This window comes from Saccopteryx leptura, unplaced genomic scaffold, assembly GCF_036850995.1.
Source record: "Saccopteryx leptura isolate mSacLep1 unplaced genomic scaffold, mSacLep1_pri_phased_curated manual_scaffold_21, whole genome shotgun sequence".
NCBI lineage: Eukaryota > Metazoa > Chordata > Mammalia > Chiroptera > Emballonuridae > Saccopteryx > Saccopteryx leptura.
The window spans coordinates 125,040-246,935 of NW_027095703.1; the positions used below are offsets into that span (position 1 = coordinate 125,040).

General features: G+C 40.7%; 1 protein-coding gene and 1 non-coding gene across 2 annotated transcripts; one reads left to right on the forward strand and one right to left on the reverse strand.

Moving 5' to 3' along the window:
* The first annotated feature begins 6,644 nt into the window (after positions 1 to 6,644).
* Positions 6,645 to 120,298, forward strand: LOC136386927 (cAMP and cAMP-inhibited cGMP 3',5'-cyclic phosphodiesterase 10A-like). The gene is given in 14 exon segments (XM_066358041.1): positions 6,645 to 6,837; positions 8,027 to 8,142; positions 9,077 to 9,126; positions 27,321 to 27,447; positions 46,000 to 46,142; positions 48,443 to 48,535; positions 59,337 to 59,529; positions 81,582 to 81,724; positions 86,464 to 86,547; positions 96,385 to 96,536; positions 98,122 to 98,154; positions 98,157 to 98,259; positions 107,875 to 108,054; positions 120,088 to 120,298. Coding segments are annotated over 14 exon segments (1,821 nt in total).
* LOC136386934 (small nucleolar RNA SNORA5) lies at positions 14,915 to 15,047 on the reverse strand. Its single transcript, XR_010748056.1, has one exon. It is a non-coding gene; the product is annotated as a small nucleolar RNA SNORA5 (small nucleolar RNA).
* Positions 120,299 to 121,896: the final 1,598 nt, after the last annotated feature.

A 121,896-nucleotide genomic window follows, 5' to 3' on the forward strand; every position in this document is an offset into this window, starting at 1 on the left:
TCAGCCAAGGCCACCACCTGTTTTAATTTAAAGTGAAAACGGCAATGGTAAAAATAGTATGAGAGAGAGATGAAAATAGCATCTTCCTGAATTTTCTGATGACAACATTCTAGACAATTGAGGCTGTTTCTCCTGTTTTTGTGTTTAAGCCTTAATGATTCCATAAAAGCTGGTTCACACGACCAAATCAAAGAAAACTCGGGCCTAGAAGAGCTCATCGGCATCCACTCTTCCTTCAGTGTGTCCAAGCTTTGGAAGGAAGACACAGAAATAAAAGGTATACAGGGAAGACAGCTGTGAAGCAGAAAACCAGAAGGTTGTATAGGCAGACCTCATTCTATTGTGTGTAGCTTCACTGTGCTTCATAGATGTTGCTCTATTTTTTTTTTTTCTTTTAAAACTAAAGGCAAAAAACCTCCACTAGTAAATTTTGATTACAGCTCACTCTATTGCATGGTTGGTCTGGAACCAAATCAGCAAACTATCCAAGGTTTGCCTCTGGTTATTTCTAAGATTTGGAGCTATATATCCTTACACTTGACACGTGTTCATTCACTCATTCAATGTAACCACATCTCATCATTTGGAAAGATCAGCAAGTTATCTTCCTTTCTCAACCCCCAAATAATTTCCCTATCACCATCACATGTCGCTTTTTTGTGCACTCAGCACCCGCTACGGCCTAAAGTTCCAATGACTACAACCACAAAAACTTGGCAACATTCGCAGGAGCCCCCCCTTCCTACTTGATGAACTATACATCACTCAATGCCCCCTGTAGGCTCTGCCTCTCTGAAGTCTTCCCTGTGCCTGTAGGAGCTGCTGTACCCCATCAAAATTCCTTCTTTAGATATTCTTCTATCGTTAATGTTCCCCATTTAAACTGTCAGTTCCGTTAAGATTCTGCGGGTTTTGCATCCTCAGCACTCAGCGTGAGGTCTTACACAGGGTAAGTGGAACAGCAACGTTTTCAGAGATGACAAAAAGCAAGCCCCATCCAGATGGACTGAAGAGCTCAGGAACAAACAGCTCTCCCGGTTGTTTGGACCCGGAGCTGGATCCATCGTTCTTTGCATCCAGCGGCCCTGGAACCTGCACCAACTCGGCTGGGAAAGCGGAGAGCGGAGGCTGAGTTTTCTCTCAAGGTTCTGGAAAAGATGGCAAGAACCCAGATCCTGGTGGCGCGGCCTCAGGGGCACCTCTGGGCCAAGACAGCCTGGAGGTGGGCGGAAAGACCAGCAGCACCCAACAGAGGAGCAGTGCACGCGCGCAAACACACAAACACACTCAAACACACACACACACATGCACTCGCAGACACGCACAGGGAGGCAGCGACAAGACAGGCAGCGACAAACCCTACCCAAGCCCAAAAGTGGCCGTGGCTCAACAGGGAAAACTGGCCATCTTTGCAGTCACATGACCGCTGAGGCGCAGGGTCCTTTCTGCCCTTTAGATTCTGCCCCGGCCGCCTGCACTGGGATGGCCGATGAGCACCCTCCGGCAGAGCCCAGGCGCAGGCTTCCGGAGTCGCCATGACAGCTTCCGGGCGGGGCCGGAGCCGGGCGCTCACAGGGCGGGGGTACAAAGAAGCGCGGGGTGGGGCTAAACGAATGAAGCAGAGCGTGGCGGAGCGGAAGGAGCGGAGCGGACAGGGCGGAGCGGAAGGGGCGGGGCAGGACGGCGCGAGGACGACAAGTGTTTGGCAGACGGGGAGGAGTGATTATGGCGCGGGGAGGGATAATGAGGCGCTGGGAGGAGCGGGGATGGCGTGGGGCGGGGGCAGGTCTGGACGGGTCGGCGAGGCGCGCGGACACAAGGTGAAGGAGAGGGAATAGGGATTGGAGAGGGAGCCGAGGGCTTCCTATAGCAGACTTTCTGCGGTGTGCAGCGGGGCACAAGGAGGGGCAAGAACAGCGAGGGGGATGGCGAGGGGCGGGGGCAGCGCAGGGCAGAGCGGATCCGCTCTGCATGTTAGAAAGAAGTATTCAGAATAGACCCTTCTGTGAAAGGAAATTTTGTTCATGTGTCATGGTCGTTGTGATGGAAGAAACAGCATTTGTCACCTCAGTGAAACTTGAGTTTAGAAAGAGGGAATCCTTGATTGGGAAACAGATATTATTAAAAAAAAACAAAAATAAAAACAAAAACCACAAAAATGGCCTGACCTGTGGTGGCACAGTAGATAAAGTGTTGACGTGGGAACACTGAGGTCGCCGGTTCAGAGCCCTGCACTTGTCTGCTCAAGGCATATATGGGAGTTGACGCTTCCTGCTCCTCTTCTCTATCTCTCTCTCTCTCTTTTTCTCTCCCTCCCTCCTCTCTAAAATGAAAAAAAAAAACCCACCAAAAAACAAAAATAAACAATGTAATATTTCCTCCTAGTTTTTCCTTTACATGAACTCATTTACATAGTTTTTATTTCTGCTTTTTGCATTGTACTATGCCGTATTTTTATGGTATTATGCTGTCCAATATTATTTTTAATGACTACAGATATCCCATTGAGTTCTCTCTGATGACTTTTACTTTCTCATTCTAAGTGTGGAGCTTTAAATTGTTTCTGATTTTTCATAGGCTGATTATGTCTTTAGCATTTTTTTTCCTGTAAATGTTTTCAGAGAAAACATGTTGAGGCCTGAGGTCATGAGTCAAAGGACATGAGTATTTCATGGATTTTAATACACATTGCTAAGTTGGATTATCAAATTACTGTTTCTCTTTAAGGTTTTATTTTAACCTAAATAACCAGTGAAACATCTTCTATAAGAAGTCATATAACAAAGACAGTGAAAGGACTTTGTGTAGTTAAAAACAAACAAACACAAACAAAAACAAAATCTCATAGAGGTGGAGAACAGCACAGTCATCACCAGAGGGGAGAGGCTTGAGGCAGTGAAGTGTAAAGGGGCTCAAATGCATGGTGACAGAAGGAGAGTGACTGGGTAGTGGGCACATGATGCACTATACTGATCATGTAGCATAGACATGTACACTTGAAACCTGTATGATCTTAACCAAGTTACCCTAATACATTTAATTAAAAATAAAAAAATGTTTTGAAAATACCAGTTCTTAACATCATTAATATTCTATTGTACCTGACCAGGCGGTGGCGCAGTGGATAGAGTGTTGGACTGGGATGCGGAGGACCCAGGTTCAAGACCCCGAGGTTGCCAGTTTGCGCACGGGCTCATCTGGTTTGAGCAAAAGCTCATCAGCTTCAACCTAAGGTTACTGGCTCGATCAAGGGGTTACTCAGTCTGCTGAAGGACCGCGGTCAAGGCACATATGAGAAAGCAATCAATGAACAACTAAGGAGATGCAATGTGCAAAGAAAAACTAATGATTGATGCTTCTCATCTCTCCGTTCCTGTCTCTCTGTCCCTGCCTATTCCTCTCTCTGACTCTTTCTGTCTCTGTAAAAAATAAAAATAGCCTGACCTGTGGTGGCGCAGTGGATAAAGCATCGACCTGGAAATGCTGAGGTTGCCGGTTCAAAACCCTGGGCTTGCCTGGTCAAGGCACATATGGGAGTTGATGTTTCCAGCTCCTCCCCCTGTCTCTGTCTCCTCTCTGTCTCTGTCCCTCTCTCTCCTCTCTAAAATGAATAAATAAATAAATAAAAATAAAAAAATTAAAAATTAAAATATAAAAAGAAAAAATAATAATATTCTATTGTAAATTTCTGATACTCAACCCACAGAATTAAAGGTTTATAGAACTGAACTGAATTGATCCCTTATAAGCTTTTTTTCATTATGTTGTTTTCAGAAGAGCATCTTAGAGACACATGACTTGACATTTGTCCCCACCTGCTCCCTCTGCCTGTCCCAGAACACTAGCACTCAGGAGTGACAGATCAGCATGATTTCACATTTATATGTGCCATCTAAGTGTTAGTGGATGATGGTTTGAATGATCCACTATATAGATAAGCCTTCAATATTTGAAAGTTAATATTAATATGAATAGCAATTACCATAAAACATTTTGATCTTGTGATACTTATGTAATCAAAGGAAACAGGGTGTAGTAACCCGACTGTGAGGTTAAAGATTAGAAAATAAAGCTTAAATGACAACACAAATTAAAATCCTAGTTCATTGACTATCATAGCTAGTATTAAAAAGTTTAAAGAGAATCCATTTTAACCTTTTATGTTACACAGTCGAGAAAACTGAAACCCAGAGATGTGGTTAAAAGAAAACTCATGATCAGTGCCCATGTCCCTGAGTGTCTGGTTTTCACCTGTGTGTGACATTTCCTGTCCAAAAGATGTTGAGCAGCTGGCCATCAGTCTGAACACTACACACAGCTGCATTAAATGACCTCTCTCTGTTCTTGTTGCATGGGGAGCTGTTCCTCAGAATCCCTACTCCTTTCCCAGGTAAGGACCCAACAGTGTGGGAATCCTGCCAGGTTCTGAGGATGTGTTTTCCAGATTTGTCTGTAAAACTCTAGTTACCACAGGGGGCTGAGGACCTTCTGGGACCCTCACCACAGAGCTCTGCATAATGGCCAGCAGTCTCGGGAAAGCCCAACTCATAGCCTCAGTGGTGGATGTGTCATGGGACATGCCTAGGAGCTAGGTAAACAGGTCCTACTGAATAAACCCACTCTGCACTCCCACCTGGCTAAGACCGGATCACCACATGCCTCGGACCTTGGGCATTTCAGTGATATTCAGTGTCAGCCACATCAGGACCAGATCTCAGCCAACCTGACGGGCACAGTGAACACCCCACCAAAAAACTATTAGAAACAAACAAATACAGTAAAGTGGCAGGATACAAAATCAATATACAAAAGTCCACTGCTATCTGTGTGCCAACAGAAGGACTTCAGAAAATGAATTGAAAAAACAATTCTTTTTACAATTGTAACAACAACAAAAGTATCTAGGAATAAACTTAACAAAGGTTGTGAAGGACTTGTATACTGAAAACTACAAAGCATTATTAAAATGAAAAAGATAAAATGAAATATAAAAATAGTCCATGTTTATGGATTGGATGAATCAATGTAGTTAAAATGTCCAATTACTCAAAGTGTTGTACAAATTTAATACAATCTCCATCAAAATCCCAAAGTACTTTTTAAAATAAATATAACAAAAAATATCACCAGATTTGTATAGAATCACAGAAGGACCCAAATAACCAAAGCAACCCTGAGGGAAAAAATAAAGCCAGAAGTATCATACTACCTGATTTCAAATTATACTACAGAGCTATGATAATAAAAATATTATGGTATTGGCAGAAAAACAGATATACAGACCAACAGAACAGTATCAAGAGCCCAGAAATGAAAGAAAGCTTTTTCTATAAATGGAGCTGGGAACATTGGAAAGCCACATGCAAATAAATGAAACTTGATTATATATAGATTTTCCCATGCACAAAAATTAATTCAGAATGGATCAAAGACCTAAACATAGGTACTAAACTTATGGATCTTGGCTGTAGGGAATATTTTATGAATTTGACCCCATAGGCAAGGGATGTAAAGGCAAAACTAAATGAATGGGACTATATCAAACTAAAAAGCTTCTGCACAGCAAAAGAAACTGACAACAAAACCAAAAGGCAGCCAACCAAATGAGATGATATTTACAAACAGCTCCAATAAGGAGTTAATATCCAAAATATATAAAGAACACACAAAGCTCAACAACAAGCAAGCAAATAATCCGATTAAAAAATGAGGAGAGGACCTGAACAGACAACAGATTTGTATGTCTCCCAAGAAGACATGCAAATGGCCAACAGATACATGAAAAGATGCTCATCTTCACTAACTATTAGGGAAAGGTAAATCAAAATTACAATGACATACCACCTCACACTTGTTAAATCGGCTATTATGAACAAGACAGTGAATAAATGTTGGAGAGCCTGTGGAGAAAAAGGAGCCCTCATTCAATGATGGTGGGAATGTTAACTGGTACAATCATTATGGAAAATATAATAGTTCTAGCCTCAAAAAATTAAGGCTAGAACTACCATATGACCCAGCAATCCATTTACTGGGAATCTACCTAAAAAATTGAAAACAGTGGCACACAAAGACATATACACCCCCATGTTCACCACAGCATTATTCACAGTGGACAAGACATGGAAACAACTAAAGTGTCCATCAGTAGAGGATAGGATAAAGAAGATGTGGTACATTTATACAATGAAACACTACTCAGCAATAAGAAATGATGACATATTTCCATTTATGCCAACATGGATGGACTTTGAGAACATTATATGAAGTAAAATAAGTAAATCAAAAAAAGCTAAGAACTATATGATCTTACACATAGGTGGGATATAAAACTGAGACTCATGGCCATAGATAAAAATGAGGTGGTTACCAGGGGGGAGAAGGTTGAGAGAGTGGGGGCTGGAGGGGAAAGGAGTAAAGAGGGACAAATATACAATGATGGAAAATGGTTTGACTCTGGGTGATGGGCACAAAACACAACAGTTCAGATGTCACAGATATGTTCACCTGAAACCTGTGTACTCTTATTGACCAATGTCACTCCATTAAATTTAATTTAAAAAAAGAACTTTCCTTCATCCATTGCTACCCTTTTTCTCTGTTTCAGCCTCTGAGACCCAGTCTTTGTGAGGCTAGATCTCATCATGCTTTTTGGTGTGTACTGGACCTCCTACACGTCGTCCTCCACACTCCAATTTCTGGGGCTGCTGGCCCTGGAGTCCTTCTGTAGGACAAAGGCAGAGGGAGCTGGTGGCACTCAGCATCCCTCCAAGACAGCTGGGGGCCAATCGGCACGCTGCAGGTGTTTAGGGTGTCTGGTGCCCTTGAAGTCCATCTGTAAGTCCCATGTCACTGAGCCTACCTTCCCAGGTCCTGCAGAAAAGGGGAACCTGCTTTGACCCTGCTGCCCACCTTGTGTCACGCCTCTGGCCTTCTCCCACGCTGTGCAGTTACTGTTCCTTCTCTTATACCTGGAATATAGGCTTCTCCAGGACTGGAGGTTAGTCTCCCTCCTCCTCTGGCATGCCTAGAGGAGGGCCCGTGTGGAGCAGACAGTGACGTGGTGTACTTTTTTCCTCATCCTTTCCTCCGTTTATCCATCCCCCATGTGTCTGTTGAGAACAGTGCTCCAGACAACAGCTGCAGGCCGTGGGAGAGAAAGGTGCCCACTTGGTCAGGGGGAAGTGGATGTCCGAGAGATTCAGAGATGGAGAACCCCCCACTGTGTGGTGGGGGAGGACACCATGCATTCTGTCTGTTATTCTAAGTGCTTGGGAAGCCCAGGGGTCTTGGAGGCCTGGAAGTGAGAGAATTGCATTTTATTTTTCAAGTTCTCCTTGGATTGTTGTGGAGAGGAGGCCTAGGAAGATGAGCTGGATGGAGGGAAGCTTATGTCAGAACCAGGGCATTTGGGGAAAACACAGTGGTGCTGGTACCCAGAGTCGCTCTAGCTCAGCCTCTGCCTTCTCGCCAGGCCCTGTCCACCTGCTGTGTTCCCAGGGCCTGGACCACCCCTGAGGCCTGGGTTTGCTGGAGGACTACTGTGGAAACATGGTGGGGGGGGATAGGATGAGGTCTGGCCTGTTTTAGTGGAGCATTGGGGTGGGACTTGGGTGGTAGCCACACCAGTGCAGGGACAGGACAGTAATAAACTTGCTCTCACCTGGGGTAGTGCATAAGGGTGACTTTTCTAGCCTCTCACAATGTTTTACTCAGCCAACTTCTGCACTGTTGTTTACTGATCAGATTGTCTGCTACATAAGACATACAACTTTAGAAACAAAGCTGTAATTTGTAACATTTGAGATTTGATGTAAATAGGCATGCATGAAGTATAAAGATAATTCTGAGTAAGTCATAACATTTTTAATTTGCAGTTATTATAGTAGACTATTAAATCATGTTCTATGAAAGCATAACCAGGAGCCAGTATATCAAGTCATATAGGTAGATAGTATATATGTTTTACAACATATAGTATATATTTAATTGTGCCATTTCTTTTTGTTTTTATTTTTATTCAAAGTACCAAGACACAAACATGCAGGACATGGGTACGAGCTGAGCAGCTACATAGAGCAGCAGCTGGACACGGGCAGTAACAACCAGCTGCTTCTGTATAAGCTCAGCCACATCATCCAAGTGGGTAAAGTCCTCGCGGTCCCCCAGGATGGAAACCAGAGCCTGGAGTCCTTGTCTCACTGCAGGAAAGGGCCCAGACAGTGTCCTTTCCCAGTCACATGAGCATCATTCATGTACTGCTATTCTTGGGTTAAAGGTAAGGTGAAAATATTTTATTATGAAACTACCAGAACACCAAAAAATGTATCTGCCTGATGCTTAAATGGAATATACTATGTCTTCTAATTAAAACCTGGTTTTCTTTATATAGTTTCATTGAACAAAATCACATTTACACAAGAAATTATTAATTTGTAAGGAAGAAGAATTTTAAATTGACCTCTTTGTATATGATTATCACCATTTTACTGGCAAGAATGCTTAGGAAAGACAGGCCAGACCTTTTACGAAGGCCACACAGGTAGAAGGGGTTAAGCCGTCTTCAGTTGGGGCGACTTCTCCAAGATTTAGTCTACTGACTGCCCTGGTCATTGCCGTCAGATGGCCCTGAAGCTGTTTCGGAAAAGCCAAACTATGTTGTCCTCAGTGATGACAAGCACAGGTACATAATTCTTCTTGGTTGGTGCTTATATTGGTCACTCAATATTATGAATATCAATTCCAGTGCTTTTAATACTTTAACAATTAAATACAATTATCAAACTTTAAATTTTTAATACTGATTTTAATGTTTGACAAATATGTTATTAAACAAGTACACTGAGGACTATATTATTTGAGGATAGCACATCTTAAAATTTGCAATAGCTGATGAATGTGAATGAAAATACTCTAATTATGTAACTGAGTGAAGCGGTAAGCCACTCTGTTCCGCGTGCTGTACGGCTCGAGTGACGTTTGTTCACAGACCACTGAGAAGGCTCCTGCGGAGCTCACCCTGGAGAGCCTGCCCTCTGCTCCTCTATTCACCGTGTTTCTTCCTGTTACCTGACAGCCACCAAAGCCGATGGATTCGCACTGTATTTCCGTGGTGAGTGCAACAATGTAAGTATCAACAATTAGGGTTGTTTGCTTTTTTTGTGCTCTACTTAGGAAAATATCATAAGTTGCCCTGGCCGGTTGGCTCAGCGGTAGAGCGTCGGCCTAGCGTGCAGAGGACTCAGGTTCGATTCCCGGCCAGGCCACACAGGAGAAGTGCCCATTTGCTTCTCCACCCCTCCGCCTCGCTTTCCTCTCTGTCTCTCTCTTCCCCTCCCGCAGCCGAGGCTCCATTGGAGCAAAGATGGCCCGGGCGCTGGGGATGGCTCTGTGGCCTCTGCCTCAGGCGCTAGAGTGGCTCTGGTCGCAACATGGCGACGCCCAGGATGGGCAGAGCATCGCCCCCTGGTGGGCAGAGCGTCGCCCCTGGTGGGCGTGCCGGGTGGATCCCGATCGGGCACATGCGGGAGTCTGTCTGACTATCTCTCCCTGTTTCCAGCTTCAGAAAAATGAAAAAAAAAAAGAAAATATCATAAGCTTGTAATAAAAGATACTATGTTAACAACTTGATAACACTGTAATTAAGTACTTGCAAGTCATCTTATATTTGGTTTCTATATGTGGTTATTACCAGCCCATAATCTTACCAAAATGGAAACATTTAGGCATAAAATCTTGTAATTTATCAGTTGTTTTGATTTCGGTTTGTTGTGTGCTATTTTGCAAATGACATTTTTAGATTTACAGTTTTGCACAGAAGTTGTTTCATCATGGTGGACAGTCTGTGTCCCTTCTGTACATAATCTGCAGTAAAATAAAATGAGAATAAAAATTCAGCACTTTCCAAATGTGATCGTTTTTTAGGTTTGTTGAAGATGATTCAAAGTTGTGGGACAGAGTTACTAAGGAGTCTAGCTCTCTGAGTGGTGGTAGTCATGGTTCAGATGCTTTAGTGGTGGGGGCCCCTCAGGGATGCCTTTTCCCATCTGCCATGGGACAGGCCTGACTCTGTGCTGCTGGTTACCTGACATAGAGCACAGCTCACTGCCACCTGCAGCCTGTGGAGGCATGTTCCCAGCTGTCTCAGGACGCAGTGCAGGCAGTTACTCAACCTGGGCGCAGTGACGATCTTGAATACGGTCCTGCGCCTGCCTAGGCACATTGCACTGGCACAGCCCCTCAGGAGAGAGAACCCTTCTTTCAGAGAAACTCTGTTTCAGAGCTTGCAAAGAGAAGTAGAGCTTCCCAGTGAATAGCTTTTCTAAGGAGTTTGATTTTGGAATTAGATTATGTGAGTGCAGTCTGCAACTTTGTGACTTGGATGAGTCTTAAACTTTCTAAAAGTTAATTTAATCTCCACTGCTGAAATATTATGTCATCAATGTTCTTCATCCTGCAAACCATTTCAAATACCTGCTGTGTAGCAAAAATTACTAAATTACTGAGCATATGATGATAAATAATGAGTCATTTCTGCCATCAAAGAATGTGCAAACAGTAGGGGGGAGTTGAGGAATCCACACTAAGTCAGAGCATGTGGTGTGAAGAGCAGTCAGGGAGGGGCCCGAGGTGGGGGGTGCGGGGTGGGAGGGCCAAGGGAGGGGCCATGGTGCCCAGGGACCTGCTTTGGATGCGTGCTGGGGAATCACATTAAAAGAAGCCTGTATGATCAGCCCTTTTGGGGCAGGGTCTGGAAGCCCACCCACTCAGTAGATAAGCAGGGAAAATAACGGACTTCTAGGAAGAAGCAGCAATCTGTGAGAAATGATGAGCCCAGAAAGGAAGCAGGGGTCTGTGTCCTGACCCGAGCAGCATCTGACCTAGCTGTCCAGGGTCCTCTGGAGATGCTTGTTGGACAAAACTCTTTGTGTGGTTAAGATTTTGTTAATTCAACTTATGTTTTTAGTTTTTCTCTTTTCGTAGCTGGTCACATACTCCAGCTAATTGATATGTAACAAACTTCATAAAGTCATCATTGCAGTTTTTTTGTGTTATCCATAGTAGCTGTTTGTAAAAGCGGAAGACCTTGTAGGCTCTAATCATATTTAAAAGAATTTAAAACATAAAGTAAGTCCATAGATTGCATTTCATCTGTTGGTTTTGGAAGCCAGTTGGAGCCAGTGGTTTACAATAATGGTGTGACTTTTTCAGTTGTGCAGTAAACTTTAGTAGGTTTACTCTCAAGAATTCTGCAGAGTTACTTTTCTAATTCAGGTTCTGGGTGACAGTGTGGGCTGGTTGCTCATGCCATTTGCATGGGTCAGCATTCACTTACCAGCTAATGCCATCTGCTGTCTGTAGGAAAAATAATAGTACACCTCAATCATTTTTTCATCTTAAAAATATTTCTAAGATTTAACTGGTTATGAGGTAAAGCCTTTTCATAAAAATGAAGCTTTATGAGTAAAGTGATCTTTGAACTGTGTGTGGAAAGGAAGATGAGAACCGGTGTTGACCAAGTGAGACACAAGTAATTGCTGTTCACGGACCCACGTTCCCACTTCACTATAAAATTAGGTTTTTAAAATAAACTGTGAGTCTGTTCTGCTTTACACCACATCTTTCTTTTTTAATTTGCTCTTTACTAATTTCAGTGCTGTTTTATTCCCTTGTTGAGCCAGCTGACTGGCTGTGATGATGATTACCAATCTTCTCTCTATAAGATCACTTAACTTTAGAAATATGTAAGAAAGTTTGTGGTTACTATTAAATATTGGCTCGTGCATTTAGTTTCTCTGAAAAATTGGAAAGCTAACTGTCACCCTGCTGCTGTTGGAGGTGGCAGACTGAGGTCTGTCACCACAGAGCAGCTTCCAGTGGGAGTGAGGGACTCAGCGTCACTTGTCAGGCTGCACGCCCGAGCACAGGAACTTCCACTCTGGAGAGGGCAGCGCTGGTTAGGACTGAAGCTTTGAAACACTTCCTTGCATTCGGTTGTAGTTTTTTATCTCTAGTCTCTAAAAAGTGTTTGTGCTAGTGGAAGTTTCTTTGTTTTTTTAAGTATGCATACTTTTTTTTCTAATTTTTTATTAATTTTAATTTATTGTGTTAACATGGCTTCAAGTGTCCCATTTAATATAATTCCTGCCCCCTTGTCCCCCATTACCCCCCCTTTATTCTTCTTTGCCCCCTCCCTCAAGCTCCATCTCCCCTTCCCTCTGATATTTTCTGTCCTGTAACCTATATCTCTGTGTTATGTTTAATACGGATTCATGAATCCCTTTACCTTCTCTGACCCTATCCCCTCATCCCCCTTCCCTCTGACTGCTGTCCTTCTGGCCTGTGACCCTGCCTCTGCCTCTATTTTGTTCCTCAGTTCATTTTGTTCATTACATTCCACATATAAGTAAGGTCATATGACTCTTTTCTTTCTCTGCCTGGCCTATTTCACTTAGCATAATAATCTCCAGGTCCATCCATGTTGTCACAAAAGGTAAGATTTCCTTCTTTTACACAACTATGTAGTATTCCATTGTGTATATATACCAGTGCTTTTTCATCCACTCATACACTGACAAACATTTGGGCTGTTTCCAGATCTTCATTGTTGTGAATAATGCTGCAATAAACATGGAGGTGCATTTCTTCTTTTGAATCAGTGATTTGGTGTTCTTTGGATATATTCCTAAAAGTGGGATGGCCGGGTCAAAAGGCAGTTTGATTTTTAATTTTTTGAGGAATCACCATACTTTTTTCCACAGAGGCTGCTCAAGTCTGCATTCCCATAAGCACTGTAGAAGGGTACCCTTTTCTCCACATTCTTGCCAGTACTTATTCTGTGTTGGTTTGTTGATGACTGCCATTCTGACTGGTATGAGATGATATCTCATTCTGGTTTTAATTTGCATTTCTCTAATGATCAGTGAAGTTGAGCATTTTTTATACACCTATTTGCCATCTGTATGTCCTCTTTGGAGAAGTGTCTATTCATTTCTTTTGCCCATTTTTTTTTTCTTTCATTTTTCTGAAGCTGGAAACAGGGAGAGACAGTCAGACAGACTCCCACATGCGCCCGACCGGGATCCACCCGGCACGCCCACCAGGGGCGACGCTCTGCCCACCAGGGGGCGATGCTCTGCCCATCCTGGGCGTCGCCATGTTGCGACCAGAGCCACTCTAGCGCCTGAGGCAGAGGCCACAGAGCCATCCCCAGCGCCCGGGCCATCTTTGCTCCAATGGAGCCTCGGCTGTGGGAGGGGAAGAGAGAGACAGAGAGGAAAGCGCGGCGGAGGGGTGGAGAAGCAAATGGGCGCTTCTCCTGTGTGCCCTGGCCGGGAATCGAACCCGGGTCCTCCGCACGCTAGGCCGTCTTTTGCCCATTTTTTGATTAGACTGTTTGTCTTTCTGGTGTTGAGATTTACAAGTTCTTTATAAATTTTGGTTATTAACCCCTTATCAGACATACTGTCAAATGTGTTCTCCCATTGTGTAGTTTGTCTTTTTATTCTGTTCTTATTGTCTTTGGCCATGCAAAAGCTTTTTAGTTTGATATAGTCCCATTTCTTTATCCTCTCTTTTATTTCACTTGCCCATGGATATAAATTGCAAATATATCACTTTGAGAGAGGTTGGAGAGCTCACTTCCTATGTTTTCTTCTAAGATGCTTATGGTTTCACGCCTTACATTTAAGTCTTTTATTCATTTTGAGTTTATTTTTGTGAATGGTTTATTTAAGCTGGTGGTCTAGTTTCATTTTTTTTGCAGTTGCTGTCCAATTTTCCCAACACCATTTGTTAAAGAAACTATCTTTACTCCATTGTATGCCCTTACCTCTGTTGTCAAATATCAGTTGTCCATAGAGCTATGGGTTTATTTCTGGGTTCTTCATTCTGTTCCATTGATCTATGTGCCTATTCTTATGCCAGTACCACGCTGTTTTGAGTACAATGGCCTTGTAATATAGCTTGATATCAGGAAGTGTTATACCTCTCTCTTTATTCTTGTTTTTTTTAAGATTGCTGAGGCTATTCGTGGTCTCTTTTGGTTCCATATAAATTTTTGGAATATGTGTTCTATATCTTTAAAGTATGTCATTGGTATTTTAATTAGTATTGCATTGAGTTTATAAATTGCTTTGGACAATATAAACATTTTAATGATGTATATTCTTCCTAACCATGAGCATGGTATATGCTTCTACTTGTTTGTCTCTTCCTCGGTTTATTTTATGAATATTTTATAATTTTTTTTAGTACAAGTCTTTATTCTCCCTGGTTAAATGTACTCCTAGGTACTATATTTTTTTGGTTGTAATAGTGAAGGGGATTGTTTCCTTAATTTCTATTTCTGACTGTTCATTGTTGATTTATAAAAATGCCTCTGATTTCTGAGTATTAATTTTGTATCCTGCCACTTTGCTGAATTCATTTATCAGGTCCAGTGGTTTTTTAACTGAGACTTTAGGATTTTCTATATACAATATCATATCATCTGCAAATAATGATAGCTTTACTTCTTTTTTTCCAACTTGAATGCCTTTTATTTCTTCTTCTTGTCTGATTGCTGTGGCTAGGACTTCCAGGACTATGTTGAATAAGAGTGGTGAAAGGGGCACCCCTGCCTTGTTCCTGATCTTAAGGGGATTTTTAAAAATTTCTGCCCATTGAGTATGATGTTGACTGTGGGTTTGTCATAGATGGCTTTTATCATGTTGAGGTATGTTTCCTGTATTCCCACTGTGCTGTGAGTTTTTATTATTAATGGGTGCTAGATTTTATAAAATGCTTTTTCTGCATCTATTAAAATTATCACGTGGTTTTTCTCCTTAATTTTGTTTATGCGATGAATCACATTAATTGATTTGCAAATATTGTACCAGCCTTGCCTCCCAAGAATAAATCCCACTTTTTTTTTCCACGTCCACAGCTAAACTTATCCCAGGTCCCAGAGCAGGAACCCAGAGCCCATGAGCAGTGGAGCTTGCTGTAGCAGCCATCTGGGCCAGCCCCTGTTATGGGGGGTGCAGGGGCTGAATTTGACTTGATCATGGTGTATAATTTTTTCCATAAATTGTTGGATCCAGTTTGCTAATATTTTGTTGATGATTTTAGCATCTATATTCATCAGGGATATTGACCTATTATTTTCTTTCTTTGTGTTGTCTTTGCCTGGTTTTAAAATCAGAATTATGCTCACCTCATGAAAGAAACTTGGAAGTCTTCCTTCCTCTTGAATATTTTTTTTTCCATTTTTAAATAATTTTATTTTTTGAATGGGGTGACATCAATAAATCAGGAAACATATATGCAAAGATAACAAGTCCAGGTTATCTTGTCACTCAATTATGTTGCATACCCATCACCCAAAGTCAGATTGTCCTCTGTCACCTTCTATCTGGTTTTCTTTGTGCCCCTCGCCCTCCCCTCCACCTCTCCCTTTCCCCCTCCCCCCAAAACCACCACAGTCTTATCAATGTCTCTTACTCTCACTTTTATGTCCCACCTACATATGGAATAATGCAGTTCCTGGTTTTTTTCTGATTTACTTATTTCACTTTGTATAATGTTATCAAGATCCCACCATTTTGCTGTAAATGATCCGATGTCATCATTTCTTATGGCTGAGTAGTATTCCATAGTGTATATGTGCCACATCTTCTTTATCCAGTCATCTATTGATGGGCTTTTTGGTTGTTTCCATGTGCTAGCCACTGTGAACAATGCCGCAATGAACATGGGGCTGCATGTGTCTTTGCGAATCAATGTTTCTGAGTTTTGGGGGTATATACCCAGTAGAGGGATTGCTGGGTCATAAGGTAGTTCTATTTTCAGTTTTTTGAGGAACCACCATAATTTCTTCCATAATGTTTGTACTACTTTACATTCCCACCAACAGTGTATGAGGGTTCCATTTTCTCCACAGCCTCTCCAACATTTGCTATTACCTGTCTTGTTAATAATAGCTAATCTAACAGGTGTGAGGTGGTATCTCATTGCAGTTTTGATTTGCATTTCTCTAATAACTAAAGAAGCTGAGCATCTTTTCATATATCTGTTGGCCATTTGTATTTCTTCCTGGGAGAAGTATCTGTTCATGTCCTCCTCCCATTTTTTTATTGGATTGTTTGTTTGTTTGTTGTTGAGTTTTATGAGTTCTTTGTATATTTTGGATATTAGGCCCTTATCTGAGCTGTTGTTTGAAAATATCATTTCCCGTTTAGTTGGCTGTCTGTTTATTTTATTATCAGTTTCTCTTGCTGAGCAATAACTTCTTAGTCTGATGTAGTCCCACTCATTAATTTTTGATTCACTTCTCTTGCCTTTGGAGTAAAATTCATAAAATTCTCTTTAAAACCCAGGTCCATGAGTTTAGTACCTATGTCTTCTTCTATGTACTTAATTGTTTCAGGTCTTATGTTTAGATCTTTGATCCATTTTGAGTTAATTTTAGTACAAGGGGACAAACTGTAGTCCAGTTTCATTCTTTTGCATGTGGCTTTCCAGTTTTCCCAGCACCATTTATTGAAGAAGCTTTCATTTCTTCATTGTGTGTTATTGGCCTCTTTATCAAAAATTATTTGACTATATATATGTGGTTTTATTTCTGGACTTTCTATTCTGCTCCATTGGTCTGAGTGTCTATTTTTCTGCCAATCCCATGCTGTTTTGATTGTCGAGGCCCTATAATATAGTTTGAAGTCAGGTATTGTAATGCCCCCAGCTTCATTCTTTTTCTTTAGGATTGCTTTGGCTATTCAGGGTTTTTTATAATTCCATATAAATCTGATGATTTTTTGCTCTATTTCTTTAAAAAACGTCATTGGAATTTTGATGGGAATTGCATTAAATTTGTATATTGCTTTGGGTAATATGGCCATCATGATTTATTTATTCTCCTAACCAGGGATATTCTTCCATTTCATTATATCTTTTTCGATTTCCCTTAAAAATGGTTTATAGTTTTCATTATATAAGTCCTTTACATTCTTTGTTATGTTTATTCCTAAGTATTTTGTTGTTGTTGTTGCAATCATGAAGGGGATTATTCTTTTGAGTTCGTTCTCAATTGTTTCATTGTTGGCATATAGAAAGGCTATTGACTTCTGTATGTTAATTTTGTATCCTGCAACCTTACTGTATTGGCTTATTGTATCTAGTTGTCCTTTTGTGGATTCTTTGGGGTTTTCAATGTATAGGATCATATCATCTGCAAAAAGTGACACCTTTACCTCTTCTTTTCCGATATGGATGCCTTTTATTTCTTTGTCTTGTCTGATTGCTCTGGCTAGAACCTCTAGTACCACATTAAATAAGAGTGGAGAGAATGGACAACCCTGTCTTGTTCCTGATTTAAGGGGGAAAGCCTTCAGTTTTGTGCCATTTAATATGATGTTAGCTGATGGTTTATCATATATGGTCTTTATCATGTGGAGATATTTTCCTTTTATACCCATTTTGTTGAGAGTCTTAAACATAAAATTGTGTTGTATTTTATCAAAACCCTTTTCTGCGTCTATTGATAAGATTATGTGGTTTTTGTTCTTTGTTTTGTTGATATGGTGTATTACGTTAACCGTTTTACGTATGTTGAACCATCCTTGAGATTCTGGGATGAATCCCACTTGATCATGATGTATTATTTTTTTAATATGTTGTTGTATTTGATTTGCTAGTATTTTGTTTAGTATTTTAGCTTCTGTGTTCATTAGAGATATTGGTCTGTAATTTTCTTTTTTTGTGCCATCCTTGCCTGGTTTTGGTATGAGGGTTATGTTGGCCTCATAAAATGTGTTTGGAAGTACTGCTTCTTCTTCAATTTTTTGGAAGACTTTCAGTAGAACAGGACACAAGTCTTCTATGAATGTTTGAAAAAATTCACTGGTATAGCCATCAGGGCCTGGACGTTTATTTTTGGGGAGGTATTATAGGTTTTTCTATTTCTTCTCTACATATAGGTCTGTTTAGGCTTTCTGCTTCTTCATGACTCAGTTTAGGAAGGTTGTATTGTTCTAGGAATTTATCCATTTCTTCTAGGTTGTTGAATTTAGTGGCTTAAAGTTTTTCATAATATTCTGCAATAATTCTTTGTATATCTACGGTGTCCATGCTGATTTCTCCTCTTTCATTTTGGATTTTGTTTATATGAGTTCTTTCTCTTTCTTCCTTGGTAAGTCTTGCCAAGGGTTTGTCAATTTTGTTGATCTTTTCAAAGAACCAGCTCCTTGTTCTATTAATTTTTTCTATAGTTTTTCTGTTCTCTATTTTGTTTATTTCTGCTCTGATTTTTATTATCTCCTTTCTTCGGCTGGTTTTGGGTTGTCTTTGTTCTTCTTTTTCTAGTTCCTTAGGGTGTGAAGTCAAGTGGTTTACTTGGGCTCTCTCTTCTTCGTTCATATATGCCTGAAGTGATATGAACTTCCCTCTTATCACTGCTTTTGCTGCATCCCATAGATTCTGATATGTCGTATTGTCATTTTCATTTGTCTGTATATATCTTTTGATCTCTGCAATTATATCTTCTTTGACCAATTTATTTTTTAAAAGTATGTTGTTTAGATTCCACAATTTTGTGGGATTTTTTTCCTCTTTTTTGCAATTGAATTCTAGTTTTTAGGCTTTATGATCAGAATATATGTTTGGTACAACTTCGATTTTTCTGAATTTGCTGATGTTGTTTTTTTGGGCCCAACATATGGTCAATTCTTGAGAATGATCCATGTATACTGGAGAACAATGTATTATTAGTCACTTTGGGATAAAATGTCCTGTAGATGTCTATCATATCCAGGTGCTCTAGTGTTTTGTTTAAGGCCATTATATCTTTGTTGATTCTCTGTTTGGATGACCGATCTAGAGCCGTCGGCGGTGTATTGAGGTCTCCAAGTATGATTGTGTTTTTGTCAGTTTTTGTTTTAAGGTCAATAAGTAGCTGTCTTATATATTTTTGTGCTCCTTGGTTTGATACATATATATTAAGAATTGTTATGTCTTCTTGATTCAGTGTCCCCTTAGCCATTATGAAATGGCCATTTCTGTCTCTGAGTACTTTTGCTGTCCTGTAGTCAGCATTATCAGATATGAGTATTGCTATGCCTGCTTTATTTTGAATGTTATTTGCTTGGAGTATTGTTTTCCAGCCTTTCACTTTGAATTTGTTTTTATCCTTGTTACTTAGATGAGTTTCCTGTAGGCAGCATACAGTTGGATTTTCTTTTTTAATCCATTCTGCTACTCTGTTCCTTTTTATTGGTGAGTTTAATTCGTTTACATTTAGTGTAATTATTGACACTTGTGCGTTCCCTATTGCCATTTTATATATTGCTTTCTGTTAGTTTGTGTCTTGTTTGATCCTTCTCTTTCATTTTTCTATCTTTTATTTTTATTTGGTTGTATTCCATACATCTTTCCTCTGTTGCTATCTTTTTTTATCTCATGTGCTTCTGTGGTGGTTTTTTCAATGGTGGTTACCTTTAAGTAATGAAAAGGGTTCCTACCCTGTTCATTGTAGCGCACAATTTTTTGAGTACTTTTGCACTCCATCCTCCTTTGCTTCTGTTAATCTCCATTCTCTCCCCCCTTTCTTTTTGTTGTTGTCCCAGTTTAAATTTGGTTTTATTGTGTTCTTCTTGAAGCTTTTACTTGTGGCTTCGTTTTTTTTTGTTGTTGTTGTTCTTTGTATCTGATTGGAGAACCCCCTTTAGTAATTCCTGGAGTGGGGGTGTTCTGATGATAAATTCCCTCATCTTTTCTGCATCTGTGAATGTTTTTATTTCTCCTTCATATTTGAAGGATAGCTTTGATGGGTATAGTATTCATGGCTGAAAGTTCCTCTCTTTCAGGACTTTAAATATTGGGGTCCACTCTCTTCTAGCTTGTAGAGTTTCTGTTGAGAAATCGAATGATAATCTAATGGGCCTTCCTTTATATGTTGTATTTCTTCTTTTCCCTAGCTGCCTTGAGAATTTTTTCTTTGCCGTTGGTTTATGCCAATTTCATTATGATGTGCCTTGGAGTAGGTTTGTTGGTGTTAAGAAAACTCGGAGTTCTGTTTGCTTCTTGAATTTGGGGCTTTAGTTTTTTCCACAGGCTTGGGAAGTTCTCATCTATTATTTGTTTGAGTATGTTTTCCATTCCATTTTCTCTCTCTTCTCCCTCTGATATACCTATTATTCTTATGTTATTCTTTTTGATGGAGTCAGATAATTCTTGAAGGGCTATCTCATTTCTTTAAATTTTTGAGTCTCTTTCTTCTTCTCTCTGTTGTGCCTCAAGTTGTTTTGTTGTGTTCTATTTCACTAATCCTCTCTTCTATCTGGACTGTTCTATTAGCTAAGCTTGTTACCTCATTTTTCAGATCATGAATTGACTTTTTCACCTCTGTTTGATTTGTTTTTATAGTTTCAATTTCCTTGGGCATATATTCTTTGTGTTCATTGAGTTGTTTTCTGAGCTCCCTAAATTGCCTTTCTGTGTTTTCTTTTATATCTCTGAGTATTTTTAGGATTTCTATCTTGAATTCTCTGTCATTTAGCTCCAAGGTTTCCAATATATTAAATTTTTTCTCCATAGATTTTTTCTCATCTATCTGTGTTACCTCTCTTTCTTTTGTATCTATGATATTCAATTTTCTCTTCCTTAATGGCATCTGAGGGTGGTTTTGTTGATAGTATTAATGATATTTAATAAAGAGTAAAAAGTTAAAACAATAAAAAATCAAAAAGAGTTTTTTTTAAAAAAAATTAATGAAATAAAGAAAAATAAAATTAAAAATTAAAAAAAAGGAAATTATTCCCCCCTTCTTTTTTCCTCTCCTCTCCTCTCCTCTCCTCTCTTTCTTGAGAAAATCTTGTGGTGAACTGTGAATTATATTATATTAAATAGAACAAACAATACCTGTAATGGAGGGCGTGAGTTGGGGAGAAGTAATAAAGGGGTAAATAAAAAAAATAAAAAAAGGGGGGGTATGGACCCACAAAAAGCAAATAAGGAAAAAATTTGGGTCAAGAATAAAATGATTTGCTTTTAGGTGTTGGTTGACTAAGAGTTATGATGAGAGGAATAAAAAGGAAACAGGAAAATAGGAGGACAAATTAAAAAATTACTATTGTATTTAGTGGAACATGAACTAGATAAAATGGAGAACCAGGGTTGGGAACACTGCTAGTGAGTTAAATAGGTGAAGTAAAAATCCCCCAAAATCCACAAACATAAGTTTGAGTCCCAGATAAGATAATTTGTTTGTTATTGAGGTTTGAATGAGAGGAGACGTAAAGGAGAAAGGAAGAAACTAATATAGAGGGAGAAAAGAAAAAGAGAAAAAAAAGAGGGAACCACTAAAAGAAGAAAAAAGAAAAAAGAGGAGAGAGAGAGAGAGAGTTAAGGGTTTTGGAGTGCAACCCTCATAGAGAGAAAGGAAGAGGAAAGTAAAGATAATGGGAGATGTAACACTTATGGGTAGTGTAGTTCAAGGAGAGGAGAGAGTAAGACTGGCAGAGAGTTAAATGACCAAATTGGAGGAGGAAAAAATATCAAGAATGAAGATAAGAGAAACTAACAAATAAATATAATAAAATGGGATAGGTTATAAAGTCTGCAGATTATTCTTGATTTTGAGAGGCTATCTTCTTGCTTTTTCTTTTCTCTCCCTCTTCCTGGTGGTGATTCTGTACCTCGGGTTCTGACCCTTTGGCACGCACAGGTAGAGGTTTGCAGTTGATAAGTCTCTATGGCGATGTCATGTATTGTGCTTTAGTCTCATTGGCAGTTGAGGCTCATTAGCATTTATAGGCTCCGCCAGTGAGAGAGTCTGTGTTCCTGGAGCCTTTCTCCTAGTCTTTCCTTCCTCAATTAGTAGCCTGATAATCCAGCTATGAGATTGCTGCTGCCTCTGCCTGGATAGTAAGAGGCTCAAAGACCTGGCAACTCCCCACTCTATTCCCACTCAGCACAGGGCTCTGGGTAAGGCTCAGTCAGTCAGAGCTGCTAGCATAATCAGGCGGGACTTTTGCCCTCTCAAAGACCTCCGGATCTACCACTCTGTCCAGTAACATGGATGGGCACCCACTCCCGGGGTGCTTGGAGGAAACTCTCGCTCACTATCTGTGCGCACAGACCAGGATATCAGGCCGGCCACCTCACCCTCTGACTGAAAGCACAGCCCACATGGAAAAGTTCCAGCGTTGGAATTGGCTCTCGCTCCGTCCCCGTGCACGGCTTTTTCAAGGTGCTGGGGGGCCCGAGATTCCGCTTTTGGCCCACACAAAGGCCCCTGACTCTGCCCCTCTGTGGGAAAACATGGGCGCACACTGCCGAGGCACTTGGAGGAATCTCTTGCTCACTATCTGTGTGCGCAGACCAGGATATCAGGCCATCTACCTCACCCTCTGAGTGAAACTCCCACCCGCACAAAAAAGTTCCAGCATTGGAATTAGTTCTGGCTCCCTCCCAATGCGCAGCTTTCCCAGGTGCTGGGGTAGTCTGAAGATTCCGCCTTCAGCCCACACAAAGGCCTCTGATTCTGCCTCTCTGTGGGAGAACACAGATGCCCACTTCCAGGGCTTTGGAAGGAATATCCCACCCACTATCTGTGTGCACCGACCGGGGGATCGGGGAAAATGGCTACCCCACTTGTCTTTCTTTGTCTGGGTTTGGCGCAAGTGTTAACTTGTATTGCCTGGGATGCCACAAGAACAGTTTTTCCTTGGCTTGGATCTCCGTGCCACAGCCTGGTTCGGCTGTTTGTGCCGCAGCCTGGATCTATTCACCCCCTTTGCCCGCCTTAGTTTCTATATTCTCAGTTCCCAGTGAAAGCCACCCTGTTATGGTTAGTGAAGAAGGTAGAGCATTTCTTACTCCCTATTTCCTTCGGGGTTTGATTATATACTTAGCCAATTTTTTGCTCAACCATACCTTCGGGTGTATTGCGAAACATCTGGAGGCTCCAAGGATAGGATTTTTTCTGTTTCTGTTTGAAGATCTTGTTGAGTTTTGGGGGAGATTTATCAGTATCACCTCCTACCCTGCCATTACTCTGACATCATCTCCCTCTTGAATTTTTTGAAATAGCTTGACAAGGATAAGAGTTAGTTCTTGTTGAATATTTGGTAGAATTAACTTGTGAAGCCATCAGGCCCTGGACTTTTCTTTGTTGGGAGTTTTTTGATAACTGTTTCGATTTCATTTGTTGTAATCGGTCTGTTTAGGTTTTCTGATTCTTCCAGATTGATGTTTGGAAGACTGTATGTTTCAAGAAATTTGTCCATTTCATCTAGGTTGTCTAGTTTTTTGGCATACAGTTCTTCATAATATTTTCTTACAATATTTTGTATTTCTGTTTTGTCAGTTGTTATTTCTCCACTCTCATTTCTAATTTTATTTATTTGAGTCCTCTCTTTCTTTTTTTTGGTGAGTCTAGTTAAAGGTTCATCAATCTTGTTTACCTTTTTAAAGAACCAACTCCTAGTTTTATTGATCCTCTGTATTGTTTCTTTAACCTCTATGTCATTTATTTCTGCTTTGATCTTTGTTATTTCCTTTCTTCTACTAGCTCTGGGCTTTACTTGCTGTTCTTTTTCTAATTCTTTTATATGCAGGGTTAAGTTGTTTATTTGAGCTTTTTCTAGCTTCTGAAAGTGTGCCTGTAGTGCTATGAACTTCCCTCTCAGTACTGCTTTTGCTGTGTTCCATAAATTTTGAGTTGTTGTATGCTCATTATCATTTATATCTAGGAATTTTTTTATTTCTTCTCTGATACTATTCTTAATTTATTCATTATTTAACAACCTGCTATTTAGTTTCCATGTGTTTGAGAATTTTTGAGCTTTTTTGTTGTGGTTCATTTCTACTTTCATGACATTGTGATCAGAGAAAGTGCTTGATATGATTTCAATGTTCTTAAATTTGTTGAGACCACTTTTGTGCCCTAACATGTGGTCTATCCTAGAGAATGTACCATGAGCATTTGAAAAGAATGTATATTCTGCTGCTTTAGGGTGAAAGGTTCTGAAGATATCTATTAAATCGAGTTGATCTAATATGTCCATTAAGTCTGCTGTTTCTTTGTTAATTTTCTTTCTGACGATCTATCTAGTGATGTTATGGTGTATTGAAATCCCCTACTATTATAGTATTGCTGTTGATCTCACTTTTTATATCCATAAAAGTCTGCTTTATATATTTAGGTGATCCTATATTAGGTGCATAGATATTTATAATAGTTATATCTTCCTGTTGGATTGCTCCCTTTATCATTATGTAGTGGCCTTCTTTCTCTCTTACTATATTTTTTGTTTTAAAGTCCATTTTGTCTGATATAAGTATTGCTAACCCAGCTCTTTTTCATTTCCATTTTCATGAAATATGTTTTTCCATCCTTGAACCTTTTCAATTTAGGTGCATCTTTTGTTTTAAGATGTGTCTCTTGTAGACAGCATATGTACAGGTCCTGTTTTCTTATCGATGCAGCTGCCCTATGTCTTTTGATTGGATCATTTAATCCATTTACATTTAAGGTTATTATTGATATGAAGTTTATTGCCATTTTATTCTTTAAAGCTGTATTCCTCTTTTGCTATATTCTTTTCCCACTTTGATCTGTTTACACCATGCCCCTTAACATTTCCTGCAGCATTGGTTTGGTTGTAATGAAATCCTTGAGTTGTTTTTTGTCTGGAAAGCTTTTTATTTCTCCTTCAATTTTAAATGATAGCTTTGCTGGATAGAGTAGTCTTGGTTGTAGGTTCTTGTTCTGCATTACTTTCAATATTTCTTGCCATTCCCTTCTGGCCTCAAGTGTTTCTGTTGAGAAGTGTGATGTCATCTTTATGGGGGCTTCTTTGTAGGTGATAGCCGTTTTTCTCTTGCAGGTTTTAATATTTTCTCTTTATCACTTAGCTTTGGTATTTTAATTTGATGTGTCTTGGTGTAGGTTTCTTTGGGTTTCACTTTAATAGAATTCTCTGTGCTTCTTGAACTTGTGAGAGTTTCTCCTGCATTAATTTAGGGAAGTTCTCAGCTATGATATGATTGAACAAAGTCTCTGTCCCTTATTCTTTCTCTTCTTCTTTAGGAACTTCTATAATGCAGATGTTATTTTTCTTCATGTTGTCACAGAGCTCTCTAAGAGTTTCCTCAGACTTTTTGAGTCTCTTTTCTTTTTGCTTCTCTGCTTTCATGCCTTTATTCCAGTTGTCTCCAACTTGCTGATTCGATCTTCAGCTCTATCCATCTTGTTTTTAATTCCTTTCATTTAGATCTTCATTTCTGATATTGTATTTGTCATCTCCAACTGATTCTTTTTTAATATTTCAATATTTTTTTTTACTTGCTATTTCTTTATTTAGGTGTTTGTAATGACCATCCATTGTTGTTCTAAAATCCTTAAGCATCCTTACAAACATTATTTTGAACTCTGCATCTGTATGTTTTTTTTTTTTTTTTTTAATATTACTCAGTTTATTTCCTGGATGTTTCTCTTGTGGTTTAATTTGGATTGCACTTCTGTGTCTTCTTATTGTATCTGTGTATTTGGGTGTTTTGTTTGTAGAGCTGGTTGAGTCTAGGCTTGGTGTTGTCTGCCTCCAGTTTTCAATTGTGTTATTTCTAGTTCTTTTTGGGTTGGCATTAGCTATTGTTTGTAATCCACTTTCGAATTTGTGCTGCTTTGAAGTCTTGGTTTGTTTGTTTTCTTAACAGGTGATTGTCTTGTTTGCTAATCTCAGCAGGGGGCTTATTTAAAACTGTATCCAGGAATGCAGTGGTTGTGACCTGAGGTCTGAATTCCTCTTCTGCCAGTTAATCTCTCTGGGTGCAGGGTTTTTTCCCAGCTTCAGTAGGGGGAGGTGTATCTCAGATCTCCATGGAGACCTGAGTTACTGCCCCTCCTCCCCACTTCTTTTTTTCAGCTGTGTCTTCTTGTGCTGATTGGAGCTGGAGAGATGTCTGTGTTTCTGTGACCTGGAAGTTCTTTTGCATTTTGCTGTGTGAAAGGATCATCCCCTCCCCCAGTTATGGCTGCCTCCAGCACTGAATGAGTCAGCTTTTCAGGTTGTCACATAGATTCCTCTCCCCCTCACCATCCATCTCTTTCTCTCTCTCCTTTCTTTTTGGAAGACAAGCGAGCCCTTTCAAGATACCTCGTTCCCTGGTCACCAGGCAAGTGGCTGTGAGCAGTATTTAATGCTCTTTTCCTTGGAGTGAGAGCCCAGCCTCACCCCCCCCCCATTTCTGTAAGCAGGGGAGATTCAGGTGCTCATTACCAGATTTGTTGTGGCTTCTTCTGTGCTCCTTGGTTTTTGAGTGCTGTTCTTGTAATCCAGATTTGGTTTTTCACGCTGATTGTTCATAAATTAGTTTATAATCCAGTCTGTGGTGTGAGCTGGAAGTCTGTACGTCTGCCTACTCTGCTGCCATCTTCAGGTCTCTCCTTTTAGTTAAATTTAGATCTATATCTAGTACATGCTGGGACCCTTATTAGATGTACAAGCTGTTTTAAACAAATGAAAAGTGATCCGGAGGTGTCACCTTGGTTTGTTGTCACTCGTGTTAATTTTTGAGGGCTTTCAATGATGTTTTGAAAAAAATCTCAGAGGTTTTCATTACTTGGTGGCAAGCTTTGGAAACAGTTTCTTTTGATAGTTGTAAAGCCAGTAATCAGGGCCAGGGCCACTATCACAGCAGCCCGGCCCTTGCAGGTTCGCATTGGATTCGGACAGTCGGTAAAGAAACCATGGAGCCAAAAACTGGTGGGCCATAGCCTTTAATCCTAGCTTGCACCCGGCGGGCAAGTAAAAATACACACTGGGCTCCAAAACCCAGTTACACTCAGTGCTCACAAAGCTACTGATTTATCCGAGTTTCCTAGAATCAAAGGTTTCTAGCTCACCAGCCTTATTTTCCTTAGTTCCCCATCTTCCTCCTTATCCCAGATACAAACTCTGTACAAACTGGCATCTCACTCAGCACTCCACCATCTTGGCTGCTTTTCCTGGCCTCCTCCACGTGGCCGCCTTCCGCTGCTGGCTCTACTTTCTCTGCTCTCTCATGCTAATCTCAGGAACCAAGAGCCAAGTCCCGTTCTGCCCCCATTTTATAGTGTAGCTTCACAACCTTTAATCCAATATACAAAATAGGGTAGTCTCTAATACAAAGTCACTTCTCTGAGGCATGATTGGATTGTACCGCCCTACAGCAAAAAGGGTGGGAAAGGCTTAATCCCAAAACCAAGCCCCAGGTTACAACGATCTCCAACACACATTAATATCACCTGGGCGATGGCCTCTTTAACAAAGTGAGCATAATACATTTTATCTGCCCAACAATAGTCTTCAGAGTACGTCTGCATATAGAGTGTATTGGGAATTCCCGTCTGTAAAGCCAGTGTACACGGCCAGGACTGCCACTATCAAAGCAGCCCGGCCCATGCAGGTTCGCATTGGATTCAGACAGTCGGTAAAAAAACAATGGAGCCACAAACTGATGGGCTGTCATCTTTAATTCTAGCTTGCACCCAGTGGGCAAGTAAAAAGACACACTGGGCTCCAAAACCCACTCACATTCAGTGCTCACAAAGCTACTGACTTATCCGAGTTTCCTAGAATCAAAGGTTTCTAGCTCACCAGCCTTATTCTCCTCAGTTCCCCATCTCCTTCCTTATCTCAGATACAAACTCTACACAAACTGGCATCTCACTCAGCACTCCACCATCTTGGCTGCTTCTCCTGGCCTACTCCACGTGGCCTCCTTCTGCTCTCTGCTCTGCTCTCTCCTCTATGATAATCTCAGGAACCAAGAGCGTAAGCTCCTGTTCTGCCCCCATTTTATAGTGTAGATTCATAACCTTTAATCCAATATACAAAATAGGGAAGTCTCTACTACAAAGTCACTTCTCTCAGGCATGATTGGATTGTACCGCCCCACATCAAAAAGGGTAGGAAAGGCTTAATCTCAAAACCAAGCCCCAGGCTACAAGGATTCTGCCTGCCTTTAGCCCACCCCAACACACATTAATATCACCTGGGTGACGGCCTCCTCGTGGGCAGCATAATCTTTAACAAAGTGAGCATAATACATTTTATCTGCCCAACACCGTCCAGTCTCCCTGATAATGTGGCTCCTCTACTTGGTTTCAGTCTTCATGACTCCCGAGTCCTGGGAGGCTCATAGGAACTGGAAGCCAGAAGCCACACAGTGCAGGACTCACCCACCTTTCCCTGTGTGGCTGCTCCGGGACCTTGTTGGGACTCCACTGGAGAAGTGGCTTCCAGCCATCAAAGTGACATGCCCTCTGCTCCACGGGCCACTGGGCTCAACTGGTGCTGTCGACACCCATTTGTTTATGTATTATGTAATTGAACTGAATTTTAATGTATCTGTTGTATATTTTGATAAGTCGTTTTTCTCCTTGCTATTTCCCTGGCCTTTCTCTAAGTCCAGTAACCCTGTCCAATCAGGAGTCACCTTGTCTCCACATTTTAGGGTGTTCTCAGACCTGTTTCTCTTTGGTTTCATGGCAAAAGAGTATGGTGGGGTGTGATATGGGTAGTGTCTCATGGGACACAAAAGTTACCAGGGGTCATGAGAGGAACAATGGAGCTTCTGATTTTTAAATGTTTCTTCATGTAATTAGTATATTGATGGAGTTGTTTGGACAATAAAAAGAATACTTCATTACACAGTAAAAAATAACTTAATTGGTTATGACAAAATTTAAAGAATTCATATAAAAGTGAAAAGTACTAAGAAGAATATAAAAATATAAAGATACAGACTGACAAAGCTGGTGTTAGGAGTACAAGAAACACTTATTGACTAAACCTTATACTATGAATGTTTTTAAAAACATTTTTATTGAGATGTAATTCACACACCCTACTACTCATCACTTTGACGTGTTCAATTCAGTGGTTTTTAGCAAATTCACAGGTATGTGTAACCAGTCAATTTTGGAACATGACTCTTACCTCAAAAAGAAGCTCCATTTTATCCTTTACCTTCATGTGCCCCATCCCCACCCAGCTCCCGCTCCTAACAACCACTAGTCTCCCTTTCCCTCTTCTACACAGCGCCTGTGAAAGGGGCTGTGTGAGAGGAGGCTCCTTTCACTTAGCAGGGCATGCTCTGAGTTTACCTGTGTTGTTTCACGTGTCAGTGCCTCTTTCCATTTCCACAGCTGAGCCATGGTCTCTTGTATGATGCACACACCACATTGTATCTATCGTCACCAGTGGACATTTGAGTTGTGTCCACATTTGACCAGTGTGCATGGTGCTGTTTTGAACATTTGTGTACTGTATTTTTGAACCTGTTTTCAGTCTAAACCCAGAAGTGAAATTGCTGTGACATGTGGTAATTCTGTGTTTAAATTTTGGGGGAGCAGCTGAAGTGTTTTCCACCCCCGAGCCCTGCACAGGGGTTCCAGTTTTCCACATCCTCACCAGCACTGGTGTTGTCTGACCACTGGATGCTGCCATCAAAGTGGGTGTGAAACAATCTCTCTGTGTGGTTCTAATGGGCATTTTCCTGGTGACACTGACATCACACATCTTTCCCTGTGCTTATTAGCCATTTCCTTCCCACAGTCCCCACACTGCTGTGTCTACAGTGGTACCTTGAGATATCAGCAGACCAACATATGAATTTTTTTCTTTTTTTTATTTTTCTGAAGCTGGAAACGGGGAGAGACAGTCAGACAGATTCCCGCATGCGCCCAACCGGGATCCACCCGGCACGCCCACCAGGGGCGAACGCTCTGCCCACCAGGGGCGATGCTCTGCCTCTCCAGGGCGTCGCTCTGCCGCAACCAGAGGCACTCTAGTGCCTGGGGCAGAGGCCAAGGAGCCATCCCCAGCGCCCGGGCCATCTTTGCTCCAATGGAGCCTTGGCTGCGGGAGGGGAACAGAGAGACAGAAAGGAAGAAGGGGGGGTGGAGAAGCAAATGGGTGCTTCTCCTATGTGCCCTGGCCGGGAATCGAACCCGGGTCCCCCACACGCCAGGCCGATGCTCTACTGCTAAGCCATCCAGCCAGGGCCAACATATGAATTTTTTTAAGATATAAGCAGCGACTTGGTTCCTATTTTTGTTCAAATATCAAGCGAAACTTTGAGATATGAGTCATTTGGGAAGCTGCCACTATTTGGTGCATTGGTGCATGGGTCCAGTATCAGCAACACAACACCAGCATCTCATTCTTTCTCACGTGTTACCCGCATAATCAAGTTGAATCTCGTGTGCTGTACTCACTCATTCTTGCATCATTTTTGCATTTTTTATTAACATTTTTTGTGTTTTATCATGGGGCTGAAGAAAGTAAATGTAAAGGACAGTGGTGAGGAGAGTGACGTCATGGAAATGGCGCCGTAAGCAGCGCGTCCAACAGATCTCCCCAAAATCTCAACAAATTTATCAACTAGAAACAGAAAAATTTATCCTCGGAGCATCCCGGAGTTCCACACACACACTGAAAGCGAAAGGACTGTTGCCGAGGAGGGAATACGCCTGGGGTGAGTCAACCCACACGTGCAGCTGCCCGCGCAGCGTCCCGGGGAGTGCCGGCAACCACCGGCGTGCTCTGAGAAGCTGCGCGCCCGTGCTCCGAGCCACGTCCTGGGGAGTGCCGGCAACCACCGGCATGCTCTGTGCTCTGAGAAGCCGCGCGCGCGTGCCCCGATCCACATCCCAGGGACTGCCAGCAACCACCGGCGTGCTCTGAGAAGCCGCGCGCCCGCGCCCCGAGCCACGTCCCAGGGAGTGCCGGCAACCACCGGCGTGCTCTGAGAAGCCGTGCGCCTGCACCCCAAGCCGCGTCCCGGGGAGTGCCGGCCACCACTGGCGTGCTCTGAGAAGCCGCGCGCGCGCACCCCGCGCCGCAGTCCGGGAGGGGCGCCAAACCTGTCTTTCCTAGTCAGGAGATTCTCTCCGTGGACAGGGCACCTCACCCAGCCATTCGAGCTAACAATCAAGCGTTGGGGGAGGGGCGCGCAGGCAGCCTGAAATACTCTCTGGAGCACAGCTGCGGATCACTGAAATTAGCTTAACCCATGAAATCTATGCACCCACGGGGCTCTAATTGATAAGATCTCTCCCAGTTCAGCGATCCAAGACAAGAGGCATAATATTTTTCAGTGCCTTTCGCTAAAAGGGCGGGGGCAACTTCTGATTGACAGAGCCTCCATATTCAGGGATATACCTAACAAGAGGGACTTGGTAAATATTAAGATCAGCGAATAGTGCATCTTCTTTCCAGCCAAAACAGGCTACAAAGTGTGGAAAGCCTGGGTTGAGTGGTCCAACTGAATGGTAGGCGCTGAACAGTCACCTTGACAACAATTGACTCCCAGCCCCACCTGATTATGCTGGAGGCTCTGACTGCCAGAGCCTTACCCAGAACCTTGCGCTGAGTGAGGATAGAGTGGGGATTTCCCAGCTCTTTGAGCCTCTTACTCCCCAGACAGAAGCAGTGGCAGCCTCATAGCTGGATCACCAGGCTGCTAATTCAGGAAGGGGAGACAAGGGGAGAGACTCCAGGAAAGCAAACTCTCTCTCATTGTTGAACTCTACAAACGCCAACAAGCCTTGACTACCAGCGAGACTAAAGCCAATTATATGACATTGCCATAGAATCCCATCAACTGCAAATCCCTACCTAAGCGTGACACAGGGGCAGAACCTGGGGTACAGAGTCACCAACCAGGAAGAGGGAGAGAAAAGAAAAAGGAAGAAGTTAACCTCTCAAAATCAAGGAAAATCCACAGACTTTATAACTTGTTCCACTAATTCTTTGTTGTTGTTGTTTCTCTCTTCATTCTTATTGCCTTTATTGTAATTCCTCCACCTCGGTCCTTTTATTCTCAGCCCATCTTATGCTACCCTTTTATTGAACTACACTACCCATGAGTGTTACATTTTATTTCTTTTCTTCATCCTTACTCTCCCTTAGGGTTACACTCCAAAACCCTTAACTCTCACTCTCTCCCCTTTTGTTTTCTTTTTGTTTTTTTTCCCTTTCCTTTTTTTCTTCCTTTGTTTCTCTCTTTTTCTTATTTTTTCCTTTCTATTCATTCCTTCTTTTCTCCTTTTACTTTTCCTCTCATTTAATCCTCAATCACGAACAAATTATTTAATTTGGGACTCAAGTTTTTTTGTTTTTGTTGTTTGTTCTTTTTTTTTCTTTTCTTTTCTGCTTTTGTTCTTGGTTTTCCTTTATTTGTTTGTTTTTGTGGCATATTGGGTACTTCTTGCATTGCTTTTTAACTCACTAGTATTCCTCCCAACCCAAAGTCTCCATTGTATTTAGTCTTCACTCCACTTAATACAACAGATTTTTACTTATTATTTTTATTTTTTTCTTCTTTAAATATTATTTTTTCTCTGCTTTTTTCTGTTTCCCTCTTATCCCTCTCATTATATCTCTTAGTCGACCATCACTTACAAGCAAATCATTTTATACTTGTCTAAGATATCCTCCTTTTTTTTTTTATTTTTTTATTTTTTGCATTTAGTAGGTCCCTACTCCCTTTTTTGCCCCTGGAACTCTTCACCCCAAATCAGGCCCTCCATTATAGGCAGTTTTTGTTCCATTTAGCATAATATAATTCACAGATCATCACGATATTTACCTAAAGAGGTGAGAGGAGGGGAGGAGAAGAAAGAAAAAGAGGGGAAATAATAAATCATTACTTTTTTTGTGTGTGGAGTGTTTTTCTTTTTTTTCTTTCTTTTTTTCCCCCTTTTTATTCTTTATTAATTCTAATTAACAATATCAACAAGACCATCTTCAGATGCCAATAAGAAAAAGTAAATCGAATATTATGGATACAAAAGATAGAGAGGTAACACAAATAGATGTGGAAAAATCTATGGAGAAAAGATTTAGCATACTGGAAGCCTTGGAGCCAAATGACAGAGAATTTAAAATAGAAATCTTAAAAATACTCAGAGATATACAAGAAAACACAGAAAGGCAATTTAGGGAAATCAGAAAACAACTCAACGATCACAAAGAATATATTACCAAGGAAATTGAAACTATAAAAACAAATCAAACAGAAATGAAAAACTCAATTCACGAACTGAAAAACGAGATAACAAGCTTAGCTAATAGAACAGCCCAGATAGAAGATAGGATTAGTGAAATAGAAGACAAGCAACTTGAGGCACAACAGAGAGAAGAAGAAAGAGACTCAAAAATAATAAAAAACGAGAAAGCCCTACAAGAATTATCTGACTCCATCAGAAAGAATAACATAAGAATAATAGGTATATCAGAGGGAGAAGAGAAAGAAAATGGAATGGAGAACATACTCAAACAAATAATAGATGAGAACTTCCCAAGCCTGTGGAAAGAACTAAAGCCTCAAATTCAAGAAGCAAACAGAACAACGAGTTTTCTTAACCCCAACAAACCCAATCCAAGGCACATCATAATGAAGATGACACAAACCAATGACAAAGAAAAAATTCTCAAGGCAGCCAGGGAAAAGAAGAATACAACATATAAAGGAAGACCTATTAGATTATCATCAGACTTCTTAGCAGAAACTCTACAAGCTAGAAGAGAGTGGACCCCAATATTCAAAGCCCTGAAAGAGAGAAACTTTCAGCCAAGAATACTATACCCATCAAAGCTATCCTTCAAGTACGAAGGAGATATAAAAATATTCACAGATACAGAAAAGATGAGAGAATTTATCATCAGAAAGCCCCCACTCCAGGAAATACTAAAGGGGGTTTTCCAACCAGATTCAAAGAACAAAAGAAAACAAAACCACAAGTAACAGCTCCACCAAGAAAACAATAAAACCAAACTTAAACTGTGACAACAAAAGAAAAAAAAAGGGGGGGAGAAAGGATGAAGATTAACAGTAGCAAAGGACGATGAAGCGCAGAAATACTCATAAGAAAGGGTACTACAATGAATATGGTAGGTACCCTTTTCATTACTTAATGGTAACCACCCTTGAAAAAACCACCACAAAAACACTTGACTTAAAAAAGGAAGCAACAGAAGAAAGAAGTATGGAATACAAAAAAAACAAAAACAAACAATAGAAAAACAAAAGAGAAGAATCAAACAAGATACAAAACTAACAGAAAGCAATTTATAAAATGGCAATAGGGAACCCACAAGTGTCAATAATTATACTAAATGTAAATGGATTAAACTTACCAATAAAAAGACACAGAGTAGCAGAATGGATTAAAAAAGAAAATCCAACTGTATGCTGCCTACAAGAAACTCATCTAAGCAACAAGGATAAAAACAAATTCAAAGTGAAAGGCTGGAAAACAATACTCCAAGCAAACAACACCCAAAAAAAACAGGTATAGCAATACTTATATCTGATAATGCTGACTACAAGACAGAAAAAGTACTCAGAGACAAAAATGGTCATTTCATAATGATTAAGGCGACACTGAATCAAGAAGACATAACAATCCTTAATATATATGCACCAAACCAAGGAGCACCAAAATATATAAGACAGCTACTTATTGACCTTAAAACAAAAACTGACAAAAATACAATCATACTTGGAGACCTCAATACACTGCTGACGGCTCTAGATCGGTCATCAAACAGAGAATCAATAAAGATATATTGGCCTTAAAAAAAATACTACAACACCTGGATATGATAGACATCTACAGGACACTTCATCCCAAAGCGACAGAGTATACATTTTTCTCTAGTGTACATGGAACATTCTCAAGAATTGACCATATGTTGGGCCACAAAGACAATATCAGCAAATTTAGAAAAATTGAAATTGTACCAAGCATATTCTCTGATCATAAAGCCTTGAAACTAGAATTCAACTGTAAAAAAGAGGGGGGAAAACCCACAAAATTATGGAAACTAAAGAACATACTTCTAAAAAATGAATGGGTCAAAGAAGAAATAAGCGCAGAGATCAAAATATATATACAGACAAATGAAAATGACAATACGACATATAAGAATCTCTGGGATGCAGCAAAAGCAGTAATAAGAGGAAAGTATCACTTCAGGCCTATATGAACAAACAAGAGAGAGCTGAAGTAAACCACTTAACTTCACTCCTTAAGGAGCTAGAAAAAGAAGAACAAAGACAACCCAAAACCATCCGAAGAAAGGAGATAATAAAAATCAGAGCAGAAATAAACGAAATAGAGAACAGAAAAACTATACAAAAAAACAATAAAACAAGGAGCTGGTTCTTTGAAAAGATCAAAAAAATTGACAAACCCTTGGCAAGACTCACCAAGGAAAAAAGACACAGGACTCAATTAAATAAAATCCAAAATGAAAGAGGAGAAATCACCATAGACATCATAGATATACAAAGAATTATTGTAGAATACTATGAAAAACTATATGCCACCAAATACAACAATCTAGAGGAAATGGATAAATTCCTAGTACAATACAACCTTCCTAAACTGAGTCATGAAGAAGCAGAAAACCTAAACAGACCAATCAGCAGGGAGGAAATAGAAAAAACTATTAAAAACCTCCCCAAAAATAAAAGTCCAGGCCCAGACGGTTATACTAGTGAATTCTATCAAACATTCAAAGAAGACTTGTTTCCTGTTCTACTGAAAGTCTTCCAAAAAATTAAAGAAGAAGCAATACTTCCAAACACATTTTATGAGGCCAACATAACCCTCATACCAAAACCAGGCAAGGATGGCACAAAAAAAGAAAATTACAGACCAATATCTCTAATGAACACAGAAGCTAAAATACTAAACAAAATACTAGCAAATCAAATACAACAACATATTAAAAAAATAATACATCATGATCAAGTGGGATTCATCCCAGAATCTCAAGGATGGTTCAACATACGTAAAACGGTTAACGTAATACACCATATCAACAAAACAAAGAACAAAAACCACATGATCTTATCAATAGACGCAGAAAAGGCTTTCAATAAAATACAACACAATTTTATGTTTAAGACTCTCAACAAAATGGGTATAGAAGGAAAATATCTCAATATGATAAAGGCTATATATGATAAACCATCAGCCAACATCATATTAAATGGCGTAAAACTTAGGACTTTCCACTTTAAATCAGGAACAAGACAGGGTTGTCCACTCTCTCCACTCTTATTTAACGTGGTGCTAGAAGTTCTGGCCAGAGCAATCAGACAAGACAAAGAAATAAAATGCATCCATATCGGAAAAGAAGAAGTAAAGGTATCACTTTTTGCTGATGATATGATCCTATACATTGAAAATCCAAAGGACTCCACAAAAAGATTACTCGAAACAATAAACCAATACAGAAAGGTCGCAGGATACAAAATCAACATACAAAAGTCCATAGCCTTTATATATGCCAAAAATGAAATATTAGAAAACAAACTCAAAAAAATAATCCCCTTCAAGATTGCAACAAAAAAAATAAAATACCTAGGAATAAACATAACAAAGAATGTAAAGGACCTATATAACAAAAACTACAAGGCATTGCTAAGAGAAATAGAAAAAGACACAATGAGATGGAAAAATATTCCTTGTTCTTGGATAGGAAGAATAAATATAATTAAAATGGCCATATTACCCAAAGTAATATGTAAATTTAATGCAATTCCCATCAAAATTCTTATGACATTTTTTAAAGAAATGGAACAAAAAATCATAAGATTTATATGGAACTATAGAAAACCCCGAATAGCTAAAGCAATCCTAAGGAAAAAGAATGAAGCTGGGGGCATTACAATACCTGACTTTAAACTATATTATAGGGCCACAATAATCAAAACTGTATGGTATTGGCAGAAAAATAGACACTCAGACCAATGGAACAGAATAGAAAGCCCAGAAATAAAACCACATATATATGGTCAAATAATCTTTGATAAGGGGGCCAACAACACAAAATGGAGAAAAGAAAGCCTCTTCAACAAATGGTGTTGGGAAAACTGGAAAGCCACATGCAAAAGAATGAAACTCCACTACAGCCTGTCCCCATGTACTAAAATTAATTCAAAATGGATCAAAGACCTAAATATAAGATCTGAAACAATAAAGTACATAGAAGAAGACATAGGTACTAAACTCATGGACCTGGGTTTTAAAGAACATTTTATGAACTTGACTCCAATGGCAAGAGAAGTGAAGGCAAAGATAAATGAATGGGACTACATCGGAATAAAAAGTTTTTGCTCAGCAAGAGAAACTGATATCAAAATAAACAGACAGCCAACTAAATGGGAACTGATATTTTCAAACAATAGCTCAGATAAGGGCCTAATATCCAAAATTTACAAAGAACTCATGAAAGTCAACAACAAACAAACAAACAATCCAATAAAAAAATGGGAAGAGGACATGAACAGACACTTCTCCCAGGAAGAAATACAAATGGCCAACAGATATATGAAAAGATGCTCAGCTTCATTAGTTATTAGAGAAATGCAAATCAAAACTACAATGAGATACCACCTCACCCCTGTTAGATTAGCTATTATCAACAAGATGGGTAATAGCAAATGTTGGAGAGGCTGTGGAGAAAAAGGAACCCTCATACACTGTTGGTGGGAATGTAAAGTAGTACAACCATTATGGAGGAAAGTATGGTGGTTCCTCAAAAACTGCAAATAGAACTACCTTATGACCCAGCAATCCCTCTACTGGGTATATACCCCAAAACCTCAGAATCATTGATACGTAAAGACACATGTAGCCCCATGTTCATTGCAGCACTGTTCACAGTGGCCAAGACATGGAAACAACCAAAAAGCCCTTCAATAGAAGACTGGATAAAGAAGATGTGGCACATATACACTATGGAATACTACTCAGCCATAAGAAATGATGACATCAGATCATTTACAGCAAAATGGTGGATCTTGATAACATTATACGGAGTGAAATAAGTAAATCAGAAAAAAACAAGAACTACATGATTCCATACATTGGTGGAACATAAAAACGAGACTAAGAGACATGGAGAAGAGAGTGGTGGTTACCAGGGGTGGGGAGAGGGAGGATGTAGGAGGGAGGGAGGGAGAGAGTTAGGGGGAGGGGGAGGGGCACAGAGAACTAGATAGAGTGTGGCGGAGGACAATCTGACTCTGGGCGAGGGGTATGCAACATAATTTAATGACAAAATAACCTAGACATGTTTTCTTTGAATATATGTACCCTGTTTTATTAATGTCATCCCATTACCATTAATAAAAATTTATTTAAAAAAAAAAGAGTACTAGAGAAGCCTGAAAGAAGAACAATTAATTCTCTCTCATTTCTTTTGGGAGGTCAGGAGACCTCCTTTCCAGCAGAAGTCAGGAGTTTACAAAGTAAGCAACCTCTTGGCTACGTCTTGAAGCACGAGCAAGATTTCATTATGTATGGTAAACACTCTATTAATGTTATCAGCTAAGCAACAGGAAAAAACTTCAGGGGTGAGAAGAAGAAGAGAATGATGTCAATAGAAGTAAAGCAAGAAATAATAGAAAAACATGAGCATGGTGTATGAGTAATTGAACTGGCAAGGCTGTATGACCACAATACAGCAACAATTTGTACTATCCTTAAACAAAAGTGCAAATCCAGTGAAAGGAACTACAATTCTGTCCCAATTAAGGACAAATATCCTTGAAGAAATGGGAAAGCTTCTGCTGGTGTGGGTGAAAGAGAAAGAGCTGGCAGGAGATACAGTGACGGAGACTGTAATATGCAAAAAGGCATGTATTATTTATGGCGACTTGAAGAAGAAAGAACCACCAACCTCAAAAGAGGCAGCAGAAGACACATTTAAGGCAAGTCATGGCTGGTTTGAAATTTTCAAGAAGAGATCTGGCATCCACTCGGTGGTGAAACATGGTGAAGCTTCAAGGCTGACATTATGGCAGCTGAGGAGTACATCTCACGTTTTGCTGTGCTTATCACAAAGGAAGGCTACATCTCCCAACAAGTGTTCAACTGTGACGAAACAGGATTGTTTTTGAAAAAATGCCCTGGAGGACTTTCATCATTGCAGAGGAGAAGAAGCTGCCAGGCCATAAACCCATGAAGGACCATTTGACCCTTGCATTGTGTGCAAATGCTAGTGGTGACTGTAAAGTAAAGCCATTGCTAGTGTATCATTCCGAAAATCCTCGAGCCTTTAAGACTCACCAGATTCTTAAAGAAAAACTGCAGGTTATGTGGCGTGGTAATGCTAGGGTATGGGTTATGCAGCAGTTTTTATTGAATGATTAAATTTCATCTTTGGTCCTGCAGTGAAGAAATATCTTCAAGAAAATAAACTCCCAATGAAAGCATTACTAATCCTTGAAAATGCTCCAACCCACCCACCTGGTCTTGAAGATGACATTCTCGATAAGTTCAAATTTGTGAAAATCCTCTACCTGCCACCCAACATCACTTTAATCTTGCAACCTATGGGTCAGCAGGTTATTTCCAACTTTGAAAAGCTTTACACAAAGCACTTGTTCTGCCACTGCTTTGAGGTGACTGAGAATACAATTCTAACCCTTTGAGAGTTTTGGAAAGATCACTACAACATCATGATAGGTTTACACATTATTGACTTGGCATGGCAAGAGCTTACAAGAAGAACCTTGAACTCGGCATGAAAAAAGTTATGGCCTGATGTTACAGACAAGGACTTCAAAGGATTCAAACCAGAGACCAAGACGGAGGTAGAAGTGTTGGAGGAGATTGTGTCCCTCAGAAAGTCGATGAGTCTGAGGTAGATGAGGGTGATGTAAACAAGCTCGTTGAGGAACATGAGGAGGAACTCTCAACTGAGAAGTTGAAGGAGCTACAGATGATGCAACATATGGAGCTTCTGCAGGAGATTAGTAGTGAGGAGGAGGTAGAGTCTGAGGAAATGATTTCTACAAGTGAAATTAAAGACATGCTGGCAATGTGGGAGAAGCTTTCAAGTTTCATTGAAAAGAAACACCCAGAAAAAGTTTCAACTGGTTGTGCTTCAGCACTTTTTAATGACACTTGCTTGTCACATTTTTGTAACATTTTAAAAGGCAGGCAAAAGCAAACTTCTTTGGATAGATTTTTATTCAAAATTCCTACAAGTCAAAGTGCCAAAAGTGCAGCCAAAAAGGCAAAAACAGGTGATGATTAAATAAAAAATACATAATGTTAATCATAGGTTAAGTTTAAAGTTAAGAAAGTGCATTTTTTACAATTATGTTTTTGTGGTTTCATTTTAAGTGAAGAAAGTGCAGTTTTAGTTTTGTTTAAAGTAAAGAAAATGCAGTTTCAATTTACATTTAGTGTTAAGAAGGTGCAGTTTTAGTTTACGTGTCTACAGTGCCTGGATCCCTTCCTCCCTCCTTCCTCCTCCACCATTCACCTCTGTTAGCTGCACTCATCTGTCTCCAAGGTAAGAATACAGTACAGTACTAAAGAACACTTTTTTATTTCATATTTTTTATGCATTAGTAAAATCTACATGTGTGTTTCTTAATAAAAAACATGTCTTTTTTCATAATTTAGGATGGTTTGGGGATGTTTCACAGGGCTGGAATGGATTAAATCTATATCAGTTATTTTAAGTGGGAGAAATTTGTTTGATATATGAGTTGACTGACTTACAAGCTCGGTTACAGAACAAATTAAACTCGTATCTCAAGGTACCACTGTACAAGTTTTTTTTTTCCTTTGCTAATCCCTTTACCTTTTTAATCCAGCCCTCCACCCCACCCCCTCTGACAGCTGTCAGTCTGTTCTCCATATCTATGGGTCTGTTTCTGTTTCGTTCATTAGATTCCATGTAAGTGAAATCATAGGGCACTTGTCTTTCTCTGACTTGCCTTGTCTTATTTCATTAGCATAATGCTCTCACAATAGTTTCTTAGAGGATTCTTCAGGGGTTTCTATATACAGAATCACATCATATGTAATTAATGATAGTTCTACTTTCTCCTTTTCAACCTAGATATCTTTCAGTTTTTACTTTCTTTTTTTAAATTTATTTATTAAATTTAATGCAGTGACATTGATAAATCAGGGTACATATGTTGAGAGAAAACATCTCTAGATTATTTTGACATTTGATTGTGCTGTATACCCCTCCCCCAAAGTTAAATTGTCTTCTGTCACCTTCTATCTGGTTTTCTTTGTGCCCCTCCCCTCCCCCAACCCCTCTCTCCTTCTTCACCCCATCCCCCTCCCCCCACCCCCACCCCCCACCTCTATTGCCATCACATTGTTGTTCATGTCTCTGAGTCTCATTTTTATGTCCCTTCTATGTTGGATTCATGTAGTTCTTAGTTTTTTTTTTCTGATTTACTTATTTCACTCCGTATAATGTATCAAGGTCCATCCATGTTATTGTAAAGGATCCGATGTCATCATTTCTTATGGCTGAGTAGTACTCCATAGTATATATGTATCAAAGCTTTTTAATCCACTCGTCCTCTGATGGACACTTGGGTTGTTTCCAGATCTTCGCTATTGTGAACAATGCTGCCACAAACATGGGGGTGCATTTCTCCTTTTCGGGCCGTTCTATGGTGTCCTTGGGGTATATTCCTAAAAGTGGGATAGCTGGGTCAAAAGGCAGTTCGATTTTCAGTTTTTTGAGGAATCTCCATACTGTTTTCCACAGAGGCTGCACCAGTCTGCATTCCCACCAGCAGTGCAGGAGGGTTCCCTTTTCTCCACATCCTCGCCAGCACTTATTCTGTGTTGTTTTGTTGATGAGCGCCATTCTGACTGGTGTGAGGTGATATCTCATTGTGGTTTTAATTTGCATTTCTCTAATGATTAGTGATGTTGAGCATTTTTTCCTATGCCTGTTGGCCATCTGTATGTCCTCTTTGGAGAAGTGTCTATTCATCTCTTTTGCCCATTTTTGGATTGGATTGTTTGTCTTCCTGGTGTTGAGATTTATGAGTTCTTTATAAATTTTGGTTATTAACCCCTTATCAGACGTATTGTCAAATATGTCCTCCCATTGTGTAGTTTGTCTTTTTATTCTGTTCTTGTTGTCTTTAGCTGTACAAAAGCTTTTTAGTTTGATATAGTCCCATTGGTTTATCCTGTCTTTTATTTCACTTCCCCATGGAGATAAATCATCAAATATATTGCTCCGAGAGATGTCGGAGAGCTTACTGCCTATGTTTTCTTCTAAGATGCTTATGGTTTCACGGCCTACATTTAAGTCTTTTATCCATTTTGAGTTTATTTTTGTGAGTGGTGTAAGCTGGTGATCTAGTTTCATTTTTTTGCAGGTAGCTGTCCAATTTTCCCAACACCATTTGTTAAAGAGGCTGTCTTTACTCCATTGTATTTCTTTGCCTCCTTTGTCAAATATCAGTTGTCCATAGAACTGTGGGTTTATTTAGTTTTTACTTTCTTGAGTAACTGTCCTGCCTGAAGCCTCCAGTACGATGTTGAATCGAGGTAAAGAGTGTGAATGTCCTTGTCGTGTTACTGACGTTAGAGGAGAAGCATTCAGCCTTTTAGTATTGAGCATGATGTTTGCTTTGGTTTCTTTAGATGGCCTTTACCCAATTGAGGAAATTCCCTTCTATTCTTATTAGTTCCTAGGAGGGTTTTGTGTTTGTGTGTGTGTTTTAATCATAATTGAATTTCAAATTTTATCAACTTTCACTTTCTCTACATTTATTGAGATTATCATGTAGTTTCTCAATTTTATTCTGTTGATATGGTATAGGTATACTATATAAAGTGGCTTTCTAATGTTAAACTAACCTTGCATTTCTGTGATGAATCCCACTTTGCCCCTAGTATATGATTTATATTGGAATTTCCTTAAATTTAATAAAAACTCAAGTACAGATGATATCTTCAGGATATGGAATCTTCTTATATAAAACCAGACTCTGGCCCCCATATTTGTGAAGTTGCTCTATTATTCAGGTGATAGTCTTGTATTTTTAAGAACATTACGCTCATTTATAATTCATATATTAATAGCAATGGTTCTACGTTTCCAGTGTCTTTTCTCTTACTTCCTTCCTTATTTAAATGCCTTTTGCTAGGACCTTTGGGACATTGTTGAATGGGAGCAGCTAGGGTGGACATGTTTTTCCTAATGTAATGCTTCTCTGTTTCTTTGCCATGTACATTTGTCATAGGTCCATAGTAGATACTGTTTACAACCTAAAGATGTTTCCTTCTATTTTGGATTTGCTGTGAGTTTGCATCAGGTTGGCTGTTGAATATTAACAACTTTTTAAAGTTGATTTTACAGAGAGAGGGTCAGGTAGAGAGGAAAACAATATGTTGTTTCACTTGTTGATGGATTCAGTGGTCGACTCTTATATGTGATCTGATGGGAGTTATCTGGTCAGGGGCCAATTTCTGTAAGTCCTTATTGTGAATGTAATATATTTTTTCTTCCTTCTGATTAGTTAGAATAAGGAACAGTATTAATCCAGTACCTAATACTGTATCATGCTTGCATTCCTGGAATGAATCCTATTTAGTTGTAACAAAACCTTTACTTCCAGATTGGTGGTCATCATGTGTTTCTCACTTGCATCTGCATTTGTAATTGCTACAGTCATAAGGTAGCTCAGTGGTTTTTTTCTTTTTTTGGTCTGTGTGTAATATTGATTAGGGTCATGAATTGAGAAATGTTCCGCTGTTGTCTATGGGCTAAGATGATTTGAGTAGTGAGTTATTTGTTGTAAGTCACCTGGTAAACCATATGGGTCTTATTGGGGAAAGATTTGTGATTCTCTTTTCAATTTCATCTATGATGCTGGTCCCTTCGGATTTTTGTTCATCCATTTTTGCTCTGTCATATTTGGGTATCTGTTATATTCTTGTGCTAATAGCTATGGGAGTTCTCATGTAGTGAGCAAGAAACCTAACAGTCTCTGCCCTCACAAAGCTTATAGTCTGGCAGGGGACAGACAATAGTGAATTGTCATCATATTGAGGACTGAGGGGACAGGGCATGGGGGTGTGAAAGCTCCTGGTGCAGAGTGGCTTGGCCAAGGAAGTGTGCAGGACCACCTGAGGGTGTGATTGTGGACATGCAGGGGCCATGGAGAGAGGCAGCTGCTTTCAGTGGAAGGGGTGGAATGCCTCTGAGGGAAACGCCCCCAGAAGGGCTACCCCATGCGGGCCCATGCAGGGCAGTGACCGACACCATGTGAGCCTGCGGGAAGCGGTGACATGCAGGCCTGTGGGGGGCAGTGACTGACATCACGCAAGCTTGTGGGGAGCGGTGACATGCAGGCCTATGGGGGGCAGTGACTGACACCATGCAGGCTTGTGGGGAGCAGTGACATGCAGGCCTGTGGGGGGCAGTGACTGACACCACGCAGGCTTGTGGGGAGCGGTGACATGCAGGCCTGCGGGGAGTGGTGACTTGTATGATAGCGGGTACAGCATCAGTTAGAGAAGACAGGAGAACTGCAGGAGGGTGGTGCAGGCAAGCGTGTAGCCGAGGGTGCAGCAGGCCTGACTGTAGTACTTGCCAGCCCTGCTTTCTGTCACTGAACCTGGACTCTGGCTTTCTGTGAGCGTATGTTTTCCTTTGCCACCAGGGGACACATGTCCTGCTGCCTCAGGCTTGGTGATGCCATGATGTCTGAGAATTCCTTCTTTTCTCTGAGGGAGAATTGAATGTCTGTCATCTACAGGGTTGAGGTGGCCAAAGCTCTTGGTATAAGTAAATACAGCATTTGCAGCATAAACTGTAGCCGCAACCCACTGGGGACAGTGGGGCCTGTTAGGCCTTAAGGAAATACGTGTTGAAGGAGATTGGTAAACAAAAGTGATGAGGTGAGTGCGCAGTTTTCAACCCAAAAACGGAAAAGCTTATTTGTCATTGAAGCACAGGCCACCAAAAGAGCTGAAGTGAGTTAGACACTCCATCTGCTATTCACCAGCCATATGGCAGGGGACAGCTAACCTTGGTGCCCCTGTTTCCTGTCCTGTGTCAAGTGGAGACAGAAGTTTCCCTGACTTCATACTGTTCCTGTGAGGATTAAGTGAATGCATGTACACATCAATGCAGTGAAGTGTATGAAATATCTGGCACCGACCGAACACTCAACTGTTCACATCATCATCAGACATGGCTGCAAATAGAGTTCACCTGATGTGAATAGGAGCAGGGTGCATCTCACTAGGGCTTCGAGTCCATGCTTTTCACAGCTGGTATCTCACAACCCCAGCCAGTCAGGGAGGCTTCCCTTGAGGTGGACAGAGGCTCAGCCTGGGGCACTGTGAGGGCATTTCTGAGAGACTTGGGAGGGGGGACCTGGTGGCAGAAAGCTTCTTATGGACTTAGGCCACTAGAAGCTCTCCTGCCCACAAGGAAGTGTCTCAGTGCTGGTCCCCCGTGAACCACACGGCTGTGAACTGTGCAGATCTGCGCCACTGTACAGGGCAGCGACTCCCAACCTTTGTTACAGCAGGGCACACATATGAACTGACTACTGAAATTCTGTGGCACACTGAAAAATATTTTGCTAATCTGACCAAAAAAAAGAAAAAAGGTGCAATTTTGATTCATTCACACCGGACAGCTATTGTTGTGTTGCCTGTCATCATTTCTGTGTGACAGTCTAGGGAACAGTGGCTGGTGCCCCTGCCTGAACAGCTGGTTAGTGTATGTTACAAAGCTCCTTGTGCTGCACCAGTTGAAAATTGCTGACATACAGGGGACATGATGCTCTCTCTGCAGGTTCTGAGCCCGTCCCCTGCAGATACCAGGAGAACCGGTGGACTTATGTTTTCGGGGAGTCAGAAGTTATACGTGGACTTTTGACTGTGTGGGGGCTGGTGGGAGGGTCAGCTGCATCACAGCCTGAGCACCACGGCCAGACACTCAGTGGCTGCTGGTCTGTGTTGTGTCTGCTTGAGCCAGAGCACCAGCAGTGACTGTATATTTAGTGCCTTGTATTCATGTGCCTTTATTTATTTGATTATTGTGCTCACTTACCACCCAATTAGAGTAGATTAGCTGTGATTAGAATTGATTTCTGATGATGTTGACATGTGCACTCCTAATTTCTTGCCACTCATCATGTTGCGCTGTTTGTCTTTAGATACATGCAAAAAACCTGGTGAATGCAGACCGCTGAGTGCTCTTCCAAGTCAACCACAAGAACAAGGAGCTGTACTCAGACCTTTTTGATATCAGCGAAGAAAATGAGGGAAAGCCTATCTTCAAGAAGACCAAAGAGATCAGGTACAGCCCTCCACAGCTATCTATGTGCTGCATTTGGCTTAACAAGTGTCGTGTCACCCACTGTTCTGTGCCTTTCACAGGTACGCTGACAGTGCTTGTCCCCCTGTGATTTCATTCCCACCAGGACCCACCTCCTGAAGGTAGTGCTTCTGGGAATGACATGCAGTGCCAGGAACCATGCCTGGGGAACATTAGCGTCACTCCTGCAAATGCCGTCTTCTGGAGGCGGTCCTTTTGGAAATCATGTTGGAAAAACTTGCTAGTGCTCCCAGGTAGGTAAAGATGCACTCCACCTGGATGGAGTCTGCAGGGTGTCCTGTGTTAGGAGCAGGGTGTACTGACACGACGGGGTACCCACCCATCCCAGCCAGTAGGGCTGTCTCCAAGTCCAGAGCATGGTGAGAGCTGGCCGGCACCAGTAGATGACCTCACCACATTGTTCTGTAACTGAGCAGTCCATCTAGTCAATCATTGGACACACCTTTGGCACATCTGGATCTTAAAGCCTTCTTTGTTCTGCAAGTGGCAGCTTTTGTCACTTAACTGAACAGAACAGGGTTTGTGTGGCTTGTGGAGGCTCCACCCAGTCAGAGTCTAAACACTTGCAGGGAGCACTGTATGAAATCAAACATGTGAGAATCAAACTTGACATTCAAAAATTGAATGCTTGTTACAGTTTGCTCTTCTTCTTTTGCTTTATGTTTCTTGTATAACTAATTTCCACGTAATGCACTTTGTGCTTTGATAGTTACGGCATCCTAGGGAAGCACTCTCCATCAGTCATCAAGAGCTGCTGTTCACGGGGCCACCTGTCCTGTGAGGGGACTCACCAGCTGGGAAGGGACATGTGATCCTGCAGCGCTGGCCATCATCCCCCACTGGGCATGTCCTGCTCCACAACCTAGGTGGTAGGACCTGTGTTCCACACTCACGTAACTGACTTACAAGCACTGTTTAGTTCTTCTGTTAGTTGCTAAACTTTTGTTGGTTTGCTTTGTAGATCTCAGCCAGTCAGTCTGTAAACAGGCATTTAGGTGAAGTCATTTCTCTTGCAGAAGGTTCTGGAGCTCCCTAACAGTGCTGAGATGGGTCTCCTGTGGAGCCTGTGTTCTCTGTCTGGGGGGACAGTGAGGGCGACATGCTTGGCTGTAGATCTGCCTGCACACTGGGGATACAGGACATCCACGTGGGGCAGCACCTAAAATACGGGGTAAAGCTACAGCCAGACTACCCTCAGACTGAGGAATCTGCACTGGCTAGGCAGTGGGTTCCAACACTCTGCTCCCAGCCGTCTCCTTGGTGGGGGTCGTGGTGCTCACGGCACAAGACAACCAGGATGAAGACAACCTTGCGTCCTATGCACTGCTGGGCTCACTTTTTATGTTTTAAGTGTATCAGTTCTCTTTCTAACTTTTCTTAGTGAAAATCCTTAGGGTGGAGCTTTATTTCAATAGTGATTATGTCCTATAATGTTGAAGTGTATTATTGTGATTATGAAAGTTATTTTTCAGCTATTAAAATATGTAGGTATTATGGATTGTAGACATCTTTGTTAACTAAGTTTCAAAATGAGTGTGTGACTGATTATAATACTGTAATCAGAAAACTATAAACAAGAGAAAATATTTATAACAGAAAATGTTGATATTAAATCAAAACATAAGTATATTTAGATAATGCTTGTGTTTTGACAGTTTTAAAATTTAACAAATTAGTGAAGTAAGAAAAGTAGAAGTTTTAAATTGTATTATTTTTATATAGTGTTTGTGAGGTAGACACCTTAGAATTCCAGTCCGGTGTTGTATCCCAAAAACCAGACATGTGACTTTGTTTCTGTGTGGGAGGAAGTACACACTGTATACCTGTGTGCTTGTTTCCTGTGCCGTTAATGTAGTAGGAATTTTAGCAAAGTACTGGATCCATATGGGCCACAGTGAGAATTAACTGAGGGAATTTATGTTAAAGTGTATTGTAAATTATAATGTATTTTGCCACTATAAAGGATTATTATTGGTCAGAGCGAAGAATGCTAATTAATGTTTCAATTTCAATTTATGATTCAGCATAAGTTTATATATTTTAAATTATATCTCAAATCAAGTGATTACAGTGCAGTGTTTTTCTGCTTTTGCATTTTTATAATGATAATATGATTTAGAATATGTAAATGTAAAGTTAATATAAGCATTTAAAATGAAACAGTGCTTTTTTCATTCAATATTTGGCATCAGTAAACTGTTTCAGATTATGCTCTGACAGGTGTATTTCAATTGTTGCATCCCTCTCTTTTGTGTGTGCAGATTTTCAATTGAGAAAGGGGTTGCTGGTCAAGTGGCAAGAACAGGGGAGGTCCTGAACATCCTGGACACCTATGCAAACCCATGCTTCAACAGGTACAGAGTAGCTCCAGGCCGCCGTCACATCAGCTTCCATGTCCACAGGGCGGGGCTGGGTGGTGGATCCCAGTACTGCTCAGTCCCAGTGCAGTCCATCTGTCCATCCATCCGTCCATCCTTTCTGTGCGCTGTTTGTTCCCTTCACATGACTATTATCAGTCCTCAGTGTTTGCAGATAACTACAGAATGATGGACACCAAGCCATGAATGGTGCCCCACTGCAGGAGTTATAACATTACAGAAGCAACTAGAAAGAAGGGTTAGACTTAGAGGGCTGCTTTTCTCTTCCAGTGTAGTGCTGTGACTTTGTCCAGAGCACACCCTGTAGGCTCCCCACCAGAGTGATGGAAGCCCCTGCTCTGTCCCTGACCAGCCCTAAAGGGCCTGGAGGAGGCCACTCACCCTCTGAGCCCTGGTTTCCTGACCTTTCAGTGGTGTGCAGGCATGCTCATTTTGTGTTCTTTCTGTTTTACAGAGACTGGACTTGGGTGGGGGGACACAGTGCCATGTGCAGGCAATGTCATAGAGTCGTACACCTGACACCTATAAACTTGATTCACCAGTATCACCCAATCAATTCAGTAAGAAAAGATCAGAAGAAATAGTCATAAAATGTTTGTCACTTCACTGGACACACAAGTAGAACCTGAAGGTGCAGTTGCTCTTGTCAGGTGTTACTAGAGCCAAGTCAGGACAGCTTATCAAAGTGGTTTTGTTTGAGTTTCTTTTGAGAACTAGAAACCAAATTATATTAAGGTAATTTTAATAGATCTGTAAAAATTGCATCATAAAATGGATGCTGTGATTATCAGGGAATAAAAGTTCAAGTATTTTGACCAGTGTTCAGTTAAATTAAACATTCAGTTTATTTTAAGAGACACTCAAATGAAATAAATAATGGGAAATGTTATAAGTTATTTGATTAATGTCAAATATATACAGCTTGTATATAAATACAGATATATCCTAGTAATATATTTTGTCAATAAAGAGTATGCTGAAAACCTGTTTAAAAAAACAAACTTGTTATTTTAGTGCTTAAATATTGAAAGTACTTATGTATCCTTTTATAAAACCTTTATGTGAAAATATGTAGGTGAGCTAGTAAGAACATGAAAAGACAAGTAACAGATTTTAAGGAAGTATTTATGTCACGTGAATCTGACGAAATGCCTGTATCTAAACTCTATAGACAATTCTTCCAACATCATCAGTTACCCCAGTTTAGTAAATGTGCCTCAAGATCATATACAAGACTCACAAGACAAGACCAATGACAGCCCTCGCCAGATAGCTCAGCTGGTTAGACATTGTTTCCATACATCAAGGTTTTGGGTTCAATCCCCCATGATGGCATGAACAGGAATCAACCAATGAGTGCATAATAAGTGGAACAACAAATTCATGTTTCTATTTCTTCCTCTGACCCTTTCTCTCAAAAGTCAGTAGAATAGCTAAAACTTAGAAGATCTGTGAATGATCTTTAAACACCTGACGAGATGTTTGACATACAGGAAACGTGACTTTAGTTGACAGCTCCCACAGCACACCAATGTGAATGGATAAAATGTTTAATGATTGACATCAGCAAGGGTGGACAAGGATGTGGAGGACCTGGGAGCTCCTGCTTTGCTCACAGGAGTGTACAATGGTGCAGCCACTTTGGAAACAATTTTGTAGTTCCTTGTAAAGTGAAGAATAAACTGACTATACTTAGCCCCCCCCCACATCTCTCAAAAAAATGATAACATCTGTCAACATAAACATGTGTGTGCAAATTTTCACAGCCACATTATTTATAATTATCATAAACTGTCTATAGTAATGTCCACTAACTGGTGTGTGAACAAATAAAATGTGATATCTTCATTCCATAGAATACTACTCAGCAATCAAAAGGGCTGGATCACCACCGATACCATCAGAAACAGAGAATGTAACTCAGCTAAGTCAGGGGTAGTCAGCCTTTTTATACCCACTGCCCACTTCTGTATCTCTGTTAGTAGTAACACTTTCTAACTGCCCACCGATTCCACAGTAATAATGATTTATAAAGTAGGGAACTAACTTTACTTTATAAAATTTATAAAGCAGAGTTACAGCAAGTTAAAGCATATAATAATCATTACTTACCAAGTACTTTATGTTGGATTTTCGCTGTTTGGCAGAATAAATCTTTATAAAACAACTTACTATAGTTAAATCTATCTTTTAATTTATACTTCAGTTGCTTTGCTATTGCCCACCATGAAAGCTGGAACGCCCACTAGTGGGCGGTAGGAATCAGGTTGACTACCACTGACCTAAGTGAAAAATGCCAGGCTCAGAGATTACCCTGCAGCTAGCTGCCTGTAGTTACAGGTTGCCTGTATGAAATGGAGTCTCGTTTTCAAAATCTATTTTCTTTCATTCAAAGTAGGTAAACCTTTTCTATTAAGAATCGATAGCAGGATGACATCAGAGTAATGGCGGGGTAGGAAGCGATACCGATAAATCTCCCCCAAAACTCAACAAGATCTTCAACCAGAAACAGAAAAACCTATACTTGGAGCTTCCAGATGCTTCGCAATACACCCAAAGGTATGATTGAGTGAAAAATTGGCTAAATATATAACCAAACCCCGAAGGAAATAGGGAGTAAGAAATGCTCCGCCTTCCTCACTAACCTAAACAGGGCGGCTTTCTCTGGTAACTGTGAATATAGAAACTGAGGCGGGCAAAGGGGGTGAATACATCCAGGCCGCGACACAAACGGCCGAACCAGGCTGTGGCACGGAGATCCAAGCCGAGGAAAATCTGATCCTGTGGCAACCTGGGCAATACAAGCTAACACTCGCGCCAAACCCAAACAAAGAAAGACAAGCGGCGCGGCCATTTTACCCGGTCTCCTGGTTGGTGCGCAGTTAGTGGGCGAGAGATTTCTTCCTAGGCCCCGGGAGTCAGTGCCCGTGTTGCCTCACGGAGAGGCAGGGTCAGAGGCATTTCTGTGGGCCGAGGGCAGAGTCTCTGGGCAGCCCCAGTGCCCTGGGAAAGCCACGCACGGGAGGGAGTGAGAACTAATTCCAATGGTGGAGATTTTCCTTGCCGGAGGGTGTTTCACTCAGAGGGAAAGCGGCCGGCCTCATATCCTGGTTTGCGCGCGCAGATAAGGAGTGAGCGATTCCTCCGAGTGCCTCGGCAGTGCGCGCCCGTGTTATCGCACAGAGGGGGAGAGTCAGGGGCCTTTGTGTGGGCCAAAGCGGAATCTCGGGCTGCCCCAGCGCCTTGCAAAAGCCGCGCACGGGGACGGAGCGAGACTCAATTCCAACGCTGCAACTTTTCCCTGCGGTCGGGGGTTTCACTCAGAGCGTGAGACTGCTGGCCAGATATCCTGGTCGCAGACAGTGAGTGAGAGTTTCCTCCAAGTGCCCCGGAAGTGGGCACCCGCTTGTGTTACCGGACAGAGTGGCAGAGCCAGAGGTCTGTGAGTGGGTGGAAAGCCCGCCTGATTATGCTAGCAGCTCTGACTGACTGAGCTTTACCCAGAGCCCTGTGCTGAGTGGAAATAGAGTGGGGAGTTGCCAGCTCTTTGAGCCTCTAACTATCCAGGCAGAGGCAGCAGCAACCCCATAGCTGGATTATCAGGCTACTAATTGAGGAAGGAAAGACTAGGAGAAAGGCTCCAGGAACACGAACTCTCTCACTGTCAGAGCCTATAAATGCTAATGAGTTTCGACTGCCAACGAGACTAAAGCACAATACATGACATTGCCATAGAGACTTATCAACTGCAAACCTCCACCTGAGCGTGCCAAAGGGGCAAAACCCGGGGTACAGAGTCACTGACCAGGAAGAGGGAGAGAAAAGAAAAAGCAAGAAGATAACCTCTCAAAATCAAGAATAATCTGCAGACTTTATAACCTATCCCATTTTATTATATTTGTTCGTTTGTTTCTCTTATCTTCATTCTTGATACTTTTTTTTTCCTCCTCCAATTTGGCCGATTAACTCTCTACCGGTCTTACTCTCTCCTCTCCTTGAACTACACTACCCATAAGTGTTACATCTCCCATTATCTTTTCTCTTCTCTTCCTTTCTCTCAATGAGGGTTGCACTCCAAAACCCTTAACTCTCTCTCTCTCTCTCTCCTTTCTTTTTTCTTCTTTTAGTGGTTCCCTCTTTTTTTCTCTCTCTCTCTTTCTTTTCTCCCTCTATATTAGTTTCTTCCTTTCTCCTTTACATCTCCTCTCATTCAAACCTCAATAACAAACAAATTATCTTATCTGGGACTCAAACTTATGTTTGTGGCATTTTGTGGGGTTTTTACTTCACCTTTTTAACTCACTAGCAGTGCTCCCATCCCTGGCTCTCCATATTATCTAGTTCTTCTTCCACTAAATACAATAGTAATTTTTTAATTTGTCCCCCCATTTTTCCATTTTCCTCTTAATCCTCTCATCATAACTCTTAGACAACCAACACCTAAAAGTAAATCATTTTATTCTTGACCCAAATTTTTTCCTTATTTGCTTTTTGTGGGTCCATACGCTCTTTTTTTTTTTTTTTTCTTTTTTTGCCCCTTTATTACTTTTCCCCAATTCAGGCCCTACATCACAGGCATTGTTTGTTATAATTCACAGTCCACCACAAGATTTTCTCAAGAAAGAGGGGAGAGGAGAGGAGAGGAAAAAAGGAGGGGGGGAATAATTTCCTTTTTTTTTTTTTAATTTTTATTTTATTTTATTTTTCTTTATTTCATTATTAATTTTTTTAAAAAAACAACTCTTTTCGATTTTTTATTTTTATTATTATTTTTTTAAACTTTTTATACTTTATTAAATCTCATTAATACTATCAACAAAACCACCCTCAGATGCCACTAAGGAAGAGAAAATCGAATATCATGGATACAAAAGAAAGAGAGGTAACACAGCTAGATGAGGAAAAATCTATGGAGAAAAAATTTAATATATTGGAAACCTTGGAGCTAAATGACAGAGAATTCAAGATAGAAATCCTAAAAATCCTCCGAGATATACAAGAAAACACAGAAAGGCAATTTAGGGAGCTCAGAAAACAACTCAATGAACACAAAGAATATATGTCCAAGGAAATTGAAACTATAAAAACAAATCAAACAGAGATGAAAAACTCAATTCACGAGCTGAAAAACGAGGTAACAAGCTTAGCTAATAGAACAGGTCAGATAGAAGAGAGGATTAGTGAAATAGAAGACAAGCAACTTGAGGCACAACAGAGAGAAGAAGAAAGAGACTCAAAAATTAAAAAAAATGAGATAGCCCTACAAGAATTATCTGACTCCATCAAAAAGAATAACATAAGAATAATAGGTATATCAGAGGGAGAAGAGAGAGAAAATGGAATGGAGAACATACTCAAACAAATAATAGATGAGAACTTCCCAAGCCTGTGGAAAGAACTAAAGCCTCAAGTTCAAGAAGCAAACAGAACTCCGAGTTTTCTTAACCCCAACAAACCTACTCCAAGGCATATCATAATGAAATTGACACAAACCAACAGCAAAGAAAAAATTCTCAAGGCAGCCAGGGAAAAGAAGAATACAACATATAAAGGAAGGCCCATTAGATTATCATCAGATTTCTCAGCAGAAACTCTACAAGCTAGAAGAGAGTGGACCCCAATATTTAAAGTCCTGAAAGAGAGGAACTTTCAGCCATGAATACTATACCCATCAAAGCTATCCTTCAAATATGAAGGAGAAATAAAAACATTCACAGATACAGAAAAGATGAGGGAATTTATCATCAGAAAACCCCCACTCCAGGAATTAATAAAGGGGGTTCTCCAATCAGATACAAAGAACAAAAAAAAAACAGAGCTACAAGTAAAAGCTCCAAGAAGAACACAATAAAACCAAATTTAAACTGTGACAACAACAAAAAGAAAGAGGGGGAGAAGATGGAGATTAACAATAGCAAAGGATGATGGAGTGCAAAAGTACTCACAAAATAGTTCACTACAATGAACAGGGTAGGGACCCTTTTCATTACTCAAAGGTAACCACCATTGAAAAAACCACCACAGAAGCACATGAGATAAAAAAGATAGCAACAGAGGAAAGATGTATGGAATACAACCAAATATAAACAAAAGATAGAAAAACAAAAGAGAAGGATCAAACAAGACACAAAACTAACAGAAAGCAAGATATAAAATGGCAATAGGGAACTCACAAGTATCAATAATTACACTAAATGTAAACGGATTAAACTCACCAATAAAAAGGCACAGAGTAGCAGAATGGATTAAAAAAGAAAATCCAACTGTATGCTGCCTACAGGAAACTCATCTAAGTAACAAGGATAAAAACAAATTCAAAGTGAAAGGCTGGAAAACAATACTCCAAGCAAATAACATCCAAAAAAAAGCAGGTGTAGCAATACTCATATCGGATAATGCTGACTACAAGACAGGAAAAGTACTCAGAGACAAAAATGGCCATTTCATAATGGCTAAGGGGACACTGAATCAAGAAGACATAACAATTCTTAATATATATGCACCAAACCAAGGAGCACCAAAATATATAAGACAGCTACTTATTGATCTTAAAACAAAAACTGACAAAAATACAATCATACTTGGAGACCTCAATACACCGCTGATGGCTCTAGATCGGTCATCCAAACAGAGAATCAACAAAGACATAGTGGCCTTAAACAAAACACTAGAGCACCTGGATATGATAGACATCTACAGGACATTTCATCCCAAAGTGACTGAGTATACATTTTTCTCCAGTGTACATGGATCATTCTCAAGAATTGATCATATTTAGGGCCACAAAAACAACATCAGCAAATTCAGAAAAATTGAAGTTGTACCAAGCATATTTTCTGATCATAAAGCCTTGAAACTAGAATTCAACTGCAAAAAAGAGGAAAAAAATCCCACAAAAATGTGGAAACTAAACAACATACTTTTAAAAAATGAATGGATCAAAGAAGAAATAAGTGCAGAGATCAAAAGATATATACAGACTAATGAAAATGACAATACAACATATCAGAATCTATGGGATGCAGCAAAAGCAGTGATAAGAGGGAAGTTCATATCACTTCAGGCATATATGAACAAACAAGAGAGAGCCCAAGTGAACCACTTAACTTCCCACGTTAAGGAACTAGAAAAAGAAGAACAAAGACAACCCAAAACCAGCCGAAGAAAGGAGATAATAAAAATCAGAGCAGAAATAAATGAATTAGAGAACAGAAAAACTATAGAAAAAATTAATAAAACAAGGAGCTGGTTCTTTGAAAAGATCAACAAAATTGTCAAACCCTTGGCAAGACTTACCAAGGAAAAAAGAGAAAGAACTCATATAAACAAAATCCAAAATGAAAGAGGAGAAATCACCACGGACACCGTAGATATACAAAGAATTATTGTAGAATACTATGAAAAACTTTATGCCACTAAATTCAACAACCTAGAAGAAATGGATAAATTCCTAGAAAAATACAACCTTCCTAGACTGAGTCAAGAAGAAGCAGAAAGCCAAAACAGACCTATCAGTAGAGAAGAAATAGAAAAAACCATTAAAAACCTCCCCAAAAATAAAAGTCCAGGCCCTGACGGCTATACCAGCGAATTTTATCAAACATTCAAAGAAGACTTGGTTCCTATTCTACTGAAAGTCTTCCAAAAAATTGAAGAAGAAGCAATACTACCAAACACATTTTATGAGGCCAACATAACCCTCATACCAAAACCAGGCAAGGATGGCACAAAAAAAGAAAACTACAGACCAATACCTCTAATGAATACAGATGCTAAAATACTAAACAAAATACTAGCAAATCGAATACAACAACATATTAAAAAAATAATACATCAGATCAAGTGGGATTCATCCCATAATCTCAAGGATGGTTCAACATATGTAAAACGGTTAATGTAATACACCATATCAACAAAACAAAGAACAAAAACCACATGATCTTATCAATAGACGCAGAAAAGGCTTTCGATAAAATACAACACAATTTTATGTTTAAGACTCTCAACAAAATGGGTATAGAAGGAAAATATCTCAACATGATAAAGGCCATATATGATAAACCATCAGCTAACATCATAATAAATGGCACTAAACTGAAGGCTTTCCCCCTTAAATCAGGAACAAGACAGGGTTGTCCACTCTCTCCACTCTTATTTAATGTGGTACTAGAGGTTCTAGCCAGAGCAATCAGACAAGACAAAGAAATAAAAGGCATCCATATCGGAAAAGAAGAAGTAAAGGTATCACTTTTTGCAGATGATATGATCCTATACATCGAAAACCCCAAAGAATCCACAAAAAGACTACTAGAAACAATAAGCCAATACAGTAAGGTCGCAGGATACAAAATTAACATACAGAAGTCAATAGCCTTTCTATATGCCAACAATGAAACAACTGAGAAGGAACTCAAAAGAATAATCCCCTTCACGATTGCAATAAAAAAAATAAAATACTTAGGAATAAACATAACAAAGAATGTAAAGGACTTATGTAATGAAAACTATAAACCATTGTTAAGGGAAATCGAAAAAGATATAATGAGATGGAAGAATATACCTTGTTCTTGGCTAGGAAGAATAAATATAATCAAGATGGCTATATTACCCAAAGCAATATACAAATTTAATACAATTCCCATCAAACTTCCAATGACATTTTTTAAATAAATAGAGCAAAAAATCATCAGATTTATATGGAACTATAAAAAACCCCAAATAGCCAAAGCAATCCTAAAGAAAAAGAATGAAGCTGGGGGCATTTCAATACCTGACTTCAAACTATATTATAGGGCCACGACAATCAAAACAGCATGGTATTGGCAGAAAAATAGACAATCAGACCAATGGAACAGAATAGAAAGTCCAGAAATAAAACCACATATATATAGTCAAATAATTTTTGATAAAGGGGCCAACAACACACATGGAGAAAAGAAAGCCTCTTCAATAAATGGTGCTGGGAGAACTGGAAAGCCACATGCAAAAGAATGAAACTGGACTACAGTCTCTCCCCCTGTACAAAAATTAACTCAAAATGGATCAAAGATCTAAACATAAGACCTGAAACAATTAAGTACATAGAAGAAGACATAGGTACTCAACTCAGGGACCTGGGTTTTAAAGAGCATTTTATGAATTTGACTCCAATGGCAAGAGAAGTGAAGGCAAAAATTAATGAATGGGACTACATCAGACTAAGAAGTTTTTGCTCAGCAAGAGAAACTGATAACAAAATAAACAGAAAGCCAACTAAATGGGAAATGATTTTTTCAAACAACAGCTCAGATAAGGGCCTAATATCCAAAATATACAAAGAACTCATAAAACTCAACAACAAACAAACAAACAATCCAATAAAAAAATGGGAAGAGGATATGAATAGACACTTCTCCCAGAAAGAAATACAAATGGCCAACAGATATATGAAAAGATGCTCATCTTCTTTAGCTATTAGAGAAATGCAAATCAAAACGGCAATGAGATACCACCTCACACCTGTTCGATTAGCTGTTATTAGCAAGTCAGGTAATAGCAAATGTTGGAGAGGCTGTGGAGAAAAAGGAACCCTCATACACTGTTGGTGGGAATGTAAAGTAGTACAACCATTATGGAAGAAAGTATGGTGGTTCCTCAAAAAACTGAAAATAGAACTACCTTATGACCCAGCAATCCCTCTACTGGGTATATATCCCAAAAACTCAGAAACATTGATACGTAAAGACACATGCAGCCCCATGTTTATTGCAGCATTGTTCACAGTGGCCAGGACATGGAAACAACCAAAAAGCCCATCAATAGATGACTGGATAAAGAAGATGTGGCACATATACACTATGGAATACTACTCAGCCATAAGAAATGATGACATTGGAACACTTACAGCAAAATGGTGGGATCTTGATAACATGATAAGAAGCGAAATAAGTAAATCAGAAAAAACCAGGAACTGTATTATTCCATACGTAGGTGAGACATAATAGTGAAACTAAGAGACATTGATAAGAGTGTGGTGGTTATGGGGGGGAGGGGGGAATGGGAGAGGGAGAGGTGGTGGGGAGGGGCACAAAGAAAACAAGATAGGTGACAGAGGACAATCTGACTTTGGGTGGTGGGTATGCAACATAATTGAATGACAAGATAACCTGGACTTGTTATCTTTGAATATATGTATCCTGATTTATTGATGTCACCCCATTAAAAAATAAAATTATTAAAAAAAAAAGAAATAAAAAAAAAAAAAGAATCGATAGCAAGTGCCATTGTTTTTCTAGGTCACAATGTCTCTGTTGTAGGCTGGGGGCACTCAATAAGGGATGATGGGGCTGTGTTCCTTTAGAGTCCTGTTTAAAAAGAGGAATGGCTGCAGCAGACCCCGGCTCTGACTTCCGTTTATGTGTATTCAGAAAGCTACATCTCTCACACACATGACCAAGGTCAAAGGAACATGCTCTTTACCATATTGATTTCTCTCTGAATCAACAGTTTGTGATTCTTAATAATGCTAGATACTCAAAACCGAACAGTAAGCCAAAGTCTTCCTGGATATTGGTCTGAAAGATTTGAAAACACAATAACAAACTGGTTAGGATATTTTTTAAAAGTTTTAGTAAAACACTTTCAAATGCCACATGGCCCTTGAATTTAGAAGCTAATGATTAGAGGCATGTAAATTGCAGAACTGAGTTGAGATTTATGATAGAAAATGTGGTTTTCTTCTGTTTTCCATTTGTCTGTGTTGTGGTGCTGCCCACCCGCCGCCTCCCAACTCCCGCAGAGAAGTGGACCTATACATGGGCTACACCATCCACAACATCTTGTGCATGTCCATCGTGAGCCGGGGCAGAGTGATTGGCGTGGTGCAGATGGTGAACAAGGTCAGTGACAGTGCCTTCTCCAAGACCGACGAGAACAACTTCAAAATGTTTGTCATCTTCTGTGCCCTCGCCTGACACTGTGCCAACATAAGAGCAGCTCCTGGTGACCCATACCATGGGGTGTTAGTGTCCTACCTTTCCAATTAAGTAGTGTGAGGTTTCCTCTGTCCCCATTTAAGTGTCTTCCATAAACCAGAAACAGTGATTCCCAGTGGCTTGTATTTTAGGGAAAGCTTTAAAATGCCTTGAAAGAAATAGAATCTCCTAATATTTTGCCATTATTTTATGGTGTGAATGTGGATTTTTTTTGTGTTTTTTTGTTTGTTGTTTTTGGGTTTTTTTTTTGTATTTTTCTGAAGTTGGAAATGGGGAGGCAGTCGGACAGACTCCCGCATGCACCCTACCGGGATTCACCTGGCATGCCCACCAGGGGGCGATACTCTGCCCATCTGGGCCATCACTCTGTTGCAACCAGAGCCATTCTAGCGCCTGAGGCAGAGGCCATAGAGCCATCCTCAGCGCCCAGGCCAACTTTGCTCCAAAGGAGCCTTGGCTGCAGGAGGGGACGAGAGAGAAAAAAAGAAAGGAGAGAAGGGATGACGTCAGCATAATGGTGTGGTAGGAAGCAATACCGATAAATCTCCCCCAAAACTCAACAAGATCTTCAACAAGAAACAGAAAAACCAATCCTTGGAGCCTCCAGATGTTTCGCAATACACCCGAAGGTATGGTCGAGCGAAAAATTGGCTAAATATATAATCAAACACCGAAGGAAATAGGGAGTAAGAAATGCTTTGCTTTCCTCACTAACCATAACAGGGCGGCTTTCACTGGGAACTGAGAATATAGAAACTGAGGCGGGTAACGGGGGTGAATAGATCCAGGCCGCGGCACGAACGGCCTAACCAGGCTGTAGCACAAAGATCCAAGCTGAGGAAAAACTGCCTGTGGCAACCCAGTCAATACAAGCTAAGACTCGTGACAAACCCAGGCAAAGAAAGACAAGTGGGGCAGCCATTTTCCCCAATCTCCTGGTCAGCGCACGCAGATAGTGGGCAAGAGATTCCTCCGACTGCCTCAGCAGTGGGCACTCGTGTTATCCCACAGAGGGGCAGAGTCAGGGTCCTTTGTGTGGGCTGAGAGCAGAATCTCTGGGCTGCCCCAGTGCCCTGAGGGAGCCACGCACAGGGAGGGAGTGAGAGCCAATTCCAATGCTGCAACTTTTCCTTGTGGGCAGGGGATTCACTCAGAGTGTGCGACTGCCGGCCTGATATCCTGGTCTGCGCGCGCAGATAGTGAGCGAGAGTTTCCTCCAAGCACCCCAGGAGTGGGTGCCCACCTATGTTACCGGACAGAGTGGCAGAGCCAGAGGTCTTTGAGTGGGCGGAAGCCCGCCTGATTATGCTAGCAGCTCTGACTGACTGAGCCTTACCCAGAGCCCTGTGCTGAGTGGGAATTGAGTGGGGATTGGCCAGCTCTTTGAGCCTCTAACTATCCAGGCAGAGGCAGCAGCAACCCCATAGCTGGATTATCAGGCTACTAAGTGAGGAAGGAAAGACTAGGAGAGAGGCTCCAGGAACACGAACTCTCTCACTGTCAGAGCCTATAAATGCTAATGAGCCTCGATTGCCAATGAGACTGAAGCACAATACATGACATCGCCATAGAGACTTATCAACTGCAAACCTCTACCTGAGCATGCCAAACAGGCAGAACCCAGGGTACAGAATCACCACCAGGAAGAGGGAGAGAAAAGAAAAAGCAAGAAGATAGCCTCTCAAAATCAAGAATAATCCTCAGACTTTATAACCTATCCCATTTTATTATATTTGTTTGTTTCTTTCTGTTATCTTCATTCTTGATTTCTTTTCCCTTTTTTCCTCCTCCAATTTGGTCATTTAACTCTCTGCCAGTCTTACTCTCTCCTCTCCTTGAACTACACTACCCATAAGTGTTACATCTCCCATTATCTTTTCTTTCCTCTTCCTTTCTCTCTATGAGGGTTGCACTCCAAAACCCTTCACTCTCTCTCTCTCTGTCCTCTTTTTTCTTTAGTAGTACCCTCTTTTTTTTCTCTCTCTCTCTCTTTCTTTTCTACCTCTATATTAGTTTCTTCTTTTCTCTTTTATGTCTCCTCTCATTCAAACCTCAATAATGAACAAATTATCTTATCTGGGACTCAAACTTATGTTTGTGGATTTTGGGGGGTCTTTAATTCACCTTTTTAACTCACTAGCAGTGCTCCCATCCCTGGCTCTCCATTTTACCTAGTTCTTGTTCCACTAAAAACAATAGTAATTTTTTAATTTTTCCCCCCATTTTCCTGTTTCCCTCTTATTCCTCTCATCATAACTCTTAGTCAACCAACACCTAAAAGCAAATCATTTTATTCTTGACCCAATTTTTTTTTCTTATTTGCTTTTTGTGGGTCCATACCCCCCTTTTTTTGTTTGTTTGTTTGTTTTTTGCCCCTTTATTACTTCTCCCCAATTCAGGCCCTTCAGTACAGGCAGTGTTTGTTCTATTTAGTACAATATAACTCACAGTTCACCACAAGATGTTCTCAAGAAAAAGGGGAGAGGAGAGGAGAGGAAAAAAGAAGGGGGGAATAATTTCCTTTTTTTAAATTTTTTATTTTATTTTATTTTTCTTTATTTAATTATTTTTTTAAAAAACTCTTCCATTTTTTTACTATTATTTGTTTTCACTTTTTATTCTTTATTAAATCTCATTAATACTATCAACAAAACCACCCTCAGATGCCATTAAAGAAGAGAAAATCAAATATCATGGATACAAAAGAAATAGAGGTAACACAGATAGATGAGAAAAAATCTATGGAGAAAAAATTTAATATATTGAAAACCTTGGAGTTAAATGACAGAGAATTTAAAATAGAAATCCTAAAAATACTCAGAGATATACAAGAAAACACAGAAAGACAATTTAGGGAGCTCAGAAAACAACTCAATGAACACAAAGAATATATTTCCAAGGAAATTGAAACTATAAAAATAAATCAAACAGAGATGAAAAACTCAATTCACAAGCTGAAAAATGAGGTAACAAGCTTAGCTAATAGAACAGGCCAGATAGAAGGTAGGATTAGTGAAATAGAAGACAAGCAACTTGAGGCACAACAGAGAGAAGAAGAAAGAGACTCAAAAAATTTTAAAAATGAGATAGCCCTACAGGAATTCTCTGACTCCATCAAAAAGAATAACATGAGAGACAAGATGGCACTGGAGTAGGTGGACGTACCAACATCTACCTCCCAGAACCAAAGTGGAATACAAACTAATTTTTGGAACTATCATCTGGAAAAACCAACATTGGACTAAACTAAGAGGACTCTTCAACCAAGGAACACTGAAGAAGCCACACCGAGACTGGTAGGAAAAGTGGAAATGCGGAGAGGGCTGCCCAGCTCCCCCGAGTGAACGGCAGCAGGGAGAGACTCGCGTGGCGGGAAGTGAGTTTAGCAGAGGGGGAAGGGTCCTGAGCCCCAGGAACAAATCCCCAGCCTACAGCCCCAGAGCACAGAAGAGGTGTAAGGACAGTATTTAGCTGGAAATAAGTCAGGATACTGTTTGTGCGAAAGAGTCTGATTTCTCAGCCCCAGGATCCTTCTTAAAGGAACCACGCAGAACATCTCTCTCACAAACACTCACCCGGGGCTCCTGGGGATGGAGGGAGAGGGGAGAGGACCAGAGTGACAGGAAGAGAGTATAATCTGGGAGGCACAGGGAAAAACATTTTGGGAGATAGCCACCCTAACCTCTGGGACGAGTCACTCCCCAAAGCTGAAGTGAATATTTCCCCTGGAAACAGCAATACAAGCAAAGAGAAGCAGGAAAGCAGCCAAACAAGCTACCCTGCAGCACTCAGAGCAGAGTTGTATAGAAGGAGGGAGCTTTTGGGTCTACAGCAGTGAGCCTTAGGGTCCGAGCTGCAACGCCCCCACCCACGCAGCCGAGGGCTCGCCGGAGGGCCGGCAGCAGTGGGAGACAAAAGCAAAGTTCTGCTGGCAGGGGTGGAAGCCAGCTGGCCACCACTGGGCTCAGGTGTGAGATCAATCTTGCCTGGCTGGGAGAAAGGGGCATGCAAAAGTGGTCAAACTCAGCTGCCGGCAGCCTGTAATCCAGCCTGCGGGAGAAGGGCGGAAACCCTGGAAAGGGTGCAGTCAAGCCCCGGGGCAAGGGCAGAGGAGCACAGCCTTGCCCTCCCCATGCAACCCAGGCTTGCAGTCTGACTTGGTTGCTGGCTCCTTCCATGGGGGTGGGGCCAAAAGCCCAGAAGAGGTGGAGTTCCCCTACTGAGCTGAGCTTGGGCACGCATTCCTGCCCAGTGGTAGAGCTAAGGCTAGCAGCGTTCCTTAAGTGGGCTCCTCCTGCAAGGGCAGGGCGAAAGCCCGGAAACAGGTGGAGACACACAGCTGAGCAAATGTGCTCACCAGTGCCCTCAGGACCGAGCATAACGTCACACATGGGGGCGGGGCAAAGGCCAAGGCCGCCAACCCTTGTGCACCCGAGCACGTGCTCACAGCCACTCCCGTGAAGAGAAAATGCGGAGGCAGAGAAATACAACACAAATAAACCAAGAGAAATCCCCAGAAAAGGACCTAAGTAAATCAGATATAACCAAATTACCAGATACAGAGTTTAAAATAACAATTGTTAGGATGCTCAAAGATATTAGAACAACCATAGATGGCCATTATGAAAACCTAAATAAAGAGATAACAAATATAAAAAAGGACATTGAAATAATAAAAAATCAGTCAGAAATGACAAATACAATATCTGAAATAAAGAATACAATGGAAGGAATTAAAAGCAGGATGGATGAAGCAGAGAATTAAATCAGTGAGTTAGAGGACATGATAAATAAAGGCACAGAAGCAGAGCAGAAAAAAGAAAAGAGACTCAAAAAGTCTGAGGAAACTCTAAGAGAGCTCTGTGACAACATGAAGAGAAACAACACCGCATCATAGGGGTTCCTGAAGAAGAAGAGAAAGAACAAGGAATAGAGACTTTGTTCAAACAAATCATAGCAGAAAACTTCCCCCAATTAAGGCAGGAAAACATTGCATATGTTCAGGAAGCACAGAGAACTCCATTAAGGAAAACCCCAAAGAAACCAACACCAAGACACATCATAATTAAAATACCAAAGCTAAGTGATAAAGAGAAAATACTAAAAGCTGCTAGAGAAAAAAAGACTATCACATACAAAGGAGCCCCCATAAGGATGACTTCTCACTTCTCAACAGAAACACTTGAGGCCACAAGGGAATGGCAAGAAATATTCAAAGTAATGCAGAACAAGAACCCACAACCAAGAATACTTTATCCAGCAAAGCTATCATTTAAAATTGAAGGAGAAATAAAAAGCTTTACAGACAAAAAAAAAAACCTCAAGGAATTCACTGCAACCAAACCAAGGCTGCAAGAAATGCTAAGGGACCTGTTGTAAATAGATCAAAGGAAAAAAAGAATACAAGAAAAGAGGAATACAGTTTTAAAGAAAAAAAATGGCAATAAACAATTACATATCAGTAATAACCTTAAATGTTAATGGACTAAATAATCCGATCAAAAGACATAGGGTAGCTGCGTGGATAAGAAAACAGGACCCATACATATGCTGTCTACAAGAGACACACCTTAAATCAAAAGATGCACACAGACTAAAGATAAAAGGATGGAAAAAAATATTTTATGCAAATGGAAATGAAAAAAAAGCTGGGGTAGCAATAATTATATCAGACAAAATGGACCTTAAAACAAAGACCATAGTTAGAGATAAAGAAGATCACTACATAATGATAAAAGGAACAATCAAACAGGAAGATATAACTATTATAAATATCTACACACCTAATATAGGAGCACCTAAATATATAAAGCAGATTTTGATGGACTTAAAGGGCGAGATCAACAGCAATACTATAATAGTAGAGGATTTCAATACCCCATTAACATCACTAGATAGATCCTCAAGAAAGAAAATTAACAAAGAAACAGCAGACTTAAAGGACATATTAGATCAACTCTATTTAATAGATATCTTCAGAACCTTTCACCCTAAAACAGCAGCATATACTTTCTTTTCAAGGGCTCATGGTACATTCTCTAGAATACACCACATCTTAGGGTACAAAAGTGGTCTCAACAAATTTAAGAAGATTGAAATCATATCGAGCACTTTCTCTGATGACAATGGCATTAAACTAGAAATCAACCACAATAGAAAAATTGAAAAACATTTAAACACTTGGAAACTAAATAGCATATTATTAAATAATGAATGGGTTAACATTGAGATCAAAGAAGAAATTTAAAAATTCCTAGAAACAAACGATAATGAGCATACATTAACTCAAAATTCATGGGACACAGCAAAAGCAGTCCTGAGAGGGAAGTTTATAGCATTACAGGCATACCTCAAGAAGATAGAAAAAGCTCAAATAAACAACTTAACCCTGCATCTAAAAGAACTAGGAAAAGAACAGCAAGTAAATCCCAGAGCTAGTAGAAGGAAGGAAATAATAAAGATCAGAGCAGAAATAAATGACATAGAGGCTAAAGAAACAATACAGAGGATCAATGAAACCAGGAGCTGGTTCTTTGAAAAGGTAAACAAGATCGATGAACCTTTAATGAGACTCATCAAGAAAAAAAGAGAAAGGATTAAAATAAATAAAATTAGAAACGAGAGTGGAGAAATAACAACTGAAACAACAGAAATACAAAATATTGTAAGAAAATACTATAAAGAACTGTACACCAAAAAAAACTAGACAACCTAGATAAAATGGACAAATTCCTTGAATCATATAATCTTCCAAAAATCAATCTGGAAGAATCAGAAAATCTAAACAGACCAATTACAACAAATGAGATTGAAACAGCTATCAAGAAACTCCCAAAAAAGAAAAGTCCTGGGCCTGATGGCTTCACAAGTGAATTCTACCAAATATTCAAAGAAGAACTAACTCCTATCCTTCTCAAGCTATTTCAAAAAATTCAAGAGGAAAGTAGACGTCCAAACTCCTTTTATACGGCAAGCATCATTCTGATTCCAAAACCAGGCAAAGACAACACAAAAAAAGAAAATTATAGGCCAATATCCCTGATGAACTTAGATGCAAAAATCCTCAACAAAATATTAGCAAACCGGATCCAGCAATGTATGAAAAAAATCATACACCATGATCAAGTGGGATTTATTCTTGGGAGGCAAGGCTAGTACAATATTCGCAAATCAATCAATGTGATTCATCACATAAACAAAACAAAGGAGAAAAACCACATGATAATTTCAATAGATGCAGAAAAAGCATTTGATAAAATCCAGCACCCATTCATGATCAAAACTCTCAGCAAAGTGGAAATACAGGGAACATACCTCAACATGATAAAGGCCATCTATGAGAAACCCACAGCCAACATCATACTCAATGGGCAAAAATTAAAAGCAATCCCCTTAAGATCAGGAACAAGGCAGGGGTGCCCCCTTTCACCACTCTTATTAAACATAGTTCTGGAAGTCCTAGCCACAGCAATCAGACAAGAAAAAGAAATAAAACGCATCCAAATTGGAAAAGAAGAAGTAAAACTATCATTATTTGCAGACGATATGATATTGTACATAGAAAACCCTAAAGTCTCAGTCAAAAAACTACTAGACCTGATAAATAAATTCGGCAATGTGGCAGGATATAAAATCAATATTCATAAATCAGAGGCATTTTTATACACTAATAATGAACTGTCAGAAAGAGAACTCAAGGAATCAATCCATTTTACCATTACAACCAAAAAAATAAAGTACCTAGGAATAAATCTAACCAAGGAGATTAAAGACTTGTACTCAGAAAATTATAAAACATTGATAAAGAAATCAGGGAAGATACGAATAAGTGGAGGCATATACCATGCTCATGGTTAGGAAGAATAAACATCATTAAAATGTCTATATTACCCAAAGCAATCTATAAATTCAATGCAATACTGATTAAAATACCAATGAGTTACTTCAAAGATATAGAACACATATTCCAAAAATTTATATGGAACCAAAAGAGAACACGAATAGCCTCAGCAATCTTGAAAAGGAAGAATAAAGCAGGAGGGATCACACTTCTGGATATTAAGTTATATTATAAGGCCATTGTACTCAAAACAGCATGGTACTGGCATAAGAACAGGCACATAGATCAATGGAACAGAACAGAGAACCCAGAAATAAACCCACAGCTCTATGGACAACTGATATTTGACAGAGGTAAGGAAATACAATGAAGTAAAGATAGGCTCTTCAACAAATGGTGTTGGGAAAATTGGACAGCTACCTGCAAAAAAATGAAACTAGACTACCAACGTACACCACTCACAAAAATAAACTTGAAATGGATAAAAGACTTAAATGTAAGCCGTGAAACCATAAGCATCTTAGAAGAAAACATAGGCAGTAAGCTCTCTGACATCTCTTGCAGCAATATATTTGCTGATTTGTCTCCACAGGCAAGTGAAATAAAAGACAGGATAAACAAATGGGACTTTATCACACTAAAAAGCTTCTGCACAGCTAAAGACAATAAGAACAGAATAAAAAGACAAACTACACAATGGGAGAACATATTTGACATTGCGTCTGATAAGGGGTTAATAACCGAAATTTATAAAGAACTTGTAAAACATAATACCAGGAAGACAAACAATCCAATCCAAAAATGGGCAAATTAAATGAATAGACACATCTCCAAAGAGGACACACAGATGGCCAAAAGGCATAAGAAAACATGTTCAAGATCACTATTGATTAGAGAAATGCAAATTAAAACCACAATGAGATACCATCTCACACCAGTCAGAATGGCGCTCATCAATAAAACAACACAGAATAAGTGCTGGCGAGGATGTGGAGAAAAGGGAACCCTCCTGCACTGCTGGTGGGAATGCAGACTGGTGCAGCCACTGTGGAAAACAGTATGAAGATTCCTCAAGAAATTAAAAATTGAAGTGCCTTTTGACCCAGCTCTACCGCTGTTAGAAGTATACCCCAAGAACACCATAGCACTGTTTGGAAAGAAGAAATGCACCCCATGTATATGGCAGCATTGTTCACAATAGCAAACATCTGGAAACAGCCCAAGTGTCCATCAGAGGACGAGAGGATTAAAAAGCTTTGGTGTATATATATATATATATATATATATATATATATATATATATATACATACTATGGAATACTACTCAGCCATAAGAAATGATGACATAGGATCTTTTACAACAACATGGATGGGCCTTGATAACATTATACTGAGCGAAAGAAGTAAATCAGAAAAAACTAAGAACTATATGATTCCATACATAGGTGGGACATAAAGATGAGACTGAAAGACATGGACAACAGGGTTGGGGTTACAGTGTGGGGGGAGGAGAGGGAGGGGTTGGGGGAGGGGAGGGGCACAAAGATCATGGCTTTTCAGCATTTGCCATATTCTCCCTTTAATTTATAGACAGACAGCAAATATTTACTTATGGTGTTTCCACTATAAAGACTGCTGTCTTAGGGACAAATGTTGATGAACTATTTCAGCAGTTCCTCCTTCTCCAAAGACTTATATGTCAACATAGAGCTCCATGTTTCATAGGACATACTCAAGCTCACTCCATGCTCCCTGGAGCTTTAACACAAAGGAATGCACTTTTTTTTTTACTCTTTTCTTTTTTGTCTGTTTGTTTTTTGTTGTATTTTTTCTTTTATTTATTGTTTTTTGTATTTTTCTGAAGATGGAAATGGGGTGGCGGTCAGACAGACTCCCACATGCATCTGACTGGGATCCACCTGGCATGCCTACCAGGGGGGAATGCTCTGCCCATCTAAGGTGTTGCTCTGTTGCAACCTGGGCCATTCTGGCAACTGAGGCAGAGGCCATGGGGCCATCCTTAGTGCACGGGGTGGCTTTGCTCTGATGGAGCCTTGGCTGTGGGAGGGGAAGAGAGAGGCAGAGAGGAGGGAGAGAGGGAAAGGTGGAGAGGTAGATGGGCACTTCTTCTGTGTGCTCTGGCTCAGGAATTCTGCACGCCAGGCCGATGCTCTACCGCTGAGCCAACCGGCCAGGGCCTAGGAATGCCCGTGTTGATCAAGCTACCCAAAAGAAAATTATATGGAGCAACCATGACAGACTGAGCAAGTCAGTCTCATACTATTTGTCACCAGAACGCTGCAGCCCAGTATAAACAGTTTTAACTTTCTCGGGAAGCAGCACGGCAGATTGGGAAATCCTGTCCAAGGGGTCCTATACTGCCCCCGATTTGGAGTTAACCCTCAAGGACCCCTACCAGGACAACTTTGGCAGATGGATGTTACTCATATACCTTCATTTGGCAAACAGTCGTATGTCCACATTACAGTGGCTTCATATTTTGGATCTATAGTAACCTCTGTCAGAACAGGAGAGGCTGCTAAGCATGTTATAGCTCATGGTCTGTATGTATTTTTCTATTATTGGATTTCCTAAACTGGCTTAACTGAAAATGCTCCTGCATATGGAGCAAAAGCATTTACTGTATTTTGTCTTGCTTACAATCTTTAAAGTTAAGGTATTATAAAATTGTACTCAGCAAACATTTTAAGGTCAATTTAAAAAAAAATTTTAAAGGGGGTAGTCATATCTTGGAACTCCTACGGGTCTACCATATCATGCTTTTTACTTAAAAAAAATTTTTTTTACATTTCTTTTGAAGGCTGATGAATAGGAGATACCAAATCTTTTTCGCCTGCAAACTATTACCTTCTTTATTAGATCCAGCTAATAACACTGTTTTGTCTTTTTCCAAATAGCCCCAGATATATGGAAAAGATTTATGTAGGTGGATGGGGATCCTCAAACCCCTCAGAGAGATCTTCTGAGCATGGCTTTTAAGATACCTAGAGGCAGAAAAAGACCAATAGAGATCAGGTTAACTACCAACTTTTAGGATATGCCCTTAAAGGCCCCAATGCCCCAAAGTTGTCTCCTAGGATGCCATCTGGGTCCTGCTTTAATAGTGGAAAAGAAGGTCATTGAGCTAAAACCTGCCAGGCTTACATGTCTCTACTGTGAGGAAACAGGGACATTGGAAGGTAGGCTTCCCCTCACTCCCCTAAGGGAGGGTTCAGACTCTTCCAGCCTTGCTCCAGCCACCTATGACCTAACCTTGCCCAGAAAGCTGGGGTTGGCCACTGAAGGGTGAAGGTGCCCAGGGCCATCGGCCCCATCTATGACACTGTGGACAAACCCAGGGTATTTGTTCCAAGAAGCAGGTAAATTGATCTCACTTGCACAAGGGCCACTTAACTATGTTTTGCCTGAATAGTCAGGATTTTTATTCTTCCCTCAAAGATCTTTGTTGTGGGTGCTGATAGCCCTATGTTCTGCTGCTTTTCTTAATATATAGTGTTTCCTTTGTCCCTCCTATCTCAATGCCCCACTATATTTCAGGCTGGGACCTACTCCTAATTTAGAGCTCTCTTTCCCCCTTTGCCAGCTTCTATTATGAATCTAACTTTGTCACACAGCTTAGTGTATCCCAAGTTTCTCTTTACCATGCCACAGTTGCAGAGCTCCAGGGAAAGGCTACCTGGTCTCATCTCTCCAGGCAGAGGAGAACAGAAGCTCCATATCCATGCATGCTGCAAATGGCTTCTCCAGTCTACCTGAATCATTACCAGCTAGAAGCAGCAGTCACTGGGACTTGGACATGAGCTGCAAAGTATAGAATGGTGACAACAATTCCAGTGCCATGAGGACTTTTCCTGGATGTGGACTTTTCCTGGACTCCTACTCCCTGTGACAGATCCTACAGACTGAACTGTGGTTGGGTTGCATTTTTCAGGGATTTGACATGGTGATGGGGCCAACTTGGACTTGGTGAACATGTTAAGGACACTACTCTTTTATGGATTCTTGCTGTATTGGCCAAGAGTTTGCTTAAAGGCTTTTAATCAATGTAAAAAAAATAGAAGGCTGGATAAAGAAGATGGGGCACATATACACCATGGTATACTAGTCAGCTAGAAGAAATGATGACATCGGATCACTTACAGCAGTTTTGGTGGAATCTTGATAACATTATGCGGAGTGAAATAAGTGAATCAGAAAAAAACAAGAACAGAAAGATTCCATATATTGGTGGGATATAAAAGTGTGACTTAGAGACATGGACAGGAGTGTGGTGGTTACAGGGGGGGGAGGGACGGAGGGAGGGGGGAGAGAGAGGGGTACAAAGAAAACTAGATAGAGGGTGACGGAGAACGATCTCTCTTTGGGTGATGGGTATGCAACAGAACTAAATGACAAGATAACCTGGAAATGTTTTTTTTGAATATATTTACCCTGATTTATTGATGTCACCCCATTCAAATAAAAATTTATTTATAAAAAAAAAAGAATAACATAAGAATAATAGGTATATCAGAGGGAGAAGAGAGAGAAAATGGAATGGAAAACATACTCAAACAAATAATAGATGAGAACTTCCCAAGCCTGTGGAAAGAACTAAAGCCTCAAATTCAAGAAGCAAACAGAACTCAGAGTTTTCTTAACCCCAACAAACCTACTTCAAGGCACATCATAATGAAATTGGCACAAACCAACAGGAAAGAAAAAGTTCTCAAGGCAGCCAGGGAAAAGAAGAATACAACATATAAAGGAAGGCCCATTAGATTATCATCCGATTTCTCAACAGAAACTCTACAAGCTAGAAGAGAGTGGACCCCAATATTTAAAGTCCTGAAAGAGAGGAACTTTCAGCCATGAATACTATACCCATCAAAGCTATCCTTCAAATATGAAGGAGAAATAAAAACATTCACAGATACAGAAAAGATGAGGGAATTTATCATCAGAAAACCCCCACTCCAGGAATTACTAAAGGGGATTCTCCAACCAGATACAAAGAACAACAACAACAAAAAAGCCCCAAGTAAAAGCTCCAAGAAGAACACAATAAAATCAAATTTAAACTGTGACAACAAAAAGAAAGGGGGAGGATAGGATGGAGACTAACAGTAGCAAAGGATGACGGAGTGCAAAAGTACTCACAAAATAGTGCACTACAATGAACAGGGTAGGAACTCTTTTCATTACTTAAAGGTAACCACCATTGAAAAAAACCACCACAGGAGCACATGACTTAAAAAAGGAAGCAACAGAGGAAAGATGTATGGAATACAACCAAATAAAAACAAAAGATAGAAAGTTGAAAGAGAAGAATCAAACAAGACACAAAACTAATAGAAAGCAATCTATAAAATGGCATTAGGGAACTCACAAATGTCAATAATAACACTAAATGTAAACGGATTAAACTCACCTATTAAAAGGCACAGAGTAGCAGAATGGATTAAAAAAGAAAATCCAACTGTATGCTGCCTACAAGAAACTCATCTAAGTAACAAGGATAAAAACAAATTTAAGGTGAAAGGTTGGAAAACAATACTCCAAGCAAATAACATCCAAAAAAAAGCAGGCGTAGCAATACTCATATCTGATAATGCTGATTACAAGACATAAAAGTACTCAGAGACAAAAAAAGACATTTCATAATGGCTAAGGGGGCACTGAATCAAGAAGACATAACAATTCTTAATATATATACACCAAACCAAGGAGCACCAAAATATATAAGACAGCTACTTATTGACCTTAAAACAAAAATACAATCATACCTGGAGACCTCAATATACCGCTGATGGCTCTAGATCGGTCATCCAAACAGAGAATCAACAAAGATATAGTGGCCTTAAACAAAACACTAGAGCACCTGGATATGATAGACATCTACAAGACATTTCCTCCCAAAGTGACTGAGTATACATTTTTCTTCAGTGTACATGGATCATTCTCAAGAATTGACCATATGTTGGGCCATAAAAACAACATCCACAAATTCAGAAAAATCTAAGTTGTACCAAGCATATTTTCTGATCATAAAGCCTTGAAATTAGAATTCAACTGCAAAAAAAAAGAGGAAAAAAATCCCACAAAAATGTGGAAACTAAACAACATACTTTTAAAAAATGAATGGGTCAAGGAAGAAATAAGTGCAGAGATCAAAAGATATATACAGACAAATGAAAATGACAATACGACATATCAGAATCTATGGGATGCAGCAAAATCAGTGATAAGAGGGAAGTTCATATCACTTCTGCTATATATGAACAAACAAGAGAGAGCCCAAGTGAACCACTTAACTTCATACCTTAAGGAACTAGAAGAGGAAGAACAAAGACATCCCAAAACCATCCGAAGAAAGGAGATAATAAAAATCAGAGCAGAAATAAATGAAATAGAGAACAGAAAAACTATAGAAAAAATTAATAGAACAAGGAGCTGGTTCTTTGAAAAGATCAACAAAATTGACAAACCCTTGGCAAGACTTACCAAGCAAAAAAGAGAAAGAAGTCATATAAACAAAATCCAAAATGAAAGAGGAGAAATCACCACGGACACCGTAGTTATACAAAGAATTATTGTAGAATACTATGAAAAACTTTATGCCACTAAATTCAACAAACTAGAAGAAATGGATAAATTCTTAGAACAATACAACCTTCCTAGTCTGAGTCAAGAAGGCGCAGAAAGCCTAAACAGACATATTAGTAAAGAAGAAATAGAAAAAAACCATTAAAAATCTCCCCCAAAATAAAAGTCCATGCCCAGACGGCTATACCAGCGAATTTTATCAAACATTCTAAGAAGACTTGGTTCCTATTCTACTGAAAGTCTTCCAAAAAATTGAAGAAGAAGCAATACTACCAAACACATTTTATGAGGCCAATATAACCTTCATACCAAAACCAGGCAAGAATGGCAAAAAAAAAAAAAAGAAAACTACAGACCAATATCTCTAATGAACACAGATGCTAAAATACTAAACAAAATACTAGCAAATCGAATACAACAACATATTAAAAAAATAATACATCATGATCAAGTGGGATTCATCCCAGAATCTCAAGGATGGTTCAACATACGTAAAACGGTTAACGTAATACACCATATCAACAAAACAAAGAACAAAAACCACATGATCTTATCAATAGACGCAGAAAAGGGTTTCGATAAAATACAACACAATTTTATGTTTAAGACTCTCAACAAAATGAGTATAGAAGGAAAATATCTCAACATGATAAAGGCCATATATGATAAACCATCAGCTAACATCATATTAAATGGCACTAAACTGAAGGCTTTCCCCCTTAAATCAGGAACAAGACAGGGTTGTCCACTCTCTCCACTCTTATTTAATGTGGTGCTAGAGGTTCTAGCCAGAGCAATCAGACAAGACAAAGAAATAAAAGGCATCCATATCGCAAAAGAAGAGGTAAAGGTATCAGTTCTTGCAGATGATATAATCCTATACATCAAAAACCCCAAAGAATCCACAAAAAGACAACTAGATACAATAAGCCAATACAGTAAGGTTGCAGGATACAAAATTAACATACAGAAGTCAATAGCCTTTCTATATGCCAAGAATGAAACATTTGAGAATGAATTCAAAAGAATAATCCCCTTCATGATTGCAAGAAAAAAAATAAAATACCTAGGAATAAACATAACAAAGAATGTAAAGGACTTATAAAATGAAAACTATAAACCATTGTTAAGGGAAATCAAAAAAGATATAATGAGATGAAAAAATATTTCTTGTTCTTGGTTAGGAAGAATAAATATAATCAAAATAGCCATATTACCCAAAGCAATATACAAATTTAATACAATTCCCATAAAAATTCCAATGACATTTTTTAAAGATATGGAACAAAAAGTCATCAGACTTATATGGAACTATAAAAAACCCCAAATAGTCAAAGCAATCCTAAAGAAAAAAAATGAACCTGGGGGTATTACAATACCTAACTTCAAACTATATTATAGGGCCATGACAATCAAAACAGCATGGTATTGGCAGAAAAATAGACACTCAGACCAATGGAACAGATTAGAAAACCCAGAAATAAAATCACATATATATATCAAATAATTTTTGATAAAGGGGCCAACAACACACAATGGAGAAAGAAAGCCTCTTCAATAAATGGTGCTGAGAAAACTGGAAAGCCACATGCAAAGGAATGAAACTGGACTACAGTTTGTCCTCCTGTACTAAAATTAACTCAAAATGGATCAAAGATCTAAACATAAGACCTGAAACAACACAGTACATAGAAGAAGACATAGGTACTGAACTCATGGACCTGGGTTTTCAAGAGCGTTTTATGAATTTGACTCCACAGCAAGAGAAGTGAATCAAAAATTAATGAATGGGACTACATCAGACTAAGAAGTTATTGCTCAGCAAGAGAAACTGATAACAAAATAAACAGAGAGCCAACTAAATGAGAAATGATATTTTCAAACAACAGCTCAGATAAGGGCCTAATATCCAAAATATACAAAGAACTCATAAAACTCAACAACAAACAAATAATCCAATAAAAAAATGGGAAGAGGACATGAACAGACACTTCTCTCAGGAAGAAATACAAATGGCCAACAGATATATGAAAAGATGCTCATCTTTTTTAGTTATTAGAGTAATGCCAATCAAAATTGCAATGAGATACCACCTCACACCTGTTAGATTAGCTATTATTAACAAGACAGGTAATAGCAAATGTTGGAGAGGCTGTGGAGAAAAAGGAACCCTCATACACTGTTGGTGGGAATGTAAAGTAGTACAACCATTATGGAAGAAAGTATGGTGGTTCCTCAAAAAACTGAAAATAGAAATACCTTATGACCCAGCAATCTCTCTACTGGGTATATACCCCCAAAACTCAGAAACATTGATACGCAAAGACACATGCAGCCCCATGTTCATTGCAGCATTGTTCACAGTGGCCAGGACATGGAAAGGACCTAAAAGCCCATCAATAGATGACTGGATAAAGAAGATGTGGCACATATACACTATGGAATACTACTCAGCCATAAGAAATGATGACATCGGATCATTTACAGCAAAATGGTGGGATCTTGATAACATGATACGAAGTGAAATAAGTAAATCAGAAAAAAACAGGAACTGCATTATTTCATATGCAGGTGAGACATAAAAGTGAGGATAAGAGACATTGATAAGAGTGTCGTGGTTACAGGGGGAGGGGGGAGAGGGAAAAGGAAAGGGAGAGGGGGAGGGGCACAAAGAAAACTAGATAGAAGGTGACAGAGGACAATCTGACTTTGGGTGATGGGTATGCAACATAATTGAACAACAAGATAACCTGGACATGTTATCTTTGAATATATGTATCCTGATTTATTGATGTCACCCCATTAAAAAAATAAAACCATAATAAAAAAAGAGAAAAAAGAAAGAAAGAAAGGAGAAAAGGAGGGGTGGAGAAGCAGATGGGCACCTCTCCTATGCCCTGGCCAGGAATCAAACCCGGGACTCCTGCATGCCAGGCCAATGCTCTACCACTGAGCCAACTGGCCAGGGCCATGAATGTTTATTAAAAAACAAAATTAAATAAAGGTAAAATGCTCAAGCACTGAGTTTCCGTTTTACAGTATCTAGTGATATGAACAAGGAATTGTTTTCCAAACACTTAGTGTTTCTCCTAGGTGCTGCACTGCTGTGTTTGTACCCAAACAGGAAAGTTCGTTGTAGGAAAAGCAGACAACTGCCAAACCCCTCGGTGGGGGCTGAGGACTGACAGGCCTTGCTCACTGGTCCTGGGCAGCTTGCCTTCCCTGAGAGCCTATGCGGGCCTCCATTTTTAGGGGGTCTCAGTGGAAGGGAGTTTTCCTTTATGTGTTTGTGTTTGGAATGAGGTGAACAGTTAGTATGCTATCATATAAATATCCCCTACTATTATAGTATTGCTGTTGATCTCACCCTTCAATTCTATCAAAGTCTGCTTTATCTATTTAGGCGCTCCTGTATTAGATGGATAGATATTTTAAATAGTTATATCTTCCTGTTGGATTACTCCCTTTATCATTATGTAGTGGTCTACTTTCTCTCTTACTATGTTCTTTGTTTTAAAGTCCATTTTGTCTGATATAGGTATTGCTACCCCAGCTTTTCTTCCATTTCCATTTTCATGAAATGTTTTTTTCCATCCTTTTACCTTCAACCTATGTGCATCTTTTGTTTTAAGGTCTGTCTCTTGTAGACAGCATATGTATGGGTCCTGTTTTTTTTTTCCATGCAGCTACCCTATATTTTTTGTTGGATCATTTAATCCATTTACATTTAAGATTATTATTGATATGTATTTGTTTATTGCCATTTTATTCTTTAAAGCTGTATTGCTTTTTCACTATATTCTTTTCCCACTTTGATCTGTTTACAACAGGCCTCTTTACATTTTCTGCAGCATTGTTCTGGTTGTAATGAATTCCTTGAGTTGTTTTTTGTCTGGGAAGTTTTTTATTTCTCCTTCAATTTTAAATGATAGCCTTGCTGGATAAAGTAGTCTTGGTTGTAGGTTCTTGTACTGCATTACTTTGAATATTTCTTGCCATCTTTCTGGCCTCAAGTGTTTCTGTTGAGAAGTCTTATGTTATCCTTATAGGGGCTCCTTTGTAGGTGATAGCTTTTTTTTTTCTCTTGCAGCTTTTAATATTTTCTCTTTATCACTTAGCTTTAGTATTTTAATTATGTGTCTTGGTGTAGGTTCCTATGGGTTTCTCTTTAATGGAGTTCTTTGTGCTTCTTGAACTTGTGAGAGTTTCTCCTGCATTAATTTAGGAAAGTTTTCTGCTATGATATGATTGAACAAAATCTCTATCCCTTGTTCTTTCTCTTCTTCTTCAGGAACCCCCATGATGCAGATGTTATTTTTCTTCATGTTGTCACAAAGCTCTCTAAGAGTTTCCTCAGACTTTTTGAATCTCTTTTTTTTCTCTTCTCTGCTTTCTTTCCTTCATTGAAGTTGTCCTCCAACTCACTGATTCGATCCTCAGCTCTATCCATCCTGTTTTAAATTCCTTCCATTTTGGTGTTTATTTCTGATATTGTATTTTTCATCTCCGACTGATTCTTTTTTAATATTTTAATATCCTTTTTTATACTTGCTATTTCTTTATTTAGGTGTTCATAATGACCATCCATTGTTGTTCTATAATCCCTAAGCATTCTTACAGTCATTATTTTGAACTCCACATCTGAAAGTTTGATTATTTCCATATCACTCAGTTCATCTCCTGAAGGTTTCTTTTGTGGTTTCCTTTGGATTGCACTTCTTTGTCTTCTCATTATCTGTGTTTGAGTGTTTTGTTTGTGGAGTTGGTTGAGTCTAGGTTTGGTGTTGTTTGCCTCCAGTTTTCAATTGTGTTATTTCTAGGTCTTCTTGGGTTTGTATCAGCTATTATTTGAAATCCACTTTTGGATTTGGGCTGCTTTGAAGTCTTGATTTGTTTGGTTTCTTAACAGGTGATAGTTTTGTTTACTGATCTCAACAGGGGGCTTCCTTGAAACTGTATCCAGGAATGCTTTGGGTGTAACCTGAGACTCTGAAGGCCTCTTCCACCAACTAATCTCTCTGGGGGAAGGGTGTTTTCTCAGCTTCAGTAGGGGGAGGTGTATCTCCATGGAGACCTGAGTTACTGCCCCTCCTCCCCACTTCTTGTTTTCAGCTGTGTCTTGTTGCACTGATTGGAGCTGGAGGGATGTCTGGAGATCTGTGAACCAGAAGCAATTCAGTTTTGTTTTTTTGTTTTTTTTGGTGGAAGGATCAGTCCCTTCCCCAGCTATGGCCACCTCCAGCATGGATGAGTCAGCTTTTTTAGGTCATCTCCTGCATTCCTTTGCCTCTTACAGTTGTCCCTCTCTCTCTCCTTTTCACTTGGGAGATAAGCCGGTCTTTTCAACACACCTCACTCCCTGTTTGCCAGGCAAGTGGCTATAAGCAGTATTTTCTGCTCTTTTCCCTGGAGTGAGAGCCCTTCTGGGCTCTCAGCCTCACCTCCCCCTACATTTCTGTAAGCAAGGGGGAATCAGGAGCTCCCTACCAGGTTTGTTCTGGCTTCTTCTTTGCTCCTTGGTTTTTGAGAGCTGTTCTTGTAGTCCAGAGTTGGTTTTTCATACTGACTTTTTCTAAATTGATTTGTATTCCAATTTGGTGGTGAGAGCTGGTTGTCTATGAATCTGCTTACTCCACTGCCATCTTCAGGTCCTATTCACCTTTTTATAGAACTGAAATCACTATAAATGGGACTTACTGCCTTAATAGTTTAGAGAAGTTTCCTCTTTGTAAATAGAATCATGTTCTGCATGATCAATGCTATTAACAGCTTAGTGACTGACTCAGAACAAAAATGGCAGAAAGCAAGTACTTCAGTGACCAGAGAAACTGCATCTCAGTGAGGTCATTTCCTGAGAGTCCATCTTCCTTTGTAGCACCACAGGTCCCTTCTGGGGATGTTTGTTGTGACTAGGTTTACAGGAGATGACTTAATGCACTTGACAGGTATCTTTTTATTTTGAACATTTTCTGTGTCTTTTTCATGAATAAAAAATGACAGCTTACATTTGTTTAACCTAAAAGTTGCAGAGAATGTAATTTTTAGTAGGCCTTGATTATTGACTCCATTGTCTTGTCAATAAACTCAGTGGAACTTAAGCTCCCTGGCAGGCTGGTACCTGCACAATGCATGTAAAAACCCGTGGTGAGCTCTCATGAGTGGGAAGTTTAGCACCTTCATTTCTCTCTGAACCTGCACTTCCATTACCCTGCATATATTTTTTCTAATACAGTATAGTCTGGCTTTAAATATTTTCATTCTTACCCTAAGATGATATTCTAAAACACACACTTATAATAGGTATGAAAATTTGGGACTGTGGTAGTACAGTATGTCATATGTGACATGGGTTTTATTACTATATAGGTGACCAGAGCAACCATGCTATAAAATTTTTATAAAATTACCAAAAATAAAAACACAAGTTACTGGAAACTATTTCTTAATGAGATGCCTGAGGCTTTACAATAGTCCCCTGCCTTTACCCAGTTTGGAGTGAAACAAGGCTTAGTGTAAGTTCTTTAACCTTTAATTCTGGAAGGGTTCAAGCAGAAAACAAGGTTACAGAAGAAGTGCAAAGAATTTCCTTGTACCCATGCTCCCCAGATGCTAGCATATTACCTGCTTGCTTTGAGTCTTACTTCCTCCTCTCCTCTTCTCATCCCAGAGATTATCTTTCTCTGATGTGTGTGAGAATGTTTCAGGTGGAGTATCTTCTAACCCCTGTACACATGTTAAAAACAAACAACAAACAACCAACAAAAACCAAGACATCCTCATATTTTCCACTGAATAATTTTTAAAAAATCAGAAAATTTATATTGGTACTGTCTTAGTTTGTTAGGGTTGTCATACCCATTACCACAGACTGGGTGGTAAATAACAGGAAGTTCTTTTTCCAACAGTTCTATAAACAAGAAGTCCCAGATCAGGGTATAGGTAGGTTTGATCTTTTTGAGACCTTCTCCTGGGCTGGTAAATGGCTGCCTGACCCATGTGGTCCCCTGGTCTTTTCGCGGTTCATGTCTGTCTCATCCCCTCTCCTTATGCGGACCTTAGTGACATTGGATGAGGGACTATCCATTGTCCTTCGGCTTGGACAAGAGGTTGCTGAACAGGCTTGCTTTGCTATCTTGAGAGTTTTCCCCAAGCATCCTGTGGAGATTAGGAAGAGCCCACTTCATAAGAACTGTCCCTAGCAGCTATCACAGCTGTGGTGCCTTGCCTGTCCCTCAGTGTCCCCTTGTTTCTGGAGAGGACACATCAGTGTTTATTAAGACCATCAGTGAGAAAGCATGTGCACTGGAGGTGCTTCTGCTAGCCACCTCTTCCCAGGTTCGGCTCTCCGTGTGGCCCTGGGATATTCTGAGTATCTCCACTCCTGAACACACAACTGTGTTTGCAATGAAAAAGGACCAGTAAGTTGTGTCATGTCTTCACAATTCCATGCATGGGTATCTCCACATACACGGGCATGGGGAGACAGACAGGAGTAGCATTCAGTGGGCCATGAATGTAGTCTTGGTGGAGTTCTGACTCTTTCTTACCAGAGATCCTGAACGTTAGTGACACAGCTGTCTCTGTTTCCTGGTCTGCCATTCAGATATACCACAGGATTCGTCATTGGGACTGCATCTACCACATCTCCATGAAGAAGCTGTCCTACCACAGCATCTGTGCGGCAGAGGAGTGGCAAGGCCTGATGTGCTTTAGCCTCCCCAGCTAGCTCTGCAAGGAGGTTGAGCTGTGAGTGCGCCCGGGTCCCGATCTCAGTCCCTGGGGTGGGCCGTGCATGCATCTGCAGTCCTGGTCCCTGGGGCAGGCTGTGATTGCATCCGGGGTCCCTGGGGCAGGCCGTGAGTGCACCTATGGTCACTGGGGTGGGTTGTGAGTACATCCACTGTCCCGGTCCCTGGGATGGGCTCCCAGTGTCACTGAACCCCAGCAAAAGGGGCGGTGGAGTTCAAGTCACAAGGGCCACATTGACCCCTTCTGATGCGATTCATCATCTCACATACAACTGGTCCAGATCTCATTATCTCAGAAAAAATATCTGAATACAATTATGAAATGAGTTCATCTGAATGTTAGTTTTTTCATTAGTCTTTTGTACACTCTAAACTGGTGTTTCCGCCTGACCTGTGGTGGCGCAGTGGATAAAGCGTCGACCTGGAAATGCTGAGGTCGCCGGTTCGAAACCCTGGGCTTGCCTGGTCAAGGCACATATGGGAGTTGATGCTTCCTGCTCCTCCCCCCTGTCTCTCTCTTCTCTCTCTCTCTCTCTCTCTCTCTCTCTCCCCCCTATCTCTCTCCTCTCTAAAATGAATAAATAAAATAAAATAAAAATGAACTAAGGTGTCTCAACAACAACAAAAAAAAAACTAAACTGGTGTTTCTCAACGTGGGGCCCATGCCCCATAGGGGGGCAATTCAATAGTTAAGGGGGGCAATTTGAAAATGGACTCGACATGACTTTAACTCTTTCGCCCCAGGCCATTTAAATGCAATGCTAGATATCGGTGCCAAATTTAACAAAAAATGCAATTCTTAAATAATTGCAGTAAATAATTATTAAGTATAATTTCGTTTGACGAGACCAAAATATCAACTGGGTGATTGGCATCGTCAAGTAAACTTCATCCTGGGTTCACCGCGGAGCATGACATCTGCTGCGGGGAACCCCAGACTTTTTAAAAACTTGCTAAACAACGCAGTTATTCTCACCTAATTGGCCCATCGCAACTTCTGTAGTATTTCACATCATTCAGTTGGTGTTAATTTGAAATAAGTGCCAGTCAAAACTATTGTAAAAGCTCATTGATTTAATAAATATACATATATATATTGTATAGATATAATTGGTAAGTATTTGAATTTATTTTTATCAATATTAAACTCTTTACTAAGTACTTCTTGCATCGGGGCTAGAAAGCAATAATATTTTATAAATATTATTGGGGCTATAATAGTGCATGCATGACAATTTTAATTTTAGAAGCACAACTTTCCAGAAAATTTTATCAAGTGGAAAAAATATAGATACCTTTTGATTTGTGGTGGTAGTGTAGTAAATGTGTTATGTACATTTAAATAAATATGAATTTTTAGTATACGTTTACTCTATGTCACATTGAATATATTTTAACACATATTTTAATATTAGTTTTTAATTGATCTTATTTTTATTATAGCCCATAGTAAAATGAATGGTGCAAGCAAGAAAAAAACTCGTCAATATTCGGAGGAATATTTAAAATTTGGGTTCATACCCGCTGTTTTGTCTTTTACACCAGCAATGCTTGACCAACGAATCAATGAAACGAGGTCGTCTTGAGGCGCATTTGAAGGCGAAACATAGTGCTCATATTAATTCAGATTTGAGTTACTTTAAAACTTTAAAGAAAAATTTTGAAAAAAGAACATTAAAGTCTCTATTTACTGCTCATACTTCAACTAATAATCGTGTTCTTGAGGCTAGTTATCAAATTTCTTTATTCATCGCTAAAACTGGAGAAAATCACACTATAGGAGAGAATTTAATAAAACTGTCAATATCAGCATTTATTAAAATGGTTCTTGAAAAAGATGACAAAGATGTAAAAGCTATGCCACTCAGTAACAATTCTGTTAGCAGAAGAATAGACGAAATGAGTGAGGATATTGAAAAACAACTTATTGAAAAGCCGAAAACAGGAAAATTCTCCTTGCAAATGGATGAATCAACTTTGAGAGACAGTGAGGCAGTATTGATAACTTACGTAAGATATATTGATAAAGGACATTTTGCTGAAGAAATGTTGTTCTGTAAAAGATTAGAAAGCACCACTACCTCCAAAGATATATATAATAAGCTAAAAAACTACTTAGATGTCAGTGATATACCAATGAAAAATATAATATCTTGTGCTGCAGATGGTGCTCCCAATATGATGGGCAAGAAAAATGGCTGCTTAAAATTGATGAAAGATGCGAATCCAGAAATGATTCTTGTGCATTGTGTTATTCATAGGGAAAACTTGGTAGCTAAAAACATCTCGCTTGTTCTGAATGAAGTATTACATACAGTAATAAAGTGTGTTAATGCTATTAAAGCTAGTGCCAAATGTGAGCGTCTTTTCAAGCTATTTTGTGAAGAACAAAATGAAGACCATGTGAGACTTTTACTTCATACTGAAGTAAGATGGCTATCTAAAGAAAACTGTTTGAAAAGATTTATGGAACTGTTTGATACTCTTGGTGATTTTTTAAGCAACAAACCTGAAATGAAGTATCTGTTAACAATAGATGGTAAAGCATTTGTGAGTTACTTAGCCGATATCTTTGAAAAACTAAATATATTAAATAAGCAACTTCAAGGAACAAATAAAACTCTTGTCGACGCAAAAGCAAAGATATTTGGTTTCATTACCAATATTGAGTTATGTCAGAAACATATTAACAACAAAAATTTTAAACAGTTTCATTGGCTCCAAAAATGTGAAGTAACTGATACCGCTTTACTTGTTATTGTCAATCATTTGAATATTCTATCGGCTGATTTAAAAGAAAGATTTTCTGACTTAAAACAAATTGATTTCCCAACATGGATGATGCAGCCAATGTTAGTGGATTTGTCTGATATATCAAATATGCAGTATCAAGAAGAACTAGCAGAATTGCAAAATGATGAGTCAGTTAAAGCTTTATTTAATATCAAAGGAGCGATGGCATGGCTTTGAGAGGAAATAGAAATCAAATACCCAAATTCAACCAAATGTGCAAGAAAACTATTGCTACTGTTTCCATCTTCATTTTTAGCTGAATGTGGATTTAGTGCTGTAAATGATTTACTGGTAAGAAAAGAAATCAGCTGGATATAACACATCATGGAGACTTGAGACTAAAGCTAACCAAATTGGAACCTAATATAAAATCTCTATGCAGCTAGTATCAAGCACAAGGATCACACTAAATTAAAATAATAAATTAATATAGAAAAATCTGTATTAAAATTATTTGGAATTTAAATTTCTGTTTTTCATTATATGTTTTGAAATTTTACTTACTGTGTTTTGTTAACAATTTCATAGTGATTTCTTCCTAGAACCTATCATTTATGTTTATTAAGTGAACAAATCAATTTTTTAATGTTAAAAATTATGTATGTTACATAGGGGGGGACATAAAAATTTTAGAAAGGTTAAGGTGGGGCAGGGCACAAAAAAGGTTGGGAAACACTGCTCTAAACTATTATAAGATATATATAATATTTAATTTTAAGTGGCATTTAATATAGAATATCTAATAGTTTTTATTTTATATAAACTTGAATTTATGAATTATATTTGAGTTTAGTCAAAATTAATTCAACTTTCAATCTTTGTTTTTCAATTCTATGTTAATATATACAATTACCGGTGGAAGAGCCTGTGAGAATTTGTATACTTGTTATAAGTACAAGTGAACACTATTGAACTACATAGAGAAATTTCAAGAGTGACCCAGAGCTTATAAATGCCTTATTGGGAAGATAGTGTGGTTAAATTAATTAAACAAGAGGGCCATCAGACTGAGGTGGCCTCCTTGCCCTGGTAGTTAGATAGTTGCATGTCAAGGTCAGGACATGGAGACCCCAGGACACCCCATGAGACCCTGAACAAGGGGTTCATAGAGCTCTCTAGCTGGTGTACAAATCCACGTAGGGGAGGTGGTGAGCCCAGACAACGTGGACTCACCTGCCCCTTCCCACAGAACTTACCCCCATGTGGCTCGTCTATCTGGCTCTTCCTGAGTTGGATTCTTTGCAATAAACCTGAGACAGTAAGTCAGGCATTCCTTCGAGTTCTGGGAGCTATTGTAGCATGTGATCAGACCTCTGCTTTATAGGTGGTAGGTCAGGACTCTGGGGGCCTGGACTTGCAGTTGTTACCTAATAGGAGGGGCAGTCTTCATGACAGAGTCCTTAATCCCTGGGTCAGTGCTAATTCTAGGTAGTGTCAGAATTTACAAAAGCCACTCTGTTTATTTGGGTTAAATATTAGTAACTAAATTAAATTAAAAATAGGTAGTAACTTTGGATGCTTATGAAATTTTTCTTTGTACTTAAATAGAAGATAGAACAATTTTTAGCTCTAAAAAAACTTGATAAGTCCTTTTTCCCTTATTGATTAGTTGTGTAATATACATGTATTACTCATAATACAGTTTTTTGTGCATTTTCCATTGCTCTGGTAGTAACTACAGCATCCCGCCCCCTGGCACTTTTTTTTAACAGATTAAGAGAAAGTTAAGCAATGAAAATTAAGCAAATGTTGAACTACATTTTTTAATGGAACGTGTGAGATTTCCTTCTGGAAGCCTTCCTGCAGAGAATGCGGGCACAGTGGGTCCGCCCCGTGTGGTCTCAGTTCTGGATGGACAGTGTTGCAGTGCTGCCAGCCCTCATTACCATGTTTACACTGATCCGGTTTAGGAATGAACTCAGTCTTCTTTCAATTTCATTGCAGATTCCACTTCGACATAGGTACCTTTGAGAGCATGTGGCCTGGGATTTTTGTCCACATGCTCCACCGTTCCTGCAGGACGACCTGGTAGGCATGACCATGCACTTCTGCTATGAACAGTTGAGTGACAGGACCGTCCCGCCCCCGCCTGATTGCCGGGCCACTTTCTGGTTTGATTAATAAAATATGCTATTTATAAAGTACCTTTTCTGGATATTTAAATGTAAAAAGTCTAGTAAGCTTGCTGGACAGACCCGCGGCCTCTCCTATTTCTTTTGGAGGCTGCATGCCCTCTGGCCACGTGGCTGTCCCTCTGCTCACAGCTGCGAGCCTAACCTGGTGGTTGTGCAAATGTAGGCTGAATGTACCTCAGCTGCATAACTGAAAGAGACAGGTTGTCACTCAGCATGATGACACACTGTTTTAAAATGTGTTTGGGAATAGGTGTGTACATTCATGTCGGCTTTCAGCTTACATTCCGTGTCCATCAGCACAGGTGTGAAAGGAGCAAGTCCAGCATTACAGCAGTGATGTGCCATCAGCACACCTCTCTCCACCTGTTTGTCCATTTCACTTTGGCCTGTGTCCCGGAGGAATAATTTTCTTCTTCTCTCTCTCTCTCTCTCCCTGCTCATTTAGTGGCTAACAGAGGCTCTCAGTCTCTCTAGCACTAAACTTCACTTCTCTCCTGTAGAAGTTTGTTTTCTCTTCCATTTGGCAGCGACTTTCGTTTTTTGGGGGGGTTATAAATAAATTTATATTAATGTTAATGGGGCGACATCAATAAATCAGGGTAAATATATTCAAAGAAACCATGTCCAGGTTATCTTGTCATTCAATTATGTTGCATACCCATCACCCAAAGTCAGATTGTCCTCCGTCACCCTCTATCTAGTTTTCTTTGTGCTCCTCCCCCTCCCGCTTCCCCTCTCCCTCCTTCCCTCCCATGCCTCCCCCCCACCCCCCCACCCCCGGTAAACACCACACTCTTGTCCATGTCTCTTAGTCTTGTTTTTATGTCCCACAAATATATGGAATCATGTAGTTCTTGGTTTTTTCTGATTTACTTATTTCACTCCATATAATGTTATCAAGATCCCACCATTTTGTTGTAAATGATCCAATGTCATCATTTCTTATGGCTGAGTAGTATTCCATAGTGTATATGTGCCACATCTTCTTTCTTTTTTTTTTTTTTTTTTTTGCAGTTTTCCGAAGCTGAAAACAAGGAAGCAGTGAGACAGACTCCCGCATGCGCCTGACCAGGATCCACCCGGCATGCCCACCAGGGGGTGATGCTCTGCCCATCTGGGGCATCACTCTGTTGCATGCAGAGCCATTCTAGCATCTGAGGCAGAGGCCACAGAGCCATCCTCAGCACCCTGGCCATCTTTGCTCCAACGGAGCCTTGGCTGCGGGAGGGGAAGAGAGAGACAGAGAGGAAGAAGAGGGGGAGGGGTGGGGAAGCAAATGGGTGCTTCTCCTATGTGCCCTGGTCGAGAATCACACCCGGGACTCCTGCACACCAGGCCAATGCTCTACCACTGAGCCAACCAGCCATGGCTGCCACATCTTCTTTATCCAGTCTTCTATTGAAGGGGTTTTTTGTTGTTTCCATATTTTAGTCTATGGCCATACCACCCTGAATGCGCCGGATCTCGTCTGTTTCCATATTTTGGCCACTGTGAACAATGCTGCAATGAACATGGGGCTGCATGTGTCTTTATGTATCAATGTTTCTAAGTTTTATGTGTATATACCCAGTTGAGGGATTGCTTGGTCATAAGGTAGCTCTATTTTCAGTTTTTTGAGAAAACACCATACTTTCTTCCATAATGGTTGTACTACTTTACATTCCCACCAACAGTGAATGAGGGTTCCTTTTTCTCCACAGCCTCTCCAACATTTGCTATTACCTGTCTTGTTGATAATAGCTAATCTAACAAGTGTGAGGTGGTATCTCATTGTAGTTTTGGTTTGCATTTCTCTAATAACTAATGAAGATGAGCATCTTTTCATATATCTGTTAGCCATTTGTATTTCTTCCTATGAGAAGTGTCTGTTCATATCCTCTTCCCATTTTTTTATTGGATTGTTTGTTTGTTGTTGAGTTTTATGAGTTCTTTGTATATTTTGGATATTAGGCCCTTATCTGAGCTGTTGTTTGAAAATGTCATTTCCCATTTAGTTGGCTGTCTGTTTATTTTGTTGTTGGTTTCTCTTGCTGAGCAAAAACTTCTTAGTCTGATGTAGTCCCATTCATTAATTTTGCCTTCACTTCTCTTGCCTTTGGAGTCAAATTCATAAAATGTTCTTTAAAACCCAGGTCCATGAGTTTAGTACCTATGTCTTCTTCTATGTACTGTATTGTTTCAGGTCTTATATTTAGGTCTTTGATCCATTTTGAATTAATTTTAGTACAAGGGGACAAGTTGTAGTCAAGTTTTGTTTTTTTGCATGTTGCTTTCCAGTTTTTCCAGCACCATTTGTTGAAGAGGCTTTCTTTTCTCTATTGTGTGCTATTGGCCCCTTTATCAAAAATTATTTGACCATATATATGTGGAGTTTTTTCTGGACTTTCTATTCTGTTCCATTGGTCTGAGTGTCTATTTTTCTGCCAATACCATGCTGTTTTGATTGTCGTGGCCCTATAATATAGTTTGAAGTCAGGTATTGTAATGCCCCCAGCTTCATTCTTTTTCCTTAGGATTGCTTTGGCTATTTGGGGTTTTTTATAGTTCCATATAAATCTGATGATTTTTTGTTCCATTTCTTTAGAAAATGTCATAGAAATTTTGATGGGAATTGCATTAAATTTATAAATTGCTTTGGGTAATATGGCCATTTTGATTATATTTATTCTTCCTATCCAAGAACAAGGAATATTTTTCCATCTCATTGTACCTTTTTTGATTTCCCTGAACAATACTTTGTAGTTTTTGTTATATAGGTTCTTTAAATTCTTTGTTATGGTTATTTCTAGGTATTTCATTTTTTTTGTTGTTGTTGCAATCGTGAAGGGGATTACTTTTTTGAGTTTGATTTCTAATATTTCATTGTTGGCATATAAAAAGGCTATGGACTTTTGTATGTTAATTTTGTATCCTGCGACCTTACTATATTGGTTACTGTTTCTAGTAATCTTTTTGTGGAGTTTTGGGGGTTTTCAATGGATAGAATCATATCATCTGCAAAAAGTGATATCTTCACTTCTTTTTTTCTGGTATGGATGCCTTTTATTTCTTCCTCTTGTCTGATTGCTCTGGCCAGAACTTCTAGCACCACCTTAAATAAGACTGGAGAGAGTGGACAACCCTGTCTTGTTCCTGATTTAAGGTGGAAAGTCCTCAGTTTTATGCCATTTCATATGATGTTGGCTGATGGTTTATCATATATGGCCTTTATCATATTGAGATATTTTTCTTCTATACCAGTGGCTCTCAACCTTTCTAATGCCATGACCTGCAATACAGTTCCTCATGTTGCAGTGACCCCAAACCAATAAATAATTTTTGTGGCTACTTCATAACTGTAATTTTGCTACAGTTCTGATTCGGAATGTAAACACCTGATATGCATTATATATTTTCCAATGGCTTTAGGCGACCCCGATGGGTCGCAACTCACGGGTTGAGAACCACTGTTCTATACCCATTTTCTTGAGTGATTTAAACATAATGTCGTGTTGTATTTTATTGAATGCCTTTTCTGCATCTATTAATAAGATCATGTGGTTTTTGTTCTTTGTTTTGTTGATATGGTGTATTATGTTAACTGTTTTACATATGTTGAACTATCTTTGAGATTCTGGGATGAATCTCACTTGATCATGATGTATTATTTTTTTAATATATCGTTGTATTCAATTTGCCAGTATTTTGTTTAGTATTTTAGCATTTGTATTCATCAGAGATATTGGTCTGTAGTTTTCTTTTTTTGTGCCATCCTTGCCAGGTTTCGGTATGAGGGTTATGTTGGCCTCATAAAATGTGTTTGGAAGTATTGCTTCTTCTTCAATTTTTTGGAAGACTTTCAGTAGAATAGGAACCATGTCTTCTTTGAATGTTTGATAGAATTCAATAGTATAACCGTCTGGACCTGGACTTTTATTCTGGGGGAGGTTATTAATAGTTTTTTTCTATTTCCTCCCTGCTAATTGGTCTGTTCAGGCTTTCTGCTTCTTCATGACTCAGTTTAGGAAGGTTTTATTGTTCTAGCAATTTATCCATTTCTTCTAAATTGTTGAATTTGGTGGCATATAGTTTTTCATAGTATTCTACAATAATTCTTTGTATATCTATGATGTCTGTGGTGATTTCTCCTCTTTCATTTTGGATTTTGTTTATATGAGTCCTTTCTCTTTTTTTCTTGGTGAGTCTTGCCAAGGGTTTGTCAATTTTGTTGATCTTTTCAAAGAACCAGCTTCTTGTTTTATTGATTTTTTCTATAGTTTTTCTGTTCTCCATGTCATTTATTCTGCTCTGATTTTTATTATTTCCTTTCTTCGGCTAGCATTGGGTTGTCTTTGTTCTTCTTTTTCTTGTTTCTTAAAGTGTAAAGTTAAGTGGTTCACTGGGGCTCTCTCTTGTTTGTTCATATAGGCCTTAAGTGATATGAACTTTCCTCTTATTACTGCTTTTGTTGCATCCCAGAGATTCTGATATGTCATATTGTCATTTTCATTTGTCTGTATATATCTTTTGATCTCTGCACTTATTTCTTCTTTGACCCATTCATTTTTTAAAAGTATGTTGTTTAGTTTCCACATTTTTATGGGTTTTCCCCCCTCTTTTTTGCAGTTGAATTCTAGTTTTAAGGCTTTATGATCAGAAAATATGCTTGGTACAATTTCAATTTTTCTGATATTGCTGATGTTATTTTTGTTTCCCAACATATGGTCAATTCTTGAGAATGTTCCATGTCGCTTTGGGATGAAGTGTCCTGTAGATGTCTATTATATCCAGGTCTCTAGTGTTTCATTTAAGGCCAATATATCTTTATTGATTCTCTGTTTGGATGACCAATGTAGAGCTGTCAGCGGTGTATTGAGGTCTCCAAGTATGATTGTATTTTTGTCAGTGTTTGTTTTTGGGTCAATAAGTAGCTGTCTTATATATTTTGGTGCTCCTTGGTTTGGTGCATATATATTAAGGATTGTTATGTCTTCTTGATTCGGTTTCCCCTTAATCATTATGAAATGACCATTTTTGTCTCTGAGTACTTTTTCTGTCTTGTAGTCAGCATTATTAGATATGAGTATTGCTACACCTGATTTTTTATGTTATTTGCTTGGAGTATTCTTTTCCAGCCTTTTACTTTGAATTTGTTTTTATCCTTGTTGTTTAGATGTGTTTCTTGTAGGCAGCATACAGTTGGATTTTCTTCTTTAATCCATTCTGCTAATCTGTGTCTTTTTATTGGTGAGGTTAATCCATTTACATTTACTGTAATTATTGACACTTGTGGGTTCCCTATTACATTTTATAAGTTGCTTTCTGTTAGTTTTGTATCTTGTTTGATTCTTCTCTTTTGTTTTTCTATCATTTGTTTTTGTTTGTTTGTATTCCATACTTCTTTCCTCTGTTGCTTCCTTTTTTAAGTCATGTGCTTCTGTGGTGGTTTTTTCAAGTGTGGTTACCATTAAGTAATGAAAAGAGTACCTACCATATTTATTGTAGTACCCTATCTTATGAGTGTTTCTGCATTTCATTGTCCTTTGCTACTGTTAATCTCTGTCCTCCCCCCCTTTTTTTTTGCTTTTGTCACAGTTTAAATTTGGTTTTACTGTGTTCTTGGTGGAGCTCTTTGGTGGGTTTTGTTTTTTTAGTTGAATATTGTTGGCAAACCCCCTTTAATATTTCTTGGAGTGAGGGTTTTCTAATGATAAATTCCTCTTCTTTTCTCTATTTGTGAACGTTTTCATTTCTCCTTCATACTTGTAGGATAGCTTTGATGGGTATAATATTCTTGGCTGAAAGTTCCTCTCTTTCAGGGCTTTAAATAATGCAGTCCACTCTCTTCTAGCTTGTGGAGTTTCTGCTGAGAAATCTGATGATAATCTAATAGGCCTTCCTTTATATGTTGTATTCTTCTTTTCCCTGGCTGCCTTGAGAATTTTTTCTTTGTCGTTTGTGCCATTTTCATTATGTTGTGCCTAGAGTAGGTTTTGTTGTGGTTAAAAAAACTCGGTGTTCTGTTTGCTTCTTAAATTTGAAGCTTTAGTTCTTTCCACAGACTTGGGAAATTCTCATCTATTATTTATTTGAATATTTTCTCCATTCCATTTTCTCTCTTCTCCCTCTGATATACTTATTATTCTTATGTTATTCTTTTTGATGGAGTCAGACAATTTCTGTAGAGCTTTCTCATTTTTTAAAATTTTTGAGTCTCTCTCTTCTTCTCTCTCTTTTGTGCCTGATGTTGCTTGTCTTGTATGTCACTAATCCTACCTTCTATCTAGCCTCTTCTATTACCTAAGCTTGTTACCTCATTTTTCAATTCATGAACTGAGTTTTTCATTTCTGTTTGATTTGTTTTTATAGTTTCAATTTCCTTGGTAATATATTCTTTGTGTTTGTTGAGTTGTTTTCTGAGCTCCCTAAATTGCCTTTCTGAGTTTTCTTGTATATCTCTGAGTATTTTTAGGATTTCTATTTTAAATTCTCTGTCATTTAGCTCCAAGGTTTCCAATATATTAAATTTTTTCTCCATAGATTTTTTCACATCTATCTGTGTTACTTCTCTATCTTTTGTATCCATGATATTTGATTTTCTTTTTCTTAATGGCATCTGAGGGTGGTCTTGTTGATAGCACTAATGAGAATTAATAAAGAATAAAAAGTAAAAAATTAAAAAAGGAAAAAAAAATGAAAAAACAATAATAATTTATTATTTCCCCCCACCTTTTCTTTCTTCTCTTCCCTTTCTCTCTTCTCTCCTTAGGAAAATATCATGATAAACTGTGAATTATATTATGCTTAATGGAACAAAAACTGCCTATAATGAAGGGCCTGATTTGGGTGGAAGTGTCAAGGGGCAAAAGAGAAAGTAGGGTCCCACAAAATGCAAGAAGGGAAAAAATTTGGGTCAAGTATAAAATGATTTGTTTGTAAGTGATGGTCGACTAAGAGACATAATGATAAGGATAAGAGGGAAACAGGAAAAAGGGAAAAAAATAACTATTGTATTAAGTGGAGCAAAGACTAAGTAGAATGGAGATCCTGGGTTGGGAGGAAAGCTAATGAGTTAAAAAGCAAAGTAAAAAGCACCCAAAATGCCACACACACACAAAAAAAAAACAATTTAGTCCCAAATTAAATAATTTGTGATTGAGGATTGAATGAGTGGAAAAGTAAAAGGAGAAAAGAAGAAACTAATAGAAAGGGTGAAATAAGAAAAAGTGGAAAAGGAAAGGAAGAAAAAAGAAAAAAAACAAAAAGAGAGAGAGTTAAGGGTTTTGGAGTGTAACCCCCACAGAGAGTAAGGAAGAAGAAAAGAAATAAAATGTAACACTTATGGGTAGTGTAGTTCAAGAAAAGAAAGGAATAACATGGGCAGAGAATAAAAGGACCAAGGTGGAGAAAATAGAAATAATAATAATAAAGGCAAGAATATGAAAGAAACAAAAAAATAGTGGAACAAGTTATACAGTCTGGATTTTTCTTGATTTTGAGAGGTTAACTTCTTCTTCCTTTTTCTTTCTTCTCTGTCTTCCTGGTCAGTGACTCTGTACCCCAGGCTCTGCCCTTGTGGCATGCTTAGGTAGGGATTTGCAGTTGATGAGACTCTACGGCAATGTCATATATTTGGCTTCAGTCTTGTTGGTAGTCAAGGCTTGTTAGCATTTGCAGGCTCCGTTTTCCCGGAGCCTCTCTCCTGGTCTCTTCTTTCTGAATTAGCAGCCTGATGATCCAGCTATGAGGCTGCCACTGCCTCTGCCTAGGTAGTAAGTGGCTCAAAGAGCTGGCAAATCCCCACTCTATCCCCACTCAATGCAGGGCTCTGGGTAAGGCTCTGGCAGTCAGCATAATCAGGCAGGGCTGGGAGCCAATTGCTCTCAAGGTGACTTTCTATGAGCCTCCAAGCCTGTTCAGCACGCCTAGCACTCTGTGGGACCACTCTCCCCAGGATTTCTGCACTTTGTAACCTGTTTTGGCTGGGAAGAAGATGCACTAGTCGCTGCCTGCAGTACAGGAGGTCTTAACATCTGCCAAATCCCTCTTTTTAGCGTGTATCCCTGAGTATGAAAGCTCTGCCAATCAGAAGTTGCCCCCATCCCTTTAGCAAGAGGCACTAAAAAATATCATGCCTCTTGTCTTGGATTGCTGAACTGAGAGAGATCTTGTCAATTAGAGCCACATAGGTCAGTTGGGAGGTAAGCAGACTGTGGGTTAAGCTAATTTCAATGATTGGATCTGCCGATCTGCTCTAGAAAGGACTGCAAGCTGCCCGCATGCCCCTCCCTCGACACTTGATTGTTAGACTGAATGGCTGGGTGAGGCACCCCACTCGCCTAGAGAAGCTCAGGTGTAGGGAAGTTTGCTTTGGCGCACTCCCCCTGTGCTGCTGGCAGCTGCTTCTCGTGGTGCGGGCAGTTGCTCCTGAAGCACGTGTGGCTGGGTTGCTCACGGTGCTGGTGGCTGGGTTGCTTGCAGTGCACGGGCAGCTGGGTTGCTGGCGGTGTACGGGTGTTTGCTCATGGTGCACGGGTGGTTGTTCACCTGGGCTTATTCACCACAGGCACACTCTTTCCTCGGCTTGAACAAATGTCCTTGCCCCAGCTTAGCTTCCTCCACACCCTTAGCTCCCCCTGACTCTCAGTTTCAAGTGAAAGCAGCCTTTGCTCAGGTTAGTGAGGAAGGCAGAGTATTTTTTGTCCAACTTATTTACCTCAGGGTTGATTATATATTTAATCAATATTTTGCTTGATCTTACCTTCGCCTTTCATACGTTCCAAGGATAGATTTTTCTGTCTCTGGTTGATGAACTTGTTGAAATTTTGGGGAGATTTGTTGGTCATGCTCCTCACAGCGCCATTTCTCTGATGTCACTCAGTAGTGACTTTCTTAAATTGACATTTTAAAAGGACACACGCAGCATAGCTAACTCTAGTCATTCTTAAATATCCATTGTCATTTTGACCACTCAGAACTCTCAAAACGACATACCTTTGACTTTAAGGACTTTGAAAAAATTCAGTGGAGAATTTTTTAGAAGGTTGCATGTTTTAAGAAGTTTCCTGAACTCTTGTTTTGTTGATATTTGGAAGAACACTGCTTTGTGTCGATGCCCTTGTGCCTTTGTTTTAAGCTGCTTTAAAACAAAGTTGGTAAGCCCTATTCAAATAAGTATAAATACATGATAGTAATGTAAATTACAATATAATAACCATCTTGTATAGCAAAAATACATCATTTCTATCATGTGCCGTGTCAGGATGTCATCCTTTGCCTCTTATAATTGGAGTGCCATAATAGTTTGGATTCATTTTGAAAAGATAAGCACTCATCTAGAAAGGTCTTGTGCATGGTAAACGTATTTGTAGTGGGTGAATCTGAAAATGCTTTTTGGAAAATACTAATTCAGAACACTCTTGAGCAGAATGGAAGGGTGTGGTGTGCTGGGTGGGCTCTGTGGGAGTTGAGGTGTGCCCCAGTGGAAAGGTGATGGGAGTGGGTGGTGAGAATGCCAGCCTGTCAGTCCCTCCTTCCTGCCAGGTTCCTTTGTGGATGGAAGAGAAGTCATGGAAAAGCCTTCCTCCCGGAACTGGCTGAGATTCGGCGGTGCAAGGGCGAGTGGGGCTCTGCGCCTGGGCTCCTCATGGGGGCATAGGCTGACTTGTATGCCATGCAATGTGTGTGTGGGGCCCAGAGGCCCCCAGAAGCATATTGATTCTCCACTGGTTTCTATCCATTTCTCCCACAGCTTTGAGCTTGAAAAGCTGTGTCACTTCATCATGTCTGTGAAGAAGAACTATGAGCGGGTTCCCTACCACAACTGGAAGCACGTGGTCACCATGGCCCACTGCATGTATGCCATCCTGCAAAGCAACTGCGATCTCTTCACCAACCTGGAGGTGCAAGCTTCTGCCAGCGGGCCAGGCGAGGTCAGGCTCTGAGTGGGGCACACCATGTGCATGTGTGCATGAAAGTTCCTGGTCGGCTCCTAATGGGGCACACGTGTGTGTGCGTGTGTGACACTTCTGGGTCTGCCTAGCTGGGACCAGTGGGGGGGTCAGGCTCCATGTGGGGCACATGTATGCATGCATGTGTGACAGTTCCAGGTCTGCCCAGACGGGACCGAGTGGGGGTTGGGCTCTGAGTGGAGCACGTGTGTGCATGTATGTGTGACATTCCAGGACAGGTTCTGGTTCAGTCAGTAGAAACACACTGAGAGATTGCTAGACCCAAGCATTTATTATGTTACTTTGTGTAAGAAGTGTAGATATACAAATTCCAACTTCACTAATATGTCCCCAAGGAAAGAGTCACTTTGGTGGCCTTTCTTCCTCATGAAGTCTTGTGAAGGGACCTAAGCAGAATGAATCTTCCCATGGCCCACAGGCCTGGGAGCGTGAACACACCTGGTGAAGGGCCACCCAAGGCGTCCCATGCAGTTAGCCCCTGAGGACTGTTTGAGCTCCTGGCGCAGAGGGGTAGGGCCTGTGGTGTCTCCCTGGCTTTCTGCACCCGCGGCGGCTCCATGCCTATGACAGGTCCACATGGGAAGTTGTCCCGTCATGGAGCTGGCAGGTTCTGGGTAGCTGTCTATTCCTGCCCAGGTGCCCTGAGTGAGCAGAGCAGCTCAGCCTAGTGTGCTGATCCAGGTCCGGCCCAACCTGGCCCCCAAGTGGGTCTCCCCTGCACCCAGTCCCGGGAAGCCTGCAAACACCCTCCCTCAACTCATCTCTCCTCTTCTGTGAAGCCGGTGGACTGTTGTACTGCTTCAGGGGGCATGTGACCACGAAGAGAGGGGAGCTTCCTGTCTGTGCTCAGGACAGTGTTCTCCGTCATGCTCTGGTTCATGCAGAGAAGAAGGCCCTTACGGTCTCGGCCTCCTCCATCTTTCTGTGACCCCTCCTCACTGTCCCCAAGCCACCTTCCTGAGCCTCTGACACTCAGAGAGGGTTCACCTGCATCCATGTACTCCACTCCCCCACTGAGTCTCTGCCTTCTCCTCTGCCTTCATGTTCCTGTTCACATGTCACCCCCCCACCCCCAGCCTGCCCTTGACCTCCTCTTGCTAGTCCACCCAGTCAGCTCTGTGTGTTCTCCTTGCATATGGTTGGGCATTCTGTACATGCTGTGTGATTTTCTTGCTGTATTCACCAGTTACAACAGCAGCGATGTTGTGAGACTTGGGCTGTGGTGGATGGAGACCGCCCTCCCTGATGCAGATCGGTGGTATCTATGGTTTCGGTATGTGCTTTCATTCGATACCAACTCCACTTCTTCTCGGAGTTGAGGAGAAAAACTGAGGAATGGTTTTACTCTCATGTTCATAATCAGAAATACAGAGGTTAAAATGATGAGGTCACTCAGCACTTCAGAGCTCCGTTGGTGCTGTGACATCCATGGCAGAGGTCGCTGTGACTGGTGGTTAGCTACGAGTCGCCTTCAATGTCCGCGAGGCTGTGTCTGGGCTCTGTGCCATTCTTACTGTGCAAAGGACTGCTGATCACGTGTCTGTGTCATGACCTGGCTTCAGCAACAGCTACCTGCAGAAGTTCGACCACCCGCTGGCCGCCCTGTACTCCATGTCCACAATGGAGCAGACCCACTTCTCCCAGATGGTGTCCATCTGCAGGTGGGCTGGCTGGCTGTGCCCACTCTGTGGCTGGTGCTCCTCCCAGGAGAGCAGTGATTTGGGGTGGCAGGAGGGTGCTCTCAGTCTTGGGAGCTGGCACTTGTGGTCAGCACTAGGTTAATATGAATTTGGGTGAAGGATCCTTTATGAAGATTTTAAATATACTTTGTGATCACATTTGCTGTTTCAGTACATGACAGCCTAAGGCAAAGTTTGTTTCATGTAGTTTAATCTAATTTATGAGGCTTTTATTAATCTAGAACCAGTACATATTAAACAACAAATCTTGAAAGTTAGCCAAATTCAAGGTTTTAAGTGCCTCCTGAAGCCCTTTAAATTTTTTATTTTATTTTATTGCATTGCATTGCGTTTAAGGTGTTCTTGCTGATTGATCAAGACAAGGACAGTTGTCAACTTCACTGTAAAATATATATGATACTCCATTTTATTTTTTTAAGACTTGATTCATTTTAGAGAGGAGGAAGAAAGGGAGAGGGAGGAGAGAGAGAGAAGGGTCCTCTTATACTTTAAACTGTTTCCCTCAAACTCACCCTAACAAGATAGCAATAACCTCAGAGTGGTTGTAATAAAACGAGCTGTGTCTGACTTGGTGGAAGACCCTGTATCTTCCTCCCCCTGTCAGCACCTCAGAGAAGGAGGAGGACTCATCAGAGGGCCTTCAGGTCCTGTGTCTAAGGGGAGCGCTCCGAGTGCTCAGAGCAAGGACCAGCCACAGCAAGTTGTGAAGCAGCTGGGCGTCTCTGCCTGGGCCAGTTCTTTCTTGTGTCACCCAGGGGCCCTCTCTGTACCCCACCAGCTTCTCCTGGGCTGGCCGGGCTGGCATGCTCAGCACCTCCTAACCCAGAGAAGCTGACCTGTTCAGGTCCCACCTGTAGGACTGAGAGGGAGGAGACAGAGCATGAGTGGAAGTATGAGTGCTCATGACCTTCTGGGCAGACATGAGGGTGCATTGGGGACAGAGCACTTTGTTTTCAAGTCCCCTGTGGCAGGTAGCTGAACATTCTCCTTTCTCATGGGCTGGTTCTGTCCCTGATGTCCCCTTGATACTAATATTTCCCTTTTTCCCTCTAATGATATATGTGTAATGATATAAGTATGAATGGATAGATAGAAACATACATACCTGCCTAGAAATCCAAGCGGGTTCATGTGTGTGTGTATATGTGTACACACCAACATATGGAAAACGTGCTCTTTGTAAATAATCAAACATTCTAGAACTTCACACAAGCTTATGTCTCCTTTGACTTTACTCCTCCCATCAGGCTATTTGTTGTTATGGAAAGAAGAGAAGTGATAAAGATGGTGGCGCGGCCGTGATACAAGCGGGTGGGTGGGGAGGGGCCTGTGTTGACCTAGGAAGGTGCACCCAGGTGTCCTCAAGCTGCTGCAGCTCACAGAGGTTCCCCTTGCAGCAGTCCCTCACTGTGTGGGCCGGGTTACTGAGCAAGGCTCCCCCAGGGAGCAGGACCTGGTCGCAGGGCCCATGTGGCCAGAGGAGTCCAGGCTAGCCGCTGGCACCTAGGAGGTCCTGGGAAGGATTAGGCTGCAAGCCCCAGAGGTGGATTTGAGTCACTGCACTAGCCCCAGGGCATGTCTGCTCTGTTTCCTGAGGAGATGGGCTCAGCAGATCACAAGGACAGGAAGCTGGCAAGGGGCTGGGCATGGCTGTGGATTCAGGGGAGCAGCCTGCCTGTGAAGACTGAGCCGATCCCAGACCGACCAAACCTCCTGTGTGAGCTGCAACAGGGAGCAGTGTACTGAGGCCACTGCAGACCCTGCCCCATGGGGCCCATAGTATGGGCAGCAGTGTTCAGGACAGGCACCCTCCTTTTCTGGAAACCTCTGTACTCTCAGCTGATTTTGCAGGTACACTCAAGACACATCTCTGAGTGTTCCTGCTCATATATCACTGCCCCTGAGGGTTCAGGGGGAGCCTGTCACTGAGCACCTCCCAGCTGCCACCAGCCACCACAGGAGGCAAGGGGACAATGCAGCACACATCTCTGTCCTGGAGCTTGGGGTGTGCAGGGGGCCAACGAACCAGCTCAGCCCTGTGGCCGCTCTTCTCACTGCCCCACCAGTAGGCGCTCTGGGGAGGCAGCACTTCTAGCAGGCTGTGGCTCTCACTGTCTCTCAGCCTAGGGCGCTGTCACATTGGTTCCCAAACCCCCAGCAGCATTCAGTGTGGCCAGAGTCATGCTCAGTGTGGGCACCTGCTGTGGCCTGGCTCCCCATCATAGGCTGTGCCTGGACGGCCCCTCTTCACTTGCAGCCTTCTCGCCCCACGTCCCGTGGCCCCGTCTGCCGGGACCCCGCTTGTCCAGACCTCCAACTGTGTGCTGTGCACATCACAGTGGTGTTGACCTGAGTGCAGGGTCACAGCTAGCTCCTCGCTGATCAGGACAGGTGGACGGAGTGTGCACGGGCTGTGGGCTGATGGCAGTGCCAGCCAAGGGAAGGAGGAGCACACACAGACATGTGGCCCAGCTCCACTTCCATGCATGAGCAGGCATGTGGACTGGCCTGTGGAGTGGGCAGTGGGGTGAGTGGAGCCATTAGAAAGCCAGCCACCATGTGAGGCCAACCAGAGAGAAGAAAGGCTGCATTCTAACCTTTTACCGAGACCTCTTAACTCAGGGCATCAGGATGGTTTCCACAGTGACTGCGCCATGGCTGTGTGTAGGTCGTGATGGGTGGGCATTCAAGAGAGAGAGACTGCCCACCTGGAGTACCCCATGCAGAGCTGGACACTCTGACAATGCCCTCCTGCATGTCCCTCAAGGGCTTTGTGCTTGGTGGCTCACCTCGTCCTTCATCACGTGTCTGTTTACTGCCTTTTGTCCCCTGACCGCCATTTCTCCAAGGTGGTGCCTCCCCCCTCCATCTTCTCAGCACCTGTCTGCACATGTCGCTTTCCTGCCGGGCAGTCCTCAGTGGTCTCCCAGCCTCGGTCTCCTCACTGACCAAGACTGTGCATCTGCTGCATATCTCCTTCCTGACTGCCCTCAGTGCTGCTGTGTCGCAGTCTGTCCGTCCTTCTCAACAGCCTTTCCGTGGCCAGGAGGGACCGGTGCTCCATGCCATGGCTGCGGCGGCCCAGTGCCTCTTTAGCATGCCCGCACACGGTACCTCAGAGCACACACATGTCTTCCTGGTTCCATGTTGTGCTGAGCTTTTCAGGATGAGTGAGCTCTCTTCTGCTCTGAAGTGTAAGCCGGAGGGGGCAGTCCCTGCATGTCAGTCATCTCTGTAACTGTGGCCTGTGGCCTCAGGGTCTGTGGATGGGTGTGGAGATGGTCACACCAAGATATAAATGGGGAGAATGAGGGAGTCTTCAGATTGAGCAGAACAAGTCCAGAGATAAAAACTGCAAGTCTTGTTTGGGGGAAAGTGAGTAGGTAAGTCTCCATGGTGCAGAACGAGTAGGTGGCTCAGCAGGAGAAAGGGACATGCCTTTGAGTGAGGGACTCCTCTGTGTGAACAGTGACATCCAAAAAAATAGACCCTTTTTTCTCACCTAAACCTTACCCACTCACCTTAGTGATTGTTTTAGAACCATTAGTGTCAGAATATTAAATGCATTTCTTCCCTTTCCTCTGAGATGTTAATGATTATTTTGAAAATTGAATCTGCTTTTTTTCTGTCACTTGCCTCCTGTAACTCTCCTACCTATGGTAAGGTATAAGAAAGTCAAAATTTTAGAAAACAGTCTCATTAGGAATGATTATGCTCATTATTAAGAAAAACTTCTCAACATCCTATGAATCTCAAAATCCCACGGCTTTGGAAATATGTTCACACTTGAAGATAGTTCCTCTTCATTCAGCATTATGAGATCCCATGGCAGTTTCATTACTTTATGTAGTGGTGACGTTTCCGTGACATGCTCACATGTTCCTGCAGTGTGTCTGTGCTGGGAAATTTCCGTTGCCTGTGGTATGCCCAGCACTGCCTCGCTGCTACCTGAGACGGCGGGATAGGTTGGCTTCAGTCTGTCCTGCATGCAGGATTCTGAGTGGACATGGTCTTTGGCCCCCATGTCCATCTGGGCACATCTCTTTGTTCGTGTCTCCTTATCCCTCTCCCTTCCCTCCGGCTGTAGAATGGTGCTGGTGCTGGTGGAGTGAACCACTTCTACCATCCTAGTCATTGTTTTGTCACCAGCTGAGGACTCGCTGTAAACCAGACATGAGGTCTGTGCTCATACTCATGTGCTGTCAGTCCTGTGGTATCTTGTGTGGTGGAAATTCTGCACTCCCATTTCACAGATAAGAAGTGTGAGCATTGTCCATTGTGCCATCGCTAGCAGTGGCAGAATGGGATCTAACTCTGGAATTGCTTGACCCCAAAACCTGCGTTCTTACTTACAGCCTGCTCCTGCTCCTCAGTGTGCCGATTGTCCCATATGGGGGGCGATGACGCATCAGAGTGAGCCTGGGGCGTCTTTTCAAGGCCTTGGGTTGTGCACGTTGGATGCAGTCAGTTGTCATGGACGTTTTCATCCTGAAGCCCTTAGGAGTCCACCCTGCCTGTCACTTCCTAGAGCAGTGACTTTCCACCTGGCTGGAGCAGGACTGCAGGGAGTGAGGTCTGGACTGCTGGACTGCAGGTGTCGACACCTGAGCCCTGGGCCTTCCACAGACTCTCATAGGTCTGAGCAGCAAAGGGCCTTCTGAAGTTACTGTGATTAATAATAGTGTTTAAAATCTCGCTGAGTAAAGATTGGTCGGTGTGTCTTCCCGCATCTGTTCTAATGTACCCGCATCCCCTCTGCCCTGCCGGCATGCCCTGGCCCTGCCCACGTGCCTGCCCTACCCCAACCCTGCCTGCTTGCCCCTGCCTCTGTCCACGTGCCCTCCGCCCTGCCGTGTGCCCTCCTCGCCCCCCCCTGCTCGTGTGCCCCGGTCCTGCCCACGTGCCTCCGTCTCTGCCTGCGTGCCCAACAGCCCCATTCTGCCCGCATTTACACTGTGGGCAGGGGGTCGTCAAACTTTTTATTAAAACCGCCCACTTTCGCAGTGCTAGTCAACCTGGTCCCTACCGTGCAACCAAACAGCGCCGCGATTGGCCCATCATGAAAGATGGAACGCCCAATAGTGGGAGGTAGGGACCAGGTCTACCAGCACTGCAAAAGTGGGCGGTTTTTATAAAAAGTTTGACGACCCCTGCAGAGCTGAGGTAGAGCAGACCTGGTCGTGTCAGCACCTGCCTAGAATCATCTATGGCCCCTGTTACTGCCAGACGTGGGCTCCCTCCTGTGCCTCTTGTTCACTCTCCTTTACCTGAACTCTCACTTTGCACTAGTGCACTTGCTCAACATCCTGAAGTTGCTGTCATCCCAGCAAACACACGTCTTATGCTACCCCTTCCCACCTCTGTGTGTCCTTCAGAATGCGTCCCACTACTGTCCTGCCAGAGCCCTCCCCACCCATCTAGACACACCGTCCACTTTCCATCTCCTGTGGCTTCACTACCTCATAAGTTCCTCCATGGTGAGCTTAGGGAGGTTGGGCCTTAAATGCAGTGGCCCTAAGTGACCACTGTCTGGCACCAGGAGACCCTGCAGGCTGAGCGTCTGCTCAGGGGGGACTGTGCTCCCCGCTCTGACAGACAGACACAGCCAATGGCAGGAAGGGGCCGGGTCCTTTGTGTCACCAGGTATAAGAGATGGAGGCCTTCCAGCATCACTGACCTCAGCGCCGTGTGTGCTCAGGTACGGCACGGGTCCCAGGAGCACAGCGCCCAAAGACTGCACCTCTGCTGTCACGGAGGCCGGAGTGCTGGGCTGCTTGCCTCCACCACGTGCCTGCCTGATGGCAGTGGGCCCGCTGCCTTCAGTGTGTGTGAGCCTCACACAGTGTGGCCTGGGCTCTTAATGCTGACACACTTACCAACTGAGATACACATATGTTGTATTACTCTGTGAGGCTTTATGTTTTAACTAACGTGAAATTGAAGCTTTAAATAATACTTTGTTTATGGACACGAAATAGGATGGTGCAAAAATAGGTTTATGGTTGTTTGTATAAAATAATAAATATAACAATACAAGAATCAACTCCATTTTATATACTCACCACTGTAAACATACTATTGCCCCACCCTGTATTTTATTTTAATTCTTTTTTTAGTTAAATATGTTGGGGTGACTTTGGTTAATAGAGTCCTATAGGTTTCAAGAGTACAATTCTGTGATACACCATCTGTACATTGTGTTGTCCGCCCACCTCCAGATTCAGGTCTCTTTCTGTCACCATGTGTTTGGTCCCCTTAAGCCTTTACTCCACCCACCCCTTCCTCTGGTATCACCATGCTGCTGTCTGTGTCTCTAAGTTTCAGTTTTATGTCCCACAGATGAGTGAAATTATGTGGTACTTAGCCTTTCCTGTCTGACTTAATTTTGCTTAGCATGGTGTTCTCACCATCCATCCGTGCTGTCACGATGGCAGTGTCATCCTTTCTCGTGGCTGAGGAGCATCCCACTGTGAGCATGTACCATGCCTCCCTCACCCGGCCCTCTACCAAAGGACAGTTCAAGCTGTCCATCTGGTGTGTTTGGTTTATATGACTCCCTTACAGTTTTGTGTGTTGTTGCAAACGATCTGGAATATATTTATTCTAGAGTCTCTTGAAGGGAAGAGGGCCATTTTTTATTTATTTATTCATTTCTTTTACTTTTATAAAAATAAAGGAGGCAGTAATAAGTCCTAGTTACAACTTTTATTATAGAAATCCCATTCTCAACTTTTCCTCCTTTGGTATTCTGTGAAGCAATCACAGAAATAACAAATCCACAGTGGGTGGCAGAGTGTACAGCTCCTTTATAATGGGTTTCATTTGTCTTAGACAACAGACACTTCTTAGACTGGGATGAAAACACAATCACGATGACACACTAACAGGGTCGCAGTCCAGTTGTAACTCTGGTCGTCAAGAGCATTTACAGAGTCCAATCTAAGATCCCCCTATTCTAGAGAGACTAAAAACACATCCAGCAGCACGTGAGAATACTGTGTGCACTGTGACCGTGTGGGTATTGGCAGCAGAGGGACGAGTCACGTGCACACATGGATTGCATGTGGCTCCTCTTCAGGTCCCGTAAGTCAGCAGGTGAGCACATCAGCACCGGGGGACACCCTGTGGCTGACAGCATGTTAGGGGGAGCCCAGCTTGCAGGCACTCAGGGTGGAAGCAGAGGCCAGTGGCCTAATGGGACATGGTCATGCCAAAGCAGGGAGATGTCACAGCATGAGTTAGAGAAAAGGTTTCTGTTCTGTAGCATTTGGCTCTAGGACTGCAGAGAGCAAGGTTGAATGGGCCGGAAAGGTGGTTGAGTTCAGCCAGTCACCCAACCTTGAGCCGTTCCCTGTTCCCACCAGTCACTAAGCAGCCTTCCCTGCAGCTGCTGGGCCCATGGAGCTCACGCATGTTCTGAGCATGAGATGCGTCCCGCTCTGCCGAACTGACGTCCATTGGGTCACAGCCTGCACCTCGCCCTCTGGGCTCGCGGAGCTGCTGCCGTGAGGCTGTGTCACTACAGTCATGGTGATAGCCAGGAGAAACAGGGTCTTGTCAGTCAGAGGGACCTCTTCGTAATGTTCCAGCATAGCCATCATCTCAGAGAGACGCTGGATTCGTCTACACTTTGTAACTGGAAAGCAAAATCATGTATGTGAAAGTGCTTTTTAGACTTAGCACTTTGTGCAAGCAGAAGACCATACAGCCCTTGCTCTCGGGGAGGTAGCCACCCAGAACCAACTGCTGCATGCACCGGAGGACATTGTGGACATTTACGGACTCCCGAGGGTGAATGACACAGAAAGACTGAGGGCAAGGACATAGTGTGCATATGCAGCTTTACTCCAGAGCGACAGGAAGCAGACAGCATGTAGTAGATGTCTGATCTTGTACAGAAATACACTTTAATAACTTTACAATTTAATATATCTCATCAGCCAATCATAGTAGCTTACAGCAAGTAAGAACACTCAAAAACCAAATTTTGGTAGCACCATGATGATTGTAAATGAAATAATTAAAATATTATTAGTGAATCCACAAATTTTACACATCTTAATTATCTCAACCTTTTTTCTGTTTGGAGAAAAGCAACCCATTTTTGTCTCAATTACAAATAAAAACTTGAAATTCTCAGATGGAGAAAATAATGTAGAAAGTTTTTTAAAGATGCCCATATAGAAGGAGAATTCTGGGACAGTAGAATCAAATTGACCAGCCTTGGGGCCTTGCTGGGAGGGACACGCTGCACTGTCCCCACCCCAAGGATGGGAGGGAAGGTGGCCCGGGCTTGCTCCTGTGTGATTGGCATTTTGTGTGTGAGCTCTTGCGCATGGGGAGTGTTTAGTGTGCTGACATGCACTTTACTTTGAGGTTGGGGGGCGCATTCTTCCAGGGCAGGGGTAGTCAACCTGGTCCCTCCCACCCACTAGGGGGCGCTCCAGCTTTCATGCTGGGCGGTAGCAGAGTAACCAAAACATAAATAAAAAGATAGATTTAACTATGTAAATTGTTTTATAAAGATTTATTCTGCCAAACAGTGAAAATCTGGCATAAAGTACTTGGTAAGTAATTATTATTATATGCTTTAACTTGCTCTAACTCTGCTTTATAAATTTTTTTTTAATTTTTTTTTTTTTTTTTTTTTACAGAGACAAAGAGAGAGTCAGAGAGAGGGATAGACAGGAACAGACAGACAGGAATGGAGAGATGAGAAGCATCAATCATTAGTTTTTTCTTGTGCCTTGCAACACCTTATTTGTTCATTGATAGCCTTCTCATACGTGCCTTGACTTCCGACCTTCAGCAGACTGAGTAACCACTTGCTGGAGCCAGTGACCTTGGGCTCAAACTGGTAAGCTTTTGCTCAAACCAGATGAGCCTTCGCTCAAGCTGGCAACCTCAGGGCCTCGAACCCGGGTTCTCTGCATCCCAGTCCGATGCTCTATCCACAGCACCACCGCCTGGTCAGGCTATAAATTTTATAAAGTAAAGTTACTTCCCTACTTTATAAATCATCATTACTGTGGAACTGGTGGGCGGTTAGAAAATTTTACTACTAACAGAGATACAAAAGTGGGCGGTAGGTATAAAAAGGTTGACTACCCTTGTTCTAGGGTAAGGAGACAGGATGTCTGTTCATTACGCTTGCTGAAGTGGACAAGGATAGAGGTGACTTGTAGCTCATTAATTTTCAGTATAATATTAAAAGCACTACACTTTTAATTTAAGAAGAAAAAATTTTTATTTAAATACTTTACATTTTTCAGGCCTTCAGTAACTGATTAGACATATCCACAAACTAGGTAGGTATGTAGTCCTGTCACTGAGATTTTGTGGCAGCAGATGATTTTACCATCACTGAAATAGTTCATTCAAGTACTGGTTTTGTTGTTGTAGCTGGAAGAGAAGGCACAACCCATTCCATTTGTCATTTCAGACTGTTCTTCTGTTCCCCCCAAACCTGTCATTGGCGGGCCAGGTGCCCCTGGCTCACTCTGCTACTGCCAGCCAGAAAGAAGCCACACGATCCGAGCTTGTGCTGGTCACTGGTGGTGTGTTTGTGTCTCTGCAGCTAGAAGGGCACAACATCTTCTCTACGCTGAGCTCCAGCGAGTACAAGCAGGTGCTCAAGATCATCTGCAAAATGATCATCACTACCAGCCTGGTGCTCTACATCGGAAACAGGAAGCAGCTGGAGGAGATGTACCAGAGCGGCTCACTGAACCTCAACAACCAGTCACACAGGTAGGGGGGTCTGAGAGCTGGGAGCCCAGCAGCTGTGATCAGAGTCCACACACCTCTAAAAACAGAAGTGCAGCTTTTGGAGAGGAATGTGTCTGGATTCATTTTTTGTGCATATGGGTGTCCCGTTGTTGAAGAGACTGTCTTTATCCACTGTTTGGGTTTTGCTTTTTTGTCAGACTTCAGTTGACACTGTTATGTGGGTCTACTTGGGGGCTTTCTGTTCTGTTCCATTGATCTATTTGTCTGTTCTCCCACTGTGCTGATGACTACAGTAGATTTATAGTTAGCCTTGAAGTCGGGCGATGCCAGGCCTCCAACATTGTGTGAGCTATTCTGGGTCTTAGGCCTCCATACAAACAAGCATTTCATTTTGGGAGGTGCTAATATAATAAGTACTATGTTCCTAATTTATAATTTCACTTCTTCCTTGCCAGTACACAAGGGAAGCAGTTGACTTTTGTGTATTGACCTTGTATCCTTCCATCTCTGTGTAATCACCTGTTAGGTCCAGTGGTGTTCTTGTCTGTTCTTTTGGATTTCCTACAAAGATAAACATGTCATCTGTGAACAAGGACAGTTTTATATCTTCTTTCTCAATAAGTATATCTTTTATTTCCTATTATTGTCTTACTGCATTGTTAAGGACTTCTGGTCTTATGTTAAAAAGGAGAGTTTAGAAGAAAGGATACCCTTACCTTATTCCTCATCTTAGAAAAAAGCTTCTGGTTTCTTCCCATTAAGTATGATGCTAGCCGTACATCTTTATCAAGTTGAGGTTACCTCCATCCCTAGTTTACTGAGAGCTGCCATCATGAATGAGTGTTGAGTATTGTTGGATGAATGTTATGCATCTATTGATATGATCATGTGATTTTCTTTGGTCTGTTGGTAATATGATAGATTAAATTATTTTTGAATATTGAACTATCCTTGCATACCTGAGATGTATCCTACTTGGTCATGGTGTATAATTCCTTTTCTGCAGGATTGGATTTGATTTGCTAAAATTCTGTTGAGGATTTTTTACATCTACGTTCATGAGAACTGTTGGTCTGTAGTTTTCTTTTCCTGTAATGTCTTTGTCAAGTTTTGGTCTTGGGGCAGTGCCAGCCTCATAGAATGAGGGAGTGTTTTCTTGCTTTTATGCACAAAGAGGAATTATAGTGAATTGATACAATTTTTTTTCTTCAAATGTTTGATAGAACTCACCAGTGAACCATTCTGGACCTGGTTCTTTCTGTTTTGGAAAAGTTATTTAGTATTAACTCAATCATCTGTAATAAATAAAGTACTTTCAGATTGTTTTTATTATTGTGTATATTTTGGCAGATCCTTCAAGAAGTTGGTCCATTTCATCTTGGTTGTCAAGCTTGGGGCACAAAGTTTTTCATGATATGTATGCCTGGTCACTTTTTCATGTCCATGGGATCTGTAGTGATGTTCTTTTCTCATTTATGATATTAGTAACTTGTATCCTCTCTCTTTTCTTCTCAGACTTGTCAGAGGCTTATTGATTTTATTGATCTATTCAAAAAACAGGTTTGCGTTTGATTTTCTCTGTTGATTTTCTATTCTCAATTTTTTTTTTTTTTTGTATTTTTCTGAAGCTGGAAACGGGGAGAGACAGTCAGACAGACTCCGCATGCACCCGACCGGGATCCACCTGGCATGCCAACCAGGGGCGACGCTCTGCCCATCAGGGGGCGATGCTCTGCCCCTCCGGGGCATCGCTCTGTTGCGACCAGAGCCACTCTAGCGCCTGGGGCAGAGGCCAAGTAGCCATCCCCAGCGCCCGGGCCATCCTTGCTCCAATGAAGCCTCGGCTGCGGGAGGGGAAGAGAGAGACAGAGAGGAAGGAGAGGAGGAGGGGTGGAGAAGCAGATGGGCGCTTCTCCTGTGTGCCCTGGCCAGGAATCGAACCCGGGACTTCTGCATGCCAGGCCGATGCTCTACCACTGAGCCAACCGGCCAGGGCCTCTATTCTCAATTTTATTGATATCTGATCTAATTCTTATTTCTTTTTTTCTGCTTACTTAAATTTAATTTGCCATTATTTTTCTAGTTTCATAAAGTGGAAGCTTATAGATTTTCTCTTGATTTCTTCTGTGACTTATGTTGTATTTAGAAGTGTGCTGTCCAATCTCCAAGCATTTAGAGATATTTTCCCTCCAGTTTTCTGTTATTTGTACCTAAACAATTCCATTTTTGTCTAAGAGCATACAATATATGATTTCTGTTCTTTTAAGTTTGTTAAGGTGTAGTTCATGGCCCAGAACATGGTCTACTTTGGTGACTGTTTTATGTGAGCTGAAAAGAATGAGTCTTCTGCTGTTGTTGCATGAAGCAATCTATTGAAGCTAACTGTATCCAGTTATTTGATGAAGTTGTTGCATTCAGATATGACCATTCTAACTTTCTGCCTCTTGTTCTGTCTGTTTCTGAAAGAGGGGTGTTGTAGTCTCTTGCTAAAAGAATGGATTCATCTTTTCTCCTTGGAGTTCTGCAAATTTTTGCTACACATATTTTGATGTTCTATTGTTAGGCACATGCAAATTTAGAATTGTTATATATTCTTAATAAATTACCCCTTTCTCATTATGTAATGCTTTTATTTATCCTTGATAAATTTTCTTGCTTGTAAGTTTACTGTATTTGACATAAATATAGCCACTCCCATTTTCTTTTGATTGGCATCAGTGTAGCATATCTTTGTCCACTCATTCACTTGTAATCATTATGTGTCTTTTTATTTAAAGTGTGTTTCTTGTAGATAGCGGGCAGTTGGAACCTACTCTGACCATCTCTCGCTTCAGGTCATAGTCCTTACTATTTAAAATGATTATTGATATTGTTGAAAAATATCTGCCATATTTGTTACTGTTTTATGTTCTTGGCTGTGCTCTTTGTTCCTGTTTTTGTGTTCCATTCTTTTCCATTTTTTGTTCTTTATTTGATAATTTTATGGGATTGATTTTTTTTCCTTTTTAGCACATCAGCTATACAGCATTTAAAGGCATTTTTTAGTAGTGACCCCAGAATGAAAATAGTTTTTCAAAACTTAGATCATAAGAGTATGAAATTTTGCTGAACATCTTTCATCCTAAGAAAATCCAAATTAGAACCACAGCAGTGTACCACTCACATTCTCCAGAATTGCCACAATTTAAAAAGAACAACAACACCAAGGATTAGCAAGAATGTGAGACTATCAAAGTGTATACTAATTTGTTGGTGCTTGGAGTATAAAATGTATGGCTGCTTTGGAAAATACTTTTTAAGTTTCTTTTTTTAAAATAGATAAATTTTTATTAATTTTAATAAGGTGACATCAATAAATCAGGGTACATCTATTCAAAGAATACATTTCTAGGTTATCTTGTCATTCAATTCTGTTGCATACCCATTCCCCAAAGTCACATTGTCCTCCATCACCTTCTATCTAGTTTTCTTTGTGCCCCTCTCCCTCTCCCTCCTTCCCTTCCCCTGCCTCCCGTAACCACCACATTCTTGTCCATGTCTCTTAGTCTTGTTTTTATATCCCACCAATGTGTGGAATCCTGCAGTTCTTGGGGTTTTTTTGATTTACTTATTTTACTCCGTATAATGTTATCAAGATCCCACCATTTTGTTGTAAGTGATCTGATGTCATCATTTCTTATGACTGAATAGTATACCATGTTGTATATGTGCCACATCTTCTTTATCCAGTCTTCTAATTTTTTTTACAGTGATTAAAGCCTTTAAGCAAACTCTTGGCAAATACAGCAAGAATCCATAAAAGAGTAGTGTCCTTAACAAGTTCACCAAGTCCAAGTTGGCCCCAACACCATGCCAAATCCCTGAAAAATGCAACCCAACCCCAGTTAGATCTGTTAGAAGCTGTCACAAAAAGCAGGAGTCCAGGAAAAGTCCACATGGCACTAGAAATGTCACAATTCTATACTTTGCAGCTCACATCCAAGTCCCAGTGACTACTGCTTCTAGCTAGTAATGATTCAGGTAGACTGAAAAAGCCATCTGCAGCATGTGTGGAGATGAATCTTCTGTTCTCCTCTGCCTGGAGAGATGAGACCAGGTTGCTTTTCCCTGAAGCTCTGCGACTGTGGCATGGTAAAGAGAACCTTGGGATACACTAAGCTGGGTGGCAAAGGTAGATTCATAATAGAAGTTGGCAAAAGGGGGAAAGAGAGCTCTAAATTAGAAGTAGGTCCCAGCCTGAAATATGAGTTGGGCATTGAGGTTGGAGGAATAAAGGAAACACCATATATTAAACAAAGCAGCAGAAAATAGGACAATCAACACCCAAAACAGAGATCTTCGAGGGAGGAATAAAAAACCTGACTATTCAAGCAAGACATAGTTAAGTGGCCCTTGTACAAATGAGATCAGTTTACCTGCTTCTTGGAAGAAATGCCCTAGGCTCGTCTACAGTGTTGTAGATGGGACAACAGCCCTGGGCACCTTCAGCCTTCAGTCGCAAAACCCAGCATTCTGGGCAAGGTTAGGTCATAGGTGGCTGGAGCTAGGCTGGATTAGACTAAACCCTCCCTTAGAGGAGAAAGGGAGAAACCTACATTTCAGTGTCCCTGTTTTTTCATAGCAGAGGCATGTATGTCTGGCAGGTAGTAGTTTGCAGGAGAAAAAGATTTGGCATCTCCTGTTCATCAGCATTCAAAGAAATTTAAAATTTTTTAAGTAAAAAGCATGATATGGTAGACCCATAGGAGTTCCAGAATATGACTCCCCCCTTTAAAAATTTTTTAAATTGACTTTAAAATATTTGCTGGGTACACTTTAATAATACCTTGACTTTAAATATTGTAAGAAATACACATAATTTGAAAGGTTTGACAAAATACAGTAAATGCTTTTGCTCCATATGCAGGAGCATTGTCAGTTTAACCAGTTTAGGAAATCCAATAATAGAAAAGTGCATACAGACAATGAGCTATAACATGCTTAGCAGCCTCTTCTGTTCTGACAGAGGTTACTATAAATCCAGAATATGTATCCACTGTAACTTGGATATAGGACTGTTTGCCAAAGGAAGGTATATGAGTAACATCCATTTGCCAAAGTTGTCCTGGTAGGGGTCCTTGAGGGTTAACTTCAAATGAAGGGACAGATTTTAGTATAGGACCCCTTGGACAGGATTTTCCAATCTGCCATGCTGTTTCCCAAGAAAGTTGAAACTGTTTAAACAGGGCTGCAGCATTCTGGTGATAAATACTATGAGACTGAATTGCTCAATCTGTCATGGTTGCTCCAAATAATTTTCTTTTGGGTAGCTTGATCAACAAGGGCTAAAGCTCCAGGGAGCATGGAGTGAGCTCAAGTATGTCCTATAAAACATCGAGCTCTATGTTGACATTCAAGTCTTTGAAGAAGGAGGAACTGCTGAAATAGTTTATCAGCATTTGTCCCTAAGACAACAGTCTTTATATTGGAAACACCATAAGTAAATATTTGCTGTCTGTATATAGAGTAAAGAGGGAATATGGCAAATGCTGAAAAGCCATGATAATGGCATATAATTCTAGTCTTTGAGCTGATTTTAAGTTGACAGTTTCAGTATAACGTCCATTGATTTGCAAGAGTGATTTGCCATTTAGTGGAAGTTTCCCAGAGCCATTGTTGTTGATCCTTTGAAAAAAGGAACAATAATTTTGAGGCTCAAAACCTATAAGCTGTAAGGGTTGCCTATGCCCGTTGATAATCCAGGAGGCAACAAGATCAAAATATGGATGTGTATTCCATGGGCTATTAGATGGTTCAATGTGCCCAAGCTGTAGCTGCTCTTGTACCCATTGAGCAGCTGCCCTAATTTTCTCCTGAGAAAGGTCAATTGGTCTACCCATACAGGATTATCTGATTTCCAAGTAATTGGGTCTGCACAATGCATTATTGAGGTAGCAGGAGCTACCAAGGCCCCTATGCTAAATTTTGATATCCTAATCCACACCTTCTGGTATTGAGTGCCACTTCTAGGAGGGTGAGAACTCCTCACTGTACTTTCCTTAGTCCCTTGGTGGGCAAAAATTCCTGATCAAGCATCTGAGTACTGACTAAACCATTAGGACTGACAAGCAACACTCCCATATTTTTCAAAACATCTCTACCACACAAATTAACTGGACATCCAGGGAGCACATAAGGCTTAAAAAAACCAGAATGACCTTCTTAATCTTCCCAATTTAGAAAAATAGAACTTCATGGAGGGATTTACTCTGCCCTATACCTTGTAATTCTGTGGCTGCTGCATGAGTGGGCCAGGAAGGAGGCCAATGTAGCTTAGCAATAACAGATACATCAGCTCCAGTATCTAAAAGTCCTTTAATTTATGCTCATGTATTGTTAGTTCCATTTTAAGGTGTTCCTGACCTATTTTTTTTAATCCAATATTCAAAATCAGAGGAGCTAAATCACCAATTTGCTTGGGGCCCCTTTTGCAGGACGTGGCCTGAGAAGCAGAATTAGCATCCTTATACTATTCTTCTAATTGCCTGAATTAGCCGTGAGACAAACTTTTTTTGATTAATTTTAATAGGGTGACATTGATAAACATTGTCTTCCATCACCTTCTAACTGGTTTTCTTTATGCCCCTCCCCTCCCACAACACCCTCCCTCTTCTCCTCTCCACCCTGTAACCCTAACATTGTAGTCCATGTCTCTGAGTCTCATTTTTATGTCCCACCTATATATGGAATCATATAGTTCTTAGTTTTTTCTGATTTACTTATTTGCTCAGTATAATGTTATCAAGATCCATCCATGTTATTGTAAATGATCAGATGTCATCATTTCTTATGACTGAGTAGTATTCCATAGTATATATATACCAAAGCTTTTAATCTACTCATCCTCTGACGAACATTTAGGCTGTTTCCAGGTCTTTGCTATTGTGAACACTACTGCCATAAACATGGGAGTGCATTTCTTCTTTTCAAACAGTGCTCTTGTGTTCTTGGGGTATATTCCTAACAGCGGTAGAGCTGGGTCAAAAGGCAGTTCGATTTTTAATTTTTTAAGGAATCTCCATACTGTTTTCCACAGTGGCTGCACCAGTCTGCATTCCCACCAGCAGTGCAGGAGAGTTCCCTTTTCTCCACATCCTCGCCAGCACTTATTCTGTGTTGTTTTATTGATGAGCGCCATTCTGACAGGTGTGAGGTGATATCTCATTGTGGTTTTAATTTGCATTTCTCTAATAATTAGTGATGTTGAGCATTTTTCATATGCCTATTGGCCATTTGTATGTCCTCTTCAGAGAAGTGTCTATTCATTTCTTTTGCCCATTTTTGGATTGGATTGTTTCTTTTCCTGATATTAAGTTTTAGAAGTTCTTTATAAATTTTGGTTATTAACCCCTTATCAGGTGCATTGTCAAATATATTCTCCCATTGTGTAGTTTGTCTTTTTATTCTGTTCTTTTGTCTTTAGCTGTGCAGAATCTTTTGATTTTGATAAAGTCCTATTGGTTTATACTGTCTTTTATTTTACTTACCTGTGGAGACCAATCGGCAAATATACTGCTGCGAGAGATGTCAGAGAGCTTACTGCCCATGTTTTCTTCTAAAATACTTATGGTTTTACAGCTTACATTTAAGTCTTTTATCCATTTTGAGTTTATTTTTGTGAATGGTGTAAGTTGGTGGTCTAGTTTCATTTTTTTGCAGGTAGCTGTCCTATTTTCCCAACACCATTTGTTGAAGAGGCTGTCTTTACTCCAATGTATGCTCTTACCTCCTTTGTCAAATATCAGTTGGCCATGAAAGTGCAGGTTTATTTCTGGATTCTCAGTCTGTTCCATTGATCATATGCCTGTTTTTATGCCAGTACAAGGCTGTTTTGAGTACAATGGCCTTATAGTATAACTTGATATTAGAAAGTGTAATACCTCCTGCTTTATTCTTCCTTTTCAAGATTGATGAGGCTATTTGTGTTCTCTTTTGGTTCCATATAAATTTTTGGAATATGTGTTCTATATCTTTGAAATAAGTCATTGGTATTTTAATCAGTATTGCATAGCATTTATAAATTACTTTGGGTAACATAAAGATTTTAATGATGTTTATTCTTCCTATGAGCACGTTATATGCCTCCACTTGTTTGTATCTTCCCTGATTTCTTTTATCAATGTTTTATAATTTTCTGAGTACAAGTCTTTAATCTCCCTGATTAAATTTATTCCTAAGTACTTTATTTTGTGGTTGCAATGGTAAAAGGTATTGATTCCTTAATTTCTCTTTCTGACAGTTTATTATTAGTATATAAAAATGTCTCTGATTTCTCAGTATGGATTTTATATTCTGCCACCTTGCTGAATTCATTTATCAGGTCTAGTGGTTTTTTGACTGTAACGTTAGGGTTTTCTAAGTACAATATCTTATCATCCGCAAATAATGATAATTTTACTTCTTCTTTTCCAATTTGGATGCATTTTATTTCTTTTTCTTGTCTGATTGCTGTGGCTAGGACTTCCAGAACTATGTTGAATGAGAGTGGTGAAAGGGGGCACCTCTGCCTTGTTCCTGATCTTAAGGGGAGTGCTTTTAATTTTTGCCCATTTAGTATGATGTTGGTTGTATGTTTGTCATAGATGGCCTTTATCATGTTGAGGTATGTTCCCTGTATTCTCACTTTGCTGAGAGTTTTGATCATGAATGGGTGCTGGATTTTATCAAATGCTTTTTCTGCATCTATTGAAATTATCATGTGGTTTTTCTCCTTGGTTTTGTTTATGTGATGAATCACATTGATTGATTTGTAAATATTGTATCAGTCTTGCCTCCCCAGAATAAATCCTACTTGATCCTGGTGTATGATTTTTTTTCATATATTGTTGGATCCGGTTTGCTAATATTTTGTTGAGGATTTTTGCATCTAAATTCATCAGGGATATTGGCGTATAATTTTCTTTTTTCATGTTGTCTTTGCCTGGTTTTGGAATCAGGATTATGCTTGCTTCATAAAAGGAGCTTGGATGTCTTCCTTCCTCTTGAATTTTTTGAAATAGCTTGAGAAGGATAGGAGTTAGTTCTTCTTTGAATATTTGGTAGAATTCACTTGTGAAGCCATCAGGCCCAGGACTTTTCTCTTTTGGGAGGTTTTTGATAACTGTTTCAATCTCATTTGTTGTAATTGGTCTGTTTAGGTTTTCTAATTCTTCCAGATTAATTTTTGGAAGATTATGTTTCAAGGAATTTGTCCATTTTACCTAGGTTGTCTAGTTTTTTGGCGTACAGTTCTTCATAGTATTTTCTTACAATATTTTGTATTTCTGTTGTGTCAGTTATCTCTCCACTTTCTTTTCTAATTTTATTTATTTGAGTCCTCTCTCTTTTTCTCTTGGTGAGTCTGGTTAAAGTTTCATCGATCTTGTTTACCTTTTCAAAGAACTAGCTCCTGGTCTCATTGATCCTCTGTATTGTTTCTTTAGACTCTATGTTATTTATTTCTGTTCTGATTTTTATTATTTCCTTCCTTCTACTAGCTCTGGGCTTTACTTGCTGTTCTTTTTCTAGTTCTTTTAGAGGGAGGGTCAAGTTGTTTATTTGAGCTTTTTCTAGCTTCTTGAGGTATGCCTGTAATGCTATAAACTTCCCTCTCAGGACTGCTTTTGCTGTGTCCCATAAATTTTGAGTTGATGTTAGCTCATTATCGTTTGTTTCTAGGAATTTTAAAATTTCTTCTTTGATCTCATTGTTTACCCATTCATTATTTAATAACATGTTATTTAGTTTCCAAGTGTTTGAGTACTTTTCAGTTTTTCTGTTGTAGTTGATTGCTAGTTTAATGCCATTGTGATCAGAGAAAGTGCTCGATATGATTTCAATCTTCTTAAATTTGTTGAGACCACTTTTGTGCCCTAACATGTGGTCTATTCTAGAGAATATACCATGAGCGCTTGAAAAGAAGGTATATTCTGCTGTTTTATGGTGAAAGGTTCTGAAGATATCTATTAAATCGAGTTGATCTAATATGTCCATTAAGTCTGCTGTTTCTTTGTTAATTTTCTTTCCTGAGGATCTATCTAATGATGTTAATGGGGTATTGAAATCCCCTATTATTATAGTATTGCTGTTGATCTCACCTTTTAAATTCATCAAAGTCTGCTTTACATATTTAGCTACTCCTATATTAGGTGCGTAGATATTTATAATGGTTATATCTTCCTTTTGAATTGCTCCCTTTATCATTATGTAGTGACCTTCTTTATCTCTAACTATAGTCTTTGTCTTAAAGTCCATTTTGTCTGATATAAGTATTGCTACCCCAGCTTTTTTTTCATTTCCATTTGCATAAAATGTTTTTTCCATCCTTTTTTCTTCAGTCTATGTGCATCTTTTGATTTAAGGTGTGTCTCTTGTAGGCAGCATATGTATGGGTCCTGTTTTCTTATCCACGCAGCTATCCTATGTCTTTTGATCAGATCATTTAATCCATTTACATTTAAGGTTATTATTGATATGTAATTGTTTATTGCCATTTTATTCTTTAAAACTGTATTCCTCTTTTGTTATATTCTTTTTCTCCTTTGATCTGTTTACAACAGGTCCCTTAGCATTTCTTGCAGGCTTGGTTTGGTTGTAGTAAATTCCTTGAGATTTTTTTTTTTGTCTGTAAAGCTTTTTATTTCTCCTTCAATTTTAAATGATAGCCTTGCTGGATAAAGTAGTCTTGGTTGTAGGTTCTTGTTCTGCATTACTTTGAATATTTCTTGCCATTCCCTTCTGGCCTCAAGTGTTTCTGTTGAGAAGTGAGAAGTCATCCTTATGGGGGCTCCTTTGTAGGTGATAGTCTTTTTTTCTCTAGCAGCTTTTAATATTTTCTCTTTATCACTTAGCTTTGGTGTTTTAATTATGATGTGTCTTGGTGTTGATTTCTTTGTGTTTCTCCTTAATGGAGTTCTCTGTGCTTTCTGAACATGTGAGATGTTTTTCTGCCTTAATTAAGGGAAGTTTTTAGCTATGGTATGCTTGAACAAAGTCTCTATCCCTTGTTCTTTCTCTTCTTCTCCTATGATGTGGATGTTATTTCTCTTCTTGTTGTCACAGAGCTCTCTTAGAATTTTCTCAAACTTTTTGAGTCTCTCTTTTTTTTCTGCTTTGCTTCCATGCCTTTATTTATCTTGTCTCTAACTCGCTGACTTGATTTTCCGCTTCATCCTTCTTGCTTTTAATTCCTTCCATGTGTTCTTTATTTCAGTTATTGTATTTGTCATTTCTGACTGATTCTTTTTTATTATTTCAATGTCCTTTTTTATATTTGCTATCTCTTTATTTAGGTGGTCTAAATGACCATCTACTGTTCTAATATCTTTGAGCATCCTAACAATCATTATTTTAAACTCTGCATCTGGTAATTTGGTTATATCTGATTCATTTAGCTTCTTTTCTGGGGATTTCCTCTTGGTTCATTTGTGTTGCATTTCTCTGCCTTCGCATTTTCTCTGAGTAAAGAAAGGTTTTGGCCCCTGGAGTCCACTGGGTATGGCCTGTGTTCCCTAGGTATGATCTGTCTGCATGCCCACCACCCCATCTTCTGTTGCTGCCTAGATCTTTTGGGTTTGGATGTTGCCATGTTGCCAGTGCCTGCCTACAGGGCCTGTTGCTGTGGTGTCCACCTCTCCTTCACGAGAGTGGCTCGGGTGCACAAGCCTTGTTGGCCATGGCCTTTGCCCTGCCCCTGTGTGTGGCATTATGCTCAGCCCTGAGGGCAGTGGTGAGCACCTTTGCTCAGCTGCGGGTCTCTGCCTTTTTCCGGGATTTCGCCCTGCCCTTGCAGGAGGAGCCTGCTCATGAACGGCTGCTATCCTTGGCTCTACTGGCCGGGCAGGACTGCATGCCCACACTCAGCTCAGTAGCGGAACTCCGCCTGTTCTGGGCTTTTTGCTCCAACTCCATGGGAGGAGCCAGCTCCCAAGTCAGACCACAAGCCTCAGTTCAATGGGCAGGGCCAGGCTGTGTCTCTGCGCCATTGTTCAAGGGCTGATCTCCACCCCTTCTGGGGTTCCCGCCCTTCTCCCACAGGCTGAATTACAGGCTGCTGGCAGCTGGGCATGACTTCTTTTGCACGCCTACTCCTTCCCAGCTTGGCAAGACTGAGCTCACACATGAGGCCAGTAGCGGCCAGCAGGCTTCCGCCCCTGCTTACAGAACCACGCCTCCATGTCCTGCCTCAACCCGCCCTCCAGTGAGCCTTCAGCTGTGTGGGGTGCAGGCGCTGCAGCTCAGACCCTAACACTCACTACTGTAGACCCGAAAGCTCCCTCCTTCTAAGCAACTCTGCTCTGAGTGCTGTGGGAGAGCTTTATGGCTGGTGTCCTGCTTCACATGTCAGCAGGCAAGGTGCAAGGCGGGGAGTGGCAAGATCCCTTCAGGACTCCATGCAGGACAGGACGGTGGTAACATGGGGTGGGTGTCACATGACAGGCAGCCTGTGAGCCACAGACACACAGAGAGAGATGGGAGGGTAGGGAGAGTCGAGGCTGTGTTGAGATTGGGAATCACCAGGGCACAGGGACAGCTCTCCTGTGACGAGGAGATTCAGAAGTGTGTCAGGTGTAACTCACGGTGGTGTGTTATGTGTGACGTGTAGCAAGTGTAGCTTGTGGTGGCTTTCTATGTACGACAGTGTCTACAATGAGGCACCCGGCAGCTTCTGATGTGATGTGGCCTCATTTCCACCCGCGGAGCAGGGATGTGCTGACTGTTTCCAGTGTCCTCAGTGTCCCCACTCCCTCCCTGTTCACTGACCCCCACGCCACTCGGCAGGAACCCAATGACCCTCCTTTGTCCTTCCCTTTCTAACCAGCTGAGAATGGCCTGCCTTGAACCCTGCTTGCTTTTGTCCTTGGTGTCTGGGACTGGGAGGCCCCAGGATTTGGTGGTTGGCAGCTCTTTTGGGAACACTGAGCTACGGTGCCCAGTCAGAGGCCCACGGGAGCCAGCCGGGCCCAGCAGGTAAGCTGCTGTCAGGGTCTGATGGCACCAGAAGCCATGTCGCTGAGCTGCACAAGGGGTGGGGTTGATTTTGGAGGCACAGTCCAGAAATCCTTTTAAAGATGGGAGCATCTTCCTAACCCTGCATCTCTTGTCCTGATAACAACCTCAGCCAGTGGGAGAAAGTCATCCATGGGGAAGAGAGTGTCATGTGGATCTTGTCACCACTGCCAGCCCTGGGACCCTCGGAGAAGCCCTCTGTGAAGACGGATGATTGATGCCCAAGGGGGCCGTCCCACCTGCAGATGCTCACCTCGCTTCTTTGACTTTTTTTCTTTTGTTTTTGTGGAGGCCGGAGAAGCATCCCTGCAGGTGACCTGAAGGGCCAATTGAAGCCACCACTCACAGCCACATAAACAGAACTCTCTTGAAACTAGATTTGTCCCATGTGGGTTTCCTTTTTTTCAGCATGCCTTCTAGATTTTGTTTTTTAACTTTGTACAGTCTTGGTGAACTTGGCTTTACAGGAATGTTCAAGTGCACTGGACATGTCTGCACATGGTGCACTTAGCTGCTAAGTCCTTCGCCTATCCTCAGTTTCTAAAATGCATTTGGTCTGGAGCATTCTGTGCTGCTCTTTGAATTCAAAATGAAGGTTGTGAGCTTTAACTAGACCTAAATTATTCACCACGCCTTGGGCTGTGCCTTTACTTTAAACTACTGTATCTTGCTTCTGCAGTCACATCTTTTTTTTTCTTTGCTTTTCTTGCTTAACTCTAATGAAAGACATTTCGGGGGAACAGACCTGTGGTGCATGGGACCCAGTGCAATGAGCAGGACCATTCTCTCCTTACAGATTTTACTCTGATTTTATTTGCATGGACCCTGGTGATGACA